At 19.0% G+C, this 144,179-nt stretch overlaps 17 protein-coding genes and 12 pseudogenes across 17 annotated transcripts, besides 12 other annotated features; 8 read left to right on the top strand and 21 right to left on the bottom strand.

The window, feature by feature from the left end:
- Window positions 1-2,358: 2,358 nt before the first annotated feature.
- PmUG01_13067500 lies at window positions 2,359-2,929 on the bottom strand (annotated as a pseudogene).
- Window positions 2,359-2,929: a sequence feature (PIR protein, pseudogene).
- A 4,285-nt stretch (window positions 2,930-7,214) lies between these two features.
- Window positions 7,215-8,152, bottom strand: PmUG01_13067400 (fam-l protein; the record flags this gene model as incomplete). Its single annotated transcript, XM_029007642.1, has 2 exons — window positions 7,215-7,940; window positions 8,066-8,152. 2 exons carry the CDS (start codon window positions 8,150-8,152, stop codon window positions 7,215-7,217), a joined length of 813 nt encoding a protein of 270 aa, XP_028864011.1.
- A 6,306-nt stretch (window positions 8,153-14,458) lies between these two features.
- On the top strand, window positions 14,459-17,079 carry PmUG01_13067300 (annotated as a pseudogene).
- Window positions 14,459-17,079: a sequence feature (STP1 protein, pseudogene).
- A 2,656-nt stretch (window positions 17,080-19,735) lies between these two features.
- Window positions 19,736-21,369, top strand: PmUG01_13067200 (uncharacterized protein; the record flags this gene model as incomplete). The annotated part of the gene is made up of 3 exons (XM_029007641.1): window positions 19,736-19,738; window positions 20,400-20,432; window positions 20,752-21,369. 3 exons carry the CDS (start codon window positions 19,736-19,738, stop codon window positions 21,367-21,369), a joined length of 654 nt encoding a protein of 217 aa, XP_028864010.1.
- Window positions 21,370-25,026: 3,657 nt separating this feature from the next.
- Window positions 25,027-25,671, bottom strand: PmUG01_13067100 (annotated as a pseudogene).
- Window positions 25,027-25,671: a sequence feature (fam-m protein, pseudogene).
- Window positions 25,672-27,716: 2,045 nt separating this feature from the next.
- On the bottom strand, window positions 27,717-28,680 carry PmUG01_13067000 (fam-l protein; the record flags this gene model as incomplete). The annotated part of the gene is made up of 2 exons (XM_029007640.1): window positions 27,717-28,469; window positions 28,594-28,680. The coding sequence occupies 2 exons, from the start codon at window positions 28,678-28,680 to the stop codon at window positions 27,717-27,719; spliced, it is 840 nt and encodes a 279-aa protein (XP_028864009.1).
- Window positions 28,681-31,229: 2,549 nt separating this feature from the next.
- PmUG01_13066900 lies at window positions 31,230-31,970 on the bottom strand (annotated as a pseudogene).
- Window positions 31,230-31,970: a sequence feature (fam-m protein, pseudogene).
- Window positions 31,971-34,707: 2,737 nt separating this feature from the next.
- On the bottom strand, window positions 34,708-35,666 carry PmUG01_13066800 (fam-l protein; the record flags this gene model as incomplete). Its single annotated transcript, XM_029007639.1, has 2 exons — window positions 34,708-35,454; window positions 35,580-35,666. 2 exons carry the CDS (start codon window positions 35,664-35,666, stop codon window positions 34,708-34,710), a joined length of 834 nt encoding a protein of 277 aa, XP_028864008.1.
- A 3,915-nt stretch (window positions 35,667-39,581) lies between these two features.
- On the bottom strand, window positions 39,582-40,346 carry PmUG01_13066700 (annotated as a pseudogene).
- Window positions 39,582-40,346: a sequence feature (PIR protein, pseudogene).
- A 4,598-nt stretch (window positions 40,347-44,944) lies between these two features.
- On the bottom strand, window positions 44,945-45,896 carry PmUG01_13066600 (fam-l protein; the record flags this gene model as incomplete). Its single annotated transcript, XM_029007638.1, has 2 exons — window positions 44,945-45,694; window positions 45,825-45,896. The coding sequence occupies 2 exons, from the start codon at window positions 45,894-45,896 to the stop codon at window positions 44,945-44,947; spliced, it is 822 nt and encodes a 273-aa protein (XP_028864007.1).
- A 1,993-nt stretch (window positions 45,897-47,889) lies between these two features.
- Window positions 47,890-48,849, bottom strand: PmUG01_13066500 (Plasmodium exported protein, unknown function; the record flags this gene model as incomplete). The annotated part of the gene is made up of 2 exons (XM_029007637.1): window positions 47,890-48,633; window positions 48,763-48,849. 2 exons carry the CDS (start codon window positions 48,847-48,849, stop codon window positions 47,890-47,892), a joined length of 831 nt encoding a protein of 276 aa, XP_028864006.1.
- A 5,943-nt stretch (window positions 48,850-54,792) lies between these two features.
- On the top strand, window positions 54,793-57,438 carry PmUG01_13066400 (STP1 protein; the record flags this gene model as incomplete). Its single annotated transcript, XM_029007636.1, has 3 exons — window positions 54,793-54,813; window positions 54,939-56,034; window positions 56,243-57,438. The coding sequence occupies 3 exons, from the start codon at window positions 54,793-54,795 to the stop codon at window positions 57,436-57,438; spliced, it is 2,313 nt and encodes a 770-aa protein (XP_028864005.1).
- A 3,990-nt stretch (window positions 57,439-61,428) lies between these two features.
- On the top strand, window positions 61,429-62,579 carry PmUG01_13066300 (annotated as a pseudogene).
- Window positions 61,429-62,579: a sequence feature (PIR protein, pseudogene).
- A 2,717-nt stretch (window positions 62,580-65,296) lies between these two features.
- On the bottom strand, window positions 65,297-66,175 carry PmUG01_13066200 (the record flags this gene model as incomplete). The annotated part of the gene is made up of 2 exons (XM_029007635.1): window positions 65,297-65,962; window positions 66,089-66,175. 2 exons carry the CDS (start codon window positions 66,173-66,175, stop codon window positions 65,297-65,299), a joined length of 753 nt encoding a protein of 250 aa, XP_028864004.1.
- A 2,625-nt stretch (window positions 66,176-68,800) lies between these two features.
- PmUG01_13066100 lies at window positions 68,801-69,699 on the bottom strand (annotated as a pseudogene).
- Window positions 68,801-69,699: a sequence feature (fam-m protein, pseudogene).
- A 2,695-nt stretch (window positions 69,700-72,394) lies between these two features.
- PmUG01_13066000 (fam-l protein) lies at window positions 72,395-73,346 on the bottom strand (the record flags this gene model as incomplete). The annotated part of the gene is made up of 2 exons (XM_029007634.1): window positions 72,395-73,132; window positions 73,260-73,346. The coding sequence occupies 2 exons, from the start codon at window positions 73,344-73,346 to the stop codon at window positions 72,395-72,397; spliced, it is 825 nt and encodes a 274-aa protein (XP_028864003.1).
- A 3,803-nt stretch (window positions 73,347-77,149) lies between these two features.
- PmUG01_13065900 lies at window positions 77,150-77,916 on the bottom strand (annotated as a pseudogene).
- Window positions 77,150-77,916: a sequence feature (PIR protein, pseudogene).
- A 1,849-nt stretch (window positions 77,917-79,765) lies between these two features.
- PmUG01_13065800 (Plasmodium exported protein, unknown function) lies at window positions 79,766-80,551 on the bottom strand (the record flags this gene model as incomplete). The annotated part of the gene is made up of 2 exons (XM_029007632.1): window positions 79,766-80,326; window positions 80,465-80,551. 2 exons carry the CDS (start codon window positions 80,549-80,551, stop codon window positions 79,766-79,768), a joined length of 648 nt encoding a protein of 215 aa, XP_028864002.1.
- Window positions 80,552-83,925: 3,374 nt separating this feature from the next.
- PmUG01_13065700 lies at window positions 83,926-84,904 on the bottom strand (annotated as a pseudogene).
- Window positions 83,926-84,904: a sequence feature (STP1 protein, exon 2, pseudogene).
- Window positions 84,905-87,551: 2,647 nt separating this feature from the next.
- Window positions 87,552-88,363, bottom strand: PmUG01_13065600 (Plasmodium exported protein, unknown function; the record flags this gene model as incomplete). The annotated part of the gene is made up of 2 exons (XM_029007631.1): window positions 87,552-88,148; window positions 88,277-88,363. The coding sequence occupies 2 exons, from the start codon at window positions 88,361-88,363 to the stop codon at window positions 87,552-87,554; spliced, it is 684 nt and encodes a 227-aa protein (XP_028864001.1).
- Window positions 88,364-91,487: 3,124 nt separating this feature from the next.
- Window positions 91,488-92,287, bottom strand: PmUG01_13065500 (annotated as a pseudogene).
- Window positions 91,488-92,287: a sequence feature (fam-l protein, pseudogene).
- Window positions 92,288-99,481: 7,194 nt separating this feature from the next.
- PmUG01_13065400 (Plasmodium exported protein, unknown function) lies at window positions 99,482-100,304 on the top strand (the record flags this gene model as incomplete). Its single annotated transcript, XM_029007630.1, has 2 exons — window positions 99,482-99,550; window positions 99,684-100,304. 2 exons carry the CDS (start codon window positions 99,482-99,484, stop codon window positions 100,302-100,304), a joined length of 690 nt encoding a protein of 229 aa, XP_028864000.1.
- A 5,096-nt stretch (window positions 100,305-105,400) lies between these two features.
- On the top strand, window positions 105,401-107,244 carry PmUG01_13065300 (PIR protein; the record flags this gene model as incomplete). Its single annotated transcript, XM_029007629.1, has 3 exons — window positions 105,401-105,418; window positions 105,571-106,938; window positions 107,068-107,244. 3 exons carry the CDS (start codon window positions 105,401-105,403, stop codon window positions 107,242-107,244), a joined length of 1,563 nt encoding a protein of 520 aa, XP_028863999.1.
- A 2,420-nt stretch (window positions 107,245-109,664) lies between these two features.
- On the bottom strand, window positions 109,665-112,212 carry PmUG01_13065200 (STP1 protein; the record flags this gene model as incomplete). The annotated part of the gene is made up of 5 exons (XM_029007628.1): window positions 109,665-110,765; window positions 110,910-111,469; window positions 111,619-111,706; window positions 111,808-112,071; window positions 112,192-112,212. The coding sequence occupies 5 exons, from the start codon at window positions 112,210-112,212 to the stop codon at window positions 109,665-109,667; spliced, it is 2,034 nt and encodes a 677-aa protein (XP_028863998.1).
- Window positions 112,213-118,241: 6,029 nt separating this feature from the next.
- PmUG01_13065100 lies at window positions 118,242-119,066 on the bottom strand (annotated as a pseudogene).
- Window positions 118,242-119,066: a sequence feature (Plasmodium exported protein, unknown function, pseudogene).
- Window positions 119,067-125,228: 6,162 nt separating this feature from the next.
- PmUG01_13065000 (STP1 protein) lies at window positions 125,229-127,750 on the top strand (the record flags this gene model as incomplete). The annotated part of the gene is made up of 4 exons (XM_029007627.1): window positions 125,229-125,249; window positions 125,378-126,398; window positions 126,482-126,561; window positions 126,650-127,750. 4 exons carry the CDS (start codon window positions 125,229-125,231, stop codon window positions 127,748-127,750), a joined length of 2,223 nt encoding a protein of 740 aa, XP_028863997.1.
- Window positions 127,751-131,769: 4,019 nt separating this feature from the next.
- Window positions 131,770-132,916, top strand: PmUG01_13064900 (annotated as a pseudogene).
- Window positions 131,770-132,916: a sequence feature (PIR protein, pseudogene).
- A 2,724-nt stretch (window positions 132,917-135,640) lies between these two features.
- PmUG01_13064800 (fam-m protein) lies at window positions 135,641-136,533 on the bottom strand (the record flags this gene model as incomplete). The annotated part of the gene is made up of 2 exons (XM_029007626.1): window positions 135,641-136,315; window positions 136,447-136,533. The coding sequence occupies 2 exons, from the start codon at window positions 136,531-136,533 to the stop codon at window positions 135,641-135,643; spliced, it is 762 nt and encodes a 253-aa protein (XP_028863996.1).
- Window positions 136,534-139,230: 2,697 nt separating this feature from the next.
- Window positions 139,231-140,252, bottom strand: PmUG01_13064700 (fam-l protein; the record flags this gene model as incomplete). Its single annotated transcript, XM_029007625.1, has 2 exons — window positions 139,231-140,034; window positions 140,166-140,252. 2 exons carry the CDS (start codon window positions 140,250-140,252, stop codon window positions 139,231-139,233), a joined length of 891 nt encoding a protein of 296 aa, XP_028863995.1.
- Between the last annotated feature and the right edge of the window lie 3,927 nt (window positions 140,253-144,179).

Genomic DNA, 144,179 nt, shown 5'->3' with positions numbered 1-144,179 from the left:
TTTTTTTAAAATATGATATTTATACAAATTATGGAATACAGAGAATAGAAATAATTCATTATTCTCTATATAAAGAACATAATTACCAATTTAGACGATGTTTTTTTTATTAATTTTTCTAATTAATATAAATGGTATTTCAGAAAAACTTACTATTTTTAATATAAAATTAACTATTATGACAATATTTAAATAGCAATAGTAATTAACGATCGCATCACTAAGTAGAATGCTCCCTGCTTCATTTTTTATTCACTTACATAATTAACTCTCCAAATATATGAACTCTTTTGAAATATATGCTATATTTAGGAAATTTTATTAATAATACACTACATACACTACGATAAGATATATATATTAATGGAAAATAAACGTTGATTCATTATTTTTGCAACATAACGTATGAAAATAAAAATTATTAATTAATTTTAATTCGTATTATTATTCAAATGAAAAATTCCTAAATTCTGTCAATTAATTTTATTTTAGTTATATAAATACATTGATAACAAATATTTATAAAAAATAAAAAATTGATAAAAAAAAAGGGGTAACTCTTGTATAAGATGTAACAACATTCTTAAAACCTTGGCTAAATAATACACTTGTATTAATCTCCTTAAAATTAATATATATTTTTTTTATTTCTATTAATTGATTTTTCCAAATATATTTAAGTAATTTTTATAAAAAAAAAAAAAAAAAAAACAATTATGTAATTGTAATGATAAAACAATAAGTATAAGTATACTTTCATTTACTGATACATAATTGCAACATTAATTATAACCTACTACATAAAACTGTTAACAGAAATCAAAAATATTATAATTCATGCTGACCACTCCAAGTCCATAGACTCAGAACTAAGTAAAAACTGTAAATCATAAATGCTGGACATATAATCTAACAGATTAATACAATAAAAAGAATTAACATTATTTAATCCTCATATTTTTATATATTATGCTATAATACGATAATCAAAAGTTATTAAATATAAAATGTAATTTATTATTAAATATATTATTTTAATACTAATTTATATTTTAAATTTATATATAACATATTATAAAAAAAAATAAAGTGTATAACAAAAAGGGAATTATTTTATTAAATAAAAACAGTATAATAATAATTAAAATATTCAAATTAATGGGTAATTTAAAAACAAACAAAACAATCTATACTGCTATAAATTTTCAAAACCAAACTTATATTTAGAGTTAACGCCTTATCTATTTTTTATTTCGTTCTTATTATATAGAAATATAAATAGAAAACAGTTTCCATCCTCATAATGCATTAATTATATATCAGCTGATATTATATATCACACTATGTGAATGTCACTGCATATGATAAGTAAATCGATGCAGTTTTCTTCCTGGATTTATCTGAATAGTTAATTGCATATTCGTTGATAATTCATTCCTACCTAAACTATTATTCATATCGTTATTCTCCTTTTTTCTCAATAATTTTATTCACAACCACGCTCCAAAATCAATGAAATAATGTACGTATGAAGAATATATAAAATGTATAATGTATTTATGTCGTACTTATAATTTATTCAGGAAAATATATTATGAATAGCGACATAAACATTTTATATATTAATATTAATTTTTCATTCTGTTTACAAAAAGGGAAAAACAGAAAACATATTTGAACTCCTAAATCAATTAACAAGTAAATTTCTAATTAAACAGATTTCGTTATTATGTCTTATTTTATTGAACTAACGTAAGAACCAGCTTTAATAATAGATGATACATTATCTTTTGTTACTAAATTACTAAACATCTTGGAATTACCATTGCATTCAATTTTAATAAGTAATATCACCTTGTGCTTTTTTAACATTAGCTAAAGTGTATTTACATCACGGAAATTTTACTTTTAGCAACGTTTTTCACCTATCAATATGAATTTAGAACGAGGTCCTTTTTCTTTGAATATTTCATTAAGATCTGCACTTTTTGTAATATCGAGAGATTTATAAACTTATTTATCATATTATTCATCATTGTTTTGGAATTACTTTCCTGCTTTTTCTCTTTGTTCTTAAAATTTAGCTAGCCAATCAAATATTCCATTATTCCTTATTTTTTTTCTTCCCCTATCTGAAATTATTTGGTTAGGAGCTTCCTTAATTATCATAAAGAGTATATGAGATGCGTATATTTTACGAGGATTTTGATTTCAAGTGAAATAATGAAATGGTCTCATCATACTTGAAACTGAATTCCCAGAATACGGAGGATGTACAACGCTATTTTTTCAATATTTTCCGTGGCATTCTGGGGTTTAATACTATTATTATTTAACCTAGATAACAATTTATTTGGACTAGCAATCACAATTGAAATATTTATCACAGTATCTGCAATAATCACAAATTCTCTCTCTTCTTATATAATTTTCATATATTTTATTAATATAATTCAGAAATCCTTTAATTTTTTCGAGATTAACAATATCATAATTATATTTACTTTCAATACTATTATATAATTTATAATATTCATAGAAATATTTCGCTTCCAACAAATAATTCAAATTATAATTCTCAATATAGTACTAATAATCTTATTGTTCCGATTAGAAACAAATAAGATTCATCATTTTTTTAAATTTACTATCCATTCGTGAAACAGAATAATTGTAGCTTCTTTTTTTAAAAAATTTCAATATTTCATCATATAACCAATGTATAAAATTTAAACAGGCATTTTTACGCTTTTCATTTTCCGTCTCAAGCATTTTCTTAAAATTTTCTATAATTTTTTTACAATGTTTTTTCAAGGTATCAATATTTCCAAACCCAAAATTTTCCCTGAAATGTTTATAAAAATCATTTTTAATGACTTATATTTTGTATTCATTATATATTGTATTTGAAAGTAAAACTTATACATTCCTAAAAATAAAGGAAATGAAAATAAATAATTTAATACTAATTTTAACAAACAATATAATGTACATCAATAAATATAGAATAATTTAAAAGAGCTATTAATAGTAAGTTCAATAATAAAATCACATGTGCCTATTCACCATTACATTTTTTCACCATTCAGTTTTGATATATATTTGTTAAATTAAAAAAAAAGTAAAAACAAAAATATTATTTATACACATGTTCCTATATCATTTTAAATATATAAATTAAAATATATTAGAAATAATGGTTTAAGATTAAGATGTAACAGTGCTACAAATTGAGAATAGAAAAAACATTCATAAAAATTTTACATGAAATGAGTTTCTGGCTTATAATATTTAACAAAAATATATATTATATAGAAAGATATACATTAAAACAAAATTTCTTTGAATATGTGTTATACAGTCTAAAGTGATTATAATTTTTATTATCATACATTATATTGTAATTTTCTTAAGAATCTTTTTATTTATATTTTTTCCCCTGTGATATATTCCTTACAGATAAATGTTAATATAATGATATTTTTATTATTAGGAACAGTTATTTGATTTTAATCTCTATGGATATAATATTACAATTAATTTATAATCTACTTTGAAAAAACAAAAGGCTATATATATTTGTTATTATTATTAACAGAATACATACTATAAAAATCAAAATTATATAAATATTAAGATATAATATTTAAATGTAAATATATTATTTTATAATAAACATATTTTTTATATAATAAAAAAAGAATTATTATAAATTTTTTTCTTTTATTATAATTATTTAATTTAAAAATTTTTGGCACCTTATTATTACAAAATACCCTCATATATTTTTATCCATATTAAATTGTTTCAAGATTAACAAATGTGCTTTATGTTATTTTCATGTATAGGATATAATACATAGTTTTTATTTCTTTTTTTATAATATACATTTTTTTTCCAGAAATAACCTTCAACTATATATAATGTATTCGAAGATTATAACTATAAGTTTTTATTATTTCAATTATTTAAATAATATTACAACAATATTCTAAGTTCAACATTGTCATATTATTGTTAAAAAATTGTTCATCCAATAAAATTATATTTTATAGGTTCTAGAATTCTAAATTTATTCAATTCAATTACACTATATTAAAAGCAATCTATTACTTAAAAACAATATAATCTCATTATTTATTAAAATATAACTTAAGCATTATTTATTATATTCCATATATTGCATTTCAATATAACATATTTAAAACTATATTATTTCAAAAATTTATTCTTAATTTCATCTATATTACTTTTCTCCAATGTGGTCACTATATTAGATTTTCACATTAATTTTTCGAGTTTTAGATCATATTATATTAATTCATAATTTTAATTGTTTTCCAATAATATATTTTTAATATACTTCCTTCATTATAAATAATAATATATATATTTACAATAAACGAAATAGACGAATTTATAACCCTACTTAATATATACATTATAACATGAAGGATTTTGTTTTCATTATTTCCATTATTTCATATAATGTTTTCTTCTTGCAAGTGCATTTTCTCATTGGGTTCATATGCTAAATTATCGCTTAAAGATTTTTCCTAATATATCAAATTTTTTATATATTATCTTTGTAACATTATCTTTTCACCAACATATTTTATCTACTTTATTCTCTATATTTTTTATTTTTCATAACTGAATTACCCCTCAAAGACATTTTGATTATTTGATAAAATTTTTGTAAAATGAATTTTTATTTTACCTCATATATTAATTACCAATTTTATAGTGAGTATTGTGCTTTATCGTACAAAAGTTTCTTTGAATTTGTATTGTCTTTTTCATAATAATAGTATAACAACATTATGTACCATTTCTTTAGTATTCAAGGACTTAAATATAATGTTAATGAAAAAAACTAATGTTAAAATAAAGAATAAAAATTACCATGTAACAAAATAAAACACTCCCTACGAAAACATGAGTGTAAAAAACTACAATAATATATAAAGACGATTCTTTAAAATTTCTGCTTAACTCAGATTATATTAAATTCTGCAATTTGTAATAATAGTTTTATTATAGAAATTTTTTAATTTACAAATTGAAATTTTAAAAATATTGTACTTATAATAAAACACTATAACAAATAAAAAATACAAATGACACGTCAAAGGAATTACTCATTTTTAAATAATGCACCTTAGATAATTTTGTCATTAAGTAAGAAAACTATATTTTGTTAAATTATTTCATATAATTTTAATGAAGGATCCATATCCATTATATGTATATTAACTTACAGTATAATGTATTATAGGTACTACATTCCCACTAAATTATGTTTTACATAGGAATTAACGATGTAATATTTTTTTAATAATATTTGCATTGAGTATTTATTATATTCTAATTATTATTATAGTTTCTTTTCTTTTTTTTAATTTTTCAATTTTTATGTCTTTTAAAATTAGAATGTTATTTTAAATTTTAAAACAACCTAAATTAATATACAACGTCTATGGATTATTTTAATGAACCGAATACAATAAAAAATGAGTGCATTATTTTTATTAATTAATTTCATTTATCTCTTAATATAATAAAAAAGTTACTTCAAATTTAATGGAACTATATACTGAATCATGCATAGTAACTATTATCATAAATAATATTATAATACTTTATTTATTATTAAGATACGTAAAAATATATTAATGCACATGATAAATTATATGTTCCGTATTTCCTTCTTGTATACATAAAATAGATAAAAAGATAATTCACTTTATGTAAAGACTTGCATTTACACAATTTTTATCTGAGTTGTGATAAACATTATTAATTAATAATAACACAAAATAATTTAAATCGTTTTCTAAATTTTTCTTATTTAAAAATTAATGTTCATTAACACATAAAAAAGTTACTAAAATAGATACTAAGCAAATAGAAATGTCAGAGTACCTAGTTGCCAACTGTAAAAGCACTACATGAAAAATTATCCATATTGTCATAAAATATATTTAAAAATATTTTTTAAAAATAATTAGTTTTAAATAAATTAAAAAAATACATATATATTTGTAAAAATGTATTTTTTTTTATATATTTCATTATATAAATAAATAAAGTATATGAAATAGAACTAACAGATGACAAAAAATTATATTTTATTTTCTATTATTATATATATTTTGGACCATTAGAAATAAATATATATGAGTATCATAAACATAAATATTATTATCTGTTAAAATTTTTCTATTTAAAATATCATTGTTTCTGTTACAAAAAATAATTTTTATTTATTACATCTTACCTTTATATATATATATGTATATATTATATACTTAAAATTACATATTTTAATAGCATGCTCTAACAATTAATGTTAACTAAAAAGGAAAAAAATTATAATCTTATTTTACCTAAAATGTTATTAGTATGAATGTAAATTTTCCAATTCTCAATTATCCATTTGGTAGTTTTTCTTTTTGTAGCATATATATCCATACATATATGATTAAAAAATATAAACATTTTAATTTCGAAGAAATGAAATTATATATGTACGTAACTCCAGTAACTAAAATAAATACTAAATAAAACTTTCAGTTCTATTTGAATTTACGCAGAAACAATTTTGTTATATTATATGTGCTCTCCTCAAGTACTCATATATGCATTGCATGCAAAATGTTATATTTATTTATTTTTAACTAAACCTTTCATGAATATATATTATACATTTATATAATTCCATTATAACACATAAAATTAACATTCATTAAAAGAAATGTTATTGTATAAAGCATAATTTATATAGATTAATATTTATTAAATTAAAAAAAGTAGCATTATTAATATCAAAATATAGGTAGTTCTCAATATATTTTGAATAGTTTAAAATACCACCGAAACCCCATTATTATTATTTTTATGAGATATATAGATAAGTCTGTTTAATATCAAAAATATAAAAATAATTATTTACCCTATTATTACAAATATATTTATTTATTGTTATTTCCCTTGTTGATATTTGCATCTTAACATACATATAATTTATTTTTAAAATATTATTATGATTATAAAACAAATTTAGGGTTATTTATATAATGACCAAGAGTAACCAATCAAACTTAGTTCATTTGTACTATATGTTTATTATACACATAACTAATGACATTGTAAATATTACATCATATTAAAATATATGTTACCTTAAAAAAATAAATTCCTTATTATACATTTCACTTTTTACTGAACTTAATTTTTTCATATTTTTTAGCTTTTTTATGGTAATAAAAAACGTACATTATAAGTGTAACACCTAATATTAAAAAGGGTATAACATATAATACAATATTAAATAATGCTCCTAATACAGTTTTAGATGTACCTGTAGCAGTAAACAACGAACCAAAATATGGCGTCAACTTTGTCTCCCAGGTACTTAAAGTCGCCTTCAATCCTGATAATTCCCAAAATCCATTTCCTTTAGATGAATAACACAGAGATATATCTACTATGAGTACAGTTGATAACAACAAAAACAATAATAAAGGTGATCCTAATCGTAATGAGAATTTTTTACGCATTATTTTCTTGTAAGTCTTATCACTAATATTCTTGTTGCTTTTAAGAAAATCTACAAAATCCAGCTCTTTGAATATTTTTTTTTCAAGATGACTGTATTTTTTTGTCACAAATTTAGAACATTTATTGTTCATATCTTGTTTTTGTCCATCATAATTATTTAGTGAACCTCTATATAATTCTTTCTTTTTTTCTGTGCACTCCTTTTCAGTATTAGATATACCCTTTTTTTTGTCCATTCCATTATTTGATATATCATCTCTTAACATTACAACTTTTGAATCCTTATCTTTTTTATATTTTGCTAGTAATCGATATATTCTGTCGTCTAATTTTATAGCAGGCGTGTACTTTTTGCCTAGGTATTTGTTAAACGTAATCTAAAAATCCAAAATCAATAATAGTTATTTAATGAATAAATAATATAATGATGAAAACAGTATTCATAAAAATATAAAATGAAAAATATAAATAACATAAATATTCTTAAATAATTTTATCATACCACATGATTACTTAAATGGGGTATCCACGTTAAAAAGTTAAGTACAACAATTTTAATAAATGAGAAAATCATAATGCTTTTTTTCATGTTCTGTTCTTTAAATATTTTAAAATATTTAGTAAAAAATACATAAAAAGTTATACTATAAACCCTTAAAGGCAAAGGATATTATATTAGTTATTTAATTCTAATTTTTTTTTTTTTTTTTTGGATCTACTTAATAAAATTTATATAATTGTAGAGTATTTTATAACATCGATATACAAAAAAAAATATTATAAAGGTATTATATAATTTTTAACTTTATAGTGTTTATTAAAAAAAAATAACTTTCATCTAAATTAAATAATTTTAATTTATATAAAAATATTCAAAATATATATTTTAATTATTTAGCAGAGTAGTTTAACTAAATAATGTTTATTATTAATTTCATTCAGAATATATTATGAAAAACGAGTATTTCCATATTATAAGGAAATACGGAATTTATATACCATATAGATCGTATAGTATACATATAAAATACATTATTTCATACTCCAAACCAATAAGTAATGTTATGAATATCTTGTCATTAAAAATTATAATTTTATTAACATGATATTTTGAAAGAAATTATTTGTAAAAAAATATTAATTATAACAACACAAAAACAGTAATAATAAATGAGGATAACCATATTTTACATAATATTTTGTAATATGTTAATATATCAGCATAATATATTTATGCATAAAGGAAATACGATCTTTTATATTCTAGACCATGCTTAAAGAATCGAGTATATATGGAAATACCTAATTTCTAAAAAAATATATAACGTTAAATAAGTTCTAATTTTTCTGTTTTTTCGAAAAATTTTGAAAGTTATAGATTTTATTAAAATAAATATATACCATTATTTCTAAGTGAAAACTATTTATATCTAACTACTTAATTATTTTTAATTAATTCTAAACATTTAGAAGGAATAATAATATAATCAAAAAAAAAAAAAAAAAAAAAAAAAAGGAGATTAAAGATATAATAAGCATTAATATAGTACAAATAATTTAATTAATTTGGAAACATATATGAAATAAATTTACAAATAATATACAGAATAAAAATGATTTGTAACGAATCATTAAGAATAACAATATAATTTACTAAAAAGTGTGGTTTAATAATTTTTCTATGTATGATTTTCAAATAAATTTATTATTTTGTTTTTATTCATTTAAAAATACGCAATTCTTGTATTGTATTTTAACAGTAAATCATAATAAATCTATATAAATATATAAAAAAATAACATTTTATTAAAAATACTTTTAATGGAAAAAACGTATTTTACCCCAATTGTTTATTTTCTCAAGAGCTAAAGTGGATATGATAATTATAAAAATATCATATTCATAAATATTTATTGTAATAATCTAATATATAATTTCAAATTATTCTTATTAAAAAGTCTTAGCCTGCAAGTTAATAATTTGAAAATTGAAATAGAGAAAAAATTTCCTAAATTTAAAACGCCATTTTTAAATTATAAAAATTAAAGTTATTATATATTTATTCCTTTAATGTATATATTATTATAGTAACAACACTTAATAATTCTTTTATTTAGTCTATTTTAGGTTTTTTTCAAATTTTATTGTCCCATTTTTTTAATTTCATTTAATGTTTCCTTATATAATATAATTTTACCGATTTTAAAAATATATAAAAATCCACGTATATATATTATAAAATAATTTTCGAAAAATAAGGACACTACATAATTATATCCTTCTAAGCAATTATTTAAAAATAGTATTTTTCTGTTCTAGAAATATTGGTGATTTTTAAACTTTTTTCTGGGTCTTCTTGGAAAATATATCTTTATTTTTCTCAATTATATATACCTCTCTTGAGTTAGAAAATAATGAGCTAATAGTTTAATTTACTTGTAAAATTTTTATTTTTCTCCTTATTAAGTATATTTATCATCGATAAATTGTTCTGTTATATATATATTACTCAATAAAGTTAGCGTAATTTTCGTATTATGTATTTTTTATATTTAATAAATAATATAATTAATATTTAATTCATACAAATAAAATAAGTTAAATATATAATAACATGAAATTTAATTATATTATTTACATTCCTGTGCAAGATATATAATACAATATCTACAAAAAATATGATATCATTTAAATGTTCAATAATTATAGAATTTAATCCACGGTTTATAAGGTTTCATCATAATTCACATACAGTAGCTTAAGTTTTTTCTTTTATACAAAATAGAAATATTTGAAATGTTTACTATTTTATAATTTTACATAATAATTATATGTTCTACTTGGTCTAATAAAATTTCATACTAAAAATAATAAATACACTCTTAACATACAACCTAAAAATATGAACGTTTATATATTAATCATATAAATGTATGTGTGATACAAAAAATATCTAATATGTTCATTTAAATGAAAAATTTTAAAAATTAATGAAGAATTGATAAAAATTATATTATTAAGTGCATAATTGTACCATTCTTAAAATTTCTGATTATATTAAGTGAATATATTCAATTATAATGAATCTCCATTATTATAAAATATTCACTAGAACAGTTATACACTCATGCACAATCTTCTTCTACTACTACTTTTTAAGAATTTATCTTATAATTTCCAATGGTTATATTAACATTTAATTCATTACTTTTCATATATTTTCTCTTTTATAGCACTATAAGTTATTCTAGCTAAAAGAGAGAATACCATTCCACCACCCCTGTAATCTATGAGGACAGGAAATTTTTGGAGTAATAGTGTTTTAATTATATATATATATATATATATATATAATTTATATTAATACTAGTTTATTTGGACTCCGTTAATGTCTTCAATAAGAAAAAATAAAAATATTTTGAAATTTCTAGGTGAACCACTGGATAATATAACGATAAATTATTCTTAAAATGAAAAGATATATTCAGCCGATAGCATATATTACATGACATATTATAATGTAAAAAATAACTTTTATATATTAAATAATAATAGTTTTTTTTTATATCAATTAATGTCCTGACAATTTTTTTTTGAAATTTATTTAAAATAAATACAAAAAAAGGTTTCAAGATAATTTTTTTAATGATATTATTACAAAATTATAGAAATATAAATTATTTTAAGTCGAATAGAACTATAAAAAATACTTATATAAAAGTGTACATAAACTACTTTAACAAAGTAAACAAAAATATTAAATTATAGCATAAATATTTTATGTAAATTTACATATTATGTAGAAGAGATAGATATAATATATAAATTCTTTATTATTAATATTATTACCCAAATATTTATTTAGAACATCGATTATTTATTATGAGAAATCAATTCCTATTATACGTATATAAGTGCAATTAAATAAATAATTTTGCATAACCGTATCATTATGTTTAATGGAAAGATAAAATTATCATTATATTTTCTAAAAAGAGGTTATAATAAAGATATTCCACACATTAATGTAATTTTATTACATCAATAATGATTTTTACTTTATTATAGATAATTTGTCCAAAATATGAAAAATTATGTAACTCGTTATTTCAAATATCAGTGCTAAAACCATAGAATATGATGTTAAATAAATTATATAAAGAAAGATAACAAATAATAAAAATATCTTTAAATGATATTAATATATATATAACAATAATATCACATATTATACATTAAAATAATATGGATAAGTAAAATTTATAACATTATACATGAAATTACTTAAAAAGTTATGTTTCTCCTATGAGACATTGTGCCTCTATATTCCTGTGTGCAAGTGAAAGGATTAAGTAAATTTGTAACATATTCAAAATAAAATAGATTTATTTATTTCTATTTTTTTCATATATAATATTCTTTAAGACTGATATTATAATTAGAATGTATTGATAACTATAAATTCTAGTATAAATGTTTGTGAACTATAAATTTATATATGTATGTGCCTAGTTATAGCAATATATATAACAGTTACTGTATTGAAAATTTATATATAATAAATGACAAAAAATTATCATATATTGTTTAAAGAAACATAAAAAAAAAAAGTATTAATTTTATCTATTTACTTAGATGCATTTTGCGATGTTTTATACATATAGCAATAAAGTTGTTGAATTATATGATAAAAGTTTAAATGTTCAATAAAGCTATTTCATTGTTAAATATTATTTCTTAAATTAATAAATACTATATTCATAATAGTATCATGAAATATTCAATAATTAATTCTAATTGTTATTAATTTTGAATTTATTTAAATTAATTGTTTTATATAAAATACAGTATCATAAAATTATTCTGATCTTAAAAAAACATAAAATAAAATAATTATATCAAAAAAAAAAACTTCTTCTTCACATATTTATAGAATAGTAAAATAAAAAAAATAAATGAATATTTTTATATAGATGTTTCAAATAAAATTACACTCAATTTTATTCTTATTCTTACAAATATTTTAGAAAATAATATGGATTTTTTATTTTGTCATATATTCATTCACGATTATTAGTTCACTATATAATATTTTAATAATACATGTAATTAATATACTCACATTAAATTATAAATATATAAAATTTCCTAAAACATCAGAAATTATTTTTATATATATTTCCCCATATATTCTTACTAAGCAATACGATTTAAAATGGATTAGGACGCAATATAAAGGATTAAAATTAAAACAAACAATAGAATTCACAAAAACCTTGTAAGAGATTAAATTAAGAATTAAAAATAAAAGCAATAATTACATTATATATTAGATTAATTATTCATAAATATTATAACTTAATTGTTTATGTGAAATTATTATTTACAAATATATACTATCAATTAAATTTTTTTTTTTTAATTTCCTCACTATTATCTCTTACTTATATGCATGTTTCAAAGGAAAAAATCTAATTAGAAATAAATACTTACATTATAATATAATATCCTATATGGTTAGTAATACGGTTAGAAATTTCTGTAAATTCATTTACAAATTCATGTCTCAAATAATATTATAAAACTATATATAGGATTTTTTATTTTGCATGCTAAATACATATTTATTAATAATGTTAAAAAGTTATTATTTTTACATTGTTATTAAATGTATAAAAAAGAAAACAAAAATACATAACAACGTTTTGATCTATTTATCCTAATATTTATACATATTATCAAAAAAAGAAAATATAACTATGAGGCTTCAAAATAGTTTGTATTCTATAATGTAATACATTAATCTATTTACATGGAATTATAATATTATTAATTTTTATTTCAAACTTATAATATATTTTATTAATTTTTAAACATACATTATAATTAATTTTACCATACGTGTATTCTAATAATTTTTCATATTTTGTATAAGAAGCCAAATTTATTTTAATTAATTAATATACCTAAATGTACATTTAATTAATTAAAACTTAGTACATATGAAATTATTCTTATCTATAAGTAATGATAGGATTATAATGAAGAATATATGTATATAATAAATTATACTATTTAAAAATTATTCAATGGTAAAATATACACCATAAATATTTAATATTTAGGAAATTGATATATATACATATATATATTTATGATATTAAGAGTTATAAGTACATTTTTATCGTATATACTTTTTACAAAAAATATAACATATATTTATAATTTACATATTATTAATTCTAATCTCTATAATATAGTAGTAAATGTAAATAATAATTCTAAAACTATAAATGTTTGTATCAAAAGTAACAAAAGTATAATTATATAAAGAAATAAAATATTAGTACTTTTAATTATATGGTTTATAAATTATTTATTTTCAAAAAAAATGTGGATTAAAAAGATTTATTTACATTAGTACTGATAATAATATTCATATTTATAAGTTTGTATTAAGAAAAAAAATAAATAATAAAAAAAGAAATATTACTTATAATAATGTAAACTTTATACAATAACTTTTATATTACTTCTTAATGTTACTCATATAACTTTATATTATTATTTATTTGTCTTCTTTATAGGACCAATAAGAATTTTATATAAAAATATAAATATAACTATGATTTAAAATAAAATTACTATGAATATATTACTTGTGATATATTTATTGAAGGTTAAAAAATTTAGTAAGCGTATAAAATAAATAATAATGTATTCAATTATTTTATAAATCTCATATATATTTTTATATATTTGATAATTTTATATTCTCTTTTATTTAATATATATTAATTAAAAATAAACACGTTGATAAATAAAAAGGTATTGATTTGTATTTTTACTACAGAATGTTGTATACAAAATTCTAGCGTAATAATAGAGTGTCACTATGGAAAAATGCTTTTCCTCGGTATTATTCGTTAATTTTTAATATGAATAAATTTGTACATATATTTTTATTAATGATAAAAAAAAAATGATAATACAATAAACGTAAGGATTAATTCTTATATAATTCTTAATAATTTTCATCAATTTAGCACCTAAATATTGGAGGAACAGGTTTTTTCAGATTTGTTAGCGATCAAGATTTTAAAAATATTACTAAAAATATAATTGAGAAAACCAGTTCATTAAATAAAGAGAATAATAAAGAAGAATTTAGGAAAAAATGCCTAGATTTGGCTGATTATGTAATTCATAATAAGAAAGCACCCTCATATCGTAATCAAGTAATTTGGGAAAGAGCAATAAAGGTTTGGACAGAATCTCACTATCAAAAGCTAAATAAATAAGGAGGATGCCCTTTGATTTTAGAGGAAAAAGATAAAAAAATTTTAGAATTAAAATATGAAGAAGTTGATTTTTGTGATAAAAGAAAGAAATATTTGGATGAAATACAACGATTGAAAGGGAAACTACCAAGTAATTCTGATAAGTATTCATGTAGATGTAATGAATATAATGAGTGGATTGATAAAATGAAGAACTATTTTGAGGAAAAGAAAATCCTTTTTGGAACATGCTACCAAAAAACAGACCAAAAGAAAAAAAAAAGACGTTCAGAATTTATATGCGACTTAATGAATGATCATACTTTCAGTAAACTTACTGACTGTCCCCCAGTAGATAAATTACAACCTCGTGAAGGTGAATATGAAAATGTACAAATAGTTTCACAAACAAAAGATAAAGAAAAAAAGAGGGAATCACCTGTATCACATGATTCACCCGAACAAGCTGAATTAACAGAGGGAGCTGCCACTAATCAAATGAATCATGATACAAAACATAATCAACATGAAGTGAAAAATAAAGAAGAACCGGAACCTCCATCTGCACCTGATGTACAAACACAAGCTCATTTATCATCACTTGAATCTCATTCTAATGAAGTTGAAGCTAATTCTGAAAATTCTTTACAGTCTCCTACACAAGCAGTTTTCTCAAATTCCCAACCATCCCCAGAAGTATCAGGTGAATCTGTATCTCTTGCTTCAGTTCCACTAGATACAAATCCAGAAAATCTTTCCAAAAGTACTCTATCTTCTACAATATCAAAATCCCCTCCAAGTTCTTTAGCTTCAACTATACCTTCTGTAACTTCAGGTAACTGTAATGCATCTTATTTTACTAATTTTGAATTAACAACAATATATGACATACATATTTAAAATGATATTACAGATCCAGTAGGAAATTCATCTAACAAATACATATCATCTATTTTAATAAGCTTCCTAATTATTATCGTATTTTCTCTTTTTATTAAAGTAAAATAAAACTTAAGTATTAAAAACATTATAATCATTAGTTTTCAGTAATAATATATTTCATGAATATGCATTTTTTATATGAAAGTACTCATTAATAGGACAGTTAAAAAAAAAAAGAAGGATAAAAAGAAGACAACCAACATTTCTTAAAATACTAATACCTTCACATTCGGACAGAATAAAAGAATTTTTAAATCATAATCATTTGGAACACCCATGTTATGATGATGAAGAAATTACTAAAAAAATAAAAATACGTGAACATAAGATGATAAAAAATTTACGTGAGTCGAAGCAAAAAAAGGAAAGGTCTAAAACTATTATAGAAGTACATATGGAAGTGCTTCAAGAATGGAAAAATGAAGAATGGAATTACAAAAAAAGAGAATTTTTAGAAATATGCTTAGAAGTGTTCACAAAAGAGTTATATGGACTTTATCCTAATTTAACAAATGATGAACTAATAATGGAAAATATTAAAAGTAGCAATGATATTGAAAAACAAAAAAATTTATGGAATAAATGGATAGAAAGACATAGAAATATTTCTGAAAAATTGAATAAAGTGGACTGGTATAATAATTTGAAAAATGAATGGAAAAAAGAAAAATCTTACATAAAAGAAATGGAAGATTTAAAAAATATATCATAGAATGAATATCAAAATATTCTGTTCTTCGAAAGAGAGAAAGATGTATGGAGAAGGTGGATATCAGAAAAGGGAAAGATTCTAAAACAATATATAGACCAAAAATGGTTTAAAGAATTATCAGAGGTTAACCAGAATATATTAGATGAATACAAAAATGAAGAAAAATCAAATGATGTGTCACTAATAAATATAGAAGAATTGGAACACGGAAAAAATTATGAAGAATTATATAAATATATAAAAACAAAATTACTACCAAAACTTTGTATATTAGTACTTATGACAATATTAGAAGAATGCAAAAAAGAAGAGTATATAGAAGATAGAGAATTACATTTAGATAGTTCCATAAATGAATGGAATACAGAAAAAAATTCAGTAAAAAAACAAGAAATTGAAGATATATTTATTCAAAAGCATATTAATGTTTATAAAAATGGTAAAAATAAGGATATTCATAATAATATAGGGGAAAACTTCTTGCGGGAAGAGATCCATGATTGGATAGGAAAAGATGAAACTTATATAAATTCTATAGAGTGTATGAATAACGATGATAAATATGATCATATAGCAGAATAATTCACCCTAGTTATTGATATGATTATATTCAAAAGTTATTCAAGTGAAATCTTATGATATCTATAAAAAAGTTTTCTTGAATTTTGTCATACTAAAAGGAATTTAAAAAAAAGAAAAATGTAATGTAACAAATAATACAAAAAAAAATAAAATAAAATAAGGCATAAAACATAAAGTACTAGTTGCAGTTATTTTAAAAATATTCCAGTGACATATAACTTTTTTGTTTTTTTAAAAATATGTTTAATAATATTTTATAAAACATGTTCAATAAAATAAGACGTTAATATACATATGTATGCATAATAATTTTTAATATATTAAGCGCAACCTCATTTATTAGTGAAATTTAAAGAAGAGTTCTTTTGTTTTTTTTCTTAATAAATGATTTCTTATAATAATATATTAAGACATATATTGAAATTTATAACTTATACTTTTAAAATTTATACATTTTTTGTATATATTAGAATACTATATTGTTATATTAAGAATAGGTTTTTCACAATTGTACTGTTATAGCATACATTTAGACACTATATAAGCATTCTATATTGTATATATTATATTATATTTTAATTTTTTTCTTTTTTTCTGTATAATTTATTTTTATTAAACTTATAATTAATATTTCAATTTTAAGCCTATATAGCATTATAATATTACGTTACAGTTAAAAGAGATTAATTTTTCTTCTTTTTAATGATAATAACATTTTTAAAACACTACAATAAAAAAAAAAAATTATTCAATTTTTGAAAATTTATTTTTATTTCATATTAAGATAAAATGTTACAACCTATGCATAACTGCACTATGTAACATATGTAATCTAATATAAATGTTAATCAAATTTTTATCAACCTAATATGTTATTTACAAAATATAATTATTCTTTCGTCAATGATAAATATGGGAATAATATACACTTAAAACATAAATATATAATGCAGGCATATAACAATATTAATAATAGTATATAACATTCCTTGTTTTACCAACCTACTATTTGTAAAAATAAAAATAATATGTATAGATGCGTCTAATATATTCGCCCTATTTATTTTTCATTTCTAATATAATTTGTTGTATAAAACGAAATATCATTATTTTTTGGAGCACTTGTCGAGAACCAATAGCTTTGTTAAATTAATTCTAAAAGAAAATTTTAAAACAGGTCAAAGATTTAATAAGTATAATTAAATATTAATAAATTCAATATATATATATATATATATATATATTTTTTCTTAGGTGTTTACTTCATATAAATATATATCACATTTATATTCATCTGAACACTTATTAATTTCTTTCTTATTATTTTATACAAAATATAGCACAAAGAATATAATACACTAAGCTAAATAGATTTTTTCATATGATTTAGCATAGGAGTTCGGATGTTATATATAAAATTCAAGAATAATGGAACTTCAATAACCTATGAATTTTATCGACATAAATGTTTATTATATTCGACCCAAATACTCATGTATAACAGTTCAAGTTAATTCCCATTTTTTAACATTAAAAAATGAATATTCTTATAAATATTACTCAGATCCATAAATATAAAACTGTTTTTAATAATTAAGAACTCTATTATTTAAAAACTTTGGGGAAATTTTTTTTACATATCAATTAATTTTAATTTTTATAAAAAATAATAATACTTCATTCATACAAGAATATACTGGCTACTTGTAAGGATTTACGCAAAAACTCTTAAAATTTTAAATTGAAATATTGTGATATTTTTTATATTATTTAATATTTTAAATATAACTGATATTTCTGTTATATTTTTATATATTCTCTTTCATATTTTTACCCAAATTTATTTATAAAAAATAAAATATATTAATATAAATATTAGTATATTATGTATTTAATAAATATAATAAAAAAATGGCATAAGAAAAATAATTTAAAATTATCTGTTTATACATAATTAATCAACCAAATATATATATATAAAAAAAAAAAAATTTTTACCAACCTATACTTATATTTATATATAAATGAACAAAAAAAATTAACCTAGTAATCTACGATTTGAAGTATTCAATAAATTTATAATAACGGAATTTGTATTATTTATTACATAATTCTTTATAATGCAGAAATATTTTATAAATGACTAATAAATTTTTATTAATTTAGGAAATTTTTATTATATTATAATGCATAAATAATCAAAGAAAAAAAAATTTATTTAGTAATATATAGCAAAAATGATGTGTATAATTTTACATAATATATTCATTAATCGTAAAGATGCTTTTTTTTTTTTTTTGTTATTTCGTAATCTTAATATCATAGTTCTATTGTATTTGAGAGTACCCATATTTCTATCTTGCTACAATGTAATTCCTTATATAATGTAAAATAACTAATAACTCAGTGATAAAGTATCATCAGAGTTCCATTAAATTATGCATATATAATTATTTATACCAATTTTAAAATATGTAAATTTATTATTTTTTTTTTTGTTTTTTTCTTTTTTCTCTAATTATCTCATTTTATATTTAAACGCATAATTAAAAAAAAAAAAAAGCTCACGTCCAAATTTTTATTTTTAATATTATTTCTTATATTGTACAATTAAAAATTTTGAACTACTGTTAAAGACGATTAAATTTAGCGTCACATGGTAAAATAAGTTTTATTTTGTTAAAATGTATAAGATTAATTTATCTTATATAAGTTAACAATAAAAGAAAACAAACTTAGATTCTATATTTTTGATCTTTAGCTGTATATTAAGCACTTCTGATTAATATATATAAGTCTATAATATTGTATGACTGTGTGTAAATTAAATTTTATTAAATCATTATTATGATGTATATTATTTTTTTAATTATTACTCTTATTGCAAATTATTTCAAAACAATTTTTCGTATATAAGCGTTTAGCAAAATTCAACATATTTGTCATTATTTTAATCATAAATACTAATTTTACATGAGATATTTTTAAAGAATTATATTTATGTAATCTAGTAATTTTATTTTATTTTAACGGTTTTCTTAATAAAAATAGCTTAACATATTTTTAATATGCATAGTAAAAATATAAGAGTGTGTTTAGATTTTTCTGAAATAAAATATTTACAGCAGCAAATCTTAATTACAATAATTAATATAATTATATAAATTTTAATATTTTTAATACTTTATTTTATATTTATTTTATTTGAAATAATAGTATTTTTATATTAAAAAATTACTATAATATTTTTATTTAATGAATTTTACCAATTTTACTTTGAAAATCTGATATAATTATTACTAATTAAAGAACTCTAAAAGGTTTTAAATTCTAAAGTGACCGACTTCAGTAGGGTAAAATTTTAACAAATCCTTATAGAATATTATTGTAAAATCATAGGGATAAAAATTATATTATCAAAAATGTTTATTGCCTATAAATAAATTTTACATCATAGAAAAAACAAATAAATTCACTTTCTTTATTAAAACTTTCTCATTTACCTTTTTATTATGTATGTCTCATTATTCCTATAAACTAATATAACTGCTTTAATCAATAATTTCTATAATGTTTTTTTGAAGATTTTCGTTTCCATTTTAAAACGAATTTCTTAATTATATATAAATACGTTTTTTTTTGTATTTATTAAATATTTACACTAATTTTTAGATTAACTCTGGAATATCAAGCAACAAAAAAATCAACTTAAATAATTCATCAGGTATAAAGGTAAGAAGATTATTACATGGGCATATATATAATGATTATGAATATTCAGAGTTTAATTTAAACGATAATTTTCAGAAAAACTATCAAAACTCATATGATTCATTAAGGTCTAGATATAATTTTGATAGTTCCAATGATTCATTAAAATCTAGCCGTATTTTTGCTGGTTCAAATGATTCATTATACTCTGTTGATTACCCTGATGAGACAAATAGAGAATTAAAAGAAAAACCGATTCAAACGAAAAGTTATAAGTTAGAAAGAAAAGATAAGTCATCTGGGATATCTAATTATTTGAAGAAACTAGATACAAAATATGAAACAATATTGGAAAAACTATTAGGATTTGAACATATAGAGATAAATAAATTTACTGATAAACCTGTAGAAAATAAGAAAGAATTAGCTCTTAAGGTTTTTACTCCAATTTTATTATTCCTCATTATAAGTATTATTATTATGACCAAACTTATATGGCATCTTCCTATAAAAAGACATATATATCACTTTAGGATCTATAGCATTGTTCTCAGTATCAATTTTTTATTTTATTTTTAAATTCTTTAAAATTATTAATAAGGATTTTAAACATTTCTCAAATAGTTTAATTGAAGATCTAGCCCTCCATTCCAATAATAAATCAAAGCAAAATTCATTGAAAACTTTAATTTGAATTCATTTATATCAGTGCATATGAAATTTAATATTTATTAGAGTTTACACATACAAACTGTTCATATTTATGTATTATATAAATTATATTTAGTTTTTACCTAAAAGAATCCTTTTAACCTTATTATTGTTCTTCTTAATGTAAATATAACATTTATATGTTTATATTTGTTCATTTAATTAATTTTATAAATGCCTTATGAGAAAATGTAAACTTTTAAATTGTTCTTTTTTTTTTTTTTTATTAATTTTTTTATTTTTATAGTTTCGAAAATAAACCATATGTTTGTATTTTAGTTATTTTCTCAAAGATTTCTCAGAATTTTTGTTTTATCAAGTACGCAATTTATTACATTTTTGTTCATTTTATCATTTAAATATAAATATATATCTTTATATATATATATATATATATAATTATTTTAAAATATGTAGAATAATTAAGTTTTATAATTAACCACTTCATATGAATTCATTTAATTAATTCATATACATGAGAGTTATATGTTTATTAGGATATTAATATTGTGAGAATAACAACATATTATGCATTGACGTTTTTTTAATTAAATATAAAAATTAATTGCATATTAATTTTTACCTTATAGAAATACTGTTCTTTTTTAAATTTTAAGCCTTTAAGAAGATTTATTTTGATCTTACGGCAAATAAATATAGAAAAAAATTCCTTTTACATCATAAGCATAAATATTATTTCATGATAATTTATTATCCTTATTTAAATAAACTCTCTTATTATATTTTTTATATTCTATATTATTCCAGTCTTCTGGCAATTTTTTTATCTTATTTCTATTTCTGTTATATCTAATTGTCTAATTTCCTGTTTTTTTTTGTTTTCCCTCCAAATATATAATATTTAAATAGAATAGAGTTAGGTGATAAATATATATATATTCTTGTTTATTATTTTTCTTTTTATTAAAAATAAACTATTCTAAAATTTAATATACTTTAATAAGTTGCAAATTTACTATACATTTCAAAATATTTACTAAAAATATAACATGCTAAAGAAAAAATGAAATATCCCTATAGTATGTAATTACAGAACTATTCACTTGTATTCATATAAGCAGACTATTTCAGAAGTAATTTATCCATTACAGCAATTTATAAGTAACTTCTAATTTCGTTTTTACATACATTCACATAATAGATAAAAAAAAGGAATAATAACTTTCATATGATAATAATAAAATACTAAGTCTGTAGTTTCTCATAATTTAATACTATTATATAAAGTCACCTTTCTCTATACTGCGTTATACATTCATATGACACACTCTATATATATGAGTATTAAGTATTAAATTAATCTATACCTAATATATACATATATAAAAACAAATAATATAATTTTAAAATGGATCAAAAATTAATTACATATCATATACAAGTTAAAAGTATTATTTTAACTTTAATGTTCGATATGTTTAAATATAATAACCTTTTAGGAAATAATAACAAAACTATATATTAATGAAATACAATCTAATAATCATGTTATTAAATAAAATATATTCATCATTTACTATAATTAATCAATATCCAAATTTTAGAGAAGTTTTGTCTAAATGCTGGAAATCTATGTATGCTTTGTTTTGTCTACTAGTTATATTTTTGTATATTTTGTTAATTACTAACATTGTTGTTTATTTGAGTAATAATACATTCCCATCTGTATATTATATTTTTTTTGTTTATAGTACTGTATTTATTGTATAACTATTAATTAATAATTTTATTTATTTTATGTATTATCAATTCAAAATGGTTTACAAAGTTAAGAAGTATTTTTTAAAAAATTGCCATATTGTGTAACATAGCCCATAAAATTAAAAGTGTACTTATCAGATATAAAAGTAATATAAATAATTTATGTAAAAAGGAATTTATAAGAAAAAGGTAAAGAATTTAAACAAATATATTTTTATTATAGAACTTTTGTAAAATAATACATTAGTGTAACTATTATAGTTTTTTTTTTTTTTTCAATTTTTCATAAAAATTGCAGCATATAAGGGATTTTAAGTTTTTATTTTAACTAATAAATTATTTTTGATAAGATTTCATTTAAAATTTTCATGAGCTCATTGTAATATATTATACCTAAAATATATATTAAATAATCAAATTCTAGTAATTTTTATACATGATGATATATATATTAAATATATAAAAATATGATTTTCGCTTAAATAATTTTTTTCTTAAATTAAGTTTTGTTTCTAAATATGCTGTTTAAAATATTAGACATGATACCACTAAAATGAGTTCAGTAAAACACATTAAAAATTATTTTATTATTAAAATATATATACATAGATTTCATTTAAATTACTTCCTTACTTAATATTTATATATATAAAAATTATCTTTACAGTAAAAGCATATTTAATCATATATTTAGTTAATAATAAAATTGTGTAATTTCAACTTTAGTTACTTTTTTTGTACTAATATTCTTCTTGTTTTTATTAAATGTTTGTTTTTCCCTACATAAAATATATACCTTATTTTACATTTCATTCATTCAATAATACGGCTGTAATTAACCTCTTATTATTTAACAATTCTATAATATTTTTATTATAAAAATGTTTCATTTTTTCGCATGAATTATTACTGGCGTCTCTACTAATTTATATGTGTTAAAATATATATTATGATTAATTTATTTTATAGCATATTTCTCATAAAATATATTTTATACGATAAAATTTTTCTTTCCTATATAAGAAAAATATATATACATATAAATGCAACAATATATATTACTTCCTTTTATTATATACAAAAAAATTCATACAAGTTGTTAGTTTATAAGTAATAATATATATTCTTAATAAGCTAAACAAATAATAAATTTAGAATGTAACAATTTATATAATAGGGAGCAGCAATTTTTAGGGAATACCTACATTTTCAGAGTTCAATAAAGTTATACTAATTATGTCATCATATATTCATTTTAAAGCACATAAATATATTTTTCATATAAAGCTGTTAATACATACAACCAAGTGGATTATTCCAAGTATATTTAAACTAAATTAATACTCTAGAATACAAATTGAAAAACATCACATAATTCACACTCACATAACAGTAAACATAATTTTTTCAATTTTATATGAAAATAAAAAAATACCCACAATATAATTATTAGAATTACTGAAGAAATAATAATTACTATTAAGTATACCATAAAAGGTATTTCATTTAATACTTCATATTGATACATTCCTAACAGAAAAATATATGTTCCTTATTTTCCATTTACTCAATGAACAACTTAATTTTCTTATATTTTTCATTATTTCTTAATATTTTTGGTATGGTTATTTTAATGATGATCCTAGTATTAAGATACATACAAAAAAAAATATTAGAAAAAAAATTTCTACACCTAATTGTTTTATTGAACCCCTAAATTTCTTTCTATAATACTCCAAAAATAACTAAATTTTCCAAAAATTGAATTTCCCCTCAAATATATTGCTCATAGTATGGGTGATCCTATTCCCAATAAGAAAAAAAGAATAAATATAGTATTTCCAAATCTATAACTTCTAGTTTTTATTGGTTTTAAAGCTATATTACTAATTTTCCTGTTTTTATCAAGAAAATCATCATAATATTTTTTTTGATCAAATTATTTTTAATATTAAAGTGCTTTTTGTCAAAAATTCCACTATTATAGTCTATGAATTCTGTATAGTACTGCGCTTTATTCAGTAAATTTCAATTTAATTTTCTGTTTTATACATTGGCCTTTGTTTCATTATTACATATATCATTTTTTTCGCACTTTATATTATTTGATATATCTTCTTTCAAACAAACATTATTTAAATACTTATTTTTTTTATATTATTCTAGTGATCGATAATTTCTTTTTTTTAACTTTATACCAAGAATATAGTTCTCATACTGGGATTTTCTAATTGTACTATAAAAGAATAATGCACATATATACTATTTATTTGAATTAATAATACTAAATAAAAATGTTAATACAAACGAATCAGTACACATATAAATAATAATAAATATGATTATATCATATTACTATTCCGTATCATTGTTAAAATGGGATGTTCATGTTAAAAGGACAAAAGTAAAAATTTTTGCAAAAGGGAACAACTGAATTTTTCTATCCATTATACAGATCTTTCATATACTGATTTATTCAAAACATAAAAAACTAATAGTGATATAATATTATTTTACGAAAAAGTACACTATAATTATTTATTTAATTTGTGTTTATTATAATATTTTATAATTTTGCAAACAATGATAAATATGTAATTACAATATACTATACAACGACCCCAAAGAAAAATAAATTTAAAAATGTATTATATAAAATTAGTTTTAATCGTAATTAAAAAAAACAAATAAGTATCATTAAAATAGAATATGAATATGTTCGTAAATATTTGAAATAAGTACTTTGTTTATAAAACGTATTCCACTAATTAATTATTCTATTATCATTTTCGTAATAAACTAAAAAATAAATATCTTTTTTCTTATTATGTGGAAATATTGAGTATATATATTATGCATAATGTAGAGAATATATATATATATAATATATTCCTCCATACATTAAGACAATAATTACTATTTTTAAAGGAATCATACTATTATTTATACCTATATTATGTGCATTATATTTTGGAAGTTATTATTACTAAAAAATATTATTTATTATAACAATATAATAATATCGACAATAAACTAAGAAATCAATATTTTTTAATACACTAGTTACAATATATGATTTTGTTATTCCGTGAACACATACAATCTTTTATAGGCTATAATATAATTAAACAAATAAAATTTATATGGCACTTTCTAATCTAAGAAGAAATATATATTGTACTAAAAAATAAAGGTTGATTTTTTATTTTTGCACCAAAATTTTTTAAAAATACAATTTTAAATTTAAAATAATTTACATAAATATTTCTAAATGAAAAATCTTTGTATCTATCTATTTAATTTTTAATATATTTCATTTAATTAATTATACATATTTAAAAGAAATATTAATAATGTTGAAAATCTATGCTGCTTATATAGAATTATTCCATGTATCTATTCATATACATAATGTTTACATAAAATAAAATTTTTCAAAAAATTGTGGTAATAAATAATAATAATAATAACGAATTTTTACGTTAAAGTTATTATTAGCTATACTTTCAATTTCTACATTAAGAACTGTACATATATGCTAATATCTTTTTCGTTTTGTCTTAATAATATTTTTTAGGAAGAATAAAAAATGCATGGGTTATTACTTTAAGTTAATTATAATCTATTAAGTTCATATAAATGTTATAACTTAAAAATTTATATATATTATATTATAAATTTAACTAGATTCTATGAAATATATAAATTAATAAATGAATTGTATTTATTAAATTTACTAGAGAAATAAATGCATGTAGAACCTCATTTATTACACTCATTTAATTAACAAAGTATGAAAAATGGAGTAACTTTTAAAATACATCGTATTAAAATATAATTCATTATTAGGAACAATGCTGTATTTTTATAAATTATCCAAAAAAAAATAATACTTTTTTTCAGTTTTGCTTTGTCTAAAACTTTATCATTATTAAATTGATCAATTTATTTTTTCTTAATATAAAGAATATATGTTTTTATACATCTTTTATAAGATATTAATATATCACATAATAAATTTACAAAAATAAAAAATATCAAAAATATATAGGTATATTCCTGTATATTACTGTATGATTGTGGAGAGTGTATATTCATTTTCAAAAACCCTAAACCCTAAACACCAAAACCTAAAACCTGAACCATGCACTACTTCAATAAATTATATGAATTGTTCTATTATAAAGTAATTATAGAGCTCAAACATATACTTTATATAGGAATATATATATACATTAAAATATAATATTTAATTAAATTTAAACAGTTCATAAAAATACATGTTTAAATATATTATAAAATTAAAGTTCTCAAAATATTCAAGAACCTACATTTAGACTATTGTATGTAAAAAAGGATTTATGCAAGTAGGTGCATTTATAAAAATTAAAAAATTATGAGTATGGTGAATTTATTTATACCTATAGATATTAAAGCAATTACATTTATTAAAGATATCACTACAGAAAGTAATATATCCCTTACTATAAGTTTTATCTTTTCCTGAATTTAATTCTTTCATATTTTTTAACTTTCCTATGGTAATAAACAACTGCTAATATAAAAATAAATCCCAATATTATAAAAGGTACGACGTGTATCATAAAACCAAAAAAATTCGTTACAAATTTGTTTAAAACTTTTTGGCCTTGCATAACTTTGAACAACTCAGAAAAAGGTGGGGTACTCTTTAACCATGAGCCAAAAACGGAAATCCAACCTTTAGATCCATGGATCTCTGACACTACTGATAACAACTTAGATATAGGTACAATACTCATCCCAGAAAGACCTAATATCAGAGATAATGTTAAAAATAATAACAATAATAAAGGTAATGAAAATCTTAATCCACACTTTTTAATTATTATTTTTTTGTAAGTTTTATCACTGATTGTCCTGTTGTTATTAAGAAAATTTAAAAAATCAAGATCTTTAAATATCTTTTTTTCAAGATAAGAATATTTTTTTGTTTCAAATATATAATATTTATTCATCCTATCTTGTTTATGTCCATTATGAATGTTTAATGAATCTTTATACGGTGGTTTGATTATTCTTTTGACCCCATTTTCGTTATTAGTTATATCCTTTCTTTCGTACACTTCATTATTCGGTATCTCTTCTTTTAATCGCACAAAATTTGAATCCTTATTCTTTTTGCATTTTGTTAGTAATCTATAAGTTCTCATAAAAAACATATTTCTATTATTGTGTTTCTCATGCATGGATTTCCTAAACATACTCTAAAAAAAGATGTAAATATTTATTATTCATATGAATAAATATTCTCATGCTAAAATAAGTATAACAAAAATTAAACACGACAAATATATGTAATAAAATTATCCGTAAATAATATTATCAAACCATATGAATGTTAAGATAACATATCCCACTTAAATATATAAAGATAGTAATTTTAATAAGGAAAAATAACATAAACTTTTGTTCCATAATTTCAATATAAATATTGTAATAATTCAGTACAAAAAAAATTAGCAATAACGTATATTCATCTAATAATATGGGATGCTATTTTAGTTTAAAAAAAAAAAGTTTTTATTTATACTTCATAAGAACATAATAAAATAGATATAAAAACAATGTCTTTGACAACAGACATAAAGAAAAATAAATTTAAATATATATTATAAAAATTTTATCTTAATTCTACCTTTAAAAAACAAATTTTCATTAAAATAAATTATATTAATAGTTTCAAAAATATTCAAAATATATTTATTAATAATTTAATATAGTAGAATAATTAAAAAATAATCATTTATTTTTCTTAAAAATAAATGGAAAACAATATATGAAAATTCTTAGTTTTTATAAATATTAAGTTTATGTAGAATATAGAATATATATAATATAAACACTATATAATGTATAGAACATAGATAATATATTATTCCATATATTTAGATAATAACAACTAATTTAAAAATTTGTCGTTTCTAATAATTCTTATTTATTAAAAATATGTTTTGTATAGTCTTGTTTTAATTGAAAAATAATATTAATTATTATGATAATATATTAATAGTGATAATAAATAAAGAAAATTGCACTATGCATAAGCTCTTGTATTGTATTTTTTACATCTTGTGTATTAATTACTTCGTAATTGCATGCACAATTTTTTGGATACATTATATAATTCGAAAGTGAAATTTATAATATACTACCAAATATATTAAACAATATGTGTTTTAATGGTAATTAAATTAATTATTTTTAATTTTTTTATAATAACATTTGAAATTTGCTATTTTTGAGTATAATTCATGCTAATATTTGCACAAAATAAATCTTAAAATTCATTGACTCAATATATTATCATGATTTTAATTAAATACACTTATTTATAGGTATTAATATACTAACAAAAAGAAAAAAATAATAATAAAAATAAGTAAATCCTATATTAAATATCTTATCAGAATAAACTTTGTTCAATAATACATTTATTTAGTATTAACCTTATTGAAAATATATATTATTTTATTTATCAATAAATTTTATCATATTTATTTAATGTATTTTATAAGTAAAATTATATGTATATTACTCAATTCTAATAATAAATATAGTTATCTTCCTATGTATTGAAACTCCTTAGTAATACAAACGATTAATAATTTTCCCCATATAGTTACTACGAGAAATAAAAACTGAAAAATATTGTATATTTCTTAACTGTAACTTGAAAGTTAAACCTGTATTTAAGAAATACATATAAAACATAATTTTATTTTTTTTTTAAATTATTTAAAATATTAGTGTTATTGATATGGAATTACTAGTGATTACCAATATAATCATTACGTGCTTTCATATATCTTTGAAATAATATTATATCCTTAAGTTTTATATAGATATTCATAAAAATAAAAAACAAGTACATAATGAAACATCGGCATACGATAAAAAGATTGTAGAAAATATATATTTCTTTTAATTACTGTTATAATGTTGAAGTTTAGTTATATTTAACATTTTTTGAAATTTATAATTATGTAAAAGAAATAAGGAAGTACCTTTATATGTTATGTAATAATACCTCATTACATATAATTTCTTAATTTAATAATATATGGAATTTAATAACAATATATAATATATATATGTTTGTAAATTTTCAATATTATATATATATACAGGAAATATTTTAAAATTGAATTAACAATACAACTGAGCAAAAACTAAGAATATAAATTCATATAACATTTCATATATTTGTAAAAACTTAGAACACCCAAGTTATAAAACGATTATTAATAATATATAATTAAAAAAAATATTTTGTTATATAGTTATAATAAAACGTACATACTCTGCAAAAAATCAAAGCTGATGAAAATATTTTTTTTAATATAGATGTTTTCTTCGATATTTCTCATAAAGCAACATTATACTATAATTATCATGTTTTAAAGAAAACAAAATATATATATGTATATATATATCTGTAGAACAAACTACCTTCAATTATCTATAATACAAAAATTAAAGAAATATTTACATTTAATTTTAATAAATAACACATATTAACTAATAATCTGAACAAAAAATAATTTTTTTCTAAAGGAAGCAGTAAAATATAAAACACAACTTTATATTACTAATGCAATTTCTTACATTTCTATAAATTTCCATATTTTGCATCCTTTTTAAAGAACAATTATATATTTTTCGTAGAAAAATATTTAAATGCAAATGTATAAACATTAGCCCATATACAATAAACTTAAATAATGCTTTGAAATACACACTGAATAATATTAGAACATTTAATTTTACAAAAAAAGGAAAATTTTTCTGTTGATCATTAAAAAACTGATATACAAAAATAAACTTATATCATTATAACTATTAAGGGTGTTACCATTAATGGTATACCAGTAAATATATTACAAGTATTTTATCATGATAATAATGTTCTTACAGAAAAGTACATATTCCTTACTATTCTTTTAACCAGTTATCAGCTTAATATTTTAATATTTTTCACTAGTTCTTAATATTTTATAAAATGTTCCTGTACGTATAACAAATATCATAACAATAACTTCTCTATATAATAATATACACATTTCGGACACTATTAATACTTCGTGTGCTGTTTCATAAAATACTGATTGTAAACTAATGAACACTTCCCCTATTCCTTTCAACAGTTTACAATGTTGTAATATAGAGTATCCTAATCTCAAAAAGAAATAAAGAAGAAATATAGAAATTCCAAACTCTTAATTCCTAAATTTTATTTTTTTTAAAGTTAAATCAAGAATTCACTTGTTTCTTTCAATAAATTTTTCACGATTTATATTTTTGATCACTTTTTTTTCAATATTGAAATATTTTCCATGAAACATTCTATTAATAAAATCCATAACTTCTGTATAATACCACACCTTATTTAGTGAAATTCTATTATATTCTTTGTCTTTTCCATAGGCTCTCTCTCCATTATGTGGTGTTCTTCTTTTAACCCTAAAATATATGCATCTTTATTCGGTCTATTTTTTGCTATCAATAAGTAATTTCTTTTACCTAATCATAAAAAAATAGTTTCAATACTCATCTAAAGTTTTGTCAAAAATGACCAAAAATATAATATGCATATTTTTTATTTAACAGAGTAAATTGTCAAACAGTAAAAAAAAACTATTAATAAAGATATTACACAAAAACAATTATTATATTAGACATACTAATGTGTAATTATTACACCACATTATTATAAAAATAACATATCCATATTAAAAAAATAAAAAAAAAAATGTTAAATGTTATTAACACAAATATTTTATTCCACTATATAAATTGCTGATATTCTTATATATTCATTAAGGTAAAACCTAATAATAATATTGCGTAATTCTTATTAAATCGGTTACTATATTTATTTAAAAAAAACTTTATATATTGCTTCATATATACTTAATAAAATTCATATAATTAGAATAATGTTTACTATTTTAATAAGGAAAAATAACATTGGAGATATATTATAAAATTTCTATCCTAATGTTATGTAAAAATAAAATAGAAATTTCATTATTATATAATAACTTGATTTTATTCATATATATTATAAATATATTATGTAATTATTTATTGCAGTTCCAAAATCAAATAATATTCACTCGCCCTTCTCAGAATAACCTAAGAAAAAAATATGTAATTTACTTTATAGAGAAATTTTCAGATTACGTATTATAGAAAATATGTTGAATATTTAAATAATATATTTCTGTATATAATAAAACTATTATTAATAAGTTTGAAGACTTTATTATATTAGTAATTCAAAAGTTACAAAAAATATAATTTATTACAACTATTTATTGTACCTAATAAATATTGAGCCATATAATATGACGAAAAAACGTTATATTATATTAATTATAATCCATTTCTCAGTTACTCATGATGTATACAAAATTTTTTTATATTTCATATACAACTCAAAAATATGATATAAATGGACTATCTAATCTACAAAGAAATATATATTTAAAGAATATAGGAACTAATTCTTTATTTTTTTTGCCTTAATTTTTGAAAATGATAATTTTTAAATTTAGGTTACATAATAATCTATAAATATAATATTTTTATATTTATTAATTTTTTTCTTTTCTTTAATTATTATTTGTTCTAAATATACATAATTAGAAATAAAAAAAAAGATTATATTACAGGAAAATTATTCTATATATCTATACATAAACCTATTTTCTGCATGAAATAAAATATTTTATCAAATTATAGAAATACTTAATATAAGCAAAAAGAAAAAAAATTAAATAATAAAATAAATTATTTCTTTTATTAAAATTCTCATTATCCATACTTTCATTTGTCCATGAAGTATTTTCTATATATATTAGTTTCATTTTCTGTCGTCTATTCATATACGATAAAAAAAAGCATTATGCATGAGTAATAACACTGGAGAAACTGTGCTTTTTTAATTATTTGTAGTCGTTAAAGTGAAGCATATATTATTATTTTAGTAACATTTCTTACATAAGCTTAAGAAAAATAAAGTTTATTAAATAAAAATACTCACAAAACGGTTTCATGGTACATTTATTAATTACCCTTATTTAGACATATGTTGTACAAAATAATAATGTAACTTATCAAATAAGCCTTAGTAGAAATAATTTTATAAATAAAAAAAAAAAAATAACTAATTTATAAATTATATATTACGATCTTGGTCTTTTAGTTTTACTTATTTTATTATAAACATATCCCTGTAAAGATAAATGTATTATTAGTTGTTAATATAAGCTATATATATATTTATATACATTTAAAATAGTAATAACTCTTAATGTACATACAGACAAAAAAAAATAATAAATATTTATAAAGAAATATCAACAATTTATTATATTATTGTAGAAGAATATTTACTTTTTTATTACACCCAAGGACAAAGGGGTTTTTTATACATATAAACAAATATTTAAAATGTTATTATTCTGAAAAAACTAAGAAAAAAGGAATATTTATATATTATCTGTTAATATATACTTAACATTAATTTATTATATTAATCTTTTAAAAATATACAAATTGAAATAAATAATTCCTTATTTTACATATTTTCCATATAATATATATTTAATTTATGTTTCCAAAATGGTATTAACGCTATAATTAAGTAAAATATATAAAATTCAATTTAATAGTTCAATTATATGTAAAGACACAGAACTCATAAATTCCTAAGAAATTATAAATAATCGTTAGTTAAAGAGTGTATTTTTTATTATATATTAATAACCTAAGATAAATAATATGAAACATAGAATAAAAATATATTTAAAATGTTTTTCCTATAATTATGTTTTAAAATACGTTTCCAAAAAAAATTATTTTATAGAATAACTATAAAATTTTTCTAACTATATAAATATATATATCATTTTAAGAAAATATATGGACCTCACAAAATTAAAAAATAAAGAAGATATATTTATTTCTAATTTAAAATAAATAATACATTTTCTTAACAAAGAATAAAAACAATCATTTAGGACTAGATCACAATAAAGAATACAGAGAAATTTTATTATAACAAATATAAATTATAATATTTCAAATGAACATTTTAGGTATTGAAACATTATATAATTTTTTTAATTCACATATATATATATATATATATATATATATATATATATTTTTTTTTATAAAAATTTGTTTAAATACAAAAATATAATATTTAGTAAATAACAAATAATACAAATTGAAACACACTAAAATATTCGTAAACAAAAAAAATCCTATGTAAATGTATTTTGTCTTAAGTCAAAAATACCACATATATAAGTTCATTTCTAAAATCTAAGCAATTATAAGTATTTCTAATATGTATATAATTAAAAGTATTACATTTATAACTTTATATCAAAGAGTTTATTACAAAAAAAATCGTATTTCGTACTATAATATTTATCTTTTTTGGTATTTAATTTTTTGATATTTTTTAACTTTCTTATGGTAATAAATAACTCCTAATATTAATGTTATACCCAATATGAAGAATAATGTAAAGTATATTACAAAATAAAAAAACGGTGTTATATGTAAAACTTTAGCCTTAATTCCTTCATTTATTGTAATACTGAAAAATGAACCTACATTATTTTTCAAATAAGTGTATAAATGATCCAGCGGTGCTCTACCTAAGAAATGTTTCAATAATTTAAACAATGCGCTTTTAAGTCCACAATTAAAGAATAAATCTAATATAAAATATGTTGAAAACAACAAAAGCAATGTCACAGGTATAAAAACTCGTAATTTGTGTTTTTCAAATATAGTTTTTTTGTAGACTCTGTCACTAATTGTCTTGTTGTCTTTAAGAAAATCCAAATAATCTAGTTCTTTGAATATTTTTTTTTCAAGATGAGAATATGTTTTTGTTTCAAATATATATAACTTATTTTTCTTAGATTGATTATGATATCCTGCGTTAATTAGTGAACTTTCATCTAATTTTTCATATTTTCTTTTGTTTTTTTTTTCGTTATAACATATTTTTTTATTTTCCATATATTTGTTATTTGGTATAAGTTGTTTTAAACCTGTAATATGTGAAACATGATCCTGTTTACATTCTGCTAGTAATCGATAAGTTCTTGTATTTTTGTGTTCTCGTATATTGTAGATTACATCCATATATTTATTAAACGTACTCTAAAAACATAAAATAAATATGTTATATATATATAGATATTAGATATTAAGTTAAAAATAATACTAAAGGAAAATAAACATAAAAATATAAGTAATGCAGGCATAAGTAAAAAATATTATCATACCATAGCATGGTAAAAATTACATATCCAACTTAAAATAATAGAGGTACAAATTTTAATAAATAAAAGTAAACTAAATTTTTGTTCCATGATATATATATTCAATATTGTAATATATATATTAAGAAATAAATTAGTAATAGTATAATGTTCTTCTAATGATAAACCATTATAAATTTATTATATTAACTTTCATTGTCTTATTTAATTTTTCCATAAAAACAACGTAAAATGTATATAACCGTGTTGAGTATTACAAAATAAACAAAGAACAAAAACAGTAAGAGTATATTATGAAATTTTTATCTTAATATTATTTTTAATAAACTACTTTTCATTAAAATGAAATAATTTAACTTTTTTCATAAATATTCAAAATAAATAATTTAACTGTTTAATATAGAAACGAAGTAATTTATTTATCAAGCCTTTTTTAGAAAAAAAAAAAATATAATAATAAAATATAAAATATATTAATATTTTTATATATTGACTTTATATAGAATATAGAATTTATAGAATACAGGTAATCTATTATTCTCTATATTAAGGGGATAACAAATAATTTTGACTTTTTTTTTTATTAATAAATTTAATTTTAAAAATATAATTTGAAAACATGTTATTATTGTAAAAAATATTAATTATAATATTAATATAACAAATATAATTATAAATGAATGAAAAACTGTTCTGTACACCTATCTATGATATATTATTAATAACATTTTTATGCTTTTATTGTCTATAAAATAATTAAAAAGTAGAATTTATATCATATCATCAAAATTATATAATATATATATTTTAAACATAAATAATTTTTAATTATAATTTTTTGGTATAATAATATTTTAAAATAATATTATTTAATGAAGCCTTACTCTTATTAATTGTAAATGAAAAGTTTTTATATATTAAACTTAATTTTTTTCTTTTTTTTTTTCAATTACATATTTATATTTAGAAAAATTGTTAATAAATTATAATAAATTAAGAAGTATAAATTCTGGTAATAAATGTATTATTATCAGAAAAAAATTAGTTCAATAATTTGACTGCCTACTTACTGAATAATTTAAATTTTTATCATTTTATTATATCATATAAATTCAATAAATTGTTATAAAATAAATTTAATCAAAAATGACAAAAGTAGAATGCTTGATCAGTAAATATATGTATTCTTTTTCCTATTGACGAATAATTAAAATACTAAATATTATTAACATATTACACAGAATTACTTCTAGAAATAAATATTTAACTAACAGATGTTAACCATGCCCTACCGATATGTCACTCCCAAGCACAATAACCTTTTATATACGTATGAATATTATTTACGTAAAAAGATATATATATTAAAATATTATAATATACAATATTAAGAAAAAAAAAAAATGAATGAAAGAAAGAAAAAAAAAGCATTTATATTATTATAAACACTTTTATGTTCCTTCTAAATAGATTTTACCTTCCTTAAAGCAATATTAGAAATAATAAAATAACTATAGAGTACGCTTTTATAATACTTTCTAAAAATATTTGTTCCATTATTTTATGTATTTCTTTAAAATAATACTATTTTAAATATATATTTAAAATTACCACGTTCTATATATTCGATGCATAATACGTAATATACTTCTGCATATCATATATGAAATTCTTTTATTTTAAATCTGAAAGATCTAATTTTTTATACTGAATTTTTAGAATAATAAATTTTTTAGATTTTTTAACAATAATAACACCAATTATATTTTATTTTAAACAAAATCTGTTAAAAAGTCTTGAGCATTTACAAGTTATAGAATTATGCATACAAAATTAAATTTATATCTTCTGTTAATAGTATATGATTACGTAAATACCAGTTTACATTACAATTAATATATATTTTTTTTCTTTTGAAGATGAAAACTTCACTTATATTAATATAATATCTATAAAATTATAAAAAACTGTGATATATATTAGGAAAAAAGGTATATACTACATTGTTATTTGTTCCTCATTTGTTCTATTATGTGTTCTAGTTTTCTATAAATTATATGATATATTTGTGATTTAATGTATTCCTCTTTTTTTAATAATATTATTGATTTTCATTTTTATGCAGAAACTTTTCTAAAATTATTTTTATTTCCAAATATGCAGTAAAATATATTTTTTATATTATATACTCAATGAAACATGGTCATTTCTATGAATTTCATGTTGTTCAAGGAAACTTATCCTTTTTTTCATACACACTTATTTTTTTCTTTATATGTATGCAAAATATATAAAAATTTTTGCATAAATTATTTTCTTATTTTATTTTTTTTTTTTTTTGCTAATTCTCTCCTATATAACAATTTATCTCATTTGAAATATTTTATTTTAAATAAAGTAATATTTAATTTTGGGGCATCATTCTTTCTAGATAGAAAATTAAATTAATTATAATAAGTTATATTCATATATCATATTCTATAATAACACTGAATTAAATATTTTTACTATTGGAGTAATGTTTATTTTATTATGTGGAATATATAGTTTATGTTTTCTTATGAGGGCTCACTACATATAAAAAATAAAGTAATATAAGCATTAACCGAATTATTAATAATGAACTGTGAACATTAATAATATAATTCATAAATTAATTCATGTATTATACATATATAGGTTCTTTTTATAAATTGCATATATAAAACAAAAACTAATACCTCATTCATAATTAGTAAAGGTATATTAAAACAGATGTTTTACATAATAATTTATCATTATATATATATTTTTTCTATGTATTTTCTTTTAACTCTTTCATATATATCGTCCTTTTAAATATATATATATATAAATATGTGACATATGTATATATATGAAATAAATGAAAATGTATTCCATACAAATGTATTAGTAAAAATATTATTTTCCTTTATGATTATATAAAAATATATATAATAATAATTTTAAAAACTATTAAGATAATTAAAACATAACAATACTATTATGTTGTATGTATAATCTATAATATGAAGAATAATAGTAGTATTTTTATTCCAGTAGTGTATTTATAAATATTTATTAGAATTATTAATTATCATATTCGTACTTTCTTAATATAAATATTATTATTTATTGATACAGCCATTATATGGACAGGAAATATAAGAAAAATATACATACACAGAAATGAAGAATATGATATTATAATTCATTATAATAATTATTTTATTAATAAAAAATAAAATTCATGTTATTTATATATCTTCATATCATTATATATATTATATAAATATTTAACGTAATTACATTTCCAAATATATTGTCATAAAGCGTAAAATATAATAGATTTTTAATTATGCCTTATTTCTATTTATTTGAAATTATTTTAGAAAAAATATTATAAAATTCTCTATTAATATTATTTAATATATGTTATGGTTTTTTATTTAGATATTTAATAAAAAGATACTAAAATCATAAAAATCACAATAACAAGTATCTTGTAATATAAAATATACTGTTTCCTGTATATTAAACTTAGTATAATGAGCACATAAACTTTTTAGTTATATGTTATAGGGAATAATAGAATCAATATAGTTATATCTAATAATATTTGGTAGGGAAATTAAATATTTTATTAAATAAAATATTATGTATTCATCATATATGTTCTCGCTGTCTAAAACAAAATAAAAAATTTTCTTATTGATCACTCTCAAAATAGTGTTAACATCAATGACTTATATTAATAAGCGGAAAATGTTATTTTTGCAATACTTCTGTGCGTTAATTATATTCTCTTTATATTATTTATTGTTCTTTATATTGTATAATAGAATATTACAAGAATTAACATTTTCATTCCTCAGATAAGTATGCAAATAAAGCACCAATCCAGCATTACATGTAAATTACGAATTTCCTTTAGAATGATAACTTATCGCAATTCTTCCGTTTTATATATGTAAATTTTCATCTTCACAGGATCTTTCTATGGATTCACAAAATTCTTCTGGAAAAATGTTCTGTATTATTATTTTTTTTTTTACTTATACAACTGCTAATCCAGAGTTCAATGTATTTAAACTATTATACAAAACAAATAAGAATTAAATATAATAAGTGTCTACATAGCAATATTTTGTAGAAAATTATTTTCAATTTTTGTTCTGAATTATTAATCATTTTTAATTATAATTCGTATAATACTTTATATAAAAGGAAAGTAATAATTAGAAAACTTCTTATAACTGTAAAACCAATTATTATAGAAGTCTTCAATTCAGGTGAGTATAAATTCAATTCACGTAAAGATACCTCCAATTCAGGTAAAGAAGAGTCCAGTTCAGGTGAACGTATAAATTTATTGGTAAGTGTACATCTTTTACACGAACCATTTTGATCTTTTCCGTCTTTTAATTTAATCCACAAATTCTAGATATATTCATTGCATAATGTGTCATTCACAAGTTTAGATATGTGTGATAAATATTTTTCTTTTTCCATCTTTAACCAGTTATACACATATTCACATAAATCTTCATCACATACATACTGTGATATATTTACTTTTTTATAATTATAAACAAGCATGCAGACAACTTTATATAAATAAATATCAATATTCTCTAGTGGTTCTAGAAATATAGATGACTCATTAAATACTCTATATTCACGTTCAACATCAACATTACCTTTAAATATTTTATCATGGATACATACTCTTTTTCCCTGAGAAGCAAAATAGAAAAAAAGAAGATGAAATAATTATAGGAATAATGTACAAAATTTTTTTTAAAATTAAGTAGGATATTATTGTGAAATTATATATGCAATATAACATTCGTATAATTTGTATTGATTATTATATAATTAATAAGTATAATTTAATTATAACGAGAATCCTTAAAAATTTTGATAAATGTTAATATATGAACTATAAGACATTGAAATATTCCTCCATATAACCTCTCATATTTTATATAAAATATATATATCACCTTTTATATTATTTGTTCAAACATATAGAAAATTTAATTATAAATTTATTACAAGAATATAACATTTTTAATTCTTTTTATTTATATATAATTGAAAAAAAAAAGAAGCATTCTCACTTTAAATATATGAAGATTTATATTTATATGATTTTTACATTAGCATCTATAATCTATATTTTAACGAATAAATTACTATTAATATAAATACTTAAATAGTACATTAACTATAGTGAGATCTTATTTTTTATAATATATTTATTTTAAGTACTTTACTGAAATATTAGTTATTTAGAATAAGAATAATAATAAAATTATTTTTTTTTATATTTACGATATTTCGAATAAAATACCTAATATATAATAATAGTTAAACTGATCCTATTTTTTTATTATGTATTAGGAAAATAAATGTAAAGAACAATTCAGTATAATATCTTATACAATATGTAGTTATAATAATAACATGAAATTATTACTGTAGTAATCTATAATTTTTTTATCCTATTTTTACAAAAAATGCTAAAGAGAGATTCCTCCGTGCATTTCCACCTCTTTCTTTTATCTATATTATATACGTTACACGTGTTATCCAATTATTTTACTTTTAAGTTTTTTTTACAATATTATATATTTATAACCGTGTGATTAAATAATATATCTATTAATAAAATATATATATATGCATCAATCATATATTAGTGTAGATTTTAATACAATATAAATATTTTGTTATAAAAATTGAATTCAAATTATTAAGTAAAAAAAAAATAATTTTAGCTTAATTTTATAACTTCAGAGTGATTCTAACATTTATATTATAAAAATTAGAATAGTGAGTAAAATATATTCTAATCTATTAAAATAAAAAAGGCATAATATTTTAGTATTAGTAGTATTAATTTTTATAATATGTAAGTTCAATAGAGCACTTTCATTTAACTTATAAATATGATTTAATATTAAAAATGTAAGTGTTTAGATTGAATTAAAAATATGTTAAATATTTTTGAATTTCATATTATATTTCAAATAAAAATATAGTTAAATATGCCATAAGTATAAGAGGAAAATTCTTTGTTTTTTCAAAATAAAGAAAATTCAGAATTTTATTAAATATACTTAAGAAAAATATAAAAAATTATTTCTTGGTTGTTTAATTTATATCTCCATTGACCAATTATTTTACTCTTTACGTATGTAGCGTATATTAACAAATAAAATACATTACTTATACTATAATATTTTTACTCATAGATGTATTATAACACGAATATAATGTAACTAATTACTTAATCATATAGTTCTGTTTAATATAATGAAATGTGACAAATAATAAAATTAGTATCAACATAAATTTTTGTAAAAAACCTACTAAGCCATAACATGTAATTTGTAAAAGTTATATAGTTTAATATTATATTTTATTTTATTTAAAATATACGTATGTACCTTTTTTAACTTATATTTACTTAAAATACAGAATGATAAAAACAAAATAATTTAAAGTTGATATATATTACGTTTTTCAAACAAATATATTTTTACATAATATATATAGTATGAAATGGATTAAATAAATTTAAAAGGAACACTCTGATTTAATTGTTAATACATTAAGTATTTTAGAGATCTTTGCATTTCCATACTACTAATTTATATTAACATATTGTTTATTACAAAGCATATTTTGTTAGATTATGTGAATATTATATTTCAGAAATCAAATTTCTAATGATATAAATTATACGAATATAAAATAATACCTATATTTAAATTTATTAGATATTTTATTCAAATTTATGTTCTTTTATTTTATAATAAATATTTATCATACAACAAATAAATACTTATATTCGTATATCAATATTATCATTATTTAATATTTCTAATGTTCTTCTTCTTTTTTTTTTTGTTATTCAAAAGTAACATTTATATTTAAGTATTTAAATTTTTCCATTATGAGATCTTATAATTATTTTTCATTTATTTTATTAAATTATTTAGAAAATACACACACTACTAATAACAGCTATTATTTCAGTATCCTTTTAGCTTTTGTTTAAAGATATTATTACACGATAGAATATAGAATAAAAATATATATTACCTATTCATAAGAATAATTATATGTAATAACTTTTTTTTTATTACTTAATTTTAATAAATTTTTTATGAACATAATGAATTCTACCTCAAAAACAAAACTTATATTTTATATAAAGTAAAAAAAAATAAAATATACTTTAAAAATACCTGCTTTTTAAAATTTAAATTTTTTAAATTGAAATTACGAATATATGAGAAAAATATATATTTACATCTAATTATAATTTATGACAATACAAAGGTTTTTACTATTAGTTAATTTCCACGTTATTAATAAGATAATATAATATAAGTAAATATAATAAAGATATGAATATATAAACAGTTCATATTTAAAAACTAATTTAATTATGTATATATATCACAATGTGTTTCTTAAATGTAATGATTATAGTATTATGTTAAATTATCATTAAATGTATTTATATATTTTTTTTTAAGGAATTCAATTTTTTTGAGCAAATTTTTCTTTATATATATTTTAAAATATAATAAGAATTATATGACCAGTACCTTTATACTATAAATATATAAATAATCCATTTAAAAAATTTTCGTTAATAATAATAGGGAAATCTTGTTTTGTGTATAAATTACATCCATTAGTGTACATATTTTAATTTAATATTTAATTTTCTCTATATATAAATTAGTGTAACTTTTAAAGTATTAATTATTAAATATATCTTTATATTTATGTATTTTTAGATTATCACTTTACATTTCACATATTGATTATATGGTTTTATGTTAATTTACTCTGTACTATTATTATGAAATATTAGAGTTTAATTATATTCTAAAACGAAATTTATTATAACTTAAACAATAATGTATATATTTTTTGTAATTCCATTTCTATTTTTGATATAATTTTTATATATCTAATTTAAAATTTATACAATTATATATAGTTTTTTCGTAATACATAACTCTTTTCCTATCAGTGCTTAACATTTATTCAATTTAATTTTTAACATTTATTCTCAAAATGAATATATATATTTTTCTGTCACAATTTATATATATTCGTTATGTATGCTCTTGTTTTTTCCTATATTTTTAATATAAATAAAATATGTAATATATTAAATGTATAAAGAATACGTTAAAATAATATTTTGAGACATTAATATTAAATTGTTTATGTAGCATAAAATAACGCATAATAAAATGTATTCCTAATATTTTGTATAATATGAATCTATTTCGTTATATCTAATGTAATTATTATTTAAATTCTAATATAATAGCACATATCATATTATGCAATGGCATATAAACTTTTCATTATTTAATCCCAAACAAAAGATATTTTGAAAGAAATGTAACAAATTATATAATAATAACTTCTTAATTATTGTCCATTAATTTAATCTTTTAATGATGTACAAAATAAATAATGTATATATATTATTTAAATACAAGTTTTCAATATTATATATATTCACGTAATTTGTGAAATATTAAGTAAACACTAAAATTAGGAACAAAAATATTATAACAGTTCATTTAGAAACTTCACTTAATGTCAATGATTTATAATCCTCAAGCTTGTGAGCAGTTATAATTAATAAATAAATAAAAGTTACATTATCTTATTATATATTTACAATTTCACAATTAAGTAATGTAAAAAATCAAGTCTGTTAAAAATATTTTTACAATTAGTACCTCTTATAAAATATTTCTTATAAAACATATTTTATAGAATACATATTAATATTCATTTTTTGTAAAAAAACAATTTTTTATACGTATCACTCTAATACAAAGTATTCTCATACATTCACTGAAAGAGAAAAAAAACTTATCTATTGTTAATTTATCAATAATAATACATTTTTTTAAATAACCTAAACAAATAATGATTTCAGAATTAATCAAAAGAAAAAAAATATTCAGTCAAATTTAAAGTTCCACATTCCTATATAATTACATATATTATTACACTATATATTAATTTTAACACTAATATATATATATTATACATGAAATCTATTTTAACACGAAAATGTATATGCCGAGACAACATATTAAATTAAGCCAAAGTCGTTCCATAAAATGAATATTGAAATTATTCAAACAGTAAAAAATTCAAATTAACAAAATAACTAAGAACATGCTTTTTTACTATATCCCAATAAAACATCGGTATATTTAAGATTATATAAATAGTTATTTTTATGGTTAATATGTATATCACTAAAAATACTACTATTCTATAAATTCATCTCCACTGAAAAACTCATATTCTTATTTAATCTTTTTTTTGAACTTGATATTTTCATATTTTATAACTTTTTTGTAGTAGTAAATCATCCCTAATATAAATATGACAATAAATATAAGGAAAGGTATGCAATAAATCAAGACGTTTAATGTAGATATAGCTTTTGATGCTCCCCAGTCATTAATGCTGAACCATTTAATTAAAAGCCCATCTATTCCATGTACAATCATTCCTCCTGGAGAACTAGCTTCTGTTTTAGTTGGGTATAACAAGCCTAGTAATCCCAGCAAGCCACCACATTCCAATTTCTCTAATGAAAGGTCTAATATGGGGAATATCAATACTAAGAAAAATAACAAAAGTAAAGTAATTCGTATTCTTCGTTTTTTACAAGATAACTTTTTATATTCTTTATCATCAATTATCTTGATGTTTTTAACGTAATCCTTATAATCAAGTTTTTTAAATATTTTTTTTTCATATTCGCAATATTTTTTTGTTTTAGGTGTACAACATTTATATTTCTCAACATTTTTACTGTACTTTTCAGTATATAATGAACTTCTACATAACTGTTTCTGTTTTCTGTTTATCCTGTTTTTATTATTAGATAAACATCCTTTTTGTTTCACTCCTTTATGTGGCATTACTTCTTTAAAATTTACAATAAACGTATCCTTATTCTGCTTATTTTCTTCTAATAAACGATAATTTCTTGTATTTAATTTTCTTCTAAGATTGCATTTTTCATTATAATATTTATTTAGCGAGCTCTAAAAACAAGAAAATCGTAAATATTTCTTATTTAAGTGGAAAAATATTTCCATCCTAAAAAAAAGCACTTATAAAAATAAACAGTTAAAATATAAATAATACAAAGTTCTTTGAATAATATATTCATACCACGTTATTGTAAAAGTGAAACATCCAAGGTAAAAGTATAAGCGTTGATATTTTGATATACAAGTACAACATTTTTTGTTCCATGATGTAGTTTTCCAAAGTTGTAATATATACGGAAAGAATTGTACTTATAATAATGTACTCTACATTCAATATAAAATCTCACTATATATATTTTTTCAAATTTTATGTATTAATTTTTCATATATAATAATATACTTATAGCTAAAATACATTATACAATACGGACCAAAATATAATACCTTTAAAAATATATTAAAGACTATTAATATTTATGGTATAAATAAAGAAATATGTTTAAAAATAAAATTCTATAATTTTAATTCATTCATAAATATTGAAAATGCGTAAATTAATTTTTTAACATAGTTTAGTTATTACAACTGTTTCTATGGAAATTTTTCATTATGAAAAAAAAATATATGTTATTTAAATATTTCGTGTTACTTATTTAATTTAAAAGATAAAATGCATAGAAGATATATCTATTGAAATATTTAATATATTGCGATAATAAATTCTAATTATAATAATTTTACCTAATTTTAATTTTAATTTTTAGGATTTCATACTTTTGAAAAACATGTTATTTATTCTGTAAAATATAAATTGCTATAACTATGCAGTATTTGTAAGAATTAATGAAGTAACCAATAACGTGTTCAACTTTTTTTTCAGTGAAAATTAACACATTTTTTAGTTATCACATATACACGTATATTATGTTTTGATTTACAATATATATAGAACGTTTAACTTATAACGTACTATTAAACATATGAAAAAACATATATATTTAAAAGGTAAATAAAATCTTAGTTTTTATTTTTCGTATATTTTTAAAAAATTTAATTCTTAATAAAATTAAATTTGTATCATTATTTATAAATGAACATTTTTTAAGTTAATCCCCTCAATGTTTTTGTTTTTTTTTTATATATATGTATTTGAAAAAACACGAATACTTTAGAAAAATAAAAAGGGACTCAGTAAAATTAGTATATGGCTGCTTCTTACGAACATAATTAAAAAATATTCAAAATAATATAGATATATCTGTTAGATGTAAATATAGCTTATTATATGTAAATTAGAAATAAGCAAGTGCATCAATATGATTTTCCATAATATATTATTCAGTAATTTTTATAATGATAATTTCACAGATAATATATTAGTTTTTGTTTGTTCTATTATAAACATGTTTTTTCAGAAGTATTATTTCACAGATACAGATTAAACAATGAATACAAATAAATAAAACTTAATTTTTTTTAATATTATTTATGGCAAAACAAATGATCTGTTTCATTATTTCCTCTGCATACACGATATAAACCATATAAAGACAATTTTAATATTATTATATTAGCAAAAAATTACTACAAAAATCCTAAATTTTTTTTTATTATATTTTTTTTTTAAATATTATTTTTCCAGCGAATAAATTAAGAAATTAAGAACAAAGAAAAAAATATATGAAATATAAAATACTATTTTAAAGTTTGAAAAAAAAAAAAAAATATATATAGTAAAATAAATATAATCACTTCAATATGTACTAAACAAGGCACAATAATTTATAATTTAAAAATATTAATTTTATTCTTTTTTGACTTGAGAAATTAAAAAAATTTTATAGTAGAAAATAATAAAAAATATAAAGTAGAATTATTTATAATTAAAATATAATTTAACAAATTGATGCAATAAAATAATATTAATTGCGGTTTTATATATTAATTTAAATGCTCAAATATACATTTTTAATTGTAATTTGCATATAAAATGACATATATATATTAATCCATAATAATTAATTCAGATTAAAAATACATTAAATTGCAAATTAACACACTCTCAAATATTCAAATTTACAAAAAATATAGAAATGTATTTTTTTTACATTTACATATAAATTTAACTGCGTACATATAGATCTTACATTAAATCTAAGTGATTATTCATATATTTAATATGCAATTAATGATATTACAGGTATTACGTTGAATTAAAAACATTTTTACAGAAATATACACATTCCTTACCATTCATTGAATGCTTCCAAGTACTTAATTTTTTTATGTTTTATAACATTTTTGTAACAATAAAAAATTCCTATTATAAGTATAAGACCCATTAATATGATAGGTACACAATGCATTAGAATACTTTGGGCTTTGTATAATGCTGAAGGATTATTCGAAAAATAAATGGACCATGAAGTGTTCGGTGTAGCTCCAGGGAGTGCACTCGAAGCCCCCTGACCAGCTGACGTACCTTTATCTAATAACGTAAATAATGCCATCAATATGTTATCAATAGATAAATCTAATATAGGTATTATTAATAGTGACAAGAACAGTAATAAAAGTATACAAAGTCGTAATCTGTATTTTTTACGTTTTAACCTTTTATAATCCTTATCATTAATTAACATTATTTTTCTAAAAAAGTCTTTATCATCAAGTCCATTCATTATTTTTTTTTCATAATGATTATATGATTTATGTAACATTGTACATTTATTTTTCATAAGTCTCTTAATTAATTTTTCCTTAATTAATGCACTTCTATATAATTTTTCTTTTTTTTCTTCATCCCGTTTTTCATTTTCAATTGTAAATAAATGTTTGTTCTTTTTCTTTTTATTATATGGTATCTTTAATTCTAAATCTCCAACATTTGAAAAAATACCCTTATCACCTTTTTCTAATAATCGATAAATTCGTTCATACAATTTTTTACCAGAGCCATATTTCTCACACAAAATTTTGTTAAAACTGCTCTAAAAAAAAAAATGTAAATACTTCATATATAAATGGATAAAATATTTCTATACTAAAAAATAATAATTAATAAAAATAAACGGTAAATATATGAATAATATAAATAGACTAAAAACGATTAACCATACCTTGTCACTGTAAAAATGAAACGCCCAAATTAAAAGGCTATACATAAAAATTTTGATGAAATAGATAAACTTAATATTTTCCTTCATGTTATAGATATCTAATACTATAATATATAAACAGAGAAAATATTAACATTTAATTATAAACTTCCAACAGTAAAAAAATAACTCTTTTATTTTTATTATTATATTTTCTTAAAGAATTAACATATATAGTAAATTTTACTACAATGTCAAAAAAAAAATTACTAAAAATAAATACTATATAATTAATATTATCTATAAAAAATTAACTCGAATTAAAATTACACAATTTCAATTCATATATATATATTCAAAGAGTATAATTTAATTTAACATTAAAGTAATTAAATAATTTTTTTTTATGCCTTTTAATTATATGGAATCTTGAATTTATTTACATTATACAATGTATAAAATATAGATATATGCTATTGTTTTAGGTATTTCTAGAATAATTACTAATTTTAAATTTTTCTACTAATTATTATAATTTTAGAAATATTATATATCGGAAAAATTAGTTATAATGGATAACGAAGGTTATTTACTACAAGAATGAAAAAAAGTTAATAACATATTAAAAAAATATATATTTTGTGAAAATTTTATTGTTTTACTAATTATAACACATTCTTTTTCTTATGGTGTATAATATATTTAAAATATAGTATTCGTAACTTAATGAATTCTATATGATTAAAATATATATGTTAAATGTATATAAATAAATATATTTTTTTTTTTTTGTAATTTTAGAAAATTTTATTTTTCATTTAAAAATAATATGCACATTTATTTTTGAACGAAAAAGTTTTATATACATATAATAAATTAAAAAAAATCTTTATATTAATTATATATATTTAGAAAAAAATATCAATATAGTAAAAAACAAATAAGGTATTAAAGGTAAAGTTTGCATAGTAATATTGTAAAATCTCCTGTAAATTTAAAAATATATCAGAAAAAATATAAATACAAATTATGTACAGGAAATACAATGTACATAAAATATATGAAAGCATAACAATGCATATTACTACTACACATGCTTTAGTAATGTTTATATTGCTAATGTTAGAGCGAATCTATAATTTTTTATATATTCTTTTAAAAATATATAATTCCAGGAATATGTCTTGCAGTTGCATCATAGTAAATTGACATATATATATAAATAAAAAATATTTTATAAAAATTAACATTATTATCTTTATAATCTTTTAATATATATAATAATTTAGTTATAACATTTATCAAGTCTCTAATTTAGTTTGTATAATATATTCACTCCATTTATATGTCTCACTTTTTTATTATCGAACAATGTTTCCCCATGTAATGCATTTTAAACTTTTATAATATCCTATAAGTAAAAATTATATAATAAATTATGAAAAATAAGTAAACTTTATAATAAAGCTTTTATAAACACATACTTATAAATTTTTTAATTTTTAGCAATATCCATAGTTCCTAATCTTTTTTTGATCTGTTTTTTTAAAAAATAAATCTGAATTCGTCTAATTTATTTATGATTTCTAATTTAATACGTTTTACACAAATTCTTTAATTTACCGGAAAATATTTAATTTTTTCCTTACTACATATATATGCCACACGACCAATATGTATATATATATCAATAAAATACACATGCTTTACTTATTATGCCTTATTAATATTTAGTATATAATATTATTAATATTTAATATTTGTAAATAAAAGTTTATTAATATAAAATAATAGTAAATTCAAATTTCTAAAATATTATTCCATATTTACAATAAATATATATCTCAAAATCTACAAAAAAATAATTTTATCATTTAAAAGTTCAATATCTATAGAATTTGTTGTATTATTTATATGTTCCCTAACATTATTAACTTAAATAAATCTGTGATTTTGTTTTTCTATAAAAATGTTGCTTGAAAATTTCCCCTTTTTTTTATATATTTAATACGGATTATTTTTTTTCTAATTCTACAAAATTCAATTAATTCAATTAATATATATACTGTTCGTATCTATGATGTAATATATACTATATTTTATAATAGCCATATATATATAGATGTATTATACAAAATTACAAAAAATATTCTCATTGGTAAAACTTTAAAAATGAATACCGTATTCGCAATAATCGCATAATCAACCTTTAACGTATAATTATCTTAACATAAGTTAATGAATCACATGAACGTACTACATAACAATGATATTCAGTTTCAGTAAAATCCTCATTAGTGCATCCGGTATCTCTAATAGAAGATCCTTCTGATTCCACTGTACATGAATATATATCATTATTTCCAGTTATTATATTAACATTTATTGAAATATATATTATATTATTTTGTCTAAAAATATAAAGTATTCTACTTAAAAATGTGAATGCTCTAAAACAAACATTCTAATATTTGAAGGCAATATATTACATCATCATAGTGTTGTATTTACAAATATGTAATATTTTTTATTACTAGTTTATAATGTTTAAATATTGATGTTATCTTCAAATGAAAAAGAATTACAAAGATTTTGAAAAACCCGTTTAAGCAAAATGACCATTTAACTGATAATGTTCTAAACATAATTAAAGATATATAAGTGATAGTAAGTTTTATATGACATATCGTACTGTAATATATACAAAATTATATTATTTAACAGTGTTAATCTTTGGGCATATAAATTGAATTACTTAATTAATAGAAGTGTATTTAAAAAAATATAAAAGAATGGGTTTGAAATAATTTTTTTAATAATAATATTACAAATGTAACAGTATATATTTGATGATGATTCTAACAGAATTACAAAAAACTCTTATATAAAGGTCCTTTGATATATTTTATCAAGACAAAAAAAAATATGAAATGAAAAGACAAATGTTTTATATATATATTTATAAGTTATGAATTAGAGAAGCAGAAAATAGTAAACAGCATTAATTTTACTTTGATATTCATTATCCATATTTTTGATCAAAATGAACATGATTAAGTTACGTACTATTTCTTATAAGCAACCCATATATATGATATGTATAAATCTTAATATAAAAGAAAGAACGATTCAATAATTGAATAATCGTAACGTGAAGAGTAGCTGTAACGGAAAACCGTAATTATAATTAAATTAACAAAAATTTCGTAACAAGAAGAATATCATGTTATTTAATATATGGTTAATTATACTCAATAACTTATATTCTTATAATTATATAATAAGAAATTTAAGAATTTATGGAACTATTTTTCTGAAATACCAGTGTAATAGACATACAATTTTATATTAAATAAATTATAGAGATAGTTATAATACATAAACCAAGAGGACTAAAAGATATTAAATGAAATTTTAAATAGTATCACATATTTGCCATTAAAATAGGGTACATCCACATAGTTTATAGAATTATTATTCAAATTACATATTAAGACAAGTTCCCTCAATTCTGTTATGTGGTCATATATTAACGAGTATAGGCAAAAGAATATTCTTAAAATTAAAACATGTTTTTAAGAAAATAATTTTATTTATAATATTTTTACTATATATTTTTCGTTAAATTTTCTATTACTATTATAATATATAAATTATCAAGAATTGTCTCATAAAATTATATGTACGACAAATTTAAGTACATAAGTACTTTCTTGTAATAATATATTTCACAGATTCTACATTGTTCTTTATGCGTATTAAAATAGAATAAATTATATAATGTTATTTAAAATCGCTAATTCATGATAAATAGACTTAAATTTATGAATAATCTCGTCTTCATCCTCTTCTATCACATAATTATATGTTGATATTCCATTAGTATATTTCACACAAAAAATTTGCATATTCAATATTATTTTAATATAAAATGTCATTATTTATAAAAACAAAGTATCCATTGTGGTATAAAAAGATATATAATAATTCGTTTAAATATTTTTTTAATTTTTGATTACTTTAAATTAAATATCATGAGCTTACCAGGTTATTATGCAGTTAATTTAATTATGTATTAAAACATAATAATTAAAATACATCCACAAAAAAATAAAAATATATGAAATAAATAAACACTAATTTATATAAATGAAATCAATTATTATTCGTTTTTCCCATTATGTTTTCAGATATTTGAAAAAGCAATATTTTGTTCTATGTTACCACATATTCATGCACTATTGTTTCTTCTTTATATATAATAATTTTGCTATTTTTTTAAATAATAAATTCAAATAGAAAAATATAAATATACAAAAACTTAAAATATGGTAAATTATTTTTTCGCATAATGAAGCACGTGCGGCTATTAAATAAAATTAAAAAAATAAAATTTGATAGTATATAAGAGATTAAAAAAAAAACAAATTTTATAACAAGCAATAAAAAAATTTCATAAAATTAAATTCTACAAAAAAGATAAATTAAATGTTGAATCATTAATATAAATAATTATTTAAACTTAATCCTAATAACTTAATTATTTAAGTAGTTACAAAAGTTTACGGTTAATATATTTTTTATTTTTATATTTTTTTCTTTTAAATTTTGTAATCACTTATCTTATGTATTTATTTCAAAATAAACATTAAAAAAAGAAATAGCATACGTATAATATAATAGAATAACCTATGGTTTTCATGATACTTTTAAATTGTTCTGCAGTTTAATTTAACTATATATGTCTCAAACAATGTCATAAAATAAGGCATACATTCCTTTGACTTTCATGCTAATTTAATTTTAATTAATAGTGTTAAAAACATATTTTTGATAAGTTAACAAGTATAAAGAATACCAAAAAATAAATATCTTTTTAATCTATTTATTATAATACATCTATGAATAATTAGAGAAAATTAATTATTATTTTTTTTATTTCCTGTATTATTTAATGTAATATAGCATTACATTTACAAGGATTTATGATATTATTATTTTTTATTACAAATTCATATTTATTTTTACATTATTTTAATCATATATTATAGTACATTTTTCTATATATATATTCCAATATTTTTACATATTTTTAACAATTAGCCAAACATATATTAACTAATTATTATAAAGAAATATAAATTTTATTGATTAAAAATTATATCAGATGAATTAAATAATATTCAAAATTTCTACTACATATTTACAGAACTATATATATATATATATATATATTAAATTTAACAATTTTAAAAATACCCAATGTTATAATAAATGCAGTAATTAGTTAAACTTCAGATTATTGATATATATAATATTATATGTCATAGGTACATATTAAAGGTATATACTTTCCATAACTATAAAAGTAATTTAGTATAATTTCTGTATTATTAATTTTCATCTCTATAGTGATATAAATATAAAAAACTAAAAAAAAATAATTCTAATAATATTATACTTATAACAGAATTAAATAACAAAAGGAAAATAATAAAAGGACAACATACTATCAATATTGATAGTAAATTTCATTATAAAATATTTATCATCGGAAAAATAAAAAAATAAAAATATATACATTATAACAAGTAATAATATTTATGTGCAATTTCTTGTATTAAAAAAAGAAAAAAAAAAGACCTATTACATATATGAATAATAATTTTATACATTAACGTTCATATAACTTATTTATGTACATATATGTAATTTTTTATCGTTAACTATATGAAATTTTCTTTATAAAGAGAAGACAATTTATATGCAAATATATTTATTTCTATGATTTAATATTACTGCATTGTAAGGATATATCTGTTGCTGTGACATATTAATTTGAGGTAAAATAAGTTAAGAAGCATATAAATTTTAATGTATTCAAATATTTTATTATTCTCACATATATTCTTTTGTAATTGATAATTTTATACTATCTGTTAATATGTATTTATTTTAATATTATGCTATTTATAAATATTAAGGTAACTATTTGAATTTTTCATCAAGTTTGTTATCTGCAAGAGCTTACGAATATAATGTAGAATCATCATGGAAAATTGTTTTCATTCGGTAATATTCGCTGTTTTCTAATATTTCTAAATTTTCTAATAACTTATTTATTTCTTACAAAAAAAGTGATAATACAACATAATGATTAGTTCTTAGATAATTCCTAATAAATATTTTTTACTTAGAATGTTTATGGATTAGGTAGCTCCGCAGGATCATATCTGACCCACCGGAAATTTAGAAATATTAGAGAACATATTAATAGAAAAACAGCTTACTTAAGGACAGAGACAAATAGAGAAAATTTTAGAAAAGAATGCTTAGAATTGGCTGATTATCTAATTAATGAAAAGTCCGCGCCACAATACGTTCATCAAGGTACATGGGAAGAAGGACTTAAGAAATGGCTTTATTCTAGCTATAAAGGTTTAACTAAATATGGAGGATGCCCTATGATTTTGGAAGAGACTGATAAAAATGTTTTGCAATTAGCACATGATGCAGACGATTTTTGTGAAAAAAAAAAAATATATATGGAAGGGCTGAAACAGTTTAAACAAGGGAATAGTAACTTATATAAATGTAGAGGTGATTTGGAATGTACAAGACAATGTACCGAATACAAAACATGGTTTGAAGACAGAAAGAAGTATTTTGGGAGTCAAAGAAACTACGTTAGGGACAATTACAAATGTATTAAAACAAAAAAACGATTTCCAACAAGCACCTGTGACATACTTAATCCTCAAATATTTAGAAACATTCCTAAATGCTCAGAATTGAAAACAACTACATTTAAAGTAGAAGAAACTAAAACAGATGAGAAAGATTCACAAAAACAACTTTTAAAGACAAAAGAAGAATTATTCACATCGCAAGATCAACCTTCACCCGAAGCTCAACCTTCACCCGAAGCTCAACTTTCACCCGAAGTTCAACTTTCACCCGAAGCTCAAACTGCTCACAAATCTCAACCCACACAAGAAATTCAACCTCAAAACGAACCTGATCTTGAAGTTGAAAAAATATCAAAATATAAAGATCAAACTGTAGAGACTGAAGTTTATAATAATAGAGATGCACAAGATACTCAACCTGGAATATCAGTACACACTGAAATATCCAATTTGTTAAATACAGAAACACAAGATCAGTTAAAATTGAAATCTTCAGTACCACTAGTATCAACCGATCTCTATAGCACTCAGACTATTCCATTTCATCAAGGACAAAAACCTACCTTAAATTCTCCCTCTTCAACTATATCCCTTGAAAATTTAGGTACCATTAATGCTAATTAATTTTCTATATTTAAAATAATACAGCACATAATATTCATATTTAAAATTCAGTTACAGATCCAACAGAAAATATCTATAAGACATACATATCAGCTTTTTTAATAAGCTTTCTAATTATAGTATTTTCCCTTTTTATTAAAGTAAAATAAAAAGTAAATATTAAATATAATATAAGCATTTTATTATAGAAATTATATATTATATAAAACAATTTGTTGTTAAATTACAGTACTCAATATTTGAAATGTTTAAAAAAAAAAAAAAAAACATAAGAAGACAAGTGAAATTTCTGAGATTACTAGTACCTTCATTGTCTAAAGATAAAAATAAACATTTAACAGATGATCATTTAGAACACCCAATATATGATGAGAATGAAATCATAAAAAAAATTAAAATAAATGAAATTACAAAAAATATAAACTCTTCAAAGAAAAAAAAACATAGGTCGAAAACTATAATAGAAGTACATATGGAAGTAATTAAAGAATGCAAAAATAAAGAATGGGAAAACGACAAAGAAGCGTTCTTAGAAATATGTATAGATGAATTAGCAAAAGATTATTATAGAACCAATCCTAACTTAACAGATGATGATCTAATAAAAGAAAATATTAAAAGTAGCAATGATATTAAAAAACAAAATATTCAATGGAATAAATGGATAGAAAGATATAGAAATATTTCTGAAAAATTGAAAAAAGAAAACTGGTTTAATAATTTAAAAAATGAATGGAAAAAAGAAAACGCTTACATACAAGATATGCAAAAATTAAAAAAGAAAGCTTCTAATGAAAATCATTATGTTCCATTTTTAGAAATAGAAAAAGATCTATGGAAACAGTGGATATCTAAAAAGGGTATTATTATAGTACAATATTTGGAACAGGATGCCTTTAAAAAATTGGGAGAATATTTTCACAGTATGTCAGATGAATATTTAAATGAAGATAATAAAAATTATGTATCACTAAAAAATATAGAAGAATTGCAGCACAAAGAAAATTATGAAGTATTATATAAATATATAAAAACAAAATTATTAACAAAACTCTGTATTCTAGTGCTTATGTCGATATTAGAAGAATGTAAAAAGGAGATGAACTTTGAAAGTATGGAATCATATTTAGATAGTTCCATAAATGAATCGAAGATGGAAGAATATTCAGATAAAAAACAAGAAATTATAGAAAATACAATAGAATATAACAGAAATAATTTAGAAAATACACGAAATGAAGAATTCCATACTCACATAGGGAATGACAGTTTCAGGAATGAGATAATAGACTGGATAAGAGAAGATGACATATATGCAAATTCTATAGTTTATGATGGGACAATGGAAAAATCCGATGAAATAGCAGAAAAACAGTTTTTATAAATTAACACGTATGCATGCATTATATATTTAAGAGAAAAATATTTTTGCCAAGAAAATATATTATTTAAATTTTGTAAGGTCTGAAGGAAAAAAAGAGTAATAATGTAAATTAATGAATAATATAACAGAGAAAATCAAGAGGAAAATATGCAATTAGAAATCCAGGTGTTTAAAATATATTCTATCTATATATTTTTTTTTTATTTATGCAATAATATCCATTAGAGTTTTATATTAATACTCTATTAAGCAAAATTAGTCATATTTTATTATATATTAAAAAAAAGGAAATTAAAAAAATAAAGTTAAAATTTCCAGAAAATATTAAACTTGTAAGAATGAAAAATTCTCAATAATAAAAAACACTAAATCAAATAAATTCCAATACCGTCTTTGAATTAATATACTATTAACACATAAATTTATATAATTATATTTTATTCCATTAAAAATTATTGCACAATTTTTTCCACATTGCGAAAGATACTTATTTGTATTTTTTTTAAACATTTATATTATTTGATATATTCAAGTTGTAATTAATATAAAAGATTGCATAATAAGAAAAACAGAATACTTTGAAAGATAGAAACCATAATGAAAATGTATATATAATTTATATAATTATATATATTATAGAACAAATATACTTTATACCTAGTGAAATTATGCTGGATTGTTACGAGTTAATTGATTCTCTCAAATTAAGAGTGTTTATTTATTATGTATTTGTAAGTATTTATCTCTTATATAGATCAGTATTTCCTTTTAATAATTTATGTCTAGTTAAAATGAAAATTTATTTCTAAAAGTTCTCTCTCTTAATAAAGAATTTAAATTTCTTTTAAACCAAATATTGTAACGTAAATGAAATATCTTCACACATATTTATATATACTGATAACAATATGTAGTTTTTCTTGGTTTATAAAAATTTTTTTAAAATAAATTTAAAAAATCAATGAAATTATTAAAGTAACCAAAAGAGGATAATAATGAAATTATGCAGAATATATCCATTTTTACATTAATCTGTATTTATTAATCACTTTTAAAAAAAGATATAAACCTATAAATAAAAAAAATTTTTATAGTTTTTCTATTTATTTTTTTTTTTTCTATATTATAATTTATTAATATTTTCATGCAATCAAAGAAATAATGTATAAATAGAGAAAAATATATAAATTAAAGAGTTCTGAATCCATATGTTTCAATATTACCTTAAAATAAGGTGAAAATGAAACAGAATAAAATTATTTTATAGGAATTTCAAAAGATATCATAAATTTTTATTTTTTTCCTTTCAATTAAATATCTATTTTTATTATGTTATATTAATAAAAAATTGTTTAACTCTTTCTTTTTGAGTATTAAATAGAATTTACAAATTTTGACCTTGAATTCTTTTTTTTTTTACCTTTTTTGTACTTACAGAATAATATTTTTTTTTAATAGTTAGTTAATAAGATTATTATTTTTTTTTATTTTTTGTATTATTTTACAAATTATATGTATTATATATATATATATTTATAAAATAAACCAATAATATATCTATTTGTTTATATATTAAATCTACTTTAATACATAACTATTTTTTATTTCTTCCATGTACCATGAAAATAGATAAATTCCAAAATTTTACTTACTGTTTTGTATTAAGTAAAAATTAAAATAACTACAGTCTTTGTGTTGTTTGGATAATAACTTTAATGAGTAATAATATAAATTAATAAAATAAAAAATATCTTTTTTCTGATTTAATTATATTAAGTACAAGTAATACAATGCTAAAAGAAATATAAATTTATCTTTGTAATATAATATACTTATAACATATAAAACAAATATATAATGATATATTAATAATATTTTATTAAGAAAATAATTATTTTTATTTACTATCTATACTAACATTATCCATGTTTTAATAATTTTTAATGAATTCAATGGAAATTAAATATTCTTATTTTATATTACAAATAATAAAGATATAGTTCTCCGAAATATATCAGTTTAATATAATTAAGGCGCTTTTCAAAAAATACTTTTATGTTTTATAACATGAGATATATATCACTTATTTATTTAAATAATATTCAGTATACATTACAGGAATATTAATATGTATGTTGTCTTTTATTTTATTTATTTGTTATGTAAACTTAATTTTTTAACTATAATCTTATAAATATGTTCTAAGAGTATAAAATATATATTAAATATGAGATATTAAAAAAGCATATTAATAAACATAAACTCATGAATATATTTATAATTTAATATAAAACTTAAATAAGAAAAATTTAATGTAGTGAAATATGCAACGCTTATTAATAACTATTTTACTTTATTAAGTGTATCATTAATGTAAAAATAGAAAAGAAGTATATTAATATAATAAATAAAAAAAATAAAACAAGAACCAAAGAATATTCTTCCTAAAATAACTTTAATATATAATTATTTTAACGATTATAATAATTGTGCCCCTATATTAACTGTACATTGTTCATGAAGAATAAGACAATTAATCCCATATATTAAATGATAATAAAAAAAAAAAAATTGTTTTTTTTCATTTTTTACTTTTTTTAAAACACATTTGATTATATGTTAAATATATTAATAAAATTAACATATAATTTATAATTCATATATTATAGTAAATATATATAATAGTAAACTTTTTAGAACAATAAATTATATAAAAAAAAGTATAAATAATTTAATAATATTTTCTAAGTACCTTGAATTAAATGTTATCGTGATGTTGAACACATCTTATTTATAATATTGATAAATAAAATAGCAGTGGCATATACATAACTGGAATATATTACTATATTAAACTTCGAAACTATTTAATTATACATTGAAATAAAAACTCGTGTCGTAAAAAAAATTACTAACACTATGGATACTCTATAGATTATAATGATAAATTTTGATTGACATATTAATCTGTATTTTTGTTATGCTACAAGTAAAAAATGATTTCAATAATAAATTTCACTAAAGGAATTAACATAAACATTAAATTATTTTGCTTTTTATATTTAATATATAATCATAATTATTTTATATTATAAACATATTTACTTTTTCTGCTTATGTTTATATATCGAATATAAATATATATATTATACCATAATGAAGGTTCTAAAGAAGAAAGTAAAACCTTAACTGCTGTATGTAATACAATGGAGAGAATTAACAGATTATATTATAATTATACGATATAGTCTATTTATAGAATACTACATTTACAATTAAAACAAATTTTTTGAGGAAGTATATTTTTATTTTAGCAAAACAATACTTATTATTATATGTTAAATTTACATTCTAGTTAAATTCCTTCATTTATTTAAATTCTGTTATCAGTAATATTGATGAGATTGAATTTATTAACGAGTTATTATATTATTATAACATATAATAAAATTTAGCTGAAATAATTTGAAAGGTAATAACTTAACAATAAAAAAAATAATAAAAAAATAAAAGAGAATATTTTACACCTTATAAATAGTTAATACATATCTATTTATAATATTTTAAAAGTTCAAAATGGATTCCTATATAAATATTACAATATTATCGGTAACTAATATAAGAGTACGCTAAAATTAATTTATATTTCTGTATAAAATATTATTATATATATATCATAGGAATAAAAAAAAGAGAAAAACATATATTTCTTTATAATTTTCATTTAGTTATAATAAAGTTATCCTATTTTTCAAATTACCATATTTTCAATTAAGGGGCTTAATAAATAGTATAATAACTATACTGCCTTATTTTAATATTAAAAAAACATAAAGAGGACATTATATTAAGATATGCTTTTAAAATTCTATTCATGAAGAAAAAGATTTCATCATATATAAACATATTATATATCTGCTTTTATTTATACAAAGATTAACATGATACAAAATTAATTATTGCTAATTATTTCATATATACTTATATATAATGGCATCCGGAACTAAAGCAGACAGTGTAGTATTTATTTTTATGTTATAATAATTATATGTATTATTGTATTCAAGCATTAGCTGTTCTAGAAATGACATAAAAATATTTTTCAAGAAATTATTATTTTGCTCATATATTATAATTATATTTTTTTAATTATTAGAAAAATTCTGTTACATTATTTCTTAAATATAGACAGTAATTTAATGATGCTATGTAAAATTTTGATAGTAGAACTGAATGGGTGACTGATGAAAATCCTGGAAGGTATTGTAGTTCTGTAAAAAATAATATTTTTAAAGCTGCTGATAATAAGTATATCATATTATGCCAAGAGTTTGGTATATATTTATTTAAAAAAAGGAGGGAATATTATGACAGAATGAAACGTTGTAATTACTTAAATTACCGGATAAATATAACAGAAAAATATGGCAGTAATCCTCTATTATATCAGATATATATTAAGTTTTCAGATAACATAGGTAATATATGTAACAATAAACTGGGACAAATTAATTCTGATATTTCAGAATAACTTACAGATCTATATAATTTATATGATGGATTTAAAGATTTTACATCTAAGAAGAATGATGCTACAAGTTGTTAAAACTCTAAAAAATGTTATGAATTTTATGTTGAACATTACAGGAATGTGAAGGAAAAGTAATAAACGAATTCTGTTAAGAGTTAAGCAATTTTAAGAAAACATACGATTAAACAATTGGGGATGTAACTATATATCCTCATGTACCAAAAATTTTAGCACCTCCAAATAGTTATGTTTTAGCTGCCAGTTTAACAACGACTTTCCTATTACTATCATCTTTCACCTTATTTTTTTTATATAAGGTTAATAAAAATTACACTTGGTAGAGCTAGTATACTTACAAAATATGTATGTTCATTTTCAAAATTATTAAAACAAAAAAATTATATTTTTATAAATATATATATTCTTTTTATATTTCGTATAGTTTATTCCAATGAAATCGTAGTTATATAGTCACTTAAAAAGGAAAAAAATTATTGAACTTGAAGAAGTTAAAAAAGGAACAAGATAATCCTTAAAAAACATCCATGAAGTAGTTGATAGAAATTATGATAGATGTTTTCATAATATAAGTTATTAATCTCAAGGATATACTTAATACAAAAATTACAGTTTATATTATTTGCAACAGAAAAAATAATGCTCATTGGTGGGAACATTACATGTGTGCATAAATTTATTAATAAATAAGATTAACTAATAATAAAAAAAATAATAAATTTTTATGTATATTACAATATTAATGATATAAAAATTTCACAAAGAAAGGATTAATATAAATACAATAATATTGTAAAAACAAATAGTATAAAACTCCACACATATATGAGTTTTCTTTAAAATACAAAACAAAAAATTTTAAAATTTAAACGTATAACACAAGATTATTGAGTAAATATTGATTTTCTTTCAGAATAATATGAAAAGATTTTCATTAACTATGTATCAAAAAAGTTAAGAAGAGTAAGAAAAGTAAAAATATAAAGATTTATCACAGCACGTATAATATTATTATATATATAAAAAAAGTAAAAGCTTAAAATAAAAATGTACTTTAATGAATAATCATAAAATACATTTTATTTATAATTAACTCTATTTTATATTTATATTATTATTTTCTTCCTTGCAATTTGAGGAATTATATATTTAACAGTTTATATAAAAATTATAACATTTTTGCTCTTATGTGCTAGATATTCTATAAGGCATTGCACTAAGGATAGTTGTAAATGGTTATAAGGGATACTGATTCTAACCTTGGTTTAAATTTAAATGGAACAATGCTAGCCATAATATCATAATTCATAAATATGATATTCTCAAGCGGTACTCTTTATTTACTTGTTCCCACAATATCCTTTTGTTTATACGACATCTAATTAAACAAATAGATATGTAATATAAACAACATATGTAAAACTCTTTTGTAGTTATTAAAACTTCACCAAAATTTATTACAATAGCAACGAAGAGTATTTATATTTCTATGTTTCATTTTTATTTATTTTATAATAATCGAAAAACCATGCAGTATTCCCATAAATGTAATGACAATTAGCATGATAATATATAAAATATCAAATAAATTGAAAGGTAGTTCTTTTTTGCTTGAGATTTCATGTAGAATTCAACTTTTATAGTTTTCATGGAAATCATAGACATAGTTAAACTTTTGATATTTTAGATATGGAGACCACAATTTTACATCATAAAAAATTTTCAGTTGTTCGTATAATTTGTGAATTGGAAAATTCATTATATATTCTTATGTTAATTATTAAACATAACTATATATGACCATGGATTAAAATATGAGAATGAAGTTATTATATTAATTTATGCATGAAATTATTTGTATCACACATAGTAAAATATTCAAAATAATGAAGCAAAAAATAGGTACTACTGTAACTGTGACACCTTAATGTAATATTAATATACCAACATCAAAAAAATAAATGCATATGTTTTTATAATAAAGGTGTATTTAATATTATTTTTCATAAAAACTTATTTATAGTAATCATAAATTTAGTACAGAAAAAAGTTATTAGCCTATGGTACATACTTCCAATTAATATAGATACTATTTATTTTATTACATTTTTTTAAGCATTTTTTTAATCTACCTCTAAGTATTTGCCATACTACATATTTGCATATTTACTGTTACCAGAATTATATAGTATATAGCTAAAAAAATTATAAAAATAATAAAGTAATATTCCTTTACCAATTTATTTATGCAATACAAAGATAAAACATTTTTAATAGAATTCATTCAAAAATATTATTAGATTAGTTTACCTACAAAATCAACGCGTTGTTAACAGTTTATATTTTATAAAAAAATAATTAATTTAATAGATAAAGTTATTTCATTTATCTCTTAAAAATAAGAAATTCAAATAAAAATAATTTCTTTACAGATTAAAAAAATATTTTATAAACATAAATTGTATTACATTTTCCTTTTTGTTATATATATTTATATAAATAAAAAAATACTTTAATTTCTTAATTCATTGAAGTTTTTTCCTTTTTTTTAATAAACAATTAATCCTGCGTTTAATAATATATATATGCTAATTCCATAAAAAAAAATTAAAATATCCACCATGAACTCTAAACATGTAATCTTATTTAAAAAGGATAATGTTTATATTATATCCATAACTTCGTATTTATAATGTACAAACAAAAGAAAATGTATATTAAAAATGTTTTTTAAATAAATATGATGTATGATAACTTTATGATAAAAATTATTTTATAGAATAAATATAAACTTTGATTTTATGCTTAAAAAAAAATATATTGATAAAAGAAATACAATTAATTCTTATCATCATCTACTTCTAATACATTTGTATTTTTAATTTTAAACCAAAGGTACATTTTTTGATGTACTCAGAAAATTATCATTTAAGTCTAAGAAAAAATAAAAAATAATTAAGAGACCTATTTACAATAACAAATATATAATGACTCAAGTTTTCAATAAAATTATGTAAGTACTCTTTTACTTAATAATTTTAAGTAATATATATACATTATTTTAAAGAAACTTTTTTGTATACAGAAATATATATACAAAACATAACATTATATAAAGGTAAGAAAATACGTTAAATTAATAGAGATAAATATTAATATAATCAAATTAACAAAAAAATTTAAAGTGCATATTTTTCCCGTTACACATGAAAAAGGCCTGGACAATTAACACTTTTGTATGTAATTTATTCTATTATAGGTATGTTCGCTATTTGTATATATCACTTAAGAAATTATCAATATAAAATGTTACAAAAAAAGTACTTTACTGAAAGAAGGATATGCTGTGTTATTTATTTCACACTTTTTATATATATACTTTACATTACATAACATTTTTTTGCCGATATAAATCATTACTGGTATAACTATAATCGCGATTACCAATAAAGCTATACTTGTGCTATGTATATTTAAACTATTTGATATTCCAAATTGTTCACCTTTCTTTAAAAATATATATCTTAAAATAAATATTAGTAATGCAAATATTATTGTAAAGCTATATAAAACAGTAAGCATCACTACTTTTTGTGATATATCCTTTCTCAAAAAGTTAAAATCTGAATTTATAGCAGCCCTCAACTTATTTTTATAGTATATTTTATCTAACATTCTTTTTCCAAAATATGAATTTCTTGCGTTTCTAGCAGAAGACTTACTTCTCCCAGATTTCCCGTAGTCTCTCTTATTATTTAATGAACATTCGTTTAGAAGTTTATATTTTCCTGTAGATACTTTTTCATTATTAGACATATCTTTCTTTTCGTATTCTCCATTATATGGAATTTCGTGTTTTATCCATACAATATTTGAACACTTTCCATACTTATGCTTTGCTAGTAAACGATTAGTTCTTGTCCATACTTTTTCATCTATATAGTTCCCCTTATCCAAATATTTATTTTGGATAACCTAAAAATAGAAATATCCATGGTTTAAAAGAATAAATAATTTTATCCTACGAGAAAGTATTAATAAAAACAGAACACAAAAAATATATGTATAATTCATATACCCTTATGAATAATATTATCATACCATATAATTGTAAAAATTACATATCCAAATTAAAAGCAGCAGTGTGATTATTTTAAAATAAAAGAGTAACTTAATTTTTTCTTCCATGACATAGATTTTTAATATTATATTCAGTAATGAAAAAAGTAACAATAATACAATAATGTTTTAATTGTAAAAGAGAGAATATTTATTTTTTTTAATATTATATCATTATCTTTAATTTTTATACAAATATATAATTAAAATATTTATAACTATAATGCATCTTACAAGAAACCAAAAGAAAATATAACCTAAAATTCTATTAAATATTTTTTAATACTATTTTTAAAAAACAAAAATTCGTTAAAATAATATGATTTGCATTCATTCATAAATATACAAAAGATATAATTTAATTATTTTATAGTATTTCGTAATTAAATAATAATTCCATTACTCCTTTAAAAAAATGAATATATTATTCCTTATTTATAAATTATCAGTTTATTCATAATATAGATTATAGAGAATACTTATTTTTAAATATTAAGAGGGTACAAGGACTTATATAAATGTTGATTTCATATTAATTATTGCAATATTATAAACATTATATTTTGAAAAAATATTAGTTATCGTTAAATAATATTTATTATCTAAATAATATAATAATAGTAATAATAAACGAAAAAGGAAATACTTGTACATAACTTCGTGTTATATAAGTTATAAAACTTGAAATATAAATGAATATTTACTTATAAAATAAAATATATAAAGTACTACATTTATATTTGAAAAAATATATAATATAACGTTAAACAAAAGCATATTTTTTATTTTTTATGCCGTAATACATCAAATTTTTAATTTTTTTAATAAACTTTTTTTTATAACATATTTTCAAAAAAAGAAGTTTTAAAACTAATACACTTCATTTTTTTTTTTTTTTTTGTTATTAATGAAATATATATATTTACAAAAAATATTAATAAATTTGAAAAAAAGAATTTTAAAAATAAAATTCGTACAAAAATCGTACATAAAATTATATTAAATATAAATCTATTAAAAATGAAAAAACTTTACAAATAAGAATAATATATATAGCGCATAATATATACATAAGTATTTTAAGAGAATAACATTAAAATTACTAAAATATATAATTTATTAATTCTAATTTTGTTTTTAGAATAAGATATATATTATTTTTTTATTAGTTCTTTTACATATACGTAATATCAGGATATACTTTAAAGGTTATGCACAATCAGTAAACATTTATATACATATATAATAATTTATTAAAAACACTTTTAACAGAAAAAATATATTATTCCTAAATATTTTTGTGTGTTATATACAATATTCTTTTTATAATACTGAGAATGATATTTATACATATAATTATTCACAAAATGTATTTAATTAAATGAAATAAAAACTTATACAACTGTTTTAATAAAAACAAATCATTCTTCAAAGAAATAATTAAAAAAATTATAAAAAAGGAAAAATAGATAAATTTAAAATACTATTTCTGAATTTACAAATAAGAAGTGATTTATAGAAATTAACATTATTGTACTTTCATAGGTTTAAATTATTTATTTTTCGTTTTATTATAAAAAATTATTATTCAGTATCCTTTAATTAACCGTATTATTTTTTTGTTTAATTTATTAATTCACACCTAATTTTTCATGTAAAATATATCTTTGCTCATTTAAAAATTTATATTAATTTCTATATATCTTATATAGTAAGTTATGAAAAATTAGCGTACTATATATAAAAATCCTAAAAAAATGTTTACATATATAGTAATTCAACAGCTTTAAAAATATATAATATTTTCAAATATATATTTTTTTCTATTATATATTTACACACAATAATAAAAAATAAAATTCATACATAACTAAATATTTATATATAATATAACTATTTCATAATATATATGTTTATTTTAATTACTCTAATTATAATTTACATTTTTAAAGTTATATAAAACATTTTTAGAAATATCCAATTATCAGAAAGACAAAAAGAAAATTTGCAGATTATCTGATTATATGTGATTAACATTAATTTTTCAATTTAATAAATGGCATAGAAAAATATATCGCATAAATGTATTTATTAGTACATACTCAATTTCATATAAATTTAATGAATATTTAAAAAAATGAATTATCACAACAATTAGCTTCTCTAATAATATAATAATCCTTTTTAACTGTTAGCAGTAATAATTTAGGATGCTTTATTTCGTAAAGAATTATAAATAAATATAATTTAGGAGCATAGAATTTTATTATTTATTTATAATTTTACATTAACACGATTCAAAAAATTGCAAAATCTTTATAATTGCTTTTACAATACTTATGTTTTGTAGCATAATTTCATAAAGCTTATTTTATATAATAAATGTTAATTCTTTTTTAACTAAAAAAAAAAAAAACAAATTTATATAAATATAAATGCAACATAATACTTTAACTCTTTATAATTAGGTTCTAAAAAGAAAATTTTATTTTAAATTTAAAGTTAATATATTTTCCAAATACACATAATATATAATAATTTTAGACAAAAAGGTGATATAAAATATGGAATAGTATATTTTAGTACAAATGCATATAACCAGCATTCCATAAAATTATGTAAATTTTGGTATTATACATTCATTTTAAAGCACAAATATAAAATTTTCACAAAAATCTATTTTTACTACTTATTTTACCCCATTATCCACTTCAATTTATTACATTTTTCATGATTTTTTATTATCTTAGAAAACGTTATTAAACATTTTACAAATAATATAAGGATAAGTACACCAAATGATATTATAAATAAATGATATTTTGAATAACTTAGTAACTATTCCACAAAGTTCCATCAATCATTCATCCACGGAAATGCTTTAATAATATTCCATGCCGTTTGCAACAATTGAAATCCTTGTTATATTGGTAATCTTATTCCCAACAAAAAAAAAAGTGAAAATATAGCACCTCCAAATCCGTAATTTCTAAACTTAATCTTTTTTAGAGCTATTTCTATAATTCTCATTTTTTTATCGAAAAAGTTATGATAATCTTTTTTTCTGATAAATTTTTGTTCAAAATGGAAATGTTTTCCATAAAATATTCCATTATTGAAATCCACAACTTCTATACAGTATTGAGCCCTATTTAATAAACTTTTATCAGATTTTTATTTTTTTTTTCGTATCTCATTTTTTATTATTAGTTATATCCATTCTTTCTCGTTCTCCATTATGTGGTTATATTTCTTTTAACCATGCATTACTTAAATCATTATGCTGTTTTTATTTGGTTAGTAATCTCTAATTTCATCCACATAATTTTCTACCCAGCATGCAGTTGTCGTATAAAGACGTATTAAATGTTATATAAAAAAAAATAAACAAACAAAAAACGTATATTATCCAAATGGAAAAGTATTTTAATTGTAAAAAACTGTATTAATGAAAACAAAATACGAAAATTATGAATAATACAATAACGTAACTCATGTTATGATGCCATATCAAGGTTAAAACAGAAAATCCTCGTTAAAAAAATAAAAGCAGATATTTTAATACATAAGATTGTGTTAAATTTTATTTCCATATTATATTTCTCTAATATTGTAATATACAAACTAATCACTAGATTTATAACAATGTGATATTCTTTTAATGATAAAGGACATTATAATTACCTGTTCAATTTTATTTTGTTTTTATTATTTTTTGCCTTTTCGTGAAATATTAATAAAATATATACACCTATAATTTACGTTTAAACAACTACATAGAAAAAGAAATATAATAATATGTTATATAATTTTTACCTAAGTGTTATATAAAAAACAATTGTTTCATAAAAATAAAATATGAATTCATTCATAAATATTCAATATATACAATTAAATTATTTACTTACTGAAATATTAGATATTTTTTTGTATTAATTTATTTAAGAATAAACTGAGGAAAAAATATGGCATTTCTAACTGTATCCAAAGATTCAGTTTATAAGCAATAGAATATGTATAGAACATATATATATATATATTAAGCTACACTACATATTAAATGGATTATTAATAATAATAAGAAATATACCCTCCTAATAATACTAATTTTATATATATTATATTTATATCGACTATTTTTTATTCTTAATAAATATTAATTATTAAAGCATATAATATAAAGTAAGTAAAATATTTTGTGTTGTGGTAATTATAACACATATTTTAGTTTCCTTTTATTCATAAACATTTTTTTTTTCTATATATATTTAAAAAAATATAATTTAGAATGTAATATCTAATTTACCAAAAAATATATATTTAAAAAAATGAAGTACTTGTTTTTTTATTGTTCTGAAATTATTTCTGAAAATTATAATTTTTATATTTATGTTATTGTATTATTTATAAATAAAATACAGTTATGTTCATCCATCATTTTATGTTTTGTTTTAACAATATTCATTCTGAACATAGAAATTCAATCAGGAAAAAAGAAAACCGTATAGTCATGAATGAATTATTTTATATATATATGCAAGCGTATATGTATTTTTTTCATGGAATAACATATTTTAACAAATTATAATAATACAATGTATTAAATAAAAAATAATAAATTAAATACAAAAAATACATAACTCTTTTATTAAAAAATTTATTACTCATGTTTTCATCTTTCCGTGAAGTTTTTTCTATATATGTTAGTCTCATTTTATGTAAATCCTTTGCATATTTTACCAAAAAAAAAAATTAAAATTAATATTCCTGGATAATGTTACTGAATAAACAATACGTTATTAAGTATATGCAGTTGTGATAATTAAGCATATATTAATATTTAACTAAAACTTTAACTTGGAAACATGAAAAATAAAATTTGATAAATAAACATACGAGAAAAACATTTGTATACTAATACTTATACATTACATTTATTTACTTAATTAATCTACGAAAAATAATGTAACATATCAAACAGGCCTTATTAAAACTTATTTGATAAAACATATAATATCATTTATTTATATATTTCTTGAAACGAACTTGTTCTTTTTTTTTACTTCCATTTTGTATTAACAATGAACTTATAAATGTAAATGAACTATTAACTGTCAATAAAAACTATATATACCTGTACACCTTTGAAAATCTATTAACTCTTAATATAAATATGGATGCACAAAATAGGAAATATATTCAAAAGAAATATCTACCCATTATAATTTTAATGTACAAAAAATAATTATTTTTTCATTTGCTTTATTGATAATTTACCTTTTCTTAGATATAATCAAATATTTAAAATGTTATTATTATAAAAAAAATAAAGGAAAAAGGAAATATGTAATATCTCTTAATATATGATTTACTTTAACTCATTATATTAATCTTTTATGTATGTGTAAATTAAAAAAAATAAATAGTTAATTTACTTACAAATTTTCATTATAATATATATTTAAATTAAACTACCTAAATGAATTTAACACAATAATTAAGTAAAATATTAAATAATGAATTTAACTATTAATTTAAAGTAATGTTATAGAACATATAAATTTTTAAAGAATCAAAAATATTAGTAATTTATTATGTATACTTCTTTATTATATATTAATAACTTAAAATGTATATCTTGAAAAAAAAAAAAAAATTATATATTAGAAATTTTTATCCTAAAATTATGTTACAAAATACATTTCTAAAAAATATTATATTAAAGAATAAATATTATATTTTAAGTAAATAAATATATATATCCTTACAAGAAAATATATTGCCCTCCAATCATTATAATTTAAAGAAGACATATTTACTTCTAATTTAAAACCAATAATATATTTTATAATAACAAAAAACAATGATCATTTTAGATTAGAAAAATATAAAAAAAATAAAATAATAATTTTATATAAAATGTAAATTATCACAATTCAATGGCACTATAAGAATTGTGTTATCATACATCTATTTTAACATACATAGACAAATATTTTTCTTGGATATCGTTTTAAATACAGAAATATATATACAAAACTAATTTAATTATCCAAGACAAAACAATATATTACAATAAAAATTACTAACATTAAAACGTTCAAATTCAAAAAAAATCTCAGAAAATATATATATGCTATTATATATTAAAAATACCACATATACATGTTAAGGTGTGCAATAAAAGCAATTAAGAGTATTCTTAATACATGTATAACTAAAGGTAATACAGACGTAACTTTATTAATTACTCCATTATATAAAATAATATATTTACTAAAATTCATTTTATCTTTTCTTATATTTAATTTTTTCATATTTTTTAACTTTTTTATGGTAGTAAAGAACACCTAATATTAACGTAATACCCAATATAACGAACGACGAGAAGTATATTAGAAAATAAAAAAAGGGCGTTATACGTAAAATTTTGTTATTCTCTATATCAATCTTGAAAAACGAATCGAAATATGTCTTCAAAAATGTGTATAATTTATTCAGTGGTCCATCACCTAATGAAAATTTTAACAAAGCAAATAATCCCCTTTTGAGGCCGCAGTTAAGGAAAAAATCTAATATGAGTGATATTAATAACAGAATTAACAATATTACAGGTGTAAAAATGCGTAATTGGCATTTTTTTCGTACCACTTTTTTGTACAGATTGTCACTAATCGTTCTGTTGTTTTTAAGAAAATCAAAAAAATCTAGTTCTTTGAATATTTTTTTTTCAAGATAAGAATAGTCTTTTGTTTCAAATATATATGATTTGTTTTTCTTAGCTTGTTTCTGGTGTCCCATACTATTCAACGACCTTTCATCTAATTGTACATATTTATATTTATCCTCTTTTTGGCTATTACTTATATTCTTTTTGTCTTTACGTGCGTTATTTGGTATAACACTTTTTAATCCTACAATACTAGATATATGATCCTGTTTACATTTTCCTAGTAATCGATAAGTTTTTATATCTTTTTTTTCGTAGGGATTAAAATTTTCATTTAAATATTTATTAAAAGTACTCTAAAAACACAAGGTAAATATAAATTAGGTATATAAATAAAAAATATTATTCTAAAAAACATCATTAACAAAAATTAAATTTGAAAAATATAAATAATACAAGCATCAATAATCAATATTATCACACCATATCATTGTAAAAATGGCATGTCCAACTTAAAATTATAAAGGGAGAAATTGTAGTAAAAAAAAGTAACTTAATACTTTGTTCCATTATATATACATTCAAAATTGTAACATATATAGTAGGAAAAGTTTTAACAATAATATAATATGCAGCTAATGATAAACCCTAATATATTTAATTTATAAATTATTATTTATTTTTTTCATAATAACGTGGTAAAACGTAAATAATTATAGTGCTTTCTACTAAGTTCAAAAAGAAATTTAACTATGAAAATATGTTATGGAATTTTTAACTTAATCTAATTTTTAAAAATCTTTTATTAAAATAAAATAATTTGAATTTATTCATAAATATTCAAAATACACAAATTAACTATTGAATATAATAATTAATTGATTTCTATATTAATTATTTTAAAGAAAAAAATAATAAAAATAAAATACAATATTCATTAATATAAATATATATTCAGTTTATAGAGAATATATAGAATATCGGTAATTTATTATTTCTATATCAAAGGGATAATATCTAATTTTAACTTTTTAAAAATGCTTTAGAAAAACTTGTTATTATTGTTAAAAAATATTAATTGTAATAATTATATAATAAGTTAAAAGATAAATGAAGAAAAGGATACTTTGAATACTATTCTCTGATGCATTTATTATATTACTTTTGTTCTCTTATTTTCTATAATGTATATAAAAATTATAATATATATCATGCTATCAAATCTATAAAAACATATATATTTTAAAAGTAAATAAACTAATATATTTTTTTTTTTGTATAATTTTTGAAAATTATAATATCTAAACTTTACTCATATTGTTCGTAAAAGAAATGTTTTTAAACGATTAGACCTCTGTTTTCTTTTTTTTTTAATTAAAAATATGTAATCAAAAAATTTTTTAATATAAAATAATATAATAAAAAAAAGAAAAAAACAAGAAATTTAGTATTAAATGGATTATTCTGGGAATAACATTAGTTCAATAATTTATATCTCTATTCAATCAATAATGAAAAAGCATATAATTTACTCTTGTTTTATTGTATCATAAATATAATATAAATTTTTATAAAATGAATTTATTTAAAAACGACTAAAGAAGAATAATAGAACAGTATATATATATATATTCTCTCATTAAAAAATAATTAAAACAATTAATAATATTAATATTTTATATAGAATTCCTTCTATAAGATGATATTGCACTAGAATATTTTGATTATTTCATAGCAGTATTCCACACCCTAAGGCATAAAACTTTTACATACGTATTAAGTTTTTTTGCAGAAAGGATAGATTATAATAAAGTATTATAGTATTTAATGTCAAGAAAAAAAAAATGAATAAAGAAAAGAAAAACGTTTATATTTGCTACTAGCAATAACTTTTGTATGAGGGGTTATTAATAGATTTTACCTCCTATATAGAAGTAATAAAAAAATTTAATATATATACAATATAAATTTATAGTGATTTATGATAATATTTATTAAATTATATTATTTATTTCATTAAAATATTACCTTTTTAAATATATTTTTAAAATAAACACACTATGTATATTCTAAGTATAATACTTAAAATAGTTGGGCATATTCTGTACAATATATGGAATTTTTTTTCTTTATGATTAATAATATGATTATATTATTCTGAATTTTTAGAATTAATAATTTTTTAGATTACTTAACATTCATTACCCAAGTTATTTTTTATTTTAAATATAATATATTAAAATTTATTAAATGTTCTCAAGTTAAAAAATTGTGTATCAACATAGAAATTTATATATCCTGTTAACATTATAACTTTAGGGTAATTACTCTTAAGAATATAATATATATATATATTTTCACTTTTTTTAAGATAAAAAAAACTAAAATTGATTTAATATTTTTAAATCCATAAAAAATAATAATGTATATTAGGAAATAAGGCAGATAAGTAATTGCTATTAGTTCTTTATTCATTCTTACATGCGTTCTAATTATCTATAAATTATATGACATATTTATAATTTCAGCATTCCTTTTTTATATCAATTTCATTATTATCCATTTTTATACTTAATCATTTTTAATGTAATTTTTATTTACCGATATTTAACAAGATTTATTTTTCATATTATAAATGTGTCCAAAATTCTCGGACTATTCTATGAATTCCTAGTTGTTTAAATTTACCTATTTTTATATCTGTATATAGTTCTTTATTTCATTAAATATACACAAAATATTTAACAATTATGGGATGTTTTATTTTCTTATTTAATTTATTATCTTTTTTTTTGTTTATTGTTCATACTTAATAATTTATCTCATCTGAAATATTATATATAAAAAAAAAAGAACTAATTTTTGGATATATTTGTTTTTACTTAATAAACTTAATTAATTAATATAAGGTATATAAATACACAATATTCATCTATAATTTTAGATAAAATTTTTTTTGTTATTACAGTAAAATTTACATAATAATAATTATTATATGTTCTGTTGTTTTCCTATGAGTACATAGTACAAATAAAAATTAAAGTAATATAAGTAACAACTGATTTATTTATAATGAAATGTTAACACTAACATCATAATTTATTTCCTATATATGTATAGTTTCATTATATAGAAGGAATGCACAAAATTAAAACTAATGCCTCAAAAATAATTAATAAATGTATATTATAACAAATGAATAACATAATAAATTTTCTTTGTATATATATTTCCTTTCTATTTTCATTATCTTGTTTAATATATATCATTCACTGAAATATTTAAGTAAAAAAAAAAAAGTATATATATATAAATATGATGCATGAGTAGAAGTAAAAACGTAATGAAAAAATATTCTCTACGAATATTTTAGTAAAAATATTAGCTCCCATTAAGACTAAATAAAAATATATATAATTATACATTTAAAAGATATTAAGATAATTAAGGAATCGCAATAACATTATGTTGTATATATAATTTATAACTTCAACAATGATAATAAATTTTGTTCATTTAAAATATTTATAAGAAAGCAACAGAATTATTCATTATCATTTTTATACTTTCTTTATATAAATATTATTACTTATTTTTATTAATACTATATAGGAAAGAAATATATGAAAAATATAGAGAGAATTGAAAAATAAAACATAATTTATTATAATAATTATTGTATTTATAAAGAATAAATTACATGTTATGTACATATATTTGTAATATAATATATATGCTGTATATTATATAAATATGTTGTAATTAAATTTGTAACTATATTATTATATATCCTGAAATATAAAGATTTCTAATATATTTTTTCCTATTTATTTAAAATTATTTTAGAAACATTATTATAGAATTTTCAGTTCATATTAATTATTACACCAAATGATTTTTTCTTTTGATATTTAATGAAATAATGCTAGAATCAAAAAATTATAATAACAAATAAAGCATCTGATAGTTTAAATTATAGTGTTTCCTATAATTAAAGTAAGTAGAATTATCTTATAATTTATTAGTTATATATTATAGAGAATAATATAATTAATAGAATTACATCTTATAATACTTTGTTAGGGAAATATGCAATTTATAAAATAATATACGATATATTCACCATATATTTTTTTTTAATCTATAATATAATATAAATTTTACTAATATATTATGTTCAATGTATCATTAATATTAATGTCTTATATTAATAAGTGTAAATATTCTTTTTTCAATATTTATGTGTTATTTATATTCTCATTATATTATTTATTTTTCATTTTACAGCTTAATGAAATATTTCAAGATTTAATCTTTTCCTTTCTCAAATCAGTTTAAAAATAAATTACCAATTCAGCATTACAAGCAAATTACTAAATTGCTGAAGAATGATAACCTATCTTAATTCTTCCGTTCTCTGAATGTGAAATCCCATTTTCAGCAAATATTTTTAATAATTCACGTGATTCTTCGTGAATTATGTCCTTTATTATTCTTTTTTTTTTTATTTAGGTGACTATGAATTCAGTGTCCCACGGGACTGAATTATAATATAAAACGAAAAGCAATGAAATATGTTTATATATATATAACAACAATAATATTTTAATGAAAATAAAGTGCAATTCTGTTCTTAAGTTTCATATTTATTAACAATAATTCTTATATAAACTTATACAAAAAATAAAAAAGTAATAACAATAATTCCCCATATAAAATAAAACCTACAGAAAAAGCAGTTTTTAATTCATGTGAAATATAACAGTTATAAGTAGATTCACTTCTTGTACACTTTTCCTCACTATCTATATTCGTTTCTAATTTTCTTATAATTTCTGAATGTGTAACTCATATAATTTTATTTTATATTCACATTTATATACTGCATATATGTAACCTTTTATTTTTTCGTTTAACCATGCATTCAATACAATAAGGTACTCATGATCACTAAAACTATAACTAATTAATGTAGGCATCATATTTCTCTGTTTACAATTATTATTAAGCTTATATCCAATATTATATATATTAATATGTGTTTCCTTTAAAGGGTTTAATAAATCAAATTATTATGTAGTACCACCAAGTTTATAATCTTGTTCAAATATACAAATTATTTTTTTTTTCTTAGTTGCTCCTAAATTCTGAAAAGTGAAAAAATAAAATAATATGAAAATAAGACAATAAAAATATATTAAAAATTTAAAGAAATTACATATTCATTATAACTTTCAAATTAGTTCGTATAAATTATTAGGTAAATTAGTTACATAAATGCATTTTACAACAATCTTTAAAAAATTCCACTAAATGATAATATATCAGCAATAAGATATTTTAGAATTCCCCTATATATTTATTTAAATTATATGTTAAAAACATATATATATTTACATATTTTATTATAATGTTCAAAAAATTAATATATAAAGTTTTTATTAATACATAATTTTTTATTAAATATTAACAATAAAATAAATAGATATAACATTTTTAATAATACTTCATTTAATAATTGGAACAAGTCAAAACAGTTTTTGTTATGAAAATTTTAGGAAATCTAATATTTTTATAGTTTTTGTTATAACAACTTATAATTTATAAGTTAAAGAATAAATAATTTTTTATATAAATATTTAACTAGAATATCACCTACAGTGAAATGTTATTTTTTCTAATATATTTACTTGAAGTATATTTCTTAGATGCCATATAATAATAATAATAAAGCATATATATTTTTCTTTTTAGTAATAATTTCTAGATAACCAAAAACATATACTAATAGTTAATCAGAGTGCTTTAATTTAACATTTATTATAACATAAATGGAAAGGAACAAAGCAATTATAAATATATTATATAAATGTACTTATAATAGTAAAAATATTATATAAAATAAAAAATGAATTATTCTATTGTTTTTTTCTCCTACTATCATGTATTATTTTAAAATTTTATTCATCCATATTTTTCTATCCTTCTAGTATACATATATTTAAACTGTAAATGATATTACCCAATTAGTTTACCATTCAAATTATTTTACATTTTTATTTGTATATGGAATTTATTAATTTATAGCTTAACATAACATAAATGTTTTGTTAGAAAAAATATTGCAAAAACACTAGTACACAATTTGTTTTGTTTTAATTATATAATTTTAGAATTGTAATATTTTAAAAAATAGGTGAATTAATAAAATATATTAAATTCCTTAAAAAACACAAAGAAATAAACATTTTCTTCTTCGCTTTATTATAGTAATAAATTTTTATAATAAATTAAACATAAAATTCATCAAGATAAATATAATAATATTATATACATTTAACTTATGAAAATTTACAAGTATTTAAAGTATCAACATTTCACTAGAATTTAAAGAAATTATGAATATTATGCAATTTCATGTTATATTTCTCTAAATAGTCGTTCTAATTAATATATGACAAACAACAATAAATGTTCACTAAATATATACACATATATAAAAAAATTATGAAACGTTAAAAGTTATAACCTAAATAATGTACATACATATTGAGGTACAGATGAACTAATAAAAAATAATATATTAAATTACTAACCCAGTAAAACAAGTAATAATAATATAAATATAATATAATAACTTAAACATAGTTTATTGGAAATTTTTATACACATACAAATAAAAAAAATTAATAAATTAAAAATGTAGATATTTTTACAGCACTTATACAGAATAAATTATAAAGACGAACACTAAAAAAATTAACAAACTATCCATATTAAGAAAAATATAAATAATTTTAAAGATTTTATTTAGATTAAAGTTAAAAAAACTAGAAATCTCATATTACCTATTAAGAATTTTTATATATATATATTATCAAAAAGATAAAATTACTGTATTCTAATATATAAGCCCCCAGTATAAATATATCCAAGAATTACCCTATTTTTTATTCTTTATATGTGTTTAGAAATTCTCTTACGTAATTTTACTTATTATTACCCTTGTACATATTTTTGAATAATTTACAGTAAGTAACTAATACTGTTAAAATAAATATTGGAACAAATATTGAAAAGGGTATTATGGCATAATCTTTTGGAATCGTATTATGTGTTAGCATTACTAAGACCAATGCAGCAATACTGAACAATATAACTGGAATAATAACAAGAATACGCCTTAGAAATTTTTGTGAAAATTCACACTTAAGGTTATTTGTTTCTTTGAATTCATTATCAAATGCTTTTACCATTTTAATATTATATGTATCATCTAATCCTTTTTTAGTTTTAATAATGGATGGTGATACGTCTTTTTCCTTTTTTGACGATTTTCCTTTTAATTTTCTATTCCGTCCTTCATAGTTATCATTATTATTTGATATATCAGATGACACTTTAAAGTTTTTTTGAGACATTTTTTTTAAAGGTATGCTTCCATTGGTGGGATGTAAACTTCTTTCTTCATTTAATAATCTGTCTACTCTTACATATAATGAATTACTTAGATCAATTTTCTTAATATATGATATTCCATATGTATTTGTCTAAAAAATATGAGCAAATATTTGATATTAAATAAAAATATAAATATTTTTGCATGAATAAAATACTAATTTTTAAAATTAAAATGTATGATTACAAAAAAAATGTATAGAAATTGTTAAATATAGCAATTATCCTACCTTATATAAATTCTGATATGTCCGTATTAAAAGGGAAAATGCGCAGAATTTAATGAAGAAAAAGAATTTGTTAGATTGTATCATCATGTCAAAATTATTTACCGCTGTTAAAACTTATTCGATAATAAAATTATTATTTATATAATTATATCGCTTATATTCAGCATAAGATAGATTATAATTTTTTTTTATCGTTTCTGCCACATATATATTTTATAAATTGTATATATTATATAATTATAACATATAATTAAATGTATAAAGAGAAAAAAAAATTTAAATGTAATTAGTAAATTTTCTATGTAAATATATTAAAATGATATAAATGGAATAGTTTCTAAAAGAACATTGAATGGTACATAATTACTGCAATTAGACTTGCTCTAAAGATAATTTAATTCGAAAAAATTTTCTTATATTTTATTTGCATATTATTTAAATGGTTTGGTTATTTCAGTTAGGTAATTGGATAAAATTTAATAAAATTATATAATATAAAATACATAAATGCGTCTTTTAAAAAATATTATTTTAAATTTCTTTGTTACGATTAAAATAATAAAAAATCATTTTAAGTAAACTAATGTCTTATAAAAATTATTTTTAAAATAATTTGCTATAAGCAGAATAATTACAACAAAAATATAGATATACCGTAACAATGATTTAATGGAATTTAATTAATCGGAAGTATGAACAATGTCAGCTTTTTATATATTTTATGAAAAAACGATTAAAAGTCTGATATATATGAATTATACGATATTTAAACGAGGTTACTTTTATTGTTATATAAGATAAATTAAATTTTTAATTTTTTAATAATATATATGACATAATTTTCTTGCACTCTGACTTCGTTCATGGCTTTTAATATTAATTAAAAATATTTAATAATACAACAGTTTATAAATTAATATTAAAACTGAATACTTGAACAGACAAATATTCTTTTCTAATAATCATTCTATTAAAAAATAAAATATAATTAATAAAAAAAAAAATCAATGAATATTAAAGAATTATTACATGCTAAATTAATCAATATTTATAAATAATTAATTAATTGACACTTTAAAATACTTAAGACGCAATTGCTAGCCATTTTACCTTATAATATCATACATATATTAAGTTCAGAAAATGGCTTCACATAGATACGTTTAAACGATTAATCGAAATATAAGAATGAATAAATATATGTCCCATTATATGTAATAAAGGAATTAATACTAAAATTATATACATTATTTTTAAATATAGCTTTAAAGCAGTTTTATATTTTTTGCAATTTTTATTCATATGCTATTATTTACTTATATTCTTGAAGAGTTATGAATATATTTCTTGTTTATTATGTAATTTTTCTACATAAAAAATTGATAGTTAGAAAGTAAATTCTTTACTTATATATTTATTAAGTTAATAATATATTAATTGTAGTAATATTTAATAAATTTTTTCATATATATATATATATATGCTTTGTAATAATAATATTTTTATATTTGGATGCTTAAATATATATCACTCCATATATAAAATATTCCATCATTTCATTTTTATTATATATATATATATATTAATTATATAATAAATATCATAAAAATATAGGCACATATTTATTGTATAAAATATTCTATGAATAAATGTGATGATGAATGCATAAAAATTTAATGAAAATAACTTTTATATGTAAAATTCTATAATAAATATCCTTACCATATATTTATTTTAAATATTATGAATTTCTGCGAATTTCTTTATGAAAATAAGTGTGCTATGTATTATTAAAATATTTTTCGTTTTAAAAACAATAAAATTTTTTAGTATTTGAAAAACATTTTAATGTGACATTTTTATGAAAAATTGTTAAATATATAAAATACATGTATATTTATGACTGTACATAATATTTATTATCTTTTTCCTGTCAGATCCTTTAATGCAAAACAATAAAATTTAACTTTATTTGAGATTAAGGAATTTTTAGACTTCGTTTTTTAAAATAAATCGCTAATGCGGATGATATAAAACTTAAAAAAATCCTCTTATATATGTATTTTATATGTACAATATTATTTTAAAAAACATTAATAATAATACTGTTATTTTTATCCTGTCAAAAATAAGATGTCATATGGCTCTGTCATAAAGTTAAATAACAAAAAATTTGAGAAAAATTACATTGAAATTTTTTATTATTTTATACAATTAAAATATTTATTTATAAAAAATAATTACAATATATTCTTTCTTTTTTCTTGAGTAGCTATATAACATAATACAAATAATAATATAATATAAACATAAAGGAGAGAAATTTAATAGTACATTTTATTGCTTTAAAAATATTTTATTAAAGTAATAAAAATAAGATAAATAATTTCAGTATAAATATGATTTACATCTTATTACTTAAATATTTTTACACCTATAATAATATACTACAGAAAAATAACAATATATCATAAGTTAATATTCTATAATTCTCACATAGACTGTTGTACTAACTATAAAAATGTTGTATATATAGATCTAGGAATATATTATTATCCAAATTAAAGACATATAATATCATAAAAATGTTTTTAGAAATAATTTAAAATAATGATCATATATACTAATTACCCAAAAATATTTTTATTGCACAATTTAGGTAATATATATTTAGAAATAAAAAAGAATATATATCATCTTCTAAGAATAAAGAACGTACTCATGGATGATACATTTGAAATTTTGTTTTATGTTTTTTTTTTTTATATAAATATTTAGAATTTAATATATTTAAATATTAAATTGAATAAATAATGTTTAAAAAAATAAAATATAAAAAAAAAAATCGAATACAATATTAATAAATAACATATATATCTTAATATAATTGTTATATAGAATCCTAATATACATTTTAACTTTATAATTGTGGGTATCCGGTACCCAATAATATGTTATTGAATAATCTAAAATATGTATAACAAAAAAAATAAAATAAAAATACCTTTTAAAAATACTAGTAATACTTTATTTATATTGTATGATTTCAATGAAAGAAATTCCTTATTAAGGAGTAAAACAAAATATATTGCTTAATATTTCATATAGTAATATTTTAATGTTTGATATATATATATATATATATATATTAACTTGTTATTTTATATATATATAATCATATTTGTATATTCTTTTGAAACAAGTATTATTAAAGCTTTCTTATACATGTTCTTATTGAAAGAGAAAATTATTTGTAATTATAATATATATTAAATAAATGAATTTCTATATTCATATTTTATACTTTTTTTTTCTATTATAATACTCATTTTTTAATTAATTTTCTTTATTCCATTCCTTTGTAATAATATTTAGCAAATATTTCTTATGGGTATAATCATATTTCTCTTTAATAGCATTCTAATATATTTTATGTACTCCCTATCTATTACTGTTGTGTATTATTCTAATATTTTATAGGATTACACTACGGTATTCTCCATATATATAGAATTTACATATGTATAATATCCTATTGAATCTATTATTTCCTAATAAATAGAGATCTCATTTTTATAACAATGAATATCCTAGTTTTTATTATTTTCCGAAGCGTAAATAATAGAACCAATAATATTTCTTTTTATCTGTTATTCTTTATATACATTGTCTTTTGTCCAGGATTCATTCATGCAATTGTGCAGGTATAATACACTATTTTCTATATAATATTATTTTTCATATTCTTCTAGTGCTATCAAATGTACAAATATAAACAGTTATTCTAAATTTTTTTTAATATATTTCTTCATCTCTTACTTTATTCTACAATTCTTTTACATATTTTAATGGTTAATCATCTTTATTTTCCTCATTTTCATTTTTATCCAACATATTTTGATATCCCTCTGTCAATATTTTATATCAGTCCTATTTCAAATATCTTATTATAATCATGTCCTTATTTGATGTCCATTGCATGCCCGAAGCTTTTTTCCTATATAGGAATGGAACACTTCCAATTGAATTTAAGATATTCTCTTTTAATTTTTCATTGTTTTTTATGTAAGCATATTCTGTCTTCCATGCATTTTTCAAACTATATAACCAATGTTTTTTTTCTACATTTCAGAAAAATTTTTATGTCCTTCCACTCATTTGTTCCATCCAATTTTTTGTTTTTTTATTGTCATTGCTGCTTTTAATATTTTCAGTTATTAACTCACCATTTATTAAATTAAGATACGTTTAAAATTCCTCTTGCAGTAACTTCTAGGTATAATTTTAATAATTTTCCTTAAATTCCAATTTCTTATTTTTGAATTTTTCGAGTGCTTCCATATGTACTACTACAATAGTTTATGCCCTGTCCTTTTTTTAATTTGACGTATTTACATTTTTTAACATTTTATGTTCATGTAATTTTCATCCTCATAAAATATTTTACTAAACATTAATCCCTAGGTAACAAGTTCGAACAGAAACTTCAATCCAGTAGTCCATTTCTCAAACGTACTTTAATGTAATTATATCGATATATTATGTGGGATTACGATAGTTTCCTATTATTGCGCTAATTCATATACTTTTATAATTAATTCATTATTTATTTTAATTAAATATATTTTAATTATTTTTTTCAAGTATTCTGTCTTTTTAAAAATATGATATTATGCTAAAAAGAAAAGCGCTCTAAATTAATATACAATGGTTATGCATTCTTACAATGCACCACATTCAATAAAAAAATAAGTGTATTATGTATATTAACTATTTTCATTTATTTCTCAATACAATAAGAAAAGGATATCAGTTTTTATGTTATTATATTCTGATGCATGCACAATAACTATTATCATAAATAATATTATTTTTTTTAATTTATTACTAGGATAAATAAAATATATTAATGGATTCACAAAATTAAATGTCCACTATTATCATTTCAGAAGCAATAAATATTATTATATTAAATTACAATAACACAATTTAAAATGATGTTTAAATTTTAATTCTTTAAAAATTCATGTTAATGTATAAATAGATAAAATACTAAAATATATAATATACAATTAAAAATGAAAGTCTACTTAATAGATAAACAAACAGTGGACGCGGAATTTTTAATACTCCTAGAAAATAAATATAAAAATATTTTTTAAAAATAAATAATTTAAAATAAATTAAAAAAATACAATTTTATTTGCAAATATGTATATATTTTATATATTTCAATATATAAAAATAAAAAATATTTGGAATAGAACAGATAACAAGATATTTCAATTTATTATCTTTTATCAAATATATTTTGGACCGCTGAAAATAAATACATATGAAAACTATAAACACAAATATTTTTCCTGGAAAAAATGCGTTATGCTAAATATACTTATTTCTGATACAAACAATAATTTATATTATATTTTACCATATTAATATATATACATTATACACATAAAATTAAATATTTTAATAGCATACTCTGGCGTCTAATATTAACTAAAGGGGAAATAAAATAATCTTATTTTATCTAATATTTTATTATTATGTATATAAATATTCCAATTCACAATTATCCATTTGTTAATTCCACTTTTTTCTATTACATAAATTCATACATAAATAATTTAAAAATATATAAAACATAATTAACAGGACATGAAATTATAAATTTACAAAACTCTAATAACTCAAAAATATACTAAATATAACTTTTACGTCTATTTGAATTTAAAGTAGAGATACATTGTTATATTACGTCTAATCACCTCAAGCGCTCATATATACACTGCATGCAAAATGTTATATTTAACTCTTTTTTAATTAAACCTTTTATATAAATATACATTTTTCATTTATTCAATTCTATTATAAAGTATCAATTTAATAATAACTAATTGACACGTTTTTGTATAAATCAAAGTTATGTTCATTCACATTTATTACTTTTTATTTCATTAAAAAAAGTAGAATCATTTGTATCAAAATGTAAGTAGTACTTAACTTCAATTTTGCACATTTTAAAATATATGTAATCATTAATAACAATACTTTTTTCACACTTGTATACAAAACTACATAGTAGCATAAACACAAAAATGATGTTTATTACAAAACAAAATAAGATACATTTCTAAAGGAAGAGTTAATAAACGTTTAATCCTTTTTCACTGGTATGCTCATATGTGGCAGTTAAGAAAAAATAAAAATGGAAGTGGAATATATATTTATAATTCTTCTTTATAATATATATTCAAGTAATTTTTATACATTGAATTAAAATAACATTTTATGGAATCAAATTATTTAGAATATTAATTTTTTATTTAGTTACGTTTATTAATGTTCCCGCAAATTATTTTCTAAAAACAACTAACATATTTTTTGAAAAAATATGATACTGTTACACATTTATAACTAATAATTTAAAACCTTAAATAATTTATACAATCTTTAAAAATCATTTTGTTCCAAATACATATATTAATATATTTAACATAATAAACTTTATATTACATATAAATTACAATTTTATTACAAAATTATATAAATACTATTTATTTATTATATATTTTTAAGAAAAGACATCTACATTTAATTTATAAAAATATCATACTTTCTCTTTTTAATTGAATGACGAAATAATCCTATTTTACTAAAAAGAATAAAGGAAATGGAAACAAAATAAGTGCACGTTCTAATGTAATAACATGAATTTCTTACCAATTTAACACAATTATAATAAAAGCAGTTTTTTTATGAATTTTACAAAACATACATATATTTTACAAACAAAAATATAATTAAAATAATATATATTGTATGGTCGATGTATTAAATTAAACACAAAGAAAATATTAAATACAAATTTATAAAATAAATCAATCAAATTCAATAAAAGTTATAAATATATATTATTATATTTTATATAAAAACAAATATGCAAGTTCAGGTGGTATTATAAAAATAATGTAACTTCATGTACACTTCTTGCGAGCATAATATTCTTAAGAATGCTACATAACTATTTTTTGGAATTTAAAAGTTTTTTTTATAAATGAACCCTACCATTATTACAAATTTGTTACGTATATTTATTTATAGTTCTATATTTTTTAATTTTTCTACAGCTATAAAGAATGCCTAATACAACAGATAAGTATATCGCGAATATAAAACCTAAAAAAATTATAGTGACAAGATAAGAATACGTATTTCCTGAATTAATTATTTTATCTGACTTAGACACTGATATTGAATATACTAATGATACCAATAATAAAAATAAGATAGGAATTAATAATATTTTTATCTTCTTTCTATTTATGGCTTTACACTTTTCCCAATTGTTCATTTCATCGTTATTCTTTATTTTGTCAATGGAATGTAATATGCTGAATATTGTTTTTTCACAAAATACATCCGCTCTACTAGATAACGAAGAATTACTACTTTTATGCACTTTATGCCATTTTTCTCTTTTTAATTCACTTTCTTTTAATTCTTTGTTTTGTGATAATATGTCTTGTTTATTTTTAGATATATGTTCTTCATCTATCACATTATTATATCGTCCATTAAAATTTCTATTCACTGAATGATGTGCTAACTGTCGATTAGTTGTTAAGTATAAATCTCTATCTAACTTATACTTCTCATCCAATAACCCATTACAGCTCTTCTAAAGAAAAAAAAAGTAAACATATTATTTATAAGAACATATATTTCTATGCTAAAAAAATCTTATTCTTAAAGATAAAATATTCAGTAACAAAAAATAAAGTATTATACGAAATATTATTATAATACCAAATTATTGTCATAACGAATAATCCAAAATAAAAGAGTAAAGATAAAGATTTTAATAAAAATGATGGAATTGAAATTTTTTTTCATTGTATACATCATTAATTTTATTATATATTAACTAATACAAAAAATAACTATAGTTTTATATATTGAAAATGATAAAAGAAGCCATTCATATTTTATTTTTTTTTCATTTATTTAATTTATTTTAAATTTTATAAAATGAATTATTATATATATACTTCATTTATTTTTCACAAACAAATAAGAATTTTAAAATTTAGAACAATTTCAATATAGATTATTATAGAAATAAAATTGAATAAAAATAAATGATAATTGTACATAATATTTAAATTAATTATTTAATACCAAAGAGATTAAATTTTTTTTTATAAATTAGTTTAAAAAAAATATATAATACGAAGAAAATTATTAAGATGATATGAAAACAAATATTATTTATTCAGTGATAACATTTTTTCATTCATACAAAAGAATGTACTGTACGTATAAAATATATACTAATATATGTTCACACAATAATTATGAATTTTTGTGTTCCTTCTAAGAAATAATTCTTATTTTCTACATGTTTTTTTGTATTACTTTACCTTCTAGTTAAATAAATTGATTATTATTACGGTAAAAATAATAGAAAAAAAATATGAAGATAGGAAAATATATTTTTATTTTATCGTATATTCATTATTATTTAACCACAATTTTTTCTTATATAAATTTTTATATATTAAGAAAATAAAATTTTTAGTTATTAAAAAATCTATGAAATTATGTATATATTTTTAAAAGTACCATAATAATTATCATATTTTTGTATAATAATTTTTACAATTGTAAAATTTGTATCTAATTCCAAATGAAATTTATTTTTATCTAGTGTAAATTTTAAAAATGTACAAATTAGCTTTATTTTATTATTTTTTTTTTTTATTTTTTTAAAAATGTAAAGAAATATATATTTTGAAAAATATTAATATATCAGAAAAAAAACAAAACGAAGATAAAAATAAAATTAGCATATAAAACAATTTTGTGCAATCCAATAATTTCAGAAATATTTGTAGCATTTTAAGATTACAAATAAAAGCATCATTAACAATATAATTTTGGGATATACAAAAGAATAAATAAAAAAAAAAAGAAAAAATTTGTATATGAAAGATCTAGTAATTTCTTTGATGAAAAAATATAGAAATAACTTATATTGTATTGTTTTTTTATAAATAAATAAATTACAAATATGTTTTTAAACCACATGAATGTTTAAAATTTTTATATAATAAAAATTTACCTTAATATAAGAAAGGTATTTTATATTTTATTTTTTTTATTCTTTTTAGATTACAATACAGCTACTAATAAATAAAGAATTATTATAAACAAAATAATATTAAAGCGGATCATAAAAAAAAAAAAAAATATAAAGTATAACTATAAAATATATATATAATTTTCATGGAAGAAATGTTTCATTAAAATATAATAATAATGAATAATAACAAAAAAAAAAAATATATACTTTCAATTAAAAATCTCACTGCATCATATTTATTTTTTGAATACAATATTTTTCAAATATGAGGGTCTTATGTTCTTAATTTCTATGTACTCTTCTACAAGAAAAATATATGTATGTGTTATATAATTGATTAAATAATACTATTTAATATTTATGTAAATATTATTACTAAAACATGTATTAATATTATATTTTCACGCTCATTTGAATCTATAAAGAACCAAATTTAATAATGAAAATTATTCTAAAAACAGCTGCATTTGAACCTTATATATTACGCTTATTTAGTTGAACATTGTAAAAAAAATATAGTAACCTTTTTTATATATTTTATTAAAACTTCTCTAAAAAATACAAATAGTACTACGTACTTATAAATTACCAAAAAATTTAGTTCAATTTTTCACTTTCATTTTTTTTTTTAAATTATCTTAATTTATCGAAGAAATTACTAGTTATTTCAAACTATATGTATATTTTGATATCCTTAAAATGATGTTAACAATATAGACTATATATTTATAAATAAGATCGAAAAATATAACATAGGTATATATATTTATCTACTTATCATTCCATTATTTCACAAAAGAACATATTGATTCTCATTACACTTAGTGAAAAATTTCATTTATATAGATATATAATACATTTTTATAAGCGTATAACCATAAAAAATCAATGATAAAAAAAGGAATAAATTACGAAACAATATCTATTAATATACAATTTCATTTTATTAATTAATTTAAAATTTTATTGTTGTAAAAATAAAAAATATATAATGTATATTAATAAATTTTCAATATATATATATTTAATTCATTCTACTAAAATTAAACTAACACTATAATTAAGCATAATAATAGTATAGTAAATGTTTTTAAGTCCTAATTTAATTTTATATATTTAGAAATACTAATTCGTTAAACTATTATGAATAATATATATATATAAAGGACATTATTTTATCATATATTTATAACTTCACATAAGATTTCAAAAAAAAAAAGAGGTAAGTTTATATGAAAAATAATTTTACAACAAATATATTTCATGATGCACTTCTCGTAAAATATTATTTACAGAAAAATAATTAAGTTTTTTATATTTAAAAAAATAAAATACTTATATCTGTAACAATACAGCAAAATACATGAATGTAGTTCCATTAAATACAGAACAAGACACATTTATTTTTAATATAACACATACAACACATTTTCCTAATTAACTAATAATAATGATAATATATGAAAGGATAATGTAATGAATGTAGTATTTCTTGTAATTGGAATATATATGAGCACACGACTTCAATTAAATTATATGTACTTTCCTTTTAGATATATTAATTTTAACGTACATTTATTTTTTATAAAAATCTATTTTAATATACAAATATATTTATTAAGAAAAAATATTTAATTATGCTGAAAAAAAATCTTAAAATATAAAATGCAAGGTATTAAAACATTTTAATTTACCAAAAAAACTAAGTCATAATTTCTTACTTTGTTTATCAAAAAGATCACGAGAATCTATGTACAAAAATAAAAAAATAATAAACTGTAGTAACCTTTAATAAGTATATAACTAAATATGTTACTCTTATTATTCCATACTAGAAACGATTTTATAAAAAGAGACATATTATTTACTACATATTTAACTTTTTCTGAACTTAATTTTTTCATATTTCTTAGCGTTTTTATGATAATGAAAAACTCACGATATAATTGTGATACCTAATATAACGAACGGTACCATATATATTAAAATACGGAACAATTGACCTAATATGCACGCATCAGTAACTGTTGTACCACTGCACAACGTACATGTTGTCCAAGAATCCAAAATTTCCGAGTACTTCCAAAAATCAGTTATCTTTTTCAACACACTTACAAGTGTATATAATGCTCCCTCACTCTCATTCACTAATTTTTCTAAATGAGTTTTCTTCAAACCAAAGACAATAAAAAATCTTTACCTGACTATACTAATGCTAATTCTACTATGAATACTATCAAGAAATACAAAAACAGCAAGAAAGGTAAAAGAACCTGTAGTCCGCACTTTTTAAATATTATTTTTTCATAAATCCTATCACTCACTGCTTTGTTATTTTTAAGAAAATTCATATAGTCTAGTTATTTAAATATTTTTTTCTCTAAATAAAAATATTATTTTGTTTCAAATATACAAGATTTATTTTTCGTATCCTTTTTGTTCTCACTAGCATAATTTAATGTATTTCTATACGTTTGTTTTTTCTTTTTCATAATGCCTTTTTTATTATAATATATAACTTTTTTTTCGCACGCTTCATTATGTGGTATATCTTCTATAAAAACTCTAATAAAAGGATCATTATATCTCTTGCATTCTGCTAATAATCTACAATTTCTTATAACTAATTTTCTAATAAGGATGCATTTATTCCTACAGTATATATTATACATACACTGAGAAAATGAAGATAACATGTGTAATTTAAAGATAAATGATATCATCATAAAAAAATATTATTAACAAACATAAAAAATCAAATATAGGAATATGTAAAATGTGGTTAAATAATATTATTATACCAAATCATTATTAAAATGGTATATCCAAGTTGAAAGGATAAACACAAAAATTTTAATAAATAAAAGTATCGTAATATTTTGTTTATTGTTGTATAATCTTAATAATGTAATATATTAATTATGCAATCAGTTAGCGATAATAAAATACACCTTTAATGACAAAAAACAATATAATTATTTATTTAACTATTTTCTATTTTCATATTAACGAAATAAAATATATATAACTCTAGTTTTTTTACAACAAATTGACTGAAAATTAACTTTAGAAATATAATATAAAATTTTTATCTTAATGTTATATACGAAAAACTAAAATTTACTAAAATAATATAAATTGAAATATTGAAAAATATTCAAAATACATTATTTATTTATTTAATATAACAAATTAATTAAATAACTTGTTTTTTGATTACCTTTAGAATAATATATATATATATCATTTTTTAATTTTTTGATGTATTTCCTTGTTATAGTATAGAGAATTGAAATAAGACACTGCTATGCATATTAATAACATAATTTCTAATATTAAAAATGTTTTCTTATTAATGCTTATAATATTATATGCATTATACTTGGAAAAAAAATTTATAGCTAATATAATATTGATTATTATAACAATATTATAATATTAATAATAAATGTAGAAAATAATACTACTTGTAATTATATGTATTATATTATTTATAGCATTTACATTAGTTAGTACATAGGCATTTTCATTCCTATATTATCTTTTATATATTTTAAAAAACTTTTTACTAATATACAACATATCATAAGTTTAAATAAATGTTTCATGTGTATAGAAAGAGTGATTTTTTATTTTTCTATAATTATTCTTGATAATTATAATTTTTATTGAAGTTTAAATTATATCATTATTTCTAAAAGAAATGCTTCTAAGTGAATGTATCTAATTACTACTCCTTTTAATTAAATGTATATATATATATATAAGTATTAGAAAATAAAAGAATTATAACTTTTATAATATGTGCAAATATCAGAATAACCTAAATTAGAAAATAGGTTTATATAATTTTACGAACAATAAAAATAAAAGAAATTATTGTTTCATTCATTTACTTCAGTATATATATTATAGCAATATTTATAAAATATAATTAAATCAAAATTACTTATATAAAAAAATAAATTAATAAATATTGGTATCTTACTACTTAATGGAAAAGAAGAGTACTACACAAAATTAATAATTCCATACTTTTAATTACTACTAAAATTAAATTAACATGTATATATATTGACTATTTCTTAGAAGTAGCCCGAGAACTGACCTTTGAAAAATAAATTAAAAATTAATATTATACTTATTCATTGCATATGAAAAAAATTCTTATTTTTTTACTTTTATTTTATTAAGAAAATATAAATTATAAAAACGAAAGATTTACTAATAGTTAATATAAATTCTATGTATATTTACATATTCCTAAAATAAAATGAAAACTTAAAACATTTATAGACAACATTAAGATATATCTCCAATACATAAATGAATACCTATACATGATGAAACTGTTGTATAAAATATAGTTTTGTTTTAATTTTTTTTAATGTCGATTTAAATTTTTGTAGATATATGTCACATTTTTTGAAATTCACTTCTATACGTATATAAAAAAAAGGATTTGTGCATACTATCTTTTAATATGTTATTAAATTTAATTCATTTATTTAATATTTTAATGACATAATAATTAAAAAACATTATACTATATTTACATATAAATTTTCAGTTTAATATAAATTTAATTAAATATTTTAATTATTAATTAACACAATAATAAAGAACAATAATAAATTGATAAATATTTATAATTTTTTACTTAACTGTAATGATATATAATCCCAATTTAGAAAATAATTATAGATGATATATATTTAACATGTCTATTCTTTCAATATTTATAAATTCATTCTTTTATGATGCAAAAAAACAAAATTTATAATAGATATATTTAAAGGGTAAATCGAAATTAGTGGTTTTATAATTTTATACTTAATAATTATAAATAGAACCTAATAATTACTATATAATTTATATAAATATATTTTATTTATTATTACTAAAAGTAAATTTTTTAAAACTAAGAGTTCATTTATTTTCGTTATTTTCTATTTTTTTTTTTTCCAAAAATAAAAAAATTTATATCATCGACTAAAATATGCATATTTAAAAAAAAAAAAAATATATAAATGTAAACATTGTATACAAATACCTTTAATAATTATGATAATTTAAAAGAATTTTAAATAAAATTACCTACGATGTAAGATATTATCGTTACGAAATGTTAAGGATAATATATTATAATTTAGAAAAATATTCGATATATAGTTTTTTTTTTGAATATTCTATAAATGAAAGAAACATTGGTTTATATTTTATTTATATATAAATTATTACTACTCAAAATAATATATTGTATTAAAAAAATGATACAAATCTAAATGAAATAAATTAGATTTTTATGAAATAAACATAAAAAAAACAAAAATATTATATATTAAATATGTTTTTTTATTAGGCAATAGTAAATTCTTATTAATATGACAAATTATATTACTGTTCTAAAAAATAAATTATAAATTAAAATAAAAATCATATTATATTTTTAATTATACCATGTGATTCATACTATCCTGTGGCACTGACATTAAAATAAGATAATTATTTTTTTATTTTATGCTTTTATATACATGTTGGATATATATTTATATATATTATAAATATAATGTATTTCGAAACATAATTGGTTCATAGCTGTAACATATTCCATTATTTCACTTACTCTTAATTTTCGAATATTACAAATTTCCATTTATACAAAAAAATATAAAAGCGTATTTTAATTAATAGGCTGTATATTATGAGAAATACATAATGATACGAATTATTTATAAATATAACTTTTTATTTAATAAATGATTTTCGTATACTCATGTAACTAATTGAGATGTTTATTTTTAGCAAAACTTATTTTTTCCTATATATTTTTTTTCATTTTTATATCCAATAAAAATATTAGCGGCATTTTAAATTAATTGCTCATATTTATACAAATATACGTATCTTATATAAATTATTTAAGCCCATTCTCGATATATTTAAGTTCTTACTAAATAAATATATATATCGTAAATGATTATTATTATTATTAAATGCATACATATATATATATAAAACATCATTTACACAGTTTAAAAAAATATTATATAAAACAAATAGGAAGATAATATATAAGAATATATTAAAATTTTATAATTCGCATTAATCATCTTACTGTATATCAAAACATTTAAGTATATCTTGGTGATTTTATAATGGTTACATATTTTCTGAATATACATCTACGGTGTATTATTAGTAAGAGTACTATATGTTGTTTTAAACTATGTAATAAATAACTTTTTGCTGAAATATATTATGCTTAAAAATAAAGCTAACTCTTCTTTTTGATTACATCCTATTTTAAAGCTCTAGTAAAATTATGTGAATGTTACATGGCATATACTAGCAAAAATTAAAACTTTATAATGTGTCTTTTTTAAACAAAGAAACATGATTAATAATATCAAAAGTGTTTCAGCAAGTAATATTTGTAAATCACATAAATGTATTTTATTATAAACATTTTAATTAAATTTTGGTCTTTTTTATTTTTATCTTTATAGCACGGTATATCCAATGCACAATTTTAAAAATATATTTTCTACATTTTCTGAAGGATTTTAAAGTATAACTTATTTTTTCAGTAATAAATCTATTCCGATTTACAGCCCTTAATTTGTGTTTTAATTTTTTATATTTTTATTTAATTTTTTCCTTATATCTTTTAATTTAACTAGTTTTATATTCTTTAAATTATTATTTTATATAATCTTTTCTAATGTAGGTTTATTTTTCCTATTTATTTTTTTCTTGCTTTTCTTCGTTTTCTTTATTTCCATATTAAACATATTCAGATGTATGCTTTTTCAAAATTGCATTTTTTGCTTCATTTTCCCTTATGTATTTTTCTATTAATATAATATTTTTGTAATCTATTGAAAAGTTCCTATTGTTCCCCTGGTTTATCGTTTTTCTAATCTGGAAATAAAAATAAGACTTAAAAATATATTTTATAAATTCATAATGTGTTTTACCTAATAATAGGAAAATTTTGCTTACAAAAATTAAGCAAACAGCAGCAAAAAAACAAAAAATAATAAACAAAAAGAAAAAAACAAAGTATAAATATTTTAATTATACTATATCATATTATTATTACATTGACAACTTCATTTACAATGGACAAACTAAAAAAATTTTATGATTAGAAGGAACTTAATTTTTTTTTTCGTGACATTTTTCCATATTACACATAAATTTAGTATAAAAGAAACTGTTCATTATTATGATCATAATTCTATTTAATTAAGACTCTTTATTTAAACTCTTCTAACATTTTAATTTATAGATATTAATTATTTAACTATATATACATATATATATATATATGTACACATTGTGTTTTAAATGATAACATAAAGAAGACAAATACAATAATTATATAGTAATATTTCTTTATATTTTTACTTAATATCTCTTAATATATTTTTAATATAATCTATATAAATTAGTGTAGGAACCAATCCAAAATTTACTAGAAAGTTTATTTTTCTATAATACATAATTTCTGGAATAAAAAAATTACCTTTATACATAAAAAATAAAAAACATAAATAAAAAAAAAATTCAGCTAAAATTAAAAAATATATATTTTAAAAATTTTATTTTCATGTCTATTTTGTTTTGTTTTGTTTTATTTTTTTTCCGAATTAAACCATTATTTTTGAAATACAAGGATATCACTATTTCTACTAATATTTGATGTGACTATAGTATAATGTTATAATTCCTCTACAAACAAAATGATTAATCCATCGAAATAATACAACTAAAGAACATTTTCTACTTATTTCTGGTGTAAATATTACATGGAATACTCATATTTTTAAAGAATATTTAAAAGATAAATAAAATTAAATTATTTATTAAATATATTAATCATTTCTATTTTATATATATTAAATAGCATACGATCATAATAAAAGATTTCTTTTTAGATGTCTATTTTAGAAATCAAGCATAATTGTATCCATTTTATTATTTTCTTCTTTGTTTTATTTTATTTTATTTTATTTTTCTTTATAAATAAAGAAATACATGCACATACATAAAACTGTGAATTTTAGTTTTTTTTAATATTAAACTAATTATTCTATAATTAACAAATACATAAACTTAATAAAATAATATAAAATGGTAAGCGTAGAATAATTAAAAAATTAACAATGACACTTATTCTTTTTTTTCTTTTTACATACCACTATACAAAGATAAGTACTTTCACTATAAATTTCTTTAATAAAAAAGAATAGATATTAATTTGATATATATAATATCAAATATTTTATTCACATTTTTTTTATTAATTATATATATATATATAAAATAAATATAAAGTAAAATGGGAAATATTCTTTTAGTTTTTTTTTTTATCGTGAACATGTCCATCAGCATCACATTACATATAATAGCACAATTCGAAATTTTATTTGTTCTTTTATTTTGAAGCCTTCTTAATTTTAACTTTATAAAATTTTATTTTTAAATTTTTTTTATAAAATATAAATATTATTTTATATACGTTATAGTAAACATATATCAAAAGCTAAAAACAAATAATAATAAATAAATAAAATATTTCATATAAATCCAAAATAAAACTCTTTCATTATACTCTTTTTTTTTTTTTCTGCTAATTTTCATCTTATTTAATAAAAAATCATTATTCAAAGATTTTGTTGTAATACATTTAAACAATATGCCACTTTACCAATATTTTTAAATGTAGTCTTCGAAATGAAAAAATAAATATAATATTAAGTCAAAACAAATAACCTTAGTGCATGAAGAATAACAGCTTGAAATAAAAAAAAATAATGTACGCAAATAATACTAGTAAAATGTTAAAAATTAAAATGTATACTTTTAATAATCAAATTTTATTTTAATTATTATTGTTTTTAATTTATCATATATTATTTATTATTGAAACTTTTATAAAATAAGGTATAATAACCACTCAAATATTATTGTTTTAATATACATTTTTATAACTATATTATTGGAATTATTGATTTAAAATATAAATGTACATTATCCGCATAAATTACAGCAAGAATGAAGTTATTATAATAAATAAAATTTTCATATATCTTATATAATATAAATATATAACTATGTATATGTAAAATAATAATATTTTTTATCAACTAAGCATTTAATAATTATGTTATATCAAATTATATCAAAATATAATACTATAATATATAATATAAATGTAAGTATAATATATTATAATTTTGTTACTGCTGTATATATTTCCTCTCTTTTTTAATTAATAATTTTTATAAAAAATATTTTAAAAAATAATTACAAGATAGTAGATAATCTCTAAAAACATTTTACAGTATATTTTTTAACAATACACCTAAATATAACTGTTCTAAGAATATTTTCTGAATATATTCTAATACATATTTTATTTTTAGAATTTTTTCTCGTATTATATCCTCATTAAAGCAATATTTTATCAATATATATTATGTATATAAATATATAACTGTTTTTCGAAATGAAATTTTGTATGGTATTTTATAATATTAACACAATTATTTCTGTAACGTGCTCATTAAATACATATTTATTTGTTTTATTTGAATAATATTGATACTATTTTAATTATAGCTTTTACGAAAATATTTTTTTTAATCATAACTTTTTTATTGTACTTCATTTACTACATTTATATTTATTTTAAAAATAAATCTAAAGAATTGTTATATCGACAAAATAGAAAAGAGTTGAGTATAGTTCCAAGTTATTCGTGTACTTATTTTTTTTTGAAAAATATTAAATATATCAAGTAAAATATTATATAATCTTTTACAACTTCAAAAATATCCATTATAAAACAAAATACTAAAATGATCATCTTTCTTATTAGAGCCTTTATTTTTTCCTGTCTAATATGGATATTCAAATATTCTGACGAGGTATCATAGTTATTATACTTAAATTTTTTGCTTTTTCTTTTTTATTTTATGTTTTTACATGAGAGGAATATTTTATTCATATAATATATAAATATACATTTTTTAAATATTTAATATGAACTTATATTTTTAGTCAAATATCTGCGATAAAACTCGGAACAAGGAATTGAACAGAAATAACATATTAAATATTAAATATAGCAGATTGTTAAGCACTGAAATAAGTGCATCGCTGGAAGATAAACATAAATGTTTAAAAGAAAAAATATATGATTTAAAAGGAAAAAGTACTGCATCATTTAAAAAAAAACCATATGCATTAAAGCAAAATAACCTTTTTCAAGAAGAAGATAATGAATCAATATACGATGATAATACGTATCAAGAAGAATTGAATTATTTTATGCCACGTATAAAACCTCAAAAACTTGGAGCTTCTAACGTTAAGCATAATTTAAAAAAAAAATCTTCTACATTAAAACATTATAATAATATTCAGAACAATAAAAACCTACACAAATCTTTAAAAAAGTTATACTCAGAGAATGATTCATCTTTAGACAACATCAGCTCAAGTAATAAACGTAATCGTATTATTAATGAAGATAAAACTGGTGTTAGTTATAAATATAATAATAAACATCCAATAATATATGGAATTTTCTTTATCCCTATTATGACTTTTGGAGTGCTGCTTTTTCCGGTAACTTTGCTTATTATTTGGTATTTTAATAACCGAAAACGCCAAAAATAATTATGTCTCTTACTATTTCATATTATAATCCATTATATATTTGTATTACTAGTAAAATTGTTTTCATATTTCATTCTGCTTCCTTGGAGAATACAACTGTTTTAAATTATTATATATAAAACTATCTCATAAATTAATCTAAGTCTAATAAAAAGTGAGAAACAATTATTCATTGTAAAAATTTAATTCTATAAATTTATTTTAGCAATTTTAAAGAAAATATAATTTTATATATTCATTTGTAAAAAAATTCATGCCACCAATACAATTATCTAATGTATATGAATTTTTTATATTTTTTTGCATTTATTATTAAAAAATAGTCCTCATTTAATTTTATATTTCCTGTAATATAGGTATATATTCTGTACTTTAATTTTCAGTTTAAATTATTAAACGTTTAAAATATAATTAAAAATTTACTTTCTAGCGATATATATATATATATATATATATATATATATATACTTTAATAAATTTTGCTTATTTTTCATATTATGACGTTTACATATTTAATATATACAATTAAAAATATTTATATAAAGTATAATATTACATTTCAAAATATTATAATCATATCTACACAAGTTAAATAGTAAAATATTTACAAATTATGTAATATTCACTTTAATAATCAGTTTTTATATAATTCAGTATATCCTTTATATGGAGATAGCTATAATTTTTCTATGTATAGATTCATGTTTTGCTTTAAAATAAAAAAAACTTAAAAAATTTCCCTTTCTTATTTCTAATATTAATTAGAGAAGGCGTAAGTAGAACATATATTTATAGCAATTCGCATCATTAGTGAAATTCGAATAATTTTTAAAGAATTGTTTTATTATTATCAACTAGTCTAAAATGTTCTGTTAAATATGTATAAGAAATACATTAGGTGATCATGTTCATATAGTGTTATATAAAGTGTATATCTGTTCTACATTTACTTAAGTTATTCACTGCTTAGATGATAAAATAATTAAGGAATGACATATATATATATATGTATATTAAAGCATTTAAACGAAAGCTATATAATAGGTATATACAAACTGAATAATTTAAATATATTTACTATTTATTCAAATATTATTAATTAATTTTGGCTTAAATATTGGAAAGCATATTTTTTATATACTCCTAAGAACTGTGCTATTCTTTTGATGCTTCACTAATAGTATATTAAATATGTTGAATATTTTATGCAGTTTGCTATGATTATCAAATTAGCAACAATAAAAGACTTATTTTTTTAATAATGTGTGTTAGTTATTTTATTCTTTAAGGAGTATCCTTATTTTTTTTAAAATTACTTTTTGGATTGAGTTATTTCTTTAACTTTTTCTAGTGAGTGTAATGTATATATATTAACATCGTCTAAATAAACATATTAGAGAATTTTAATTACGGGAATGATTAATGGACTATTAGTTAATTATTCTTCAAGTGTTTTGACTTTTGTATTTATCCTTACATACAGAATTTTTCATTCCATCTGTACATACACAAAAAATTAGTTAATAAGCATGATGTAATATATCCCCTGTACTGTTTATCAATTTGCTTGTCCAATATTCTATAGAATTTTAAATTTAGGATGATAACATATATATATATATATTAATTTTAAATTAATATTTTTTTGTGAATAAATATTTTGCAAGAAATGTATGGATGTCTATTTCGCGCTTCGTATTCCCTGTAGGTATTAATAAGTAAAATACATTATATATATTATTAGTGATATTCTACAATATAAGAAGTTAATAAACTAATAAATTTAACACTTTTGAGATAATTTATATGTTTTATTATTATATATAATGTTATAGTACGAGTATTTTTATCATCGTATCTATTACGTATTTAGAAACAGTTATTAATCCGTTTAAAGTTTGAAAAAATATTTCTTAAACCTCTAACGAACTACAAAAAATTTCGCAATAGGTGAAAAGGTGAAGTAAAATAATATATTTTATTAATATATCTTTAGTAGAAGATATATAGGAATATAAAGTATTTATTAATAGATGTTATATAATTGAGGTACATTGGTTCTTTATTCGTTTATCCATTCATTTGACCAAATGTATATGCATATAATTTTATGTATCTATTTATAGACTTAGTAAATATTTAACAAATAAATGAAATATTTTTGAATTCTTTACACTTAATTGTATACACTAAAGTAGTTTATAATACCACATAATATAATTTGAAACAGTAAATTTAAATGAATGAATTATATGGAAAATAATATATCCCTTTAACACATTCATTCAATTAAAGAAAATGTTACATGAAATAAATTTTCTCATTTAAATAATGCATAAATTATTTAATTTTTTTTTATATTTTTTTAAATTAATGTTCGACAAAAATGTATATAAAACAATATTAATAATGGTATATCTAATTGTTCTCTAAATATACCTGTTATTTTAACTGCTGAGTAATATTATAATGTGGTCATCCCAAAAGTATAACAATATTTACATTTAAACTGAACTTACAAAATATCTAACAAAAATGGATACTTTTTCTTTTTAAATATTTTATTTTTAAACAAATAGATAATAAGTAATACTATATTACATATGATCATCAGAAAATGATTTTTTAGAAAAAATATTAAATTTGGATATTTTTCGAACGTAATACTTTTTTCATATAATATTATATTCTTTAGAACATAAAAATGTGAAGTAATTAATAATTGTTTGCACATTTTTCTAAAAATAAATTCTGTATATAACTACGTACATTCGAGAATAAAGAAAATGTTATCATTGTCCTTTCAAGTTAACATTAAACTAAAAAGTAGAGCAAGAACGGGAATACGACTGAGAATAATTTTTAACTTAAATATTAATAAATTAATGGATTAATTGGTTCACTTGTTATACATAATATATTGAAGCATAACATATTTAAACTAATAAACAAATATAATCCAGAATTATAAAAATAATTTATATATCTAATGGTAATTGTATGATGACTATGATTAGAAATTATGAAGCGTATAATTTATGGAATTTAACATATGGAGATTCCCGAAATATAAAATAAATAATCTAACATAATAAGAAAAAAATTTTATAAAAGGATTTAAGGAAGATATATTTCAACAAAAATAATTAAAGCATTTTATTTACATTATGCAATGTCCACTATTGTATTATTAGGTAATTCTGTGTAATCTTATGAGTGACAATAATGTAATCTGTACAACTGTTAATACCTCTAATCAAAGAAAGTATATAACATAATAACTAAATTATAAGAACAATATAAATAAAAATTAACATATGATACCTTTTGAAAATATTTGCAATACTATTATTTTTTTTATTCACTGTATAATGAAGTATTAAATATTTTATTTTTTCTCTAATGAAACTTAAGAAAACTTAGTTTTATATTCATTTTTGCATTGCATGTAATCAAATTATAATAATATGAGCATAATAAAATATTATATTTATGTATCAAAACAAAAGCATACTATGAGGACCAACAAGTTAAGTAAACAAAAAATAAAATTAAATTAAATATAATGTAAATGTAATATGTAACATAAAAAATATTTATTTTCTCTTATGCATAAAATTGACAGAAAATAAATCTTCTTTCCATGTATATTAATATATACCATATAGCTTGTAATATTATATTCTTAATTTTCATGTGTTATAATTTTATTAAAACATGCTAATAATCAACTCATTTCCGAATTGCAATATTTTATATGTTGTTATTTTTAAAACAAAGAATGATTTATATATATATATATTATATATATATTTAAAAAAATAAGAAAACATTCTCTAATATTTTCTTAATTACTAATATAATAAATTATATTTTAGTTCATTTATCATTAAACAAAAGAAAATATATAAAAAGGATTAAATAATCCATACAAATTGTGCCTCATAATAATGTTCGTTTTAAATATTTTTTTAGTTTCTATGAAAAATTAAATAAATATTGCAAATATATTTCCAAAATTTAATATTAAACTATATTTGAATTATGCTAATTGCCTTTTAGTTATCTTCAAAATAATATTTTTATTATGCGGGAAAAATAAAAATGTTTTTATTCTTCTTTTTAAGGGAATGAACATTTTAAAATTTTTATTAAAAATTATTGATCTGATTAGTTTATTTTATGCATACGCTCAATGATGAAAACCATAATATACACTATGTTAACTGTAATAATGAAACAAAAAAAACATTATCGACTTACAATTCATTGTGGTCATTAATAGAGGTGAATTATTTGTACTATAGCTATATATATAGGGTACCTAAAAATTAATGAAATTATAAACAAAATAAATATATTCCAAGTAAAATTCTTTATAATATTGAAAACAATATATTTGTTTGTGTTATATTTATTCTTTTCTTCAAATATTCTTCTTTATATTTACATATTTATAATTTTTGTAATATACGCTCGGTTAATTATGGTAATGCAGGTATAATATTATAGCATATTGCATATAATAGGGTAAAAGATAAAGTTTTAATAGAGTTATATTATACTTATTTATGGAATAATTATTTCTAAAAAGGAAATTTGTTAATTTTACTTAGATATCATATTAAGATACATATAAACACTTAAAAAAATAAAGGTGCTTGAAAAAATATATATTACAGGGTATTGCAATTTTTAATTTTTAATTTTAAAAATTATTTTTTCTATTAATGAAAAATGGATAATAATAATTAGTTACATATGGACATATATATATATATAGAATAATGTTTAGCTATGAATACCTTCCTTCTTTTTTACTATTTATTTTTATGCAGCATTAATATTAAAGTTATATCTGTTTTAATTAATAATATTAATGTGATAAAAGTAATACATCTATAATTTATTTTATTAAAAAAATGAGTATATTGTTTCTTTTAGAAATATGTAAATAGATGTAATTACTAATAAAAAAAAGAAAGCCCTCGAAATGAGCCAACTGTAAATTTTTTGTCATTATTTATGCGTAAATATTTGTACAAGTATAGTTTTAATTATTTTATCTAGTACATATATCGCAATAATTAAAAGTTATGGAAATGGTAAAAGAAGTTTATAAATATCATTATTTTCTATAGAAATAATAATATATGTGTTCATTTATTAAAATACAATTTCTTACATAGAATAACATGATATATTCTATCCATTATAAGAAGTATTTAAGTATTTATAAAATTAATTATATTAATTCAATTTTCAGGATAAAATTGTAAAAGAGTCATATCCATACAGTATATATAATGAATTAAATGAGCAAGTTAAAAGTGCAACAGATGAAAAATATTGTAACGAATTTAAAAAATTAAATAACGATTACCAAGGTAAATCTATTGAACTTTGTAAAAAAGTAACACATCTTTTAGATTTTGTTTATAAAAAGGATAAATCAAAAGAGTTTAAAGAATACTGTTCACATTATAAATACTGGGTATATGAAGAAATAAGTAAATTGTTTAATGACGATACACCAGAGAATATTATCAATGATGTTATTGATAAATTTAATAAATTACAAACTACACTTTTCATTAATCGCCAGAAAAATTATTGTTCTTATAGATTTGATCTCAAGACTTTGGGGGAATTGAATTCAAGAAAGGTAGAGAAAAAATTGTATGATTATTTTAAAAACTATAACACTATTAAAAGTAGAGACAAATGTAGTAATGTTAGCATTGAGAAATATAAAGGATACCTTGAAGGTATCAAAATCCTATACGAAAATGAGAAGGATTATTGTTGTTTTCCAGGAACATGGGACTGTTCAAATTATTTTTTGACTTGTAATAGTGAGTTTGATCCAAGTAAACTCTTATCTGCATTTCAATCTAAAGGTAATGGAAGTTGTGATGGATTAAATAGAATTACAGCTAATTTTGATGAAGAGGAATTAAATACTGTGGTAACAGATGCAGAAATTTTAAACTCAATTTCTCATGGTGCATGCTTTAATCTAGATAAGCACGAACTTACATCAAGTGACACAAAACACCCACGTTGTAGTTTATTAGCAACATCTGTTACGTTAACTAGAAGTGTGCGTACAGATGGAAATTCTGGAGCAACTATGACTGATAATGGATCCCCCCCGGATGGTGTGAATTCAGTAACCAGGGATAATCGGGAAGAAGGAAGAACACCGCAAGCAGGTGCATCACAAGGCCAACAAGGTACAATAGAAAAAGCAGGGGGTTCTCGTAGTACAGAAAAACTAAAGATTGAGGCACCCTCTGAGAAAGACTCACCTGATACATTTAGATGGAAATTTAACGAGAAAGGAACATTACAGTGTCCAACTAAAAGCAGAGATAAAAATGAAGAACTACTTTGCAACTTTATGGAAGAATTGGTTGAAGGAAATTTTGCTACACAAATGGAAGGTACTAAAAGATACAAAGTGAAGGCTGGAAGGTCATGGTCAGAAGATGATTTAAAACCAGCACGTGAAAGAGTGAGGAAAAGGAGATCAGCTAATGAATCAAATATATTAAACAACATTTTTGTTCGTATATCTACTGGAGTTACTCTAGTAATGGGAATTATTTTTATATTTTACCTTTTTTTTAAAGTAAATACAAAATTATTTTTTGCTGTATGCTTACGTTATTAGTTACCATTTATAACACATTTTTCTTGAAATACTGTAGTTCTGAATTAAACATATTATGCATGTTTTTTACTTTCATTTATATATTAGTTTACTCCCTTCGGATCACGTTTACGTAGGGATAGAAAAAGGAAACAAAGGTATAGGAAAGATTTTACGGATTTATATACACGCAAACGACCAAGGCGCTTCTTAAAACGTACATATAGGCATTCTGACAAAAGGAGATTTAACGTAGTAAATATAGAAGATGAGCTTCATTCATGAAATGATTTACAGAATATCAACTGATATATATCAAAGATATTAAGAAGCCCACAAAATTGGATTATATAAACATTTCTATTAAGTAGAATGAAAAGATCAAACAATAAAAAGAGGAGCATAAATAAAATATAGATACTTTTTAACATTTTATATATATTTTAATATATACATGTATGTATATATGTATATATATATATATATTTTTTTTTTTTTTGTCCTTTTAGAATAATTTATTTTTTCTAACTTTTTGTCAAATAGTTTTTTTGTATTTATTTAATTTTTTTTTTAATGAATTTAATTTGAACTTGCAATAATATTTGTTTTATATATGTAAAAAATAACTAAAACGTTCCTACCTAATAATAGTTTAAGATTCTAATATGCCACAATTCAAAAGCGTATACTGGCAAAGCATTTTTATTTAATTATACTTATGAGATTGTAGCCTGACTACTTATTATAATTTCTTAAAGCATAACACATTTGAGATATATTATAGTTATATTTAAAGTAAAAATAAATTTGAATTTATTGAATTTTCCGGGAACTAGTAGTTTAACACTTAAATTAGGACAATGTATCGTTAGTAAATAAAATTGGTGTAACTCGTGAAATAAAAACCTACTGTTTTCTTTTCTTTTTTTTTTTTTACAAAAAAATATACTTATCAAATTACGATTAAATATTATATAATAATCAGTACTCAAACTATTTGGTTTTTCAAAAAAAAGTATATATTCATATTTGACCAAATCTTTTGGATAAAATAATATTGTATCTGTAGAACACAGTTTTTATATATATAATGTAAATATTATGTACTTAGAGCAGAAGACATATTAAACGTGTTGCTGGATTTTTTTATTGGTAATATATATTAAGTATTAGAGTAGTACATAGTAAGTGTATAAGAATAAACTAAAAAAAGTTCATCATTAAAAATTTTAATACAGTTATTTGTATCAAATAAAGCGAAAAAAAAAGCAAATATGATAAATTAAAATTTAATCAAAGGTACGCAAAAAAATATGTAATATATTCTTCCTTAATATATACATAAGTGCAATTTTAAAAGCAATTATATTAGAAATTATTATAATAAAAACATTTTTATCATCTAAACTTTGAATATTCAGAGAAAGCAATTTTAACTCATATTGGTACAGAAAAAAAATATATATAAAATAAAATGCAAAAACTAAAAATTAATAGAGGAATAAAAAAAATATTATTAACCCTCATATATTTTGACAGTACAAAAAGTGTATAATAATACCATTTTACAAATATATATTTTGCTTGTATATTTTCCTAACATAGAAAATTGTTTCCTATGGATAAATTATAAAACCATAAATATATGTTAATTTAGCATCCTCCCACGTACAACTATAAAAACAAGTGGAGAGTTACATTCATTGCATATGTTTACAAACATACCAGTAATTGTAACCTTCCATTAAAATATATATTTAAGTTTGCGTAAAGACGTCAGTATGATTAAGATATCGTAGAGAAATTACTTTGTATACATAGAACATATATCACAGAAAAAATTTTAATAGTTTCAAATGCAATATTATATAAGAAAAATAAAATAAGAATTACTTTTTATAACTTTTCTTATTTTTTTCTTAAACAATTTATTTCGATTAGTAGCGCTGTAGCTACATTAGAAATAAATGATATATGTAAATATATACAACATAATTATGCGTTAATAATTTAGGATTTAGTAATTATTACTGAATATAGGAAAAACGAAAAATCGTGTTTAAATGTATTTACATATAATAATTTACTTCTGTAGATTACTCTATTTTTATATTATTCATAATCGGAAATATATTTTTAGCGCGTTAAAAAATTAAAATAAAATTTGATTTCCTTTTTTTGCAACTTTTTAAAACAATTGGGCTTAACTATTTTGGTAACGTTATTTTTACGGAAACATTTCATAGCATGCTTTTCAATCATATAAATAAATATATATTTATTTATTTATTTAATCATATTAAGTGCAATATATGTATATATTAATTAGAGACTACCATAATTATAACAAAATATATTTTTATGGTGCCTTTAAGTTAATGCGAATAGGCATGGTGAACTTTTAGAGATCATAAATTATAGAATACCTTTTAAATAGGACAATTATAATTAATAACATTTTGTCATAAAAAATACTGTTTATGTCACAAAATTATATTTATTCGTCATATACAGTGCTTGATAATTTATTTCATTTTTTTTTTTTTTTTGTTCCTCTAATGTATCCAAAATTTTAAGATATCTGCTTCATTGACTTAATATGTTTTCATTGTAATATCGTTATGATACCTTTTGACCTTGTCCTTACCATTTTATAGGTTGTCCTTTTGTATTAATTAATTGTATTAGTCTACTTTATTCATAGTTTATATAGAATTTACATATGTATCATCATCTCCTATCCAATCCTTTATTTCATCTGTAAAATTATTTTCTTCCTTATAATCAAAAGTTTCAGTATTTTCACTATTTTCCAAAACCTTTTTTTCCTTTTCAACACCATTTTCTATAATGTGATATTGCCTATCTGAATTTTTATCTGAATTACATTCATTTATTGAACTGTCTAAATATGATTCCTTATTTTCTACATTTTTCTCTTTTTTGCATTCGTCTAATACTGTCATAAATGCAAGTATACACACTTTTGATAATAATTTTTTTTTAATAAACTTATATAATTCTTCGCAACTTTTGTTATGTTCCATTTCTTCTATATTTATTAGTGATACACTATTTTTAGTTTCTTCATTTTCATATTCACCCAATATATTATTAAATTCATCTGTTAATCCCTTAAACCAGTCCTGTTCCATATTTTGTTCTACAATTTTACCATTGTTTGATATCCACTCTCTCCATGCATCTTTTTCTCTTTCTAAATGTGAACATTTTTGATTTTCTTTTGAAGATATATATTTTAATTTTTCTATTTCTTTTAACTTAGCTTTTTCTTTTTTCCATTCATTTTTCAAATTATTAAACCAATCTTCTTTTTTCAATTTTTCAGAAAGATTTCTATGCTTTTCTATCCATTTATTCCATATAATTTTTTTTTCTTCAATATCATTGCTATATTTAATATTTTCCATTTGATCACCATTTATTAAATTAGGATAGGATCTATGTTTTTCATATTTGTATGCTTCTAGACATATTGCTAAAAATTCACCTTTTTTAAATTCCCATTCTTCATTTCTGAATTCCTCAAGTACTTCCATATGTACTTCTATAATAGTTTTGGATCTGTCCTTTTTTCTCTTTAGCATATTTGTATTATTTATAGTGTTATGTTCATGTATTTTTAATTTTTTTATGATTTCTTCATCATCATGTATTGTCTGATCCAAATTATCATCTGATAAAAATATGTCTTTTTTAACAGAATGCGAAGGTAGTAGTATTCTGAGGAATTTAACTTTTCTTCTTATATTTTTCTTCTTTTTAAACTTCCCCATTAGAGCGTACTAAAATACAAAAGAAATATACTTAAAAGTTATATTATTACAATTATCAAATATTTATAATGTTTTTAATACTTAATTTTATATTACTTTTATAAAAAAGGAAGACACAATAATAATTAGAAATGTTATTAAAAACGATGATACATATGGGTTATGTGAATTTTCTACTGGAACTGAATTAAATTTATATATACATACATAAATTTGTTTAGTTATTACAAAAATATGAAAGTAAATATAATTAATGTTACCATAAATTTTATGCTCTGCAGTACTACGAGGAGGGGCTTTAGGATATAGTGATTCAGTGGATACAGGAACAGGTTCAGTAATACTTTCTGTGTTTGTTTCTTGAACAGTTGGAGGCTGTACTGTAGAAGTGCGTATTTTTTCCTGTGCAGGCGCCAAATTTGTAAGATCTGTAGCTATTTCAGAATGTTCAGATTGTATATCTGCTCTTAAGTTAGTTAAACTTGTCTCAGAGTTGCCTTCGGATGCTGTTTGAAGTTGAGGTGGACCTGAAGGTGTATCTTCAGGAAAACTGCTTGATTGGCTTTCAGATGGACTATTAGGTGCGCCGTCATGTGGATGCTCCTCTTGTAATAGACTTTGATCTTGAGATATATTCTCATCTTCAGCTTCACGTTCATCTAATTTGGGTGCGCTTAATTCATTTTCTTTAGCTGGAGCTTCACTAGTTACATCTGGTTTTGGCGATAAGCATTGAGGAAGTTCATTAAATGTTTTAAGATCTAATATGTTGCATTTTTTTTCTGGAAACTGTGATGAAGTATTTTTAAATATGCAACTTTCACTAATGAAATGTCTCTTTTCTCGAAGTGTTGCTTCTTACTTATAAACCACTTCTCATATTCTGTACAATCTTGTATACACTGAGTATCATTATTACAATCATATGTATTACCACTTTTTTTGAATTTCTTCAGTTTTTGAAGATATGTATTATTTAATTCACAGAAATCTAACGCATTATATTTTAGTTCTAAAATGTCTCTATCTTTCTGATCGAAAACCATAGGACAACCACCATATTGAGTAAGCTTGTCAAATTTATTTCCAAAATAATTCCTAAGTACTGGTACCCAATGTTTAGGATTAGTAATCGTGGAGGTTTATCCTTTATTGTAATTAGAAAATCAATCAATTTTAAGCATTCATCTCTAAATTCTTTTTTATTTTTCTTTGTCTTTAAGGAAGCAGTGAAAGATGAAATTTGTTTTCGAGCTTCTATAAATTCCTTTTCCATAAGATATTCTGATGCCCCATAACCGAACCCAGTGTAGTCCTACATTCAAGAAATATATAAGGAAACATTTAAACATTAGTTTTTTGTTATTGTATTATAATTTTTTTATTATAAACAAATAATTTATCCATAAATTTATTAAATTAAAAAAATAATTACTCTGGTAGTACAATTTTCCATATTGAATCTACATGATAACACGAGGTCGTTTTAAATAACTGAAAAAAAATACAAATATATATATTTCTGCTTATTAATAGCGTAATTTTAAACTAATAAATATGAATATAAATTATAAAATAATGAACTAAGGAATTTATATGTTAACTAAAAAATGATATAATAAATTAATATTCATTTTATATGCTTCTAATATTTTTTACCTTATATAAATATATTACAACTAAGGATATATTCTAATGTTATTTTTACTTTAAATCACTATAGAGAAATTATTTTTATGTAAAATTTATACAAACCTTATAAAGAAAAGTTAAATAACTAACAGTAAAAAATTACATATAAGTGATATAAAAGTTACTATATAAAAATTATTATTAATATATGTATTATATCTTTTCTTTTTCTTACCAAAGACACATATATAGAAATAATGCTACCTGTATTAATATAATTAATTGCTTTTATTCTTTTCTTTCATTTGAAAATAAATAATCTATAAAAGAAATTGTTATTAGTATATTAGTAAGTTCCTTTTTTTAAGTTATATTTTTTATCTACTTTTGATATAAACCATTGTTGTATTATTAGTATTATTTTAGTTTTTCTTCATATTTACTATGATATTACGGATAGAAAAATTAATATTATATAAATTTTACTAAATTGTTTCTATAGTTGTGGAAAGTAAATACGACTGAAAATTATATATAACTTTTAATATTACATATATATATATTTATATCAATTACCTAAAAATTAATTATAACAGATATTTATTGAATGATTTAAAATAGTATAATTTATTAAATAAATAATTATAGTGCATATATATTTCCACTTATTAATATGAATTCTCAGGAATTAATTTAAAAATTAAAATACATATTAAGATACATTAATCAATGACAATAACATCAGGTGCTTTTTTTAAATATTGAATATTATAAGGATATTCTTAAGCAAAAATTAATTATATTATGTTTTTTTAAAAAAGTAAAATGAAGAATAAAAAGTTTTTTAGAATATATTATAATATTATAATTCCATGTAAGTGGAATAATTTACAACATTAAATAATACAACAAAATATTTAGATATCGTAATTATTTTATGCTAGTTATTAGTAGATATATTATAATAAATGGATTAAAAAGATGTTATATTTTTTTTTTTTCTGTATCTTTTTTTAATTGATAACTAATGAAAATATGTTTTTATCACTATTCATAAATATTTAATTAGCATGCAAAATTAAAAAGCTGTCGTATTATTTTATAAATTTTTAGGACATGAAATTATGAACGTAAATACAGAACAAATTAAAAGTATTACCAAAAATATAGGTTATTATACTATAATGTAAATGTGTTATTACTAATTTTAATGCTTATGGTGAAACGTCTACACAAGGGATAGAAACTGGTGAGAAAATAAAAAAATATGTATATATATATATTAATTGAAAATTAATTTTTGTAAACAATTGCTTCACATAATAAATTCATCCATTATATAAAAGTTTAAATAATTTTTTATCCTAAAAAATTATTGATTTGATTTATTTTTAAATTTTTAATTTATTTTTATATATTTTTTTGATTTATTGCTCTTTTTTTTTTATTTTAATTGTTTACATTCTAAACTTCTTCTTTTCAAAATAAATTGTTTAATAACTATATACAGAAGGATTATGAATAAAATATTTTTATTATTTTTAAATATATTATGTATTTAAATTGTTGTATTATAATATGTTATTTACATATTTGGTAAATATAATACATAAAAAATATAAAATAGTGGGCTAATCTATAGAAATATTAATGAAAATATGATTTTTCCAAATATCTGTAGGTATATTAGAAGACCTACATGACTGTTGTTTTCAAATATTTGTATAATCACATTTATCTTTTTTTTTTTTTTTATACTATTTATAAATATATGAACTTTTTATTTTTTTTATTAATTTATTATTAATTTTTTTGTTCTAATATATTATGAAAGTTAACGCATTCCAATTCACTTTATTTATAATATTTAATTAAAAGTAATACAAGATTAATAAAATTTCGTATGAGCCATTGAATATTTCTTTGTAGTACTATGAATATATTATTTATTTATTTATTTAAAAAATAATATTTATCATTAAAATACATATGCTGAACATACGCATTTTTCACATAAGATATAATAATATAATTGATATATATATATATATAGAGAGAGTACAGCAAAATACAGATGAAATTTTATATTAAAACAGTCCTATTTAACATTTTTTATTCACTTTAGACAACATAATTCTGTCTTATTTAATATGTATTAATTGTTATATAAATTATTATAAAAATCCACTTATGTAATTAAATTCACAATTCATATTATTTCACACATGAATTTATAATTATTGATATATTCTCAGAATTCATGTAATTTTAAAGAATATTATTTATTAAAATATCGTAAGAAAAAATTATTTTATGATAAATAGATTCTAGACTTGCATATATAATTTTATATATACACATAAATGCAAAATGAAAACACACTATATAATGAACGTGCATATAATAGTCATTTCATTAAAATTACAATAAGTTATATTAATCCATATCATCTTAATGTAAAATAAGTAATATTATTGCTGTTTTAATGATTATTATTAAATCCTATTAAAATACATATCATTGTTCTATGTATAATTTAATTAATATAAAGTTATATAGTACTATCTCATATCTTTTAAAATTATAGCTCTAAAATATATCATATTTTTAATAATATCATTATAATAGTATAAAAATTATTATATATGTAGTAATATTACAATAATATATGACATACCCTTATTAATACAAATTTTTATTAAACATAATAATAATTCTTTCTTCATTTACAAGCACTGTTCATATTGCTCATATTTAATTATTAAATTGTTCTTTTTGATACATGTCCATTTATATATATTATATTAATGCGTTACCTATTATAAATACTGTGTATCCTAACTATGTCACTATTGAAGAGTTCTATAGATAATCGTTTTTCAATAAAAAAAATTAATGTATTTTTATATTTTCTTTGTTTTAATTACTTATAATTTTGAGTAAGATATTTATCTTTTAATTTCATATATATATTCTTTTTTACTCTGTTAAAATATATCACGTGGGTCTTTATGTATGAACGTTTTATAGTTATCCTATTATTGTGCCTATACATATACTGTACATGCAATATACTTATTAATAACAATTTATAGTAACACTTTTATTTTTTTTTTTTTAAAATAAAATTCATTTTACTTATTCGCAACTATAATTGTTATTAACATAGATATCTTTTTTGAACATTTATATATTATAATTGCGTACAGTATGATATGATATATAATATCTGATATCACAGGAGTTCTCACGATAATTTTTATAACCTTTTGGCGCTAAATGATCATTATGTTCGTCTAAATATTTCAATATATTTTTATTTTTTCCTATTCAAGATTAAACCAAAGTCCAAATATAGTAAACCATTATTATAAAAATTACATATTTGTAAAAACAACACTTTTACAACAATAATTTCTTGTTCCAATGGATTATAAGGTTGTACAAGAAGATTCATATTTCTAAATGGAACATATTGTAGTTTTCCTCAATAAAAAATATGAAAAATATTAGAACAAATTTTATTGTAATTATTAAGAATAAATAAATAAATTCATACCCATTAACATGATAATAATTTTTCTCGTAACTGTGATTGCCTCAGTTAAAATTTTAAGGAAAATGGGATTTACTTAGTATGAAAAGCCTTATACACATAATGAATAAATTTTTCGAATGATACAACATAGCATTTAACCATAATTTATTTGTTAGTATTAAAATTCTTTTAAAAATATTGCAATTCGTACAACAATTATTGCCATTGTGTGCAACACATCTTTATATAAGATTATTATATTATAAACGTTAACTTTAACAATACATGCAAAGACTATATGAATTATTTTAAATATGGTTAATTTTAAGGAATAGTAATACAAATAAAATATATTAGAAATATATATAAAAAAAAAAAAAATTTGAAGCAATATTTCTTTGTAGGAAAAAAAAGTATATATATTTTTAAGATAATTCTACATGAAATCATGTAAACTATACATTTCCTTCTCTAAAAATTGATCCTCTGAATGAGCATACCAATTTTTTTAGTTAATGAAATATATAATTATTATAAATAAGAAGTAATGTTTGAAAATTGATATTCAATATTATTTTATATTTATCTTTATTTATTTATATGTATTATATAATAATAATATTATTTATTAAATATAAAAAGGACATGAAACGCATGCAAAATTTATTGATACTCAAAATTATTTATAGCCATATAAAATTACAAGCAAAAATGTCACATATCGAAAAAATTAAAAATATCTAAAAGGATGATGAAACAGATTTTATGAATACGGAGGATTCCATATATTTTCCGATAGAAAAATACAAATCTTTTTTTAGCTGTAAACATGTATCATCTTACATACGCATTTACTTTCCATAAAGGGGAATTTAATCAAAGATCGCATATGTGTTATAATAAAAATAAGACAATTCTAATACTCGTATTTATCGAAAGAGAATAATAACTAAAAAAATAAACAATAACGTATGTAACAATTCTATTACAACTCACATTTCAGTAATTATTATAGAATATCTCTTAGGAATAACTTAAATTTTTAATCTGTATTATGAATTATATACAGAAAAAAGGAATATATCTTCTATTTTTATATTATAAAAAAAATGAATGTATAAATATGAAAGAATTAGAAATTATCAATATAATCTATACGTATTTTTGTATATTAATAAAATGATATTAAAATGTTATTTAATATATTTATAGACGCTATGAAGAGTATTACTAACTTATAAACAAATACTTAGGCATTATTAAAGTATTGTAAAAATTATATATATTTTTTAATTACTCCTAAAATTATATAGCTTTTAATAGATATATAACTCATTCTTTGAAATTTACAATTAAAATATAAAGGATATGTTTTTCTCTATAATATAGATAAATGTCTTACTAAATTTTTAATTCCTTGATGTAATTGTTGAATGATACACAATATATATAATTATAAATTTTCAATATAATATATATTTAAACAATTTATAAAAAGATTAATTAACGCTACAGTTAGTAGCAATAATAAAATTATAAATGATATTAATGCTTCACTTAATTATAAAGACATAGTATCTCGTGACTAATTGTCATAAATGATTTTCAATTAAAAAAGATATTTTTTCATTATATATTCATAGATTTACAAATATATAATTAATAAATAATAGAATACGGTTAAAATGATTCTTATGCTAGATATGATTTTTTACATATATTCTATAGAACATTTTTATAGATTAAATATTAAGTGTTCTTTACGTAAATAAATACATATATATAAATATAATAAAATACCTTTAATTCATTACATTAGATATTAAGTAATTTACATTTATTTTGTTATAAAAATAATAATTTTCATACTGGAATTACGTCAACAAAAAGTCACATTAGTTTAGTACAAAGAAAAAAAAAAAAATTTAAACGAGAGGTTTTTAAATTAAATACAAATCATAATATTACAAAAAAATTGTACGAACAGTATAATTATATATTACTTTTTACCTACATATATACATTTTAATAAGAATCTATTTAAATATACGAGTATATATAACCCCATAATATTTAATTAAATTGAAATAATACTCTATATTATATAGTGAAAAACTCTCAAACATTCAAATTTACAAATATACTAATAAAATATTTATTTAGTCTTGTATATCAAAACTTTCTAGCTATTCATACGTATATTTATGCAATCTAAGCAGTTCTATACATGTTAGTTAAGTATATAACTAACTATACTACAATTATTTATTAATACTTATTACTACTCTACATAAATATGAATACTTTTATCTAATCTACCATTTTTTCTTCATAATTTTTTTATGTTTTCTATATTTCATATAAGTAAAAACAAGCCCTAACATCAACATGACAATTTTCATGAACAATATAACAAGTAATAATATAAAATCATAATATTCTTCAAACTTTGTTTTCTTAAACGAACCAAATATTGTAGTTCCCAATGATACTAATAATACCCACGTAAGTACTAAAGTAGGTAAAAATATTTTGTCCAAACATTTTACAGACTAATTTTTGGTATGTTTTATTTCTAATTGATGGCTTTTTTTTAATAAAATCTATGTAATCAAGTTTCTAAAAAAAAATTTTTTCAAAGTGAGATAATTTTTTTTCTCTATATATTAATTTTTTTTGTTTCTTATATTGTTTATCAGATTCTTTTTCATATAATAAACTTTTTTTTTTTTGTATGTTTCTTTCTTCCCCTTTTCATAGTTATTTATAACCTTTTCTTCATTCTCTTCATCATTAGGCATCTCTTCTTATGACATCACAATATTTGAACCATTTTTTTCTTCATATTCTCCTAGTCATCGTAAATTTCGTAAGTCTAATCTTATTTCATGCTTAAGCTTTCCCATCGATATATTAAACATACTCTAATAAAAAAAAATTAAATATTTATTATTGAAAAGAATAAATAATATCGTTCTCAAAGTTGATATAAATAGAAGTTAGATCTTCAAAAAAGTAAAATATAGAAATTTCCTTAAATAATACTATAACAACTCTTCACTGTAAAAATGACATATCCAAGATAGAAGTATAAATAAACCAATTTTAATAAAAAAAATTGACTTAATTTTTTGTTCCATTATGTATAATTTTAAAATGGTACTTTATTCAATAAAAAAACAACAAACAGTATTATGATATTTTTTTAATTATAAAGGATTCTATAATTATTTTATTAATATTTTATATATTTATAAATATATAATAATGTATACATAACTAAAATGATTATTACAACATATACAAAATAATAGAAACTTTAAAAATGTATAAAATAATATTTATCTTGAAATTATTTGTAAGAAATTAATTTTAATTAAAATAACTTAATTTGTATTTATTTATAAATATTCGAAATATATAAATTAATATAGTACAGTAATTAAATAAATTTTATATAATATTTTTCCAAAACAAAAAAACTTATATATATGATTTTTTAATATTTCAAAAATATATTTAAAATGTAAAATGTATAGAATATAGATTATGTATATTACTATATATTAAAAGAATAATTTGTGATTTTAATGAATCTTTCTTATTTATTATTCTAATATTATAAATACTACATTTTTAAACAAATTTTTATTATTTTTGAAAAATACTTATTATCATAAAAATATGGTAGTAGTTGTGGTAATTAAAAAAAAAAAATATTCATTTTTGCTGTACAATTTTAAAAATTATAAATTTTAAATAGGTTTATTGTATATAATTATTTTTAAACAAAATTATTGTAAACTCATGGAATTACTATATTTCTCTAATTTTAAATTAAAAATATATATTTAGAAGTAAAATAAATATAATAATAATTAAGGAGTAAAACATAGAGATTATAATTAAAATATCCTTAAAAAAATATAATACAATTTCTTCAGTTCAAAGATTTAACAAATGAAATATATTTAAAAATAAGTATAATTTACAAGATATAATATATGCACAATAAATAAGAATAATTATATTTTAATAAAATATATTTTCTAGTAATACTTTTCTGATAATTTTAGATAGAATATATTATTTTTATATTTATTCTTTTGCAAATCAGTAGTATCAGAATCAAAATTTAAGGATTCAAATTAAACAATGATCATAAATAAATAATATTTTGTTAAAAATAGCTTTACAAAAAATATATTATTCCTTAACATTTTTATACTTTATATATAGTATCATTTAATATGACAATTATGAATATATTATGTGCAAAGGAAAATATTGCAATCATATAATTATATACCTTCACATTATTGTTTACTTTAATATGTATTATTCATCAAATTAAACTATTAAAGGAATCAAAATAAAAAAAAATGTAGGTAAATTTAAAATACTATTCTTAAAATACGAAAAAAAAAAAATTTTAATTAATACTAATATATTTTTTCGCTTTAATATATATATATATATATTATTGTGCCGAAAGCATATATGGAAACTCTTATTTTGTTTCTTTTAGGTTATTTTCCAAATTTGATAATCTTACACTTTTGAGTAGACTTTATGTTTTTATATGAAATATACGTTAAAATATTTTAAATATTCACAAAAATATAGATATAATTTATAAAATATATTACTATGTTGAACTTACTGTATAGCAAAATCCTTCAAGAAATTTACTTATAAATATGATTTATCAATTTTAACAATATTCATTATTACTAAGTATTTTATTGAGTTTTTATTTTAAACAATAATTAAATATTTGTACAAACTATATTTTTTCCAATATTAGAAATTATATATACATAGATTAATTTTCTATTAAAATATTTTAATTTTATATTATTACGAATTTATAGCATTGATGTATTTTTTCTCTCTCTGCATATATATATCTCAATAAATATTACTTTCTTTTCTCATAATATTTTAAAAATTTTTTATAAATAATATTATTAATATTAATACGTAATAACAAAGAAGGATAGCAAAGAAACCATATTAAGATTTTATTTCCACAATATAATTTTCATATTTATACTATCTATATAATACTAAGTTTAAATAAAATAAATTATTCATTTACATATATAATTTTTATAGAATATAATATATTCTTTATGTAGTTTTATATATAATTTACCAAGGAAACCAATAATATGCTTTTCTACAAAAAGGGCATATTTTATTTTTTAACCTTTTTCATAATTTTACATATAAATTATTTGTTTCTCGATTTCTAAAATGTTTCTATAATTCAATTAATTATGTAATCTTTGGGAATATTCTGAAAAATAAAATTCATCATATAATGGATATGTGAGTAGATATATTATAGTAAATGTAATAAATTTTGTACACAAATTGAAAATATTAAAAATTAATATCACCCTCGTAAATACCATATAATGTAGCACAAAAAGGAAAAGCACTTAAAGGAAATTAATGAACTACATGAAGATAATTATTACCAAAGATATGGAGTTCTAATAAAATTCTTATTTGTTGGTTTAATGGCACAAGAAGAAGCAAACTCTAAAGCTGTGTTGTATGAATTTATCTTCTTATTTTCAATTCTTACATTTACATTTATTTCAGTGTTTTTTATGTTTCCTTTTATCTAGTTTTGTAAATTAACTTACTCAAATATGCGAATGTTCCACACTATCCTTGCGATGTGTTTCTACAAAATAATACTGCTTTAATAGTGTTGTTTATATAAAGATGCAATTTATTTAATACTACTTCATATCACTTGCACTTCTCTTCGGAATTTAACAAGAAAATATATAAATATGTATATGAAAAATATTCTCCAATACAGATAAATTGCTCTGAAAATTGTAAGACATATTCAGATAACAGAAGATATTAAGTAACAGATACTCTACAAAATTGTAATTCATAAATGTTCAGTTATATATGTCTTTGTATATATAAAGTAAAATCACGAACAATTTAACTGAAATTCATAATGAAATAATTAAAAATAAATCAAAACAAAGTTAGAACAATTTTTTTTTAGTAATACTACTCATATACTATTATATAAGAACGATTCTTAAAGAACTATAAAATATTCACATATAAAGGCCCTTGTAAAAATTATAACAACGTAAATAACAAAATATATGAAATTTAATGACAAATATTTTAAACAAAATTATAAAGAATATGGACATTGGAATATAAAATGGAATTAATTTAAATTGTATAACCAACATCCAAATTATTGTTTAACGTTGATATAATTAAGACACATAATATTTCTTATATGAAGTCCATTCATACAACATATATAAATTAAAATATAACAAAATGTACAATTTACTAATTCAATAAACTTAACATAAACAGTAAGCGTAATAGTTAAAAAGAATTAAAATTAAAATTAAATTATAATTCGAATTATTAACAATACTTCATATATTAATTTAGGACTAATACATAAATACTAATTTTTATAATACAATTATTAAATTATTAGAAATCATATATATTAAGACCTCAAATTTTGAAAGATTCATATGACAACAATAAGATTTTATAAAAAATAAATTATACATAGTATTATCCTACTTAATCCAATAAAACGAAATGATAATAATTAACACATAAAAATAATATCTCATATTTTACATTACCATAATATGCAAAATTATAATTTATTCTCGAAAATGTTTTTTACTATTCGTTACTTTTTTATTATCATACGACTATATATTTATCTGTATAACTAAAAAAATATCAGTATAGTTAAGACATATTTATCATCAAAATGAATTTGTTTATTTTATTTTTCACGTATATTATTATTTAAGACTGTTTACAATATAATATTATGTTAATAAATATGATCTATACTTTGAATAACATGAACTACAAATTTAAATATATAAATGCCTATTTATAATAATATATGCCACAGTTTTTATATTGTATATTTGTACATATTAAATAAGGAAAAATTATGTTTTCTTATATAAACATCTATATTATCTTAAATGTGTTTTCTTTCACGTGTTTTTTCGGATGCATGCTGTAGTACGTATTATACATATATTATCTGTATTAGCTTATATTATGTTAATATTTTACATAGTAATATAACTATTTTTATATTAAATTTTATTTTTTAAATAAAAAATTAAATATTATATTCATAATATTATGAAAAAACTTCATTAATTCATATGAATTGTCATTATTCTTGTATTATTTTTAAACACAAAAAATAATGTATAAATTGCAGTATAATACAGAAAATCTGATTACTTACCAAAAACGATAATAATAAATATATTAAAAAAGAAAAAAATATATATTTTGATATATTTATAAAATTAAAAAAAAAAAAAAAAATTTTATAAATATTTCAAATGCAATTTGACGTAGCTTTTTCAGATATTTTCAAGTATTCATAATAACATCGTTTATATTTTTTGTTCCTACATATTAGTATACAATAATATTTTATTATAAATATTATGCTTATATATATTTATGTCACATATTGAAAAACGGAAATATAAATAAATAATATTTTAAAATATGATATATTATTTTTATGCATAATCCACTCTAAATTGTTACTAAGTAATATATTTAAAAAAAAAAAAAAAAAAAGGTATAATATATAAGAGATTAAAATAAAAAGAACAGAATACTTAACAAATACATTTTACATAAATAATTTAAAACATAAAATTAAGTAAAAATGTAACTCTTTAATATGAACTATTTATTAAACATAACCATAATAATGTAACTTTTTATGTGATGTATATAGTTACAAAAATTTATTATTAATAAATATTTTTTTTTAATTTTCTCTTCATCCTATATATCATATATACTTTTTTCGAAGAAAATATTAAAATAACAAATTATATATGTTTATTATAATATTATAGCTAATGTTATTTGTAAAAAGTTTAAATTTTTTTGTAATATCATTTAGTCATTCTTTTCTTAAAAAGCATTAAAAATAATACGTGACCTTTTTTATTTTGTATACTAAATAAATATATATTATAATAAAAAAGGTATTTCCCCATAGTTATATGTATGGACAATCAAAAAAACATATAATCTATTTTTAATCTTTTTATTATAATATATCTATCATACTCTATGGAATAATTATTAAAAAGATTCATAATTTTTTATTTCTTTTAAATTAATATATTATTACCTTTACATCCAATTATTATGTTCTTATTCTTTATTTCAATGTTCTAATTTATTTTACATTTTTTTTAACTATATTGTTTAATTAAGTTTATTATAAATATTTTTTAATATTTTTGCATATTTTGAATAATTATCCAAACATTTATTAATGAAACTAAATATACTTATAATTAATTAAATATTTGCCTTAATGAAACGATTCATATATAAAAGTGGCATAGGCATATGCAAATGAAAATATATGTATAATAGTCTATACAATATTATAACTAACCAATGAACAAATATATACTATAAATAAGGAATTTTTAGGTAATATATATGAATATAATATTTAGTTTCACAAGAACATTTTAATAATAAAAATATTCCACAAGTATGTCAACAATTTAGTATACTTTACATATTATTAATTTTGATTTATACATATAGTACAGCAAATAAAAAATAATTTTATCAAAATAATTATAACATTATAATGGACTATAAAAAATATAAATAAAAACAATAATCAAAAAAAAAAAAGAAAAAGAAAAAACATATTATCAATCCTAATAATGAATTTGTTTATTGATTATTTATCCTAGGAAAAACGTATGAATAAAAGGAATTATTTACATTAATATAGGTAATAATACCTATATATATATGTGTGTTTATACTAAAAAAAGAGAAAAAACGTCAAAGTATAGTTTAATGACATATTTATAGAATAATTTTTATATTACATGTTGACGTATCTTATATGCATTGTTTTATTGTTAATATTTTAGCTTCTTCTTAATAAACAGGATATTATTTTTACATATTAATAAATACATAACCATGCATTAATAAAAATATATAATTAGGATACATCATCAGTTGTAATATATTTAATTAAAACAAAAGATAATGAATATACAAAATAAATATTAGTGTATTCGATTAATTTATAGTAAATATATAAATTCTTATCTAAATGATAATTTTATAAAATATTTTTATTAAGATATATGAATTTTAAATGATTCTATTTGTAAATAAAAATATCTAAATTCGTATTAATCTTTCAGATTCTTATATACAGCGAATTGTACTATTAATGTATAATCATGGATAATTGTTTTTCCTCGGTAAGAAATAATGTATTCTAATACTCTTAAATTTATGCATAATTCATTTATTTTTGATAAAAAAGGGATAATGTATCCAACTCAAACGTTAATAATTATATAAATAATAATAATTCATTTAAATACAGTATTATAATTCCGGAGGTTCTCTGTATTCCGAAGTTTCTCTAATACCACAATTTCGAATTATTAAAAATCATATAAAACAGCGAACCAGTTCCTTAATTAATGAGAATGATAAAAGTAACTTTAGGAAAGGATGTCTATATTTGGCTGATTATCTAATTAAGTATAATAAACCACCACAATATTATGAAGATTATAAAGTAACGTGGAAAGGAGCTTTAAACAAAAGCTTAAGTGGTTACTACAGAAATCTAGAAAAACATAGAGGATGCCCTTTGATTTTAGAGGAAAAAGATAAAAATATTTTAGAATTAAAATATAAAGAAGTAGATTTCTGCGAAAAAAAAGGTCAATATTTAAAAGAAATAAAACAGTTACAAAGAAAACACTTACAAAATTGTAATGATCAATATTTAAAGAAGTGTAAGGAGTATAAGGAGTGGATTAATGAAAGAAAGATTTATTTTGATGAAAATAAAACTCTTTTTAAAGATTGTTACAAAACAAATAAAAGACAAACATTCATATGCAACATACGTGATAAAAAATCTTTTATAGTACCTACAGAATGCATATCCTCGAATTTAGAGGAAACATGTCAAGTTCTACCAAAAGAAGAAGTGAAAAGTTTACAAAAACAAACTGACAGCATTGATAAAAGTACATTTACATCTCCTGTTCAAATAGAGCATGGTGTCAAAATTACAGAAGGTCAAGGTAGGCCTCAGGAACAAATTCAACTCGAATCAAATTCTCAACTTCAAGCACCACCACTTTCATCAGAAATTGATAGTACACAAGATAGAACATCAGATATTCCTCGCATACTATCCTCACAAGATGTAAATTTAGCATCTCTTAAAGATTCTATATCTGAACACGAAAGATCACAAAAAAATGTAACATTGCAACAAACAAATTCTTACATCGATCCCCCTCATTCTGAAACTACATCGTCAGTGCTTCCTGTATCATTTCCTTCCACACGTTTTCCTAATCGTGTTGAATCTTCTATAATTCTAGGTAAAATAATGCTACTTATTTTTCTAATTTTAAAATAATTACAGTATATATCATATATATTTATAATTATACTACAGATCCAGAAAACAGTTTTCTTAAAAAATATACATCATCTATTTTAATTAGTTTTATATTTATTATTCTGTTTTCCCTTTTTATTAAAGTAAAATAAAACTTAAGTATTAAAAATATAATAGCCATGTCTTTATTTTAATAATTTATTCTATAATTATCTATTTTTTATATTGTAGTACACATTAATAGAATTCTTAAGGAAAAAAGAAAAGATAGGAAGAAAATATCTAAAATTACTTAGATTAGTAGTTCCCTCATTTTCTAATAGAAAAGGGGAGTTTTCATCATATGATAAATTGGAAAACCCAATATATTATGACGAAGAAATTATAAAAAAACTAAAAATAAATGAATATTACAATATTAAAAATTTAAATTCATCAAGGCGAAAAGAGGAACGATCCAAAACTATTATAGAAGTACATATGGAAGTACTAGAGAAATGTAGAAACAAAGAATGGGAATTAAACAAAGGACAATTTTTAGTAATATGCCTTGAAGAATTTACAAGAGACAAATACAGAACCTATCCAAATATAACAAATGAAGAAATATTAACAGGAAATTCTAAATTTGGCAGTAACCTTAAAAAAAAAAGCATTCTATGGAGTAAATGGATGGAAGGAAATATAGATCTTTCTGAAAAATTGAAAAAAACGGATTTCTTTAACAATTTGAAAAATGAATGGAAAAAAGAGCAAGCTTACCTAAATAAATTGGATAAACTAAAAAAGAATAATAAAAATGATATTCAAAAATTTCCATTATTAGAAAGAGAGAAGGAATTATGGAGACAATGGATAAATAAAAAGAACATAATTATAGAACAGTATTTGGAAAAAAATTTGTTTAGCGTATTAACACAGGAATTTCTAAATATATCAGATGAATATGATAATAAAATAAGAAATAAGGATATATCACCAATAAATATAGAAGAATTAAGGCACAAGGAAAACTATGAAGAATTATCCAAATATATAAAAAAAGAATTACTTACAAATGTGTGTATACTCATACTTATGATGATATTCGAAGAATGTAAAAAAGAAGAGTATATAGAAAATGGTGAATCGTATTTTGATAGTTTCATAGCTGAATTAAAGGAGAAAGAATATTATGATTGTAACCCAGAATTTTTAGAAGATATTACTGAAGTTAACCGAGATGACTTGGAAAATATAGAAAATATTGATAATAAAGAAGCCAGTTTTAGAAATGAAATAGAGAACTGGATAACAGAATATGATACATATGTAAATTCCATGAACAAGTAGAATAATTTAGACAAATACAACTGAATTACCCAAAAATTTATATTATATGCTTATTATACATAACCAAAATATGTTTGTATTATTCTTATGTGTAAATAAAAGACTCCTATGAAACATATTTCAGAAATATTGTGAAAAAAATAAGGAAAGATGAAAAGTAAAATATAAAGTAATGATTAACATAAAAAAGAAAAGAAAAACAAAAATATAAAGTTTTAAATGAAATATTTAATATATATTCAAAATTTATATGCTTTTTCTTTTTTATATAAAGATATACATATTAAACTTATATTAACGGATGATTCATCAAACTAAGATGTTAATATATATATAAAAAAAAATATAATTAGTGTTAATGTTTCCCTAAATTTTTAAACTTGCTAGAAAATTTTTAAATATTTAATAATAAAAAAAAAAACAACATAAATAAATTTTAATACCGTTTTTAATTAATGTAATATTATTCATAAATTTATATAATTATACATTTTTCCATTAATACATTACATTTTTTTAATATTTAAAAAGATGCGTATTTTGTATGCTTTATATCATCTCATAACACAACTATTTCATGTTTTAATTAATATAAAAAATTTGTTTAAATAAAAAAAAATATATGTTGAAATATATGAAAACACAATCATAATTTATACATGAATTACTTTGTGAAAAATTATACTATATATTCAATGAAATCCTGTTAAGCTTTTATGTGTTCGTAAATTTTCTTTCATTAATATTGTTCATTTGTTATTAATCTTTAACCTCATAAATATTAGTTTTATTCGTTTTTTTTTAAATATTTTTATTTTCACTTAATTAAAGTATCATATTCAAAAATTTTCCTTAATTAGTAATATAATTTTATCTATAATATAAATGGTATCATAAATTAAACATATTAAATATATATATGCATATATATTAATAACATTAAGTACTTCTGTTCGTTGATTCGGCATAAATTAAAATATCTTTTTTTAAATATTGAAATTATTAAAATGTTGAAATGTAATAATCATGAAAAAACGCCGAATTTATAGTGTTTTTTGTTAACGCACCTTTAATGTTTTGCAAAAAGTTATAAACATATAAAAAAGTTCCTCTCGTCTTTTCAATATTTTTTAATTTCAATACTGCTTAGTAATATTTTTATGAAATTAAAGGAATAAAAGCTAAATATGTATAAGTGTATAAATTAAACAGTATTTGGCTGTTAAGTTTCAAATTTCTCTAAAAACTGAAGGGAAATAAAAGAAAATATAACAATTTTATAGGAATTTCAAAAAATATCATATAACATTATACTCTTCCTTTCAATTAAATATAATATTTCATTCATATTATGTTATATTAATAAAAATTTTTCAGTAACTTTCATTTTAAATTTTAAAGAGCATCTATAAACTTCTACTACATCTTTTTTTCTTTTTTTTTGCTTTTTTGTAATTACAGAATAAAATTTTTAATTGTTATACTTTATAAGATTACTGATTAGTATACTTTTTTTATAGCATTTTCTTACTTTATCTATATATATATTAATATAAATAAAATAAAATAAATATTATTATCTTTGTGTAAAAATATAAAATCTATTTTTATATGCAATAATTTTTTACTGTTGCCGTATACAATAAAAATACGTAAACTACAAATTTCTATATTATCAATTACATTAATACCATAACATATTTTTTTTTATTGCATGTACAATAACTTTAATGCGTAAATAATATTAATTAAAAAAATTAGAAAAAACGTTTTATTCTGAATTAACTAATATTATTGTGATCGAGGTGTACTATTCTAATAGAAATATATATACAACTGTGTAATATAATATCCTTATAATACATGGGATTAATATATGATTATGCATTAATAATATTTCATTAAAGCAATAACTATATTTAGATATTGATATTAGCATTATCTATGTTTCAACAATTTTAAATAAATTCTATAGAATTTAGATATTCCCATTTTGTATTACCAGTAATTAATATATTGTTCTCTTATAGTATATTACTTTGATTAATATATGTGGAATCCCAATAAATACTTTTATGCTATATCGTATCATATAAATATTATATACATATTTAATTAATATAAATTACGCATTGCAGGCATAATAAATATTTATGTTTTCTTTTATATTTTATTTATATTAAATGAAACTTAATAAATTTCTTAATATAACTTTATCCATTAAATATATTTCGAGAATATTAGAAATATATTAAATATAAATTTTTTTTATAAATATTAGCATGCATAAACCTACAAATGAAGTTATGAATTATTATTAATGCCATTAGAGCATAGTAGTATTGTTTAGGAATATATTTTACACTATGAAAACCGATCTATTTTATTAATTAATACTCATATATAAAAATTAAAAAAAGATATATTATGCTTATATATAAAAAAATAAAATAAGAAACAGAGAATATCCTACGTAAAATAAATTTAAAAGTATTTAATTTAACAATTCTATTAATCACTGTACTATATTAATATGTATACTCTTCATGAAGAAAGAGACAATTCATTTCATATAAGTACTAATAATAAAAATTATTTTTTTTTTTTGATTTCTTAATTTTTTTAAAATATATTTAATTATATGCTAAATATATTAATAGAATTCAAATATAATAAATTACAACTCATATATTATACTATATATATATAAGCGTAAGATATTTTACAATAATATAATATATAAAAAAAAGGAGAAATAATTTATTATTATTTTCTGAGTATCTTGAAAAATATATTGTTATATAGTAGAACATACATGACATAGAATAGGGATAATTAAAATAACAGTGAAATATACAAAATGGAAAAATACTATATTACTCTTCATAATTATTTTATTATACATGGAAAGTAAAACTTATATCTTAAAGGTCTTTTCACATTGCACGTATCCTATATGTATTATAATTAAAAATGTTAGTTGATATATTAATCTATATTCATGTTGTGCAACAGGAACAAAATAAATCCAGTACTATATTAAATTAAAGAACTTGAGACAATTATTATATATTTTTTTTTTATTTCATATTTATAATTATAATGAGTTCATAATATAATAATATCTAATTTTTGTGTACATACATATATTACTATTATAAATATTTATATTATACTAAGTCAGTATGATAAAAATGTAACTAAAAATTTTAATATCTCTATTTAATATAAAGGAAAGAATTAATTCATTATTTTACAGTTATACGATATAATCCCTTTTTTTAAAAATAAATATATTTTTAAAGGTATATTTTCAAGGATTAATATAATTAATTTACAAAGGATATGTTATTGTTATATACTGTATTTACATTTTGATTAAATTTATTTTTCATTTGTTTAGAATTTAATTTCACCAATAACCTTGAAGTGTTTCTTAATGAGCACAAATTATTATAAGGTATATTAAAAATTAATTGATTTATTTTCAAAGGTACTATTTCTACCTTAAAAACTGTTAATAAAGAAGGAGGAATTTTTTAACATATAAAGGGATAAAGTTAATCTATTTATAGCATTTTAAAAGATAAAAAAATTTTCCTAGTTAGATATTCCAATATAATCATCAATTTATATGAAAATATGCCAAAATAAATATATTTTTATATATAACATATAAATATAATTATAATTATATAATCTTCATATTATTAAACATAATATGAAAGAATGTTTTTTTCCTACAGTTTTTTTTAATTACAATAAATCTATTCTTTAAAATTTTTATATTTACAATTAAAAATATTTATATTATACTGCATGAACTATTTTAAGTTATATTAATATTATGAAAAAATCAAAGAGCTTAAATTGCTAAGGAAATATTTTTTTATATTCTCAACATGAAAAAATGAAATATGCCACATATTAACATATTATATATCATTACTTCACTTTTACTAATATAAACATGACACTAACTTAATTTTTGTTATTTAATTCATATATAATTATATACAATGGAATCAGTAAGTGCACAGAAAAATGTAACATTTAACTTTTTGTTATAATAATTATACATCATTGTACTTTAAGAATTCATTGTTGTAGAAATGATTTTAATATTTTTATTTATGAAAAAATGATTTTTCGTATTTATGTATTATCATTATTATTATTGTTTTATTTAGGAAAGTTGTGTGGAATTATTCCTTAAATATAAAAAAGAATTTTTTACTGCTATCAACGATATTCTGAATAAGAGGTGTGGTGAAAACCCTAGAATGAAATTCGGTAAAATTGGTATATCTAATTTTACTACAACATGTCAAGATATTGGTAGATATTTAATTGAAATAAAGGAACTTTATAAATTTGATAGCATCAAACGTTGTAAATACTTGAATTATAAGACAAATTCAGAAGAATTATATATAAACAATCCTCGTTAGTTTGAGGGATATAATAAATATTCATCTCAATTGGATAATATATGTTAGGATTATATAAGGCCTATAGGCACTTGCACCTTAAGTAAACTTAAAGATGTATACGATTTATACGACGATTTTAATAAATTTAAAGTTGCGAACGGAAAATTTTTGATAATTATGAAAGTACTAAAAAATGTTATCGCTTTTATATTGATCATTATAAGGAATATGTAGAAAATAAAAATGATGATTTTTGTAAGGAATTAAAAAATTTTAGGGAAGCGTATGAAAAAAAAAATGAGCAATATGACTGTTTGTGATGTACCACAATTTTTAACACGTACAAAAATAGATTATGTATGTTTTGTCAGTATAACAACATCTATCACATTACTAGCATCAATGACTTTATTTTTTCTATATAAGGTTAATAAAAATTATTCATAAAAGTAGGAATATTTCACCGTTAATCGTCGAATTCATTTTCGCAAAAAATTACAAGAACAAAGAAATTATATTTCTAAGTATAAATATATATACACCTTTTTTATTTATATAGTTTACTCCTGCGAAGTCGTGGTTATATAGTCGTTTACAAAAGAGAAAAATAATTGAACGTAACGAAGTTTCAGAAGAAACACCCGGATTCCTACAAAACACCTATGAAAAAGTAAAAAGAACATATGAAGGAAGTTTAAATAATTTAACCTATCATCCTCAAGGATATAGTTGATGTAAAAGCTACAATATATATATTGGTCTTATAACATCTAATACTCAGAGTTATAAATGCTACAGTTAATTGAAAATTTATTAAAAAATTAGAAAAACCAAACATGAAACATATAACGTATGTGTATAAAAATTAAATATATAATAATCTAATAATTTTTCAGAGAAAATCTTACATAAATACAAAACTATTGTAAGATTAGATAAAATTTTCCAATAGATATATCAGATTTTCTATGGATTATAGAATAAATAATTCTAATTATTATATTTATTACAGAATATGATGAAATAAAAGTTGATTTCCTTAAATATTAACTTGAAGTAACACTTATTTAATAAATATTCAAAAAGTACGGAAAAAAAGGAAAACAGAAAAGAAAAGAAAAGAAAAGAAAAGAAGAAACAAAGGCACTAAAAGAAATATTAGAAATATTGTTATATAACTAAAAAAAAATTTGTAAATAAAATAATTATTAAGAAAAAAAATAAATATATATAATTTTTCTTTCTTACTAACTTTACTTTGAAATTTTAATACTATTTGTTCTCATGCAGTTAAGTAAAATTAAAAATATATCCCATTACACAACACTTTTAACATGCTTTCATCAACTCTTATATATTATATGTAGTACTTATTAAGGATATTTATACATGATATTAAGCAAGATGAATTATACCATTACTCTCTTTTAAGAGAGAATACTCACAATCATTGCATAATAATAAATATATATATATTTCTCAAGTACAGTTCTTAATTTTCCTTTTTCTTTAATATGCTTATATATATATAACATTTAAGGTAAGTAAACAGATGGATATATGATAAAAAAAAAAAAAGCATATATGATATTATTATATAATTATAAATGTTTCCCTAAATTATATAATAATAGTAAATAATATTATTTATACTTCTATATTTCAAATTTATTAATTTTATACAGAAAATAAAATACGACAAATACTCCCATAAATGTAATAGAAACTATCCTAATAATGTATAAAGGTTCAGAAAAATTAAACGGAATACACAAATCCTAAACTTTCATATAGTAATCCACCTTATATTAGGATAGAGCTCACTATATATATGTTCCCATATAAACGATAATTTTTTTAATGGAACTCCAACTCTTCATCATGCAAACTTTTCAGATTCAGTTATAATTTGTGTATTAAAATTTCAGAATATGTAGTCGTTTTAGTTATTTCACATAATTACGAATTGCATTAGATTTTACTATATATATGAACTTTAGATATTACTTTATATATGAGAATTTTTGCATTTCACTTATCTCACGCAAAATAATAAAACAAAAAATAAGCTGTATATAAATTATGGCATAATATTCAAACCTTGTCTAGTTCTTATAAAAAGGATAATTTAAATTTTTTTTATTATTAATGGATACTCAATTTTATTTTACATGATTACTTCTTTATAGTGAACATAATTATATTAAGGATAGAATTAAGCAATGTATGATACATATTTTTTATAAATATAAAGGTTCTATAGAGTTTGTTATACTTTTTTAATCCTTGTTTTTAATTTCACCCTATAATATATATATGTATATATACATTTTGACTTGCATAATAAGGTAGATAACAAAAAAAATAATGAAATAACATTTTCTTACTAATTTATATATTTAATACCAAGTTGAAATATTTTTGAGTAAATTAATGTACAAAAATTTTATATTTAGTTCATCTACAAATTCAACGTATTGTTTATAATTTATTTTTAATTAAAAATATATTTCAGTAATAAAAAATGTTTTTATAGGGATTAACAAAATATACATAAAAATCATGGTGTTTCCATTTTAGACCTTTTTTTTAATGATATAAGTAAATAAATATTTCTTTTTCTCAAAATTATGAAGTTTATATCTTGTTTTTATAGAAAGAATCAATTTTATATTTAATAATATGAATAAACTAATAAAACAAAATAGTAACCCGCTTAAATTAAAATATTAACAATATGTTTTAATAAAATAATTCTACTGTAAAAGGACATATTATAATATAACACCCAATTTTTACCATGGAAAATATAAACCAAAGTTCTGCTAAAAAATCTTATGATATAAATATATTTTATAATATATTTCTTATAAAAATTATATATATAACAAATATTATATTTTTTCTTAAGTATATTATATATACATATTCATATAAGATTATACAATCTATTCGTTCCATTAACAAAAAAAGAGGCATTTATTTTTAATATAGAGATTATCATATACGTTTATTGTGATACGTATAATTAACCATCTTTAATTTGAATAAATTAAAAAATAGGAGGACAATTATTTTTCATTTCAGGTATAAATTCTAAAAGGATTTCATTAAAATTATGGTAATTTTAATATTATATATTAATTATAATTCAAATACATACATTTTTAATAAGAATCTATTTAATACACGCATATATAATGAGGAGTAATGCTTAAACATTCTTCAATAATAATTTATAATACAAAGTAAAAAGCATTAAAATTATTAAAATCACAAACAAAGATCATAATTTATTGCACTTATATATAAAAATAATAAGTCATATACATGCGCATCTATAAAATTGATGTAAGCATATGTATGATTATTGAGAATATATCTTTAAAAATATTACAAATATTATCCTCATATTAATAATTTCATTGGGATGCATTACATATTCCATTATATTCATTTACTCAGTCATTAACTTAATTTTATTATATTTTTCGTTATTTTTTAAGATCTTATAAATTGTTATTATTACTAGGATGGATAATATAATCATAAGTACTCCAAATAAAATTAGATATATATGACCTTCTTCTAATTTTGTTAAGGTTTTCAAGTGTTCTATAAATGAAAAAAGTACCTGCTCTTTTCCCCTCTGGTCGTTAGTAAAAGACATTTCATATCCCCGTAATGTTGGTAATAGTATGCCTAACAAGAAAAAAAAAAGAAATATGGCAACTCCAAATCCATAATTTTTAAATTTTATTTTTTTTAAAGTTATATCACAAATTCTTCTCTTTTTTTGAAGAAAATTATCATAATCTTTTTTTTTTATCCATTTTTTTTCAAAATGAAAATGTTTTCCATCAAACATTCCATTATTATAATCTACAACTTCCGAATAGTACTGTGCTTTATTTAATAAACATCCATTAGATTTTTTGTTTCTTTCTTCACTTCCATTTTCACTGTTAGATATATTTCTTTTTTTGTGCACTAGATTATTTGGTATATCTTCTCTTAAGCCCAATATATTTGAATCCTTTTTCTGTTTATATGTTGCTAGTGATCGATAATTACTTGTGGATGATTTTCTATCAAGGTTGAATTTATCATTCAATGATTCGTTACACAATCTCTAAAAAAAAGAGAAATGCAAATATTTATCATTTAATATACTACAAAATCTAATGGAAAAAACCAATATTATTAAATAAAAAATACTAAGGATATGAAAAATATGAATATACTTATATATTATTAGCATACTATATTATTGTTAAAATGACATATCCAAGTTGAAAAGATAAACTCAACAATTTTAATAAATAAAATTAGCCTAATTTTTTGCTCCATATTATAGATTATTTATATTTGAATATACCCTATTAGGAATAAATTAATAATAATAATATATGTGCCTAACTACAAAGGATACTGCACTTATTTTAAAAATTACTTATATTGTTGCCTCTGAATTAATTAATAAAATATATATATCCATAAAATATTTTACAGCATCTGTCAAGCAAAGTATGTTTAAAATTATATTATAAAATTTTTATCTTGATAACATTTATAAAAAATGAACTGTTAAAATAAGATAATTTGAATTTATTCATAAATATTCAAAATATGTAATTTAATTATTTAATATAGTACAACAATTAAATAATTTCTTTATTAATTTCTCAAAAAAAAATATAAATTTTAGTAAAGTTTAGAAATACTGAATTTATATAGAATATAGAATGTATAGAATATAGATAATTCATTGTTCAATATATAAATTTAGTAAGTAAAAATAATATGAAAACTTTCTCACTAATAATTCTAAATGTACAAAAAATATATTTTGTAATAAATTAATATTTCCCTTAAATAAGGATTATCGTAATAAAAAAATAATTGTAATTGTATATCAGAGAACTAATATTTTGTGTTATATTAATAATAAAAGAAGCTTTAGTTAATTCTTAAGTATATATAATATTTTATAGATTGTAATATATTTTTTAAAAGATATAAATATAGTGTTACCAGAAATAAGAAGGGACATCTATTTTAAAATCTAGTGAAAATTCCTTTTTATTTTCATATAATTTTTGAAAATATAATTTATGTTAAGTTTAATTTATACCATTATTTAGATATGAAAAATTTTTATACTCATATACTTAATTTTTTTAATTTATTCTTAACGATATATATATATTAATATAATATAGTTCCAAATAAAAAATAAATTATTGTCATAGTATAATCATCCCACATAACTACTATATATGCTTTATTGACATGTAAGAGAATATTCTAACAAATTATAGAAATACACAATACTAAAAATAAAGAAAAAATAAATAAATAATAAAAATAATTAAATCTTTTATTATAACACTTATTAGAAATATTTCACATTTCTCCATTAACAAATATACCTATATTCTAGTCTAAATTTTTCTAGGTGCTAAGCATGCTTTAAACGAATCATATGTGCATGAGATATTTCTACTAAAAAGCAAAAGTTTTTAAAGTGCACATAAATATCATAAATAAAACTTATGTCAACAGCATAATATAGTTTATAATTCAACTTATAATAAATAAAATTTAATAAATTGAAATTACATACAAAACTGTTGTTTTCAGAGAGTTACTAAATATAATTAATTGATTAATCATTATAAAAAAATAAAAAATGAAATAAATATTTAAATATATTTTATTAAAGCTTATCTAAACATAACAAACATTGCTATGTATTTATCAAATATGTATAAAAAAATAATACTCTTTTTTTTTAATTTAATTATATTTATAAAATTAACTTTAATAATAAAATGAATTATTAATTCGTAACATTTAATATTTATGTTCATATGCATCTTCAAAATAAATGTTAACTATTACCATATTTATAGTTAAGCATAAAAAATAACATGAATATAAAAAATTTATCTATACATAATTATATTATTACAGTAAACAATACATTTGTTTCTATCATCCTAAAGAAACATTTTGATATTTATACATATGGAACACATAAATAGAGGTTTATTATTATGAATATAGGAAGACTTACGTACTACAAAAAATTTAACATATTATCAATTAAAATTTTATTATATATAGTTCACTAATTTATTACATAATGATGTAAATAAAAATAGTGTATAACATATTTATTTATAAATTTCAATATATAATTAATTTTAAAAAATTGTGTTAACACCAAAAATGAGAACAATAGTAACAAGATAAAAGTTTTTGTCTCTTCATTTAATTATTAATATTTTTAAAAACTAAGTAATTAAACAATTATAAATTAACAACTTTTAATATATATTTTATTATATACTTATAATTTCACATTTAAATCATGTAAAAATTACTGAAACTTTGATGAAAAAACTTTTATAATAAAATTGTTCTACAATATATATCTCACAAAACATATTTTATAACATAAATATTAAGCTTGTTTTTTAGTACAACAAATATATATATACTTATATATGCAATATAATACACAGAATTCGCTTCAAAAAACGTAATAGGAAAACAAATAATTAATGTGTATTTTAAGGTAATAAAATATTTTTCTAATTAAAACCACAAATAAATATAATAGAACAAATTGAGATTAAAAAAATATAAGGTTCTGTTCTTTATAGTTAAAATTTAATCTAGTAAATTTCATTCATGTAATTATATGTACTATCCTATTATAATCTAAATATAACTAAAAAATATATATTTTTCATAGGAAAACTATGAAATATAAAATTATATGTATCAAGATAGAATTCTCAATTAATCTCAAAACATTAAATAACAAATTGAAAATAATTAAACTTTCGTATTCAAAAAAAATCTAAGAACATATAAATTTATTTTTCTGAATCAAAAAAGCTAAATATAGACACTCGTAAATATAAAATTGTAAGCTATTATTACTATGTGTATTAAGTATATGACTATATGTATTGCAGTAATTAGTTAATATTAAAGATATATTTACAGAAATAATAGTATTCCTTATTTAATCTTTTACCTTTTCCTGAATTTAATTTTTTCGTATTTTTTAACTTTTTTATGGTAATAAATAATTCCTGATATTAGAGTAATACTTAATATAATGAAAGGTACGAAATATATTAGAAAACGAAAAAATTGTCCTAATATGCATGCATCAGTAACGGTTGATGCTCCATCACATATAACACATTTAAGTTTTTCGACCGCTTCAAATTTACGGTGTCTAAAAAAGTTACCTAACTTTTTCAACGCTTCTAAAATCGGTGACCATGAAGAGTTTTTGGTCAAAGTTTCTAAATTTTCCTTGGTCATATTTAATTGATACAATAAACCACCTGCTCCTGCAAATCCTAGTGATACTTCTACCATAAATATTATTAATAAAAAGAAGAATATTAATACAGGTAACACAATTCGTAGTCCGTACTTTTTATGTATTATTTTTTTGTAAATCTTATTACTAATTGTCTTGTTATTTTTAAGAAAATCTGTATAATCAAGTTCCTTAAATATTTTTTTTTCTAAATGGGAATATTTTTTTGTTTCAAATACACAAGATTTATTTTTCACACCTGGTTGATGACCTCCTGCAAATCTTGATGGACATACATTTGATTGTTTCCTTTTTTCTGAGTCATATTTCTCATTATAAGTTGTATCTATTTTTTTGTGAATTCCATTAATTGGCAAACCTTCCTTTAAATATAAAGAACTTGAATTAATATCCTTTCCGTATGTTTCTAGTAAACGATAAGTTCTTGCATGTATATTTCTACGATAATTTTCTTTTTCGTCTAAAGATTTCATAAGAGTACCCTAAAAAATTAAAATATGTAAATATTAGTTATATAATAGAATATAATATCTAATAGTGAACAAATATCATTAATAAAAATCAGCACTAAAAATATGAATAATATAAATATCATTAAATAATAATATTATACCACTTTACTGTAAAAATGACATATCCAACATAAAAGTATAAAAGTAGTAATTTTAATAAATAACAAAATCTTAATTGTTTGTTCCATGGTATAGATATTTAAAACTGTAATATTCTAAGCAAGAATATAACAATACTATAATATCCATTTAATGATAAAGCACACTATTTTTATTTATTTTATTTCGTACTATTTGTTTTTTCTGCAAAAAAATATTAGAAATTTATAATTTTATTTCTTTTTACAATGATACTACGAAAATAATTTAATTATAAACTACAAATTTGTTATCGTAATGTTATTTATAAAAAAATTTTGATTAAAATACTGTATAACGAATTCATTAATAAATATTATAAATAAATGAATAATTTATTTAATTTATAATAATAAATAAATATATTTTTTTATTAATTATTTTCATAATAATATAGAAAAATATATAAATGATTTCTTTACATGTGGAAATGTTGAGTATATGTAGAATATGGAATATAGAGAATATAGATAATACATTGATTCCCATTTAAAGAGAAATACTACAATTTTCAATGATGTTATCCTATTAATAATTATAATTTTATAATAATTATATTTTATAAAATCCATTTATTTCAAAAAAGATATTATTTTAACAGTGTAATTAAAATAACAATAAATAAAACTATAATATTACATTTTTTTATTTTACATCATTTATATTATACATATTATTTCCTACATATATATATTCATTTTTTTATGATATAAAATATATTATGAGTATCTAATATATAACATGTTTCGTAATCTAATAAAAATGTATATATTTCAAAGGTAAATAAGGATTGACTTTTTATATTTATAGTACATATTTTGAATGTTATATCTCTTAATTAGATAAAAATTATTCTATGATTCCTACATGAAAAGACTGAAAAATTATGGAATCATTTTTATATTTTTTTCTTTTATGTTGATATATATATTTAGAAAAATTAAAATAAAAAAATTAAAAACATATAAAGTATGTAGTAACTGTTATATTAAGCGTATTAACATAAAAATTATCTTAATAAAAAATTGTACTTAATTAACTTGGTAGAGAAAAAAATTTTATATAAATATTTGTTATCTATGTACTTTATCATCCAAATCTAAGTAATTCTGATAAAAAATTTTGAACTATAACATTTATTTTAGAAAGAAAGTAAAATATGAAATGTTGTTTAATCTTTATTGTTAAGGTAATATATTAGGAATTATGAAATTTATAATGCTCTATTAATAATTTACATTTTAAAGGAGAAACTCATTACCATTTTTTCATAATTTCATAAACCACAAAAATTATTTATAAAAATCTATCGAATATTCTTACTTCAAATATCTTATTAAACAACCATGTACCATAATAATAATTTTAAAAAAATAATTTGTTATATTTACTTTAAAATAAATAATACATATCACTACTAAAGAAAAAAAATGGTTTAGTTTTCATAAATGCAGGAAAACTTAAATATTAAAAACAATATATGATAAATTTTTTAAAAAAATCATTTGAATGATCGTCTAAAACCATGAAAAAAGAAATAATTGTTAATAGTATAAGTTATTTCATTAGACTAGTAAATCTATATTAATTGTAACTTAATATATTAAATTAAACCATCACATAATAATTATAATATAAATGTACAAGAAATATTTGTACTTTTAATTTCTGAATATTAAGAGCACATTTATATAGTGAGTATTTATAACTGTAAATATCACAAATATATGAATGAAAAAAAAATATTATATATATAAATATATATATATGTTAAGTCAAGATAAGAAACTATTTCAAAATAATAAATTATAATACAAAAACAAATATAGAAGTGATCAAACTGTTAAAAATATTTAATATATATTTTTTCACTTTTATCTATTAATACACATTTGTATATTATCTAGGTTCGTAAGAAAAAATTTATAAGAATACAATTCATTTTTTTTAATTAAATAATTGAATTATGTACATATAAAAACTCCATAAGATACATTAAAAACTCTATTTCTGAAAATAACGTATTAATTATAAATAGCTTTCTACTTCATTTCAACACATCAACTGCAAATTTTAAGAAGTTCACCATTATATAAACTAACATTAAAATATATAATTAAGTAACTGTGTATAATACAGATGTACTTCTCTTCTCAGTATAAAATAATAGATTTAGTACATCTGACTATAATAAATAAAATTAAATAACATAATAGAATTTGAAACAAAAATGCAATAAACATAGTATAATATATTTTGTCGAGAAAATGTAACACGGTTAGTCATATATTATGAACATTTAAAACTCTTTTTCTTTGTATCATCGTTAAATTTCTTTATATATATATAGGACTAAAATCAATATATAACCGTTTTTTAAAAATAAATATATCTATCACATAAAAAAGCTTACATAACACATATACCCATTTCTTAACCAATTTTTGATTGCAGTTCTTGAATTATATTTATCTTTAGACTAAAATATTTTCATAGTATATTCAACATTATAAACATCATTGTCTTAAAGATCATGTCCACTTTCAAATAACATAACATTAATCCTATATTATACGTTCTCTTATAATTTATGATACAAATATATCTGATCTTGAGTCTAATATTCCTTGAGAGCGATGTTAATTAAATGTAAATTCATTAAAAGTCCACTACGAGGAAAAAACATATTTTTATTATTTATAATATATATTAAGTGTACTTACTCATTAGAAATTTCCACATAAGTTTATTCACATATTTATATTGCATGATGCAGCAAGAAATATAAGGCAAATTTTCTACTATTTTATTTCAACGTATCAGTGAATTAAGCATATATCTATATAAAAGGACAAATATAAATGATTTAACTAAAATAAAAGAATTAATTTTTTCACTTGTACTAGAATTAATGAATTTTATAATATATATAAAAGTAACTAAAAAAGTTATTGTTTATTCACAAGGTAGTAACATAAGGGTATTATTATTTGCAGTGCTATTTTATTCTTCAAAAAAGTATTAATTAGTATAAATAATATAAAAATATATATTATAAAAAATAAAGGATACTTTTAATAATGATATTTATCAAAAACGCAAAATCAAAAGAATATATTTTAATACAAATTATTTCAATAAACCCTCAATATATATATATATATATATATATATATATATATATATAGTAGTATATAACAGAATAATTCTAAATTTTAGTTATGAATGCTTTTAAGAAAAATAATAAAACAAAATACATTTATCTTTTTTATAAAAATTTTATTTGACAATCATAATAAAAACAATATATATGTGAAGAGAACAGGTACATAAACATATATGACTAATATAGTTATTGATTTTTTTGTCAGTTTCCTAATAATAAGCTTAGTTATTTGTACATGCTAAACTTATTAATACTATTTTATAATAGAAAAACATAAATAATTGTATAGCATATTATATTATTCACATGATGAAAAAAAAAGAAAAACTAAAAAAGACACTTTTTTTTATAACACAAAATATAAATGTTACATATGCCGCATACCTACGACATGTATAACTTCTATTTAAGAATAATTTGAAAAATACATTCCAGGAATTATTTTATGTACAAAATATTTATATTTTAAAATGTACTATAGAATTTAACTCTCTTATATATTTCCATTACATTTTTTAGTATGCAATACTTCATATAAGTTAATATAATTCATTACGTGTAATATGAATAAAAAAAAATAATTTTAATTTAAGAATTGAATAATTTATATCTTATATATTTTTTTCTTTTGATTGTTAAAAAAAATATATATTTGCAAGATTTATAAAAATTATGATATTAAAAAAAAGAAAAAAATCTAAAAGTATATGAAATTGTAAAAATACTTTTAATAATTATTCAATTAAAAATAAAATTACAGCAAAAATATAATATCTTTAGGAAATACAGTATGATTATATATAACGTAACA

This window comes from Plasmodium malariae (genome assembly GCF_900090045.1).
Source record: "Plasmodium malariae genome assembly, chromosome: 13".
In the NCBI taxonomy this organism is placed as follows: Eukaryota; Apicomplexa; class Aconoidasida; order Haemosporida; family Plasmodiidae; genus Plasmodium; species Plasmodium malariae.
Note: the sequence above shows the minus strand (reverse complement) of the source record. Positions and strands in the feature narration are given on the sequence as shown.